This window comes from Mustelus asterias, chromosome 1, assembly GCF_964213995.1.
Source record: "Mustelus asterias chromosome 1, sMusAst1.hap1.1, whole genome shotgun sequence".
Classification (NCBI taxonomy): domain Eukaryota; kingdom Metazoa; phylum Chordata; class Chondrichthyes; order Carcharhiniformes; family Triakidae; genus Mustelus; species Mustelus asterias.
Window position 1 is genome coordinate 169,120,269 of NC_135801.1, and position 140,561 is coordinate 169,260,829.

At 45.1% G+C, this 140,561-nt stretch overlaps 2 protein-coding genes across 5 annotated transcripts; one reads left to right on the top strand and one right to left on the bottom strand.

Annotated features, from left to right (window-relative positions):
- Positions 1 to 19,284: 19,284 nt before the first annotated feature.
- On the bottom strand, positions 19,285 to 74,939 carry LOC144500091 (uncharacterized). Of its 4 annotated transcripts, XM_078222870.1 has the most exons (3): positions 22,507 to 22,593; positions 21,894 to 22,014; positions 19,285 to 20,758 (listed from the first exon to the last, which is right to left on the bottom strand). In XM_078222870.1, the coding sequence occupies exon 3, from the start codon at positions 20,746 to 20,748 to the stop codon at positions 19,627 to 19,629; it is 1,122 nt and encodes a 373-aa protein (XP_078078996.1). In that variant the 5' UTR covers positions 20,749 to 20,758; positions 21,894 to 22,014; positions 22,507 to 22,593; the 3' UTR covers positions 19,285 to 19,626. The 4 variants fall into 4 exon arrangements, with proteins under 4 accessions (XP_078078996.1, XP_078079009.1, XP_078079016.1 ...); XM_078222883.1 differs by lacking the exons at positions 21,894 to 22,014; positions 22,507 to 22,593 and adding an exon at positions 74,907 to 74,939 and having other exon boundaries at positions 19,291 to 20,758; XM_078222890.1 differs by lacking the exon at positions 21,894 to 22,014 and having other exon boundaries at positions 19,291 to 20,758; positions 22,507 to 22,579.
- Positions 56,735 to 72,166, top strand: atp5fa1 (ATP synthase F1 subunit alpha). The gene is made up of 12 exons (XM_078222858.1): positions 56,735 to 56,946; positions 59,529 to 59,607; positions 60,347 to 60,516; positions 61,345 to 61,518; positions 61,948 to 62,114; positions 62,652 to 62,800; positions 63,041 to 63,192; positions 64,084 to 64,308; positions 64,755 to 64,862; positions 65,461 to 65,605; positions 67,091 to 67,241; positions 71,939 to 72,166. The coding sequence occupies exons 1-12, from the start codon at positions 56,887 to 56,889 to the stop codon at positions 72,018 to 72,020; spliced, it is 1,662 nt and encodes a 553-aa protein (XP_078078984.1). The 5' UTR covers positions 56,735 to 56,886; the 3' UTR covers positions 72,021 to 72,166.
- Positions 74,940 to 140,561: the final 65,622 nt, after the last annotated feature.

The window sequence follows — 140,561 nt, forward strand, 5'->3', positions numbered from 1 at the left end:
CAAATGGTTAGCAAAATAAATGGGATTTGCTATTTATTCGTCCATGAGGTGTGGATGTTGCTGGCCAGTCCAGCATTTATTGCCCATCCCTAATTGCCCTTGAGAAGGTGATGACGTGCTGCCTTCTTGAACCACTGAGGTCCGTGTTGTAGTTATATCCACAGTGCTGTTGGGGAGGGAGTTCCAGGAATTTGACCCAGTGACAGTGAAGGAATGGTGATATATTCCCAAGTCAGGATAACGTGTGACTTGGAGGGGAAGATGCAGGCGGCGGTGTTCCAAAGCATCTGCTGAACTTGTCCTTCTATGTGGTAGAGGTCGCAAGTTTGGAATGTACTGTCGAAGAAGCCTTGGTGAGTTTCTGCGGTGCACTGCTGCCACTGTGCGTCGGTGGTGGAGAGAGTGAATGTTGATAGTGGTGGCTGAATGCCAGTCAAGTGGACTGCTTTGTCCCTGGTGGTGTCAAGCTTCTTGACTGTTATTGGAGCTGCACCTCATTCAAGCAAAAGGAGAGTATTCAATCACACTGCTAACTTGTGCCTTGTAGATGGAGGCTTTGAGGAGTTAGGACGTGAGTTCCTCTCCACAAAAGTCCGAGCTTCTGAGCTGCTCTCAGAGCCACAGTATTTATATGGCTAGTCCAGTTCAGTCTCTAGTCAATGGTAACCCCCAGGAAGTTGAAAGCAGGGGATTCAGCAATGGAAATGCCATTGAATGTCAAGGGGTGATGGTTAGATTCTCTCTTGCTGGAGATGGTCATTGCCTGGCACTTGTGTGGTACAACATTACTTGCCACTTGTCAGCCCAAACCTGAATATTGTCCAGGTCTTGCAACAGTTGGACATGGACTGATCTCATCCTTTATTAACAGCACTACTTCACCTTTTCCTTTTTGCCTATCCTTCCTAAATGTTGAATACCCTTGAATATTCAGTTCCTAACCCTGGTTACCCGACAGTCACATCTCCGTAATGACAATTATATCATACCCATTTACTTCTGTTTGTGCCACCAACTTATCTTCCCCGTTGTGAATGCTGCATGCATTCAGATAGAATGCCTTTAACTTTGCCTTATTAATATGTTTGACCCTATTTGATGCTTTTTTAACATTCATTCATGGGATGTGGATATCATTGGCTATGCCAGTATATATTGCCCATCTCTATTTGCCCTTGAGAAGGTGGCAGTGAGCTGCCTTCTTGAATTTCTGCAGTCCCTGTGTGGTAGGCATACCCACAGTGCCGTTAGAGAGGGAATTCAAGGAGTTTGACACAGCAACAGTGAAGGAACAGTGTTATAGTTCCAAATCAGGATGGTGTGTGGCTTGGAGGGGAACTTGCAGGTGTTGATGTTCCTATGCATCTTTATAGGTGACAGAGGTTATGGGTTTCGAAGGTGCTGTTGAAAGGGCCCTTGGTGAGTTGCTGCGGTGCATGTTGTAGATGGTACACATTGCTGCCATTCTGCACCAGTGGTGAAGGGTGTTACAACTGTTACCCACGTGACGTTCCTAAATTTGTTACTCTCTGTCCCTGCAATGGGATCCATCTAGGCACAAGCCCAGTTTGTTAAATACCAGATGGGATATCCCCAAATTGTTATACCCCTGGGTGAGGAGGGATGGACTGGCTCCCTTTTCTTTATTGAGCCCGCTAGGTTGGTCACAAGAAGATTATTTCAAAAAGGATCCCTTTTGTTGCAGATACTTATTCCCAGTCCCAATGTATTTATATTTTAAAAGGAGCCAATATAACCAGGCTTTCTTGAGTTAATGAAAGACTGAGTTTATTAGCTTCGAAATGCGAAGAAAATAATAAAATACATTCACACAAATTTGAAATGAGAATTGAGTCTGAAAATAAGTTTTAAAAATATATATACAAATCAATCTTTGACTTAGCCTATGAGATGTAGATGGTGAAACGTTGTGGTCAATTGAGATTCGTGATTCCGGTCATGCTAACTTCAACAGTTGAGTAGTTGGTTTTGAGATTCAATGGTCCTGCAATTTAACCTGCGTCCTTTTCAGCAGTGGCTTTGCTGACTTGGCTTGCTTCAGCAATCAGAGAGAGAGTGAGACTTGCATATTTACTTGCCAGAGCACAAGGGGGGACTCTGCTGTCTTTCTGTTTCTGTGTCACATTGACACATCGGCACTAGTCCACACTGGTCAGGTTTTGCAACAGGCTTTAATCCCAATCTCTTGTATATTCCTGGAAAGCAAAAATCCACAAACCAGCCTGGAACATAAATTATGCGATATAATTCCTGCTGAGAGGATAATCACCTTCCATTATCTCCACAGGAGATGACAGTACATGTTTGTATCACACCTGAGACAGGGTGTGACATTCCACTGTCTTTCTCAGTACTGTCCACAGCAATTCCGACAGTGACTAAATTTATATTCTCAGAATTTACAGCTTCAGCGAGCTTTTATTTGTCGGTCCATTTTTAAAAACACGTGTCTTATTTGTAAGTTCAATACGCCTGTACGTAATTCGGGTTTTTTTCCCCATCCTTATGACTAGGGAGTGAACTTTTTTTCCACTGCCTTCCAATTTTCCTTATTACTTTTCTTCCCAGCATTACCAGCTTTGCTTCTTTCCTATCTGAATTCCCTATCAGATTCCTATCCCATCGCCAAGCTAGTTTAAACCCTCCCCAAGGGCACTAACAAATCTCAGCAAGGATATTGGTCTGGGTCTGCTAAGGTGTACTCCATCCTTCTTGTACAGCTTGCACCTGCCTTAAAACTGGTCTCAATGCCTCAGAGGTCTAAAGCGCTCCATCCTGCACCATCTCTCCAGCCATGCATTCATTTGCTCTATCCTCCTAATTTTGTTCTCCCTAGCATATGGGACTGGGGGAAACCCTGAGATTATTGCCTTTGAAGTTTTGCTTTTAATTCTCTTTCCTAAAATGTGCTTTCAGGATTTCATCCCTCGTTCTAACTATGTCATTGGTCCCAAAGTGGACCACGACCTCTGGCTGTTCACCCTCCCTCATATGAATGTCCTGCAGCTGTTCAGTGACACCCTTGACTCTGGCAGCAGGGAGGCAACAGACCACACTGAAGTCCTGACTATGGTTTCAGACAGGTCTGTCTATTCTCCTAACTATTGCCCTTCCAACCTTCTTCCTCCCCTCTTGTGAAACTGAGCTACCAATGGAGAACTTGGCTCTTGCTGTACTCTCTGAGGAACCATTGCTCTCACCAGTATCCAAAATGGAAAACCAGTTAGTGAGCTAAATGGACTCAGGGGATTCTGCACTGGCTGCCTGGTCTTGCTAGATTCTTACAGTCACCTCTTTGCCTGCACTTTCTTAAGCTGTGGTATGACCACCTCCCTAAGTGTTCTATCCTTATAGTTTTCAGCCTCGCGACTCTAGCCATAGCTCAAGTTCTGAAACCCGGATCTCCAGTTTCTGCAGCTGGTGACGCTTCCTATACATGTGGTTGCCTAAGCCAGCGTTCACAATTTCCCACATGCCACAGGATGCACATTCCATGTGGTTGAGTCTTCCTGACTTTACAGGCTATTTATTAAAATGTCTGGAATTTAAAGTCTAACAATGACCATTAAACCATTGTCGATTGTTGTGAAAGCCCAAATGGTTCACTAATGCCCTTTAGGGAAGGAAAACTGCCTTACCTGGTCTGGCCTACATGTGACTCCAGACCTACCGGCATGGTAGCACAGTGGTTAGCACTGCTGCTTCACAGCTCCAGGGTCCCGGGTTCGATTCCCGGCTCGGGTCACTGTCTGTGTGGAGCTTGCACATTCTCCTTGTGTCTGCGTGGGTTTACTCCGGGTGCTCCGGTTTCCTCCCACAGTCCAAAGATGTGCGGGTTAGGTTGATTGGCCAGGTTAAAAATTGCCCCTTAGAGTCCTGGGATGCGTGGATTAGCGGGTAAATATGTGGGGGTAGGGCCTGGGTGGGATTGTGGTCAGTGCAGACTCGATGGGCCGAATGGCCTCCTTCTGCACTGTAGGGTTTCTATGATTCTATGATTCTATACAATGTCGTTGACTCTTAAATGCCTTCTGTAATGGCCTAGCAAGCCACTCGGTTGTATTCAACTGCAACAAATGAAACATTGACCTAGGCACTGGAAACATAGCAAATAGAAGCAGGAATATGCCATTCGGCCCTTTGAGCCTACTCCGCCATTCATCTTGATCATGGCTGATCTTCATATTCAATATTCTGATCCCCTCTTCTCCCCCATAAACCTTCATCCCATCAGCACCAAGAGCTATATCTAATTTCTTCTTGAAATCACACAACGTTTTGGCCTCAACTACATGGTAGTGAATTCCATACATTCACCTCCCTCTGGGTGAAGAAATTTCTCCTCACCTCAGTTCTAAAAGGTTTACCCCTTATCCTCAAACTATGACCCCTGAATTTCTCCTATTTAACCCTGTTAGAATTTTATAAGTTTCTATGAGATCCCCTCTCACTCTTCTAAACTCCAGAGAATATAATCCTAACCGACTTAGTCTTTCCTCATATGACAGACCTACCATCCCAGGAATCAGCCTGGTAAACCTTCGCTGTACTCCCTCTATAGCAAGGACATCCTTCCTCAGAGGAGGACACCAAAACTGCACACAATACTCCAGGTGTGGCCTCCTCAATGCCCTATACAATTGCAACATAACATCCCTATCTCTATACTCAAATCTTCTCGCTATGAAGGCCAACATACCTTTTGCCTTCTTTACTGCCTGCTGTCCCTGCATGCTCACTTTCAGTGATTGATGCATGAGGACTCCAAGGTTGAGTATCCGCCTCTCTCAATTTACACCCATTCAAGTAATAATCTGGCTTCCTATTATTGCCATCAAAGTGGACAACCTCACATTTAGCCACATTATACTGTATCTGCCATGCATATGCCCACACACTCAGCCTGTCCAAATCACGCTGAAGCATCTCTGCATCCTCCTCACAGCTCACCCTCCCACCCAACTTTGTATCATCTGCAAATTTGGAGATAATACATTCAGTTCCCTCTTCCAAATCATTAATATAAAATGTGAACAGTTGGGGTCCTAGCACAGATCTCTGCAGAACCACACTAGTCACTGACTGCCAATCAGAAAAAGACCCAATAATGCCAACTCTTTGCTTCCTAACTGCTAACCAGCTTTCTATCGATCTCAAGACATTACCTGTAGTCCCATATGCTTTAACTTTACACAGTAGTCTGTTATGTGAGACCTTAGCGAAAGCCTTCTGAAAGTCTAAATAAACCACTGGTTCTCCTTGGTCAACTCTGCTAGTTACATCCTCAAAAAATTCCAATAGATTCATCAAGCATGATTTCCCTTTGGTAAATCTATGCTAACTTTGTCTGATTATACCACTGCCTTCCAAATGCCAAGCTATGAAATCCTTGATAATAGACTCTAGCAACTTCCCCAGTACCGACGTTAGGCTCATTGGTCTATAGTTCCCTGTTTTCTCTCTACCTCCCTTTTTCGAATAGCGAGCTTATATTAGCTACCCTCCAATCTGTCGGAACTATTCCAGAGTCCAAAGAATTTTGGAAAATAACCATCAAGGGATCTACTATTTCCAGGGCCACTTCCTTCAGTACTCTGGGATGAAGGTTATCAGGACCTGGGGATTTATCCACCTTCAATCCCATCAATTTTCCCAAAACCATTTCCCTACAAATGCTGATTTCCTTCAGCTCCTCACTAAAACATGCTTCTCTCAGCACTTATGGCATATTATTCATGTCTTCCTTTGTGAAGACTGAAGCAAAGTACAAATTTAATTCCTCAGCCATTTCTTTATTCTTCGTTATGAATTCTCCCATTTCTGACTGTAAGAGGCCTACATTAATTTTTGTCAATCTTTTTCTCTTTACATATCTATTGAAAGTTTTACAGTCAGTTTTTAAGTTCCCTGCTAGCTTACTTTCATACTCTATTTTTCCCTTCTTAATCAATCCCCTGGTCTTCCTCTGCTGAATTTTAAACTGCTCCCAATCCTCAGGCCTATTGCTTTTTCTTGCCAATTTGTATGCTTCTTCCTTGGATCTGATACTATCTCTAATTTCTCTTGTAAGCCATGGTTTGGCCACAATTCCCTTACCACTCTTGCGCCAAACAGGAATAAACAACTTCTGGAGTTCACCTATTCATTCTTTAAATGCCTGCCATTGCCTATCCACTGTCTTTCCTTTCAGGAATGTTTCCTAGTCCATCATGGCCAATTCATGCCTCATACCATCATAGTTACTTTTATTGAGATTCAGGACCCTGGTCTCAGAATCAACTACGTCACTATCCACCTTGATAAAGATTTCATCTCATCTCCAAGGGTTCTCTCACAACTAATCCTTTCTCATTGCACAACACCCAGTCCAATATGGTCTGCTCCCTTGTTGGTTCCTCAACGTTTTGCTCCAGAAAACCATCCCGTATGCATTCCAGAAATTCCTCCTCTATTGTACTGTGACTAATTTGACTCTCCCAGTCTATATGCAGATTAAAGTCGCCCATAATCACAGATGTTCCTTTTGACACATGCATCTCTGATTTTCTGTCTAATGCTTTTCCCAACATTACCACTACAGTTTGCTGGTCTGTATACCACCCCTGCAAATGATTTTTGCCCCTTGTTTCTTAACTCGACCCATACAGATTCTACGTCATCCATGCTAAAATCTTTCCTCAATATCGTATCATTATCATCTTTAATCAACAATGCAACTCCACCACCTTTTTATTTCTGTCTGTCCTTCCTAAACAGAATAGCCCTCGATATTTAGTTCCCATCCTTGCTCACCTTGAAGCCACATCTCCGTAATGCCAACTATATCATACTCCTTCACTTCTACCTGTGCAACGAATTCATCCATTTTGTTTCAAATGCTTTGACAATGGTAAACCTAGCCCTGTTGACCCTGCAAAGAACTCCTTACTAACATCTGGGGGTTTGTGCACAAATTGGGAGAGCTGCCTCACAGACTAGTCAAGCACCAGTCATGCTGACAGAATCACAAACAGATAATGTCTCAAGACACCACCATCACCATGCTTGGGTATGTTCTGTCCCACCAGCAGGACAGACACAGCAGAAGTGACACAGCACAGTGGTATACAGTTGGGAGGGGTTTGCCCTGGCAGTTCTCAACATTGACTCTGGACCACATGAAGTTGCAAAGCACCAGATCAAATATGGGCAAAGAAATTCCTACTGATTACCACATACCACCCCTCACCTGATGAATTAATACTCCTCCATGTTGAACGCCACTTGGAGGAATAACTGAGGGTGGCAAGGGGGCAGAGTGTACTTGGTAGTACTACCACAGACAGAGCTGGCCGGGACCTAATGGACATAGCCGCTAGACCAGGACTGCAGCAGGTGCTGAGGGAATCAACAAGAGGGAAAAAACATACTTGACCTTTTGATTTGATTTATTGTCACATATATTAGTGAAAAGTATACAGTGAAAAGTATTGTTTCTTGCACGCTATACAAAGCATACCGTACATAGGGAAGGAAAGGAGAGAGTGCAGAATGTAGTGTTACATGTAGTCATAGCTAGGATGTAGAGAAACAGCAACTTAGTGTGAGATAGGCCCATTCAGAAGTCTGATGGCAGCAGGGAAGAAGCTGTTTTAGTACGTGATCTCAGATTTTTGTATCTTTTTCCAGACGGAAGAAGATGGAAGAGAATATGTCTGGGGTGCATGGGGTCCTTGATTATGCTGGATGCTTTTCCGCGGCAGTGGAAAGTGTAGATAGTGTCAATGGATGGGAGGCTGGATTGAGTGATGGATTGGGCTTCATTCACAATCCTTTGTAGTTTCTTGCGGTCTTCGACAGCAGGAGCCGTACCAAGCTGTGATACAACCAGAAAAAATGCTTTCTATGATGCATCTGTGGAAGTTGGTGAGAATTGGAAAGAAGATGGTGACCTTATCCTCACCAAACTGCCTGACGCAGATGCATCTGTCCATGACAATATCAGTAGGAGTGACTACCGCACAGTCCTTGTGGAGACGATATCCCGACATCACATTGAGGATACCCTCCATTATATTGTGTGACACTACCTGATGCGCGTTATCAAACACGAGGCTAGATGCTCGGGAAATAAAGGCTTTTATTTACTGTAATGAAGCAGCCAATAATTATATACACGATCCCAGACTAAGGGGTCCCAGCCAGAGCAGGGACTTTTATACCTCTCCCAGGAGGCGGAGCCCGACTGGGATGTACCACAACACTACAATACAAAGGTGTAACAACCCCACCCTAACCCCAACAGCAACAAGTAGCACAACGCAAAAGTAACATATGTACATCCTTGTAGTACTGGCCAGACCCTGGCTCAGTACTATCCAGTGGGAACCAACGATGGTTCACCACACTACCACTGTGCTAAATGGGATAGACTTCGAACAGATCTAGCAGCTCAAGACTGGGCAACCATATGCGATTGACTCCCTGATTGAACTGCCCAAGTATGACCTTGTACACAGAAAGCAGGACAAATCCCACCTGGCCAATTAGTGCCCCATCAGTTCACTCTCAATCGTCTTGTGTGGCACGTTAGCACAGTGGTTAGCACTGCTACCTCACAGCAGCATTAACCAGCGTTCAATTCCCAAATTGGGTCACTGTCTATGTGGAGTCTGCACGTTCTCCCAGTGTCTGCATGGGTTTCTTCCGGGTGCTCTGGTTTCCTCCCAAAGTCTGAAAGCTCCCAAAGCTGATTAGGTGCATCAGCTATGCTAAATTCTCCTTCAGCGTACCTGAACAGGCACTGGAGTGTGGCGGCTAGGGGATTTTCACAGTAACTTAATTGCAGTGTTAATGTAAGCCTACTTGTGACATTAATAAATAAACTTTAAGGTGATGGAAAGTGTCGTTGATAGTGCTATCAAGTGGCACTTCAGCAAACATCTGCACATTGACACTCAGTTTGGGTTCTGCCAGGGCCATTCAGTTCCTGACCTCATTATAGCCTGCATCCAAACCTGGACAAAAGAGCTGACAAATACAACTGGATGGGTTAAAATGGGTTTTCAAAGCAAAATACTGTAAATAGTAGAAACAGAGTTGCGTCTTACAGTGCATAAAAGGCCCTTCAGCCCATCGAGTTAAGACCATGACGTAGGAGCAGAATTAGGCCACTCGGCCCATCAAGTCTGCTCCACCACTCAATCATGGCTGAGATTTTTCTCATCCCCATTCTTCTGCCTTTTCCCCATAACCCCCTATCCCCTTTGTTAATCCAGAACCTATCTATCTCTGTTTAAAGACACTCAATGACCTGGCCTCTACATAGATACATAGAACATAGAACAGTACAGCCCGACAGGCCCTTTGGCCCACGATGTTGTGCCGAGCTTTATCTGAAACCAAGATCAAGCTATCCCACTCCCTATCATCCTGGTGAGCTCCATGTGCCTATCCAATAACCGCTTAAATGTTCCTAAAGTGTCTGACTCCACTATCACTGCAGGCAGTCCATTCCACACCCCAACCACTCTCTGAGTAAAGAACCTACCTCAGTCATCCTTCCTATATCTCCCACCATGAACCCTATAGTTATGCCCCCTTGTAATAGCTCCATCCACCCGAGGAAATAGTCTTTGAACGTTCACTCTATCTATCCCCTTCATCATTTTATAAACCTCTATTAAGTCTCCCCTCAACCTCCTCTGCTCCAGAGAGAACAGCCCTAGCTCCAAGAACAAAGAACAAAGAACAGTACAGCACAGGAAACAGGCCCTTCGGCCCTCCAAGCCTGTGCCGCTCCTTGGTCCAACTAGACCAATCGTTTGTATCCCTCCATTCCCAGGCTGCTCATGTGACTATCCAGGTAAGTCTTAAACAATGTCAGCGTGCCTGCCTCCACCACCCTACTTGGCAGCGCATTCCAGGCCCCCACCACCCTCTGTGTAAAAAAACATCCCTCTAATATCTGAGTTATACTTCGCCCCTCTCACCTTGAGCCCGAGACCCCTCGCGATCGTCACCACCGACCTGGGAAAAAGCTTTCCACCGTTCACCCTATCTATACCCTTCATAATCTTGTACACCTCTATTAGATCTCCCCTCATTCTCCGTCTTTCCAGGGAGAACAACCCCAGTTTACCCAATCTCTCCTCATAGCTAAGACCCTCCATACCAGGCAACATCCTGGTAAACCTTCTCTGCACTCTCTCTAACGCCTCCATGTCCTTCTGGTAGTGCGGCGACCAGAACTGGACTCAGTACTCCAAATGTGGCCTAACCAGTGTTCTATACAGCTGCATCATCAGACTCCAGCTTTTATACTCTATACCCCGTCCTATAAAGGCAAGCATACCATATGCCGCCTTCACCACCTTCTCCACCTGTGTTGCCACCTTCAAGGATTTGTGGACTTGCACACCTAGGTCCCTCTGTGTTTCTATACTCCTGATGACTCTGCCATTTATTGTATAACTCCTCCCTACATTGTTTCTTCCAAAATGCATCACTTCGCATTTATCCGGATTAAACTCCATCTGCCACCTCTCCACCCAATTTTCCAGCCTATCTATATCCTGCTGTATTGCCCGACAATGCTCTTCGCTATCCGCAAGTCCAGCCATCTTTGTGTCATCCACAAACTTGCTGATTTCACCAGTTACACCTTCTTCCAAATCATTTATATATATCACAAATAGCAGAGGTCCCAGTACAGAGCCCTGCGGAACACCACTGGTCACAGACCTCCAGCCGGAAAAAGACCCTTCGACCACTACCCTCTGTCTCCTATGGCCAAGCCAGTTCTCCACCCATCTAGCCACTTCTCCTTGTATCCCATGAGCCTTAACCTTCTTAACCAACCTGCCATGTGGGACTTTGTCAAATGCCTTACTGAAATCCATATAGACGACATCCACGGCCCTTCCTTCATCAACCGTTTTTGTCAATTCCTCAAAAAACTCCACCAAATTTGTAAGGCACGACCTCCCTCTTACAAAACCATGCTGTCTGTCACTAATGAGATTGTTCCGTTCTAAATGCACATACATCCTGATTCTTAGAATCCTCTCCAACAACTTCCCTACCACGGACGTCAAGCTCACCGGCCCATAATTTCCTGGGTTATCCCTGCTACCCTTCTTAAACAACGGGACCACATTTGCTATCCTCCAATACTCAGGGACCTCACCCGTGTCCAAAGAAGCGACAAGGATTTCCGTCAGAGGCCCAGCAATTTCATCTCTCGTCTCCCTGAGCAGTCGAGGATAGATGCCATCAGGCCCTGGGGCTTTGTTAGTTTTAATGTTCCCTAAAAAACCTAACACTTCCTCTCTTGTAATGGAGTTTTTCTATGTTTCTATGTTTCTAACGGGTCAACACCTCCCTCCGAGACACTCCCGGTTAACACTCCCCTCTCCTTCGTGAATACCGATGCAAAGTATTCATTTAGGATCTCCCCTATTCCCTTGAGTTCTAAACATAATTCCCCTCCTTTGTCCCTGAGAGGTCCGATTTTCTCCCTGACAACTCTTTTGTCCCTAACGTATGAATAGAATGCCTTCGGATTCTCCTTAATCCTGCCTCAACCTTTCCTCATGAGACCTACCCTCCAAACCAGGCAGCATCCTGGTAAATCTCCTTTGCACTCTTTCCAGCGCTTCCACATCCTTCTTATAGTGAGGTGACCAGAACTGCACACAATATTCCAAATGTGGTCTCACCAAGGTCCTGTACAGTTGCAGCATAACCCCACAGCTCTTAAACTCCAACCCCCTGTTAATAAAAGCTAACACACGATAGGCCCTCTTCACAGCTCTATCCACTTGAGTGGTAACCTTCAGAGATCTGTGGATATGGACCCCAAGATCTCTCTGTTCCTCCACAGTCTTCAGAACCCTACCTTTGACCCTGTAATCCACATTTAAATTAGTCCTACCAAAATGAATCACGTCACATTTATCAGGGTTAAACTCCATCTGCCATTTTTCAGCCCAGCTTTGCATCCTATCTATGTCTCTTTGCAGTCTACAACAGCCCTCCACCTCATCCACTACTCCACCAATCTTGGTGTCATCAGCAAATTTACTGATCCACCCTTCAGCCCCCTCCTCTAAGTCATTTATAAAAATCACAAATAGCAGAGGACCAAGCACTGATCCCTGTGGCACTCCGCTAGCAACCTGCCTCCAGTCCGAAAATTTTTCATCCACCACCACCCTCTGTCTTCGATCAGATAGCCAGTTACCTATCCAATCGGCCAACTTTCCCTCTATCCCATACCTCCTTACTTTCATTATAAGCCGACCATGGGGGACCTTATCAAACGCCTTACTAAAATCCATGTATATGACATCAACTGCCCTACCTTCATCAACACACTTAGTTACCTCCTCAAAAAATTCTATCAAATTTGAGAGGCACGACTTGCCCTTCACGAATCAGTGCTGACTATCCCGGATTAATCCGCATCTTTCTAAATGGTCGTAAATCCCATCCCTAAGGACCTTTTCCATCAACTTACCAACCACCGGAGTAAGACTAACCGGCCTATAATTACCAGGGTCATTTCTATTCCCTTTCTTAAACAGAGGAAGAACATTCACCACTCTCCAATCCTCTGGCACCATCCCCGTGGACAGTGAGGACCCAAAGATCAAAGCCAAAGGCTCTGCAATCTCATCCCTTGCCTCCCAAAGAATCCTAGGATATATTTCATCAGGCCCAGGGGACTTATCGACCTTCAGTTTATTCAAAACTGCCAGTACATCCTCCCTCCGAACATCTACTTCCTCCAGCCTATTAGCCTGTAACACCTTCTCTTCCTCAAAAACATGGCCCCTTTCCTTGGTGAACACTGAAGAAAAGTATTCATTCATCACCTTTCCTATCTCTACTGACTCTATACACAAGTTCCCACTACTGTCCCTGACCGGCCCTAACCTCACCCTGGTCATTCTTTTATTCCTCACATAAGAGTAAAAAGCCTTGGGGTTTTCCTTGATCCGACCCGCCAAGGACTTCTCATGCCCCCTCTTAGCTCTCCTAAGTCCCTTTTTCAGCTCATTCCTTGCTAACTTGTAACCCTCAACCGAGCCATCTGAACCTTGTTTCCTCATCCCTACATAAGCTTCCCTCTTCCTTTTCACAAGACATTCCACCTCTTTCGTGAACCATGGTTCCCTCACTCGGCCATTTCCTCCCTGCCTGACAGGGACATACCTATCAAGGACACACAATATTTGTTCCTTGAAAAAGTTCCACTTTTCATTAGTGTCTTTCCCTGACAGTTTCTGTTCCCATCTGATGCTCCCTAATTCTTGCCTAATCGCATCATAATTACCTCTCCGCCAATTATAAACCTTGCCCTGCCGTACGGCCCTATCCCTCTCCATTGCAATAACAAAAGACACCGAATTGTGGTAACTATCTCCAAAGTGCTCTCCCACAACCAAATCTAACACTTGGCCCGGTTCATTTCCCAGTACCAAATCCAATGTGGCCCCACCTCTTGTCGGCCTATCCACATATTGTGTCAGGAAACCCTCCTGCACACACTGCACAAAAACTGCCCCATCCGAACTATTCGACCTACAAAGGTTCCAATCAATATTTGGAAAGTTAAAGTCCCCCATGACAACTACCCTGTGACCCCCACACCTATCCATAATCTGCTTAGCAATTTCTTCCTCCACATCTCTATTACTATTTGGGGGCCTATAGTAAACTTCTAACAACGTGACCGCTCCTTTCCTATTTCTAACCTCAGCCCATATTACCTCAGTATGCAGATCCCCCTCAAAGTGCCTTTCTGCAGCCGTTAAACTATCCTTGATTAACAATGCTACTCCTCCACCTCTTTTACCAGCTTCCCTACACTTACTGAAACATCTATACCCCGGAACGTCCAACAACCATTCCATTGCTTGTTCTACCCATGTCTCCGTAACGGCTGCAACATCGTAGTCCCAAGTACCAATCCACGCCCCAAGTTCATCTACCTTGTTCCAGATGCTCCTTGCATTGAAGTAGACACACTTCAACCCACCTTCCTGTCTACTGATACCCACCCTTGACCTTGATACCTTCCCCAATACCTCACTACCCTCAACACTGACTTCCGGACTACAACTCCTTTTCCCACCCCCCTGACAAATTAGTTTAAACCCTCCTGAAGAGCCGTAGCAAATTTCCCTCCCAGGATATTGGTGCCCCTCTGGTTCAGGTGCACCCCGTCCTGTTTGTACAGGTCCCACCTTACCCAGAATGTGTTCCAATTATCCACGTAGCTGAAACCCTCCCTCCTACACCGTCCCTGCAACCACATGTTTAACTGCACTCTCTCCCTGTTCCTCAACTCGCTATCACGTGGCACCGGCAACGTACCAGAGATGACCACATGTTTTGTCTTGGTTCTAATCCCCGTCCCTTCTCTTACCTTCTGCAGCAGAGTTCCACAATTCACCACTCTCTGGCTGAAGAAATTCCTCCTCATCTCTGTTTTAAAGGATCGTCCCTTTAGCCTGAGGTTGTGCCCTCTGGTTCTAGTTTTTCCTACGAGTGGAAACATCCTCTCCACGTCCACTCTATCCAGGCTTTGCAGTATCCTGTAAGTTTCAATAAGATCCCCCCCCTCATCCTTCTAAACTCCAACGAGTACAGACCCAGAGTCCTCAACCATTCCTCATACGACAAGCTCTTCATTCCAGGGATCATTCTTGTGAACTTGGAAGTGCATGATAAAGTAGGGCTGAGTCACACAGCTTTGTCTCGGGGAGGTCATGTCTGACAAATCTGTTTAGAGTTCTTTGAGGAGGTAACAAGGAAGTTAGATAAAGGAGAACCAGTGGACGTAATTTATTTAGATTTCCAGAAGACCTTTGACAAGGTGCTGCATAGGAGACTGTTAAATAAGTGCCCATGGTGTTAAGGGGAAGATCCTAGCATGGATAGAGGATTGGCTGACTGGCAGAAGGCAGAGAATGAGGATAAAGGGGTCTTTTTCAGTTGGCAGCCGGTGACTAGTGATGTGCCTCAGGGGTCAGTGCTGGGACCACAACTTTTCACAATATGCATTAACGATTTGGAGGAAGGAACTGAAGGCACTGTTGCTAAGTTTGCAGATGATACAAAGATATGTAAAGGGACAAGTAGTATCGAGGAAGCAGGGGGGCTGCAGAGGGACTTGGACAGGTTAGGAGAGCGGGCAAAGAAGTGGCAGATGGAATACAATGTGGAAAAATGTGAGATTATGCACTTTGGAAGGAGGAATGGAGACATAGACTATTTTCTAAATGGGAAAATGCTTAGGAAATCAGAAAGAGACTTGGGGGTCATTGTTCAAGATTCTCTTAAGGTCATCAAAGAACAAAGAACAGTACAGCACAGGAAACAGGCCCTTCGGCCCTCCAAGGCTGTGCTGCTCATTGGTCCAACTGGACCATTTGTTTGTATCCCTCCATTCCCAGACTGCTCATGTGACTATCCAGGTAAGTCTTAATCAATGCCAGCGTGTCTGCTTCCACCACCCTACTTGGCAGCGCATTCCAGGCCCCCACCACTCTCTGTGTAAAAAACGTCCCTCTGATATCTGAGTTATACCTTGCCCCTCTCACCTTGAGCCCGTGACCCCTCGTGATCGTCACCACCGACCTGGGAAAAAGCTTCCCACTGTTCACCCTATCTATACCCTTCATAATTTTGTACACTTCTATTTAGGTCTCCCCTCATTCTCCGTCTTTCCAGGGAGAACAACCCCAGTTTACCCAATCTCTCCTCATAGCTAAGACCCTCCATACCGGGCAACATCCTGGTAAACCTTCTCTGCACTCTCTCTAAAGCCTCCACGTCTTCTGGTAGTGCGTCGACCAGAACTGGACGCAGTACTCCAAATGTGGCCTAATCAGCGTTCTATACAGCTGCAACATCAGACTCCAGCTTTTATACTCTATACCCCGTCCTATAAAGGCAAGCATACCATATGCCTTCTTCACCACCTTCTCCACCTGTGCTGCCACCTTCAAGGATTTGTGGACTTGCACACCTAGGTCCCACTGTGTTTCTATACTCTTGATGGCTCTGCCATTTATTGTATAACTCCCCCCTACATTAGTTCTTCCAAAATGCATCACTTCGCATTTATCTGGATTAAATTCCATCTGCCATTTCTCTGCCCAATTTTCCAGCCTATCTATATCCTGCTATATTGTCTGACAATATTCATTGCTATCCGCAAGTCCAGCCATCTTCGTGTCATCCGCAAACTTGCTGATTTCACCAGTTACACCTTCTTCCAAATCATTTATATATATCACAAATAGCAGCGGTCCTAGTACAGAGCCCTGCGGAACACCACTGGTCACAGATCTCCAGCCGGAAAAAGACCCTTCGACTGCTACCCTCTGTCTCCTGTGGCCAAGCCAGTTCTCTACCCATCTAGCCACCTCTCCTTGTATCACATGAGCCTTAACCTTCTTAACCAACCTGCCATGAGGGACTTTGTCAAATGCCTTACTGAAATCCATATAGACGACATCCACGGCCCTTCCTTCGTCAACCGTTTTTGTCACTTCCTCAAAAAACTCCACCAAATTTGTAAGGCACGACCTCCCTCTTACAAAACCATGCTGTCTGTCACTAATGAGATTGTTCCGTTCTAAATGCACATACATCCTGTCTCTTAGAATCCTCTCCAACAACTTCCCTACCACAGACGTCAAGCTCACCGGCCTATAATTTCCTGGGTTATCCCTGCTACCCTTCTTAAATAACGGTACCACATTCGCTATCCTCCAATCCTCAGGGACCTCACCTGTATCCAATGAAGAGACAAAGATTTCCGTCAGAGGCCCAGCAATTTCATCTCTCGTCTCCCTGAGCAGTCTAGGATAGATGCCATCAGGCCCTGGGGATCAGTTTTAATGTTACCTAAAAAACCTAACACTTCCTCCCTTGTAATGGAGATCCAGAACTGGCTTGCCCAAAGGAGGCAGAGAGTGGGTATAGATGTGTTTTTCTAAATGGAGGTCGGTCACCAGTGGTGTGCCCCAGGGATCTGTTCTGGGACCCTTGCTGTTTGTCATTTTCATAAATGACCTGGATGAGGAAGTGGAGGGATGGATTGCTAAGTTTGCCGACGACACGAAGGTTGGTGGGGTTGTGGATAGTCTGGAGGGATGTCAGAAGTTACAGAGGGGATAGGATGCAAGACTGGGCGGAGAAGTGGCAGATGGACTTCAACCCAGATAAATGCGTACTGGTCCATTTTTGCAGGTCAAATGGGATGAAGGAGTACAATATAAAGGGAAAGACTCTTAGTACGGTGGAGGATCAGAAGGACCTTGGGGTCCGGGTCCATAGGACTCTAAAATCGGCCCCGCAGGTGGAGGAGGTGGTTAAGAAGGCGTATGGTGTGCTGGCCTTTATCAATCGAGGGATTGAGTTTAGGAGTCCGGGGATAATGATGCAGCTATATAAGACCCTCGTCAGACCCCACTTGGAGTACTGTGCTCAATTCTGGTCGCCTCATTACAGGAAGGATGTGGAAAAGATTGAAAGGGTGCAGAGGAGATTTACAAGGATGTTGCCCGGATTGAGTGGCATGCCTTATGAGGATAGGCTGAGGGAGCTCAGTCTTTTCTCCTTGGAGAGACGTAGGATGAGAAGAGACCTAATAGAGGTATATAAGATGTTGAGAGGCATAGATCGGGTGGACTCTCAAAGGCTTTTTCCCAGGGTGGAAATGGCTGCTACGAGAGGACGCAGGTTTAAGGTGCTGGAGGGTAGGTACAGGGGAAATGTTAGGGGGAAGTTTTTCACACAGAGGGTGGTGGGCGAGTGGAATTGGCTGCCGTCAGTAGTGGTGGAGGCAAACTCAATAGGGTCTTTTAAGAGACTCCTGGATGAGTACATGGGACTTAATAGGATGGAGGGTTATAGGTAGGCCTAAAAGGTAGGAATATGTTCGGCACAACTTGTGGGACCGAAGGGCCTGTTTTGTGCTGTAGTTTTTCTATGTTTCTAATGGGTCAACACCTCCCTCTGAGACACTCCCAGTCAACAAGTCCCTCTCCTTTGTGAATAGCGATGCAAAGTATTCATTTTGGATCTCCCCTATTCCCTTTGGTTCTAAGCATAATTCCCCTCCTTTGTCCCGAAGAGGTCCGACTTTTTCCCTGACAACTCTTTTGTTCCTAACATACGAAAAAAATGCCTTAGGATTCTCCTGAATCCTATCTGCCAAGAACTTTTCGTGACCTCTTTTTTGCCCTTCTAACTCCCCGTTTGAGTTCTTTCCTACTCTCTCTGTATTCCTCCAGAGCTGCATCTGTTTTCAGTTGCCTGGACTTAACGTACGCCTCTATTTTCTTTTTGATCAGATCCTCAATTTCCCTGGTTATCCACGGCTCTCGAATCCTACCTTTCCTATCCTTCCTTTTTACAGGCACATGCCTATCCTGCAGCCTTATCAATAGTTCCTTAAAAGACTCCCACATGCCAGACGTGGACTACACTTATCGTGCAGGTTCAGTCGGCAGTTAGGAAAGCAATTGCAATGTTAGCATTCATGTTGAGGGGGCTAGAATACAAGTGCAGGGATGTACTTCTGAGGCTGTATAAGGCTGTGGTCAGACCCCATTTGGAGTTTGCACCACCAATATCTACCTCTAAAGGCACACTAATCCCATTTTCCTACATTTGACCCATATCTTTGAATATTGTGATATTTCAAGTGCTCATCCAAATATTTTTTAAAGGTTGTAAGGTTTCTGGCCTTGACTACCTTCCCAAGCAGTACGTTCCAGATTCCAAATCTGAAATAAAAAACAGAAACTGTTGCAAATACTCCACCTGTCAGACAATACCTGTGCAGACAGACACATTCACCAGGGTCATTCACCATGTCAATAAGCACAGCAAAATAATTTAATCCACTCCATGTTCTTTGCATTGTTCTTGTTTCATTCGCCTGACAAGGTGATTTGCTGGATCACAGGGAAAGGATAAGATTTCAGACCCTTGCCTAGTGACCAATCCCCAACAGGGGCCCTCACCCATCCACCAATCCCCATCAGGGCCCCTCGCCTAGTGACCAATCCCCATCAGGGCCCCTCACCCATCCACCAATCCCCATCAGGGCCCCTCACCAATTCACCAATCCCCATTAGGATCCCTTGCCTAATCACCAATCGCCATCAGGGTCCCTCACTAATCCAGCAAGGCCCATTCTGTCTATTGGATAAGTGAGATTCTACTGTGTGGAATATGCAAAGCACAAGAATCCATCAAAATATTTAAATGGAGAATTTAATAATTTACATTGTTCAGACACTGAATTAAGGATTTTACAAATATGAATTCAGGATTGATGTCAAACTTAATTATTGCAATTACAAAAGATGTTTCCCGTGTCCCTGATTAATAGAGAATGATCTATTCTTAAAAAGACACATCAACCCTGACATGTCATCACTTAGCTCTCAAGTTATCTTCGCAATTTCACAGGATCAACTGTAAGTGTTTAAAATGTTCTAAATCCTAAAATCTGGCCTATTTTTAAGAATCAAATCACATCAGCAGAAATAAATCCCAACAAGGAATCTCCTGGATGTAATTCACAGCAGAATCCATTCACTGCAGATGCACATGAACTCGCTGGTGTCTCAACAGGTTTGATGACCTATTGAATTCCTTCCCACATGTAGAGCAGGTGAACGGCCTCTCCCCAGTGTGTATGCGCTGGTGATTCAGCAGGGAGGATGAATGACTGAATCCTTTCCCACAGACTGAGCATGTGAAAGGCCTTTCCCCAGTGTGAACTCGATGGTGTCTCAGCAGGCTAGCTGACTCTACAAACCCTTTTCCACACACTGAGCAGATGAAGGGTGTGTCTCCTGAATGGATCCGCTTGTGTTTCAACAAGTTGCACGATTGTACAAAGCTCTTCCCACAGTGAGAGCAGCTGAACTGTCTCTGCCCTGAGTGAATCTGCTTATGGACCTTCACTTCATTGGAACTTTTGAAGTTCTTCCCACAGATAGAGCACTTGAAGGGCCTCTCCTCAGTGTGAACTCGCTGGTGTTCCAGTAGGATGGAGGAACGGGTAAATCCCTTCCCACACAGGGAGCAAGTGAATGGCCGCTCCCCAGTGTGAACACGCTGGTGTCTCAGCAGGTGGGCTGAACGAGTGAAACTCTTCCCACACACTGGGCAGATGAATGGCCGTTCCCCAGTGTGAACTCGCTGGTGCATCTGGAGGCTAAATGACTCGCTAAATCCTTTCCCACACGTGGAGCAGGTGAATGGCCTCTCCCTGGTATGAACTCGCTGGTGGGTTTGTAGCTTGGACAGATAACTGAATCCTTTTCCACAGACCCCACATTGATATAATGGCTCCCCAGCGTGGCTGCAGTTATGCCGTATGAGGCTCGCCGATTGTCTGAAGCCTCGACCACACACAGAACAGGTGTACAGTTTCTCCCCAATGTGAATGGTGCGATGTTTTCTCAGGTTGTGTAACTGGTTAAAGCTCTTCCCACAGTCAGTGCATTGGAACACTTTCACTTGAGTGTGTGTGTCTTGGTGCTTTTCCAGCCACACTGATGTTTGAAATCTTTTCCCGCAAACAGGACAGACAAACATTCCTCCTTCCATTGTTAAAGGTCGATGATGTTCAGGTGCTGATGAATTAAGTGACTCTGTTAAATCTTGGCACGATGTTTGTTCTGAGATTCCTGTCTGTAAATTCTCCATTTCTAGTACCCTGTGAAACCAAGTTTGCAGAAATCATTACTGTTAAGGACAGAGCAAAGATTTAACACTAGTTTTCCTTGAACATTAGTTCTCTTAAGATGTTGATTCCCAACTTAAACAATGTTTATTCATTGCACTACATTGATATCTAGATTGGCACACTAACTACTATCTCATCCTGCTCTCCTGAAGTTGGCTAAAGAGATTTTCACAGAAATGAATTTACATGAAGTAGATCACTCCTGTCCGATCATCATGCAAAAGCCAAGAGAGATTGTTAACAGGTTATTCCTCTGTGACAATGTTACATACTATCTCCTCTTCACTTGTCACTATACATCCACTGCTCCATCTGCCCTCCCTCAGCTGTTGAATCAATACTCCTTCATATTCAAAACTCTGGGTTTGAAACTTCAATGTCCATCATCAAAATCAACTCAGTAGCACCACTAATGAAAGAGCCTCCAGGAAGTCCTTAGGGAAACCCTACTTGACCTCATCCTCAGCAATCTAATTGTCACAGAGGCATTAGACAATGACAGGATTGATGGAAGTAACCACCACATAGTCCTTGTTGAGACCAAGTGGTGTCTTCAACTGAGGACACCCTTTGAGTTGTGTGGCATTACCACTGCTAAATGGGATAGTTTCAGGTCAGATCTGTCAGCTCAAAACTGGGTCTCCATGAGGTGCTGTGAGCCATCAGAAACAGAACATTATATCACAACAATCTGTAACCTCAAGGCCCAGCACATCCTTCACTCTGTCTTTAGCATCAAACCAGGAGATCACCCTGGTTCAATGAGAAATATAGAAGAGCACGTCAGGAGTAGCATCATGAGTACTTAAAAATGTCAACATGGTGAAGCTACTCACAGATCCACAAACATGCTAACCAGCAGATGCAGTAGACTAACATGGCTGAAAATGCTTTGGAAGAAGTTCAGAGAAGGTTTACTAGATTAATACTTGGAATGGGTACTTTGTCTTATGAGGAAAGGCTGGACAGTCTAGACTTGTATCCATTGGAGTTTAGAAGAGTAAAAGGTAACTTGATTTATTGAAAGATACAAGATCTTGGGGAGACTTGACAGGGTTATCCCTTTAGCAATAAATACCAACATTCTATTTGCCTTCTTTATTACCTGCTGTACCTGCAGACTAGTTTTCTTCAATTCATGCACGATGGCACCCAGATCCCTCTGCACCAAAGCACTCCAAAGTTTCCCTCTGTTCAAAAAGCAAAATACTGCAGATACTGCTAATCTGAAATAAAAACGAAAAGTGACGGGAAATAAAAGTTCAGCAGATCGAGCAGCGTGTGTGGAGAGTGAAACACAAGTAATATTTCATATCCGAATAACACTTCTACAGAGCTTCCGAAGAACCACACTGCTGCTACACCTGCTGAGATTTTTTTCTATTTCTCGTTAACTTAAATTTGCCCGACAATGAGGATTAAAAATTATGAACAAGGAGACACTGCACTGAGCGATAGCAGCTCCTTCTTTCTGATTATCATCGTCCTTCCGGCTCCAAACCGCCTGCTCGCTGCATTAGACTGAAATTCCAATGGCGGCCGCACAAACCCAGAATGCTTCGCAGCCCTGAAGTGGCTCTATCCAGTGCAGCGGCCTTCAGGGGGTAAATGGCCGGGACTGGATTCGGAACGAGAACACAGCGACTGATCAGTGGACGTGATTGCAAATGCTTTAAAAGCACAGAGTGCGGCCTCAGGACTCGAAAGTAGAGATGTACCTCACCCCTGGAGCGGTCTGGGCAGTTCACTGCTTTCCGCCATTTACTCCCGCACAAACCATAACCCAAAGTGTACTCGGCTACTGCGCATGCGCGCCCAGGAGGTACAGGCTGGATAGGGAGGAGTCTGTTGCGCGGGGCATCATGAGCATTATCACCACCATTGCCGCTGGTTTATACCCCAGCACAGAGGCTGCACATAGAGCTGAACTAATGGCAGTCAGCATGCAATAAGTAATACAGGGTGCCCGAGTGACAGTGTGAGGGAGCTTTAAAATTAACAGAGATGCTGTGAATTACAAGGAATTAATGGGAGAGTGAAGGAGAAAAAAAATGAAATGTTCACATTTATGTCGTACCTTTCACACCTCTTGGAGCCTCAAACCGTTTTGACGACACTTGAGGAGTGCTTTATTTGTTGTAATGTAACAGGGGCCAATCTTGTGCACAGTAAGATCCCACAAACAGCAAAGTGACAATGAGCAGATAATTTGCTTTTTATAACGTTGATCGAAGCATAAATATTGGATATAACTCTGCTGCTCTTCAAAACAGTGCCATGGATTACAAAGAACAAACTAAAATACAGCACAGGAACAGGCCCTTTGGCCCTACAGGCATGCGCTAATCATGATGGACTAACTAAAAAAAAACCTTCTGCCCTTACTCAGTCTGATTCCCTCTATTTCCTCCCTATTCATGTATCCATGCTGCAGAGGAACTTGGAGTGGGAGGGTAAAGATCCAGTTGTCGTGGTCCACATAGGTGCCAACGATATAGGAGGAACAGGAACTGAGGTTCTGTTAAGGGAATATGAAAAGCTAGGATCTAAATTGAAAAGCAGAACAAAAAAGGTAATAATCTCTGGATTACTACCTGAGCCACGGGCGAATTGGCACAGGGTTAAGAAGATTAAGGAAGTAAATGCGTGGTTCAAATATTGGTGTGGGAGGAAGGGGTTTGAATTCATGGGACATTGGCACCAGTATTGGGGGAGATGGGACCTGTACCGACGGGATGGTCTTCATCTGAATCGTGCTGGGACCAGAGTCCTGGTGAATCGTATAACCAGGGCTGTAGATAGGGTTTTAAACTAAATAGTGGGGGGGAGGGTTCAGTGGTATGGAGAATTAGAAAATCAAAGGTAAAGGAGAGGATAGGAGTGCAGGTTAATGATGAGGACTTTCAATTAGTTAAAGGAGACGAGAGCTCAGGAGAGGTTAGTAAAGTTTCCAGACCACGTAATAGAACAGGGAGTATAGAGGATGGCAGGAATCTAACCTCAGGCAGAGTAAAAAAGGTGACAAGTATGAGAAGGAAGGTGGTCAACACAGTGCAGGGAGTTGGTCTGGGGAAGAAAAACCAGTCTGTGATAGGAAGGGACAGAGCATTCAAACAAAGGAATGCACTAACAAATCGGGTCCAGGTAAGAAAGACTAACATAAAGACACTTTACCTGAATGCACGTAGCATTCGAAACAAAGTGAATGAGTTGACGGTACAAATTAGTACATATGGGTATGATCTAATGACCATTACAGAAACGTGGTTGCAGGGTGACCAGGACTGGGAACTAAATATTCACGGGTATCAGACAATGCGGAAGGATAGACAGGAAGGAAAAGGAGGTGGGGTAGCTCTGTTAATTAAAGATAACATCAGGGCGGTAGTGAGAGACGATATAGGCTCTAAGGAGCAAAATGTGGAATCAATGTGGGTGGAGGTAAGGAATAGTAAGGGGAAAAAGTCCTGGTGGGCATAGTCTATAGGCCCCCAAATAATAACTTTGAGGTGGGGTAGGCCATAAACAAACAAATAACAGATGCATGTAGAAATGGAACAGCAATCATCATGGGGGATTTTAACCTACACATTGATTGGTCAACTCAAGTCGGATGCGGTGCACTTGAGGAAGAGTTCTTAGAATGCTGTCACCATAGTTTCCTCAAACAGTATGTTACAGAACCTACGAGGGAGCAAGCTATCCTGGATCTGGTCCTGTGTAATGAGGCAGGTAAAATAAATGATCTCCTTGTGAAGAATCCTCTTGGAATGAGTGATCACAATATGGTTGAATTTCTAATACAGTTGGAGGGTGAGAAAGTAGGGTCCCAAACCAGTGTCCTCTGCTTGAACAAGGGGGATTACAATAGGATGAGGGCAGAGTTGGCTAATGTAGACTGGGAACACAGACTAATTGGTGGAACAGTGGAGGATTTTTAAGGAGATCTTTCTCAGTACTCAGGAAAAATATATTCCAATGAAAAAGAAGGGATGTAAGAAAAGGGATAACCAGCCATGGATAACTAAGGAGATAAAGGAGAGTATCAAATTAAAAACCAATGCATACAGAGTAGCCAAGATTAGTGGGGAATTAGAGGATTGGGAAGGCTTTAATAAGCAACAAAGAACTACTAAGAAAGCAATAAAGAGAGGAAAGATAGAGTTTGAAAGTAAACTAGCACAAAATATAAAAACTGATAGAGTTTTTACAAATATATAAAAAGGAAAAGATTGGCTAAAGTAAATGTTGGTCCCTTAGAAGATGAGAAGGGGGATTTAATAATAGGAAATGAGGAAATGGCTGAGGCCTTAAGCAAGTTTTTTGTGTCAGTCTTCACAGTGGAGGACACAAATAGCATACCAAAAATAGATGGTCATGGGACTGTAGGGGGTGAGGACCTTAAAACAATCACTATTACTAAAGAGGTAGTGCTGGGTAGGCTAATGGGACTAAAGGTAGACAAGTCCCCTGGTCCTGATGGAATGCATCCCAGGGTACTAAAAGAAACGGCAGAGCAATAGCAAATGCATTAGTTGTAATTTATCAAAATTCACTGGACTCTGGGGAGGTGCCAGCTGATTGGAAAACAGCTAATGTAACGCCACTGTTTAAAAAAGGAGGCAGACAAAAGGCAGGTAACTACAGGCCGGTTAGCTTAACATCCGTAGTTGGGAAAATGCTGGAATCTATCATTAAGGAAGAAATAGCAGGACACCTGGAAAAGAATGGTTCAATCAAGCAGACGCAACATGGATTCAGGGCCGGATGGGGTACTCCTGCTTCTATTTCTTATGTTCATCCAGATGCCTCTTAAATGTTGCTAATTTGTGTGCTTCCACCATCCTCTGACAGCGCGTTCTAGGCACCCACCACTCTCTGTGTGAAAAACTTCCCTCACACATCTCCCTTAAACTTCCCCCATCTCACCTTGAACCTGTGCCCCCTCGTAATTGACACTGTCACCTTAGAAAAAGCCTCTGACAATCCACCCTGTCTATGCCTCTCATAATTTTGTAGACCTCTATCAGGTCTCCCCCTCAGCCTCCATCTTTCCAGTGAAAACAATCTTAGTTTAATCAACCTCTTCTCATAGTCAACACTCTCGAGACCAGGCAACATCCTGGTGAACCTTCTTTGCACTCTCTCCAAAGCTTCCACATCCTTCTGATAATGTAGTGACCAGAATTGCACGCAATACCATGCAGCCTAACCAAGGTTTTGTATAGCTGCAACATGATTTCCCAACTCCTGTACTCAATGCCTCAGCTGATGAAAGCAAGCATGCCATATGCCTTCTTAATCACCTTGGCCACCTGTGTTGCCACTTTTAGGGAACTGTGGACCTGCATGCCCAGATCCTAAGGCTTCTGCCATTTACAGTACAATTCATACCTAAATTTGACCCTCCAATATGCATCACCTCACATTTAGAACATAGAACATAGAACATTACAGCGCAGAACAGGCCCTTCGGCCCACGATGTTGCACCGACCAGTTAAAAAAAAAAACTGTGACCCTCCAACCTAAACCAATTTCTTTTCGTCCATGAACCTATCTACGGATCTCTTAAACGCCCCCAAACTAGGCGCATTTACTACTGATGCTGGCAGGGCATTCCAATCCCTCACCACCCTCTGGGTAAAGAACCTACCCCTGACATCGGTTCTATAACTACCCCCCCTCAATTTAAAGCCATGCCCCCTCGTGCTGGATTTCTCCATCAGAGGAAAAAGGCTATCACTATCCACCCTATCTAAACCTCTAATCATCTTATATGTTTCAATAAGATCCCCTCTTAGCCGCCGCCTTTCCAGCGAAAACAATCCCAAATCCCTCAGCCTCTCCTCATAGGATCTCCCCTCCATACCAGGCAACATCCTGGTAAACCTCCTCTGCACCCTCTCCAAAGCCTCCACATCCTTCCTGTAATGTGGGGACCAGAACTGCACACAGTACTCCAAGTGCGGCCGCACCAGAGTTGTGTACAGTTGCAACATAACGCTACGACTCCTAAATTCAATCCCCCTACCAATAAACGCCAAGACACCATATGCCTTCTTAACAACCTTATCTACTTGATTCCCAACTTTCAGGGATCTATGCACACATACACCTAGATCCCTCTGCTCCTCCACACTATTCAAAGTCCTCCCGTTAGCCCTATACTCAACACATCTGTTATTCCTACCAAAGTGAATTACCTCACACTTCTCCGCATTAAACTCCATCCGCCACCTCTCGGCCCAACTTTGCAACCTGTCTAAGTCTTCCTGCAAACTACGACACCCTTCCTCACTGTCTACCACACCACCGACTTTGGTGTCATCAGCAAATTTGCTAATCCACCCAACTATACCCTCATCCAGATCATTAATAAATATTACAAACAGCAGTGGCCCCAAAACAGATCCCTGAGGTACACCACTTGTAACCGCACTCCATGATGAATATTTACTATCAACCACCACCCTCTGTTTCCTATCCGCTAGCCAATTCCTGATCCAATTTCCTAGATCACCCCCAATCCCATACATCTGCATTTTCTGCAGAAGCCTACCATGGTGAACCTTATCAAACGCCTTACTAAAATCCATATATACCACGTCCACTGCCTTGCCCCCATCCACCTCCTTGGTCACTTTCTCAAAAAACTCAATAAGGTTAGTAAGGCACGACCTACCTGCCACAAAACCATGCTGACTATCACCTATCAATTCATTACTCTCCAAATAACTATAAATCCTATCCCTTATAATTTTTTCCAACATCTTGCCGACAACAGAAGTGAGACTCACCGGTCTATAATTCCCGGGGAAGTCTCTGTTCCCCTTCTTAAACAATGGGACAACATTCGCTAACCTCCAATCTTCTGGTACTATACCAGAGGCCAACGACGACCTGAAGATCAGAGCCAGAGGCTCTGCAATCACTTCTCTTGCCTCCCAGAGAATCCTTGGATAAATCCCATCCGGACCAGGGGATTTATCTATTTTCAGACCCTCCAGAATATCCTGCACATCCTCCTTATCAACTGTAATACTGTCTATTCTACTCCCTTGCAACCCAGTGTCCTCCTCAGCTATATTCATGTCCCCTTGCGTGAACACCGAAGAGAAATATTGGTTCAATGCTTCACCAATCTCCTCCGGTTCCACACATAACTTCCCTCTGCCATCTATAACTGGCCCTAAACTTGCCCTAACCAACCTTCTGTTCTTGACATACCTATAGAACGCCTTAGGATTCTCTTTAACCCTATCCGCCAAAGTCTTCTCATGGCCCCTTTTAGCCCTTCTAAGCTCGCTCTTCAACTCCCTCTTAGCCAATCTAAAGCTTTCTAGTGCACTACCCGAGTGCTCACGTCTCATCCGAACATAAGCCTCCTTTTTCTTTTTAACCAACAAAGAAACTTTTTTGGTGCACCACGGTTCCCTAGCCCTACCAATTCCTCCTTGCCTGACAGGGACATACCTATCACAGACTCGCAGTAGCTGCTCCTTGAAAAAACTCCACATGTCGGACGTTCCCAGTCCCTGTAATCTCCTAGTCCAACCTATGTTTCCTAATTCTCTCCTAATAGCCTCATAATTACCCTTCCCCCAGCTAAAACCACTGGCCCGAGGTTCATGCCTATCCCTTTCCATCACTAAGGTGAACGTAACCGAATTGTGGTCACTATCACCAAAATGCACACCAACTTCCAAGTCTAGCACCTGGTCTGGCTCATTTCCCAGCACCAGATCCAATATAGCCTCACCTCTAGTTGGCCTGTCTACATACTGAGTCAAAAAACCTTCCTGCACGCTTTGAACAAAAACTGACCCCTCTAACGAGCTAGAGCTATAACAATTCCAGTCAATATTAGTCAAGTTAAAATCCCCCATAACAATTGCCCTATTACTTTCACTCCTAAGCAGGATTGACTCCGCAATCCTTTCCTCAACCTCTCTAGAACTTTTAGGAGGTCTATAAAAGACTCCCAACAGGGTGACCTCTCCTCTCCTATTTCTAATCTCCGCCCATACTACCTCAACAGATAAGTCCTCATCAAACCTCCTCTCTGACACTGTGATACAATCTCTGACCAATAATGCTACCCCTCCCCCCCTTCTACCTCCTTCCCTACTTCGACTAAAACATTTGAACCCTGGGACCTGCAGCATCCATTCCTGCCCCTGCTCTATCCATGTCTCTGAAATAGCCACAACATCGAAGTCCCAGGTACTGATCCACGCTGCAAGTTCACCCACTTTATTGCGAATACTCCTGGCATTGAAGTATACACATTTCAAACCCTGCTCCACCCCACCTCTGCAATGCCGTGCATTGCAGTCCCCATCCATGCATCCCTCACTTTCAGCCCCACTACTCAGGATCCCTCCCCCCCCCCGAATCAGTTTAAACCTCCCTGCATGGCCTTAGCAAATTTACCCCCCAGGATATTGGTCCCCTTCTGATTAAGGTGTAGACCATCCTTCTCATAGAGGTCACACCTTCCCCAGTACGAGCCCCAATTGCTTAAGTACCTGAACCCCTCCCTCCTGCACCATCCCCTCAGCCATGAATTCAAACCTTCCCTCTCCCTATTCCTCTCTAAACTATCCCGTGGTACAGGCAAGAGTCCAGAGATAACCACTCTGTCAGTCTTGGCCTTTAGTTTCCACCCCAACTCCATAAATCCCTGCCTAATATCCCCTTCCCCTATCCTCCCTATGTCGTGTGTCCCCACATGTCATTTGTCCGGATCAAGCTCCATCTGCCATTTCTGTGCCCAAGTCTCCAATCTATCTATATCCTGTTGTATCCTCTGACAATCCTTGGCACTATCAGCAACTCCGCCAATCTTCGTGTCATCCACAAACTTATTAATCAGACCACCCACATTTTCCTCCAGATCATTTATATAAACTACAAATAACAGAGGTCTCAGCATTGATCCCTGTGGCACACCACTCGCTACGATCTCCATTCTGAAAAACATCCTTCCACCGCTACTCTCTGTCTTCTATAACCAAGTAAGAAGTTTAACAACACCAGGTTAAAGTCCAACAGGTTTATTTGGTAGCAAAAGCCACACAAGCTTTCGGAGCTGCAAGCCCCTTCTTCAGGTGAGTGGGAATTCTGTTCACAAACAGAGCATATAAAGACACAAACTCAATTTACATGAATAATGGTTGGAATGCAAATACTTACAACTAATCAAGTCTTTAAGAAACAAAACAATGTGAGTGGAGAGAGCATCAAGACAGGCTAAAAAGATGTGTATTGTCTCCAGACAAGACAGCCAGTGAAACTCTGTGGGGGTTACAAATAGTGTGCCATGAACCCAATATCCCGGTTGAGGCCGTCCTCGTGTGTGCGGAACTTGGCTATCAGTTTCTGCTCAGCGACTCTGCGCCGTCGTGTGTCGCGAAGGCCGCCTTGGAGAACGCTTACCCGAATATCAGAGGCCGAATGCCCGTGACCGCTGAAGTGCTCCCCAACAGGAAGAGAACAGTCTTGCCTGGTGATTGTCGAGCGGTGTTCATTCATCCGTTGTCGCAGCGTCATGAATGAACACCGCTCGACAATCACCAGGCAAGACTGTTCTCTTCCTGTTGGGGAGCACTTCAGCGGTCACGGGCATTCGGCCTCTGATATTCGGGTAAGCGTTCTCCAAGGCGGCCTTCGCGACACACGACGGCGCAGAGTCGCTGAGCAGAAACTGATAGCCAAGTTCCGCACACACGAGGACGGCCTCAACCGGGATATTGGGTTCATGGCACACTATTTGTAACCCCCACAGAGTTTCACTGGCTGTCTTGTCTGGAGACAATACACATCTTTTTAGCCTGTCTTGATGCTCTCTCCACTCACATTGTTTTGTTTCTTAAAGACTTGATTAGTTGTAAGTATTCGCATTCCAACCATTATTCATGTAAATTGAGTTTGTGTCTTTATATGCTCTGTTTGTGAACAGAATTCCCACTCACCTGAAGAAGGGGCTTGCAGCTCCGAAAGCTTGTGTGGCTTTTGCTACCAAATAAACCTGTTGGACTTTAACCTGGTGTTGTTAAACTTCTTACTGTGTTTATCCCAGTCCAACGCCGGCATCTCCACATCATTCTATAACCAAGCCAGTTCTGTATCCATCTAGCCAGCCCATCCCGAATCCCATGTGATTTTAGTTTTTGTACCAGTCTGTCATGTACCAAAACTTTTACATCTTTTACATCCTACTCAGTGGCTATCCCTCAATTAGAGGAAGATGTCTACACAGGGTCACAAGTTTCTGCCACTGATCTTCATGTGAATGAACAGGCTAATTCTCAACCCTCAGATCTTTGGGTCCATGGGATATCCCATAAAGTAATGGGAGGTTGAATCTCTTGTGAAGAGGAAGAAGGAAACTTATGTTAAGATGAGACGTGAAGGCTCAGTTAGGGCGCTTGAGAGTTACAAGTTAGCCAGGAAGGACCTAAAGAAAGAGTTAAGAAGAGCCAGGAGGGGACATGAAAAGTCTTTGGCAGGTAGGATCAAGGAAAACCCTAAAGCTTTCTATAGGTATGTCAGGAGTAAAAGAATGACTAGGGTAAGATTAGGGCCAGTCAAGGACAGGAGTGAGAAGTTGTGCGTGGAGTCTGAAGAGATAGGAGAGGCACTAAATGAATATTTTTTGTCGGTATTCACACTGGAGAGGGACAGAGTTGTTGAGGGGAGTACTGAGATGCAGGCTGTTGGACTGGATGGGATTGATGTTCATAAGGAGGAGGTGTTAGCAATTCTGGAAAGGGTAAAAATAGATAAGTCCCCTGGGCCGGATGGGATTTATCCTAGGATTCTCTGGGAGGCGAGAGAGGAGATTGCAGAGCCTTTGGCTCTGATCTTTGGGTCGTCATTGTCTACAGGAACAGTGCCAGAAGACTGGAGGATAGCAAATGTTGTCCCCTTGTTCAAGAAGGGGAGTAGGGACAACCCTGGTAATTATAGACCGGTGAGCCTTACTTCTGTTGTGGGCAAAGTATTGGAAAGGATTATAAGAGATAGGATTTATAATCACCTGGAAAGGAATAATTTGATTAGGGATAGTCAGCACAGTTTGTGAAGGGTAGGTCGTGCCTCACAAACCTTATTGAGTTCTTTGAGAAGGTGACCAAAGAGGTGGATGAGGGTAAAGCGGTTGATGTGGTATATATGGATTTCAGCAAAGCGTTTGATAAAGTTCCCCATGGTAAGCTTTTGCAGAAAATACGGACACCTGGGATTGAGGGTGATTTAGTGGTTTGGATCAGGAATTGGCTAGCTGTAAGAAAACAAAGGGTGGTGGTTGATGGGAAATATTCATCCTGGAGTTCAGTTACTAGTGGTGTACCGCAAGGATCTGTTTTGGGGCCACTGCTGTTTGTCATTTTTATTAATGACTTGGATGAGGGCGTGGAAGGATGGATTAGTAAATTTGCGGATGACACTAAAGTCATTGGAGTTGTAGACAGTGCGGAGGGAAGTGGCAGGTTACAGAGGGACATAGATAAGCTGCAGAGCTGGGCTGAGAGGTGGCAAATGGAGTTTAATGCGGAAAAATGTGAGGTGATTCACTTTGGAAGGAGTAACGGGAATACAGAGTACTGGGCTAATGGTAAGATACTTGGTAGTGTGGATGAACAGAGGGATCTGGGTGTCCATGTGCATAGATCCCTGAAAGTTGGCATCCAGGTTGATAGGGTTGTTAAGAAGGCGTACGGTGTGTTAGCTTTTATTGGTAGAGGGATTGAGTTTCGGAGCCAGGAGCTCATGCTGCAACTGTACAAAACTCTGGTGCGGCCGCATTTGGAGTATTGCATACAGTTCTGGTCGCCGTATTATAGGAAAGATGTGGAAGTGTTGGAAAGGGTGCAGAGGAGATTTACCAGGATGTTGCCTGGTATGGTGGGAAAATCGTATGAGGAAAGGCTGAGGGGCTTGAGGTTGTTTTCGTTAGAGAGAAGAAGTTTAAGAGGTGACTTAATAAAGGCATACAAGATGATCAGAGGATTAGATAGGGTGGATAGTGAGAGCCTTTCTCCTCGGATGGTGTTGGCTAGCACGAGGGGACATAGCTTTAAATTGAGGGGTGAGAGATATAGGACAGATGTTAGAGGTAGGTTCTTTACTCAGAGAGTAGTAAGGGCGTGGAATGCCCTGCCTGCAGCAGTGGTGGACTCGTCAACGTTGAGAGCGTTCAAGTGGTTATTGGATAAACATATGGATGATATTGGAATAGTGTAGATTAGAGGGGCTTTAGATTGGTACCACTGGTCGGCGCAACATCGAGGGCCGAAGGGCCTGTACTGCGCTGTAATGTTCTATGTTCTATGTGTAGGATTTGTTTCCTTTTCTTTTCTTCTCTGTTGCTGCTCTGCCTCATCATTAAGATATTGGGACTCAAAATGTGACAAGTTGTCACCCCCATTCTCTGTGATTGGTAGTAGACTCCTCCCAGTCATGAAAGTCAATGCCACTGTACTTCGAGAAGAAATTCAGGGTTCTTTGAAGTGTTTTGTTGAACACTGGTCACTTGAAAGTAGAGAGAACATGACCGAGTGGGGAATCTTTTACATCTACTTAAAACAGAGCCAAGGCCTCAGTTTAAAGTCTCATCTAAAAGATAGCAACTCTTGACAGTGCAGGAAACACCAGCATTGATTTTTGCACATGAGTCCTGGAGGGGGATTTGATCTCATAAATGTCTGATTTAAGGGTGACAGTGCAACCAACTGAACTGTATTAGAACTTACTGAGTGACAGAAGTAGGTTAACTAGTGCTGTGGTGGATAGTTTAAACAAGTCGTGGTACACATTGGTACCAACGACATAGGTAAGAGAAGGGACGGGGATTTAAAACAGGAATTTCGGGAGCTCGGCTGGAAGCTGAGAGCAAAGACAAAACATGTGGTCATCTCTGGTACGCTACCGGTGCCACGTGATAGCGAGTTGAGGAACAGGGAGAGAGTGCACTTAAACATGTGGTTGCAGGGATGGTGCAGGAGGGAGGGTTTCAGATACGTGGATAATTGGAACACGTTCTGGGGAAGGTGGGACCTCTACAAACAGGACGGGGTGCACCTGAACCAGAGGGGCACCAATATCCTGGGAGGGAAATTTGCTACGGCTCTTCAGGGGGATTTAAACTAATTTGTCAGGGGAGTGGGAAAAGGAGCTGTAGTCCGGAAGTCAGTGTTGAGGGTGGTGAGGTATTGGGGAAGGTATCAAGGTCAAGGGTGGGTACCGGTAGACAGGAAGATGGGTTGAAGTGTGTCTACTTCAATGCAAGGAGCATCCGGAACAAGGTGGATGAACTTGGGGCGTGGATTGCTACTTGGGACTACGATGTTGTGGCCATTACGGAGACGTGGGTAGAACAAGGACAGGAATGGTTGTTGGACGTTCCGGGGTATAGATGTTTCAGTAAGTGTAGGGAAGCTGGTAAAAGAGGTGGAGGAGTAGCATTGTTAATCAAGGATAGTTTAACGGCTGCGGAAAAGCACTTTGAGGGGGATATGCACACTGAGGTAATATGGGCTGCAGTTAGAAACAGGAAAGGAGCGGTCACGTTGCTAGGAGTTTACTATAGGCCCCCAAATAGTAATAGAGATGTGGAGGAAGAAATTGCTAAGCAGATTATGGATACGTGTGGGGGTCACAGGGTAGTTGTCATGGGGGACTTTAATTTTCCAAATATTGATTGGAACCTTTGTAGGTCAAATAGTTTGGATGGGGCACTTTTTGTGCAGTGTGTGCAGGAGGGTTTCCTGACACAATATGTGGATAGGCCGACAAGGGGTGAGGCCACATTGGATTTGGTACTGGGAAATGAACCGGGCCAAGTGTTAGATTTGGTTGTGGGAGAGCACTTTGGAGATAGTGACCACAATTCGGTGTCTTTTGTTATTGCAATGGAGAGGGATAGGGCCGGACGGCAGGGCAAGGCTTACAATTGGGGGAGAGGTAATTATGATGCGATTAGGCAAGAATTAGGGGGCATAAGATGGGAACAGAAACTGTCAGGGAAAGGCACTGATGAAAAGTGGAACTTTTTCAAGGAACAAATACTGGGTGTCCTTGATAGGTATGTCCCTGTCAGGCAGGGAGGAAATGGCCGAGTGAGGGAACCGTGGTTCACAAAAGAGGTGGAATGTCTTGTGAAAAGGAAGAGGGAAGCTTATGTAGGGATGAGGAAACAAGGTTCAGATGGCTCGACTGAGGGTTACAAGTTAGCAAGGAACGAGCTGAAAAAGGGGCTGAGGAGAGCTAGGAGGGGACATGAGAAGTCCTTGGCGGGTCGGATCAAGGAAAACCCCAAGGCTTTTTACTCTTATGTGAGGAATAAAAGAATGACCAGGGTGAGGTTAGGGCCGGTCAAGGACAGTGGTGGGAACTTGTGTATGGAATCAGTAGAGATAGGCGAGGTGATGAATGAATACTTTTCTTCAGTGTTCACCAAGGAGAGGGGCCGTGTTTTTCAGGAAGAGAAGGTGTTACAGGCTAATAGGCTGGAGGAAATAGATGTTCGGAGGGAAGATGTACTGGCAGTTTTGAATAAACTGAAGGTCGATAAGTCCCCTGAGCCTGATGAAATGTATCCTAGGATTCTTTGGGAGGCGAGGGATGAGATTGCAGAGCCTTTGGCTTTGATCTTTGGGTCCTCGCTGTCCACGGGGATGGTGCCAGAGGACTGGAGAGTGGCAAATGTTCCTCTGTTTAAGAAAGGGAATAGAAATGACCCTGGTAATTATAGACCGGTTAGTCTGACTTCGGTGGTTGGTAAATTGATGGAAAAGGTCCTTAGGGATGGGATTTACGACCATTTAGAAAGATGCGGATTAATCCGGGATAGTCAGCACGGATTTGTGAAGGGCAAATCGTGCCTCACAAATTTGATAGAATTTTTTGAGGAGGTAACTAGGTGTGTTGATGAAGGTAGGGCGGTTGATGTCATATACATGGATTTTAGTAAGGCGTTTGATAAGGTCCCCCATGGTCGGCTTATGATGAAAGTAAGGAGGTGTGGGATAGAGGGAAAGTTGGCCGATTGGATAGGTAACTGGCTGTCTGATCGAAGACAGAGGGTGGTGGTGGATGGAAAATTTTCGGACTGGAGGCAGGTTGCTAGCGGAGTGCCGCAGGGATCGGTGCTTGGTCCTCTGCTCTTTGTGATTTTTATTAATGACTTAGAGGAGGGGGCTGAAGGGTGGATCAGTAAATTTGCTGATGACACCAAGATTGGTGGAGTAGTGAATGAGGTGGAGGGGTGTTGTAGGCTGCAAAGAGACATAGATAGGATGCAAAGCTGGGCTGAAAAATGGCAAATGGAGTTTAACCCTGATAAATGTGAGGTGATTCATTTTGGTAGGACTAATTTAAATGTGGATTACAGGGTCAAAGGTAGGGTTCTGAAGACTGCGGAGGAACAGAGAGATCTTGGGGTCCATATCCACAGATCTCTAAAGGTTGCCACTCAAGTGGATAGAGCTGTGAAGAAGGCATATAGTGTGTTAGCTTTTATTAACAGGGGGTTGGAGTTTAAGAGCCGTGGGGTTATGCTGCAACTGTACAGGACCTTGATGAGACCGCATTTGGAATATTGCGTGCAGTTCTGGTCACCTCACTATAAGAAGGAAGTGGAAGCGCTGGAAAGAGTGCAGAGGAGATTTACCAGGATGCTGCCTGGTTTGGAGTGTCGGTCTTATGAGGAAAGGTTGAGGGAGCTGGGGCTGTTCTCTCTGGAGCGGAGGAGATTGAGGGGAGACTTAATAGAGGTTTATAAAATGATGAAGGGGATAGATCGAGTGAACGTTCAAAGACTATTTCCTCGGGTGGATGGAGCTATTACGAGGGGGCATAACTATAGGGTTCATGGTGGGAGATATAAGAAGGATATCAGAGGTAGGTTCTTCACGCAGAGAGTGGTTGGGGTGTGGAATGGACTGCCTGCAGTGATAGTGGAGTCAGACACTTTAGGAACATTTAAGCGGTTATTGGATAGGCACATGGAGCACACCAGGATGGTAGGGAGTGGGATAGCTTGATATTGGTTTCAGATGAAGGTCGGCACAACATCGTGGGCCGAAGGGCCTGTTCTGTGCTGTACTGTTCTATGTTCTATGTTCTAATTAGCTAATGGATGTTCCATGACACTATTTGTTGGGCTGGATTTTGGCTAGCAGGACAGGTACCTTGATTGGATCCTCCTTGGTAATATAGTGCTCTGAACTCTTGCTTGGAGGAGGGGAGTGGGGAGGGCGGGGGGCGGATGCAGGATGAGGTCAGGCCCACTGATCTCAGAAGCAGATGCTAGGAAGACACGGGCAGCAGGTGAGTGCCAGGGTAGGCTAGTTGGAAGGCCTGATTTGCTTCTCTGGGTCTTGGTCCCAGTTGTTTTAGAAGATGTCCTGTCCTCCAGCCATCACCATTCACACCCCCTGAACCCCACACATCTCCTTGACCACCCAGTCTCCGTGCCATCTCTGAGTTGGCCCAGTATTGATCGTGGCCAGACCTCAGAAGCTGTGTGGAGATGAAAAATATAAACTTCTAAAAATCAAATACAGCTTTTACTCAACAGACTTGATAGTAACAAAAACACCTATTCATGAAAGCATCAATGCTTTTAAATCCCAAGCGGTTAGCCTATTATACAAACAGCCAAAATTATTTTCATGCCATCAATCTTTTAATAGCCTCTTTATGTGTTCAGGAGAATTTTCTAGATCACTATGATTATGGTCCAGTAAGGAAGGAGGCATTGCTCACTTTTGTTCTGGGGAATAAGGTGGGTCAAGTTGACCATGGGCAGGATTTTACAACCTCACTTGGACAAGATCGTAAAATCCCGCCCGAGGCCAATGGAGATTTCCGTTCTGCGAGCCTCGCCTGCCCTGATTCCTGGGCAGGTGAGGCGGTAAACTTCCAGCTCATATGTCAGTTAGAGATTTAGGTAATGGTGATCATAGTATCGGCACAGTGGCACAGTGGTTAGCACTGCTACCTCACAGCACCTGGGACCCGTGTTCAATTCCCAGCTTGGGTCACTGTGTGGAGTCTGCATGTTTTCCATGTGTCTGCGTGAGTTTTCTATTGGTACTCCAGTTTCATCCCACAGTCTAAAAGATGTGCTGGTTATGTGTTTTAGCCATGCCAAATTCTCCCTCAGTGAACCTGAACAGGCGCTGAAGTGTGGCGACTAGGGGATTTTCACAATAACTTCATTGCAGTGTTAATGTAAGCCTACTTGTGACAGTAATAAATAAACTAAAAAACTAAACTAATGGAAAAGAACAAGGAGCAATCCAGAATAAAAATAATTAGTTGGGGCAGGGCAGAATTGTAAAGTGATACATTTTGGGAGGAAGAATGTGAAGAGACAATATAAATAAAGGGTGCAATTATAAAAGTGGGTGCAGAAGCAGTGAGACCTGGGTGTGTGTAATGACTCAGGAAGGCTGACAGGAAAGGAACATAGTTTATTACAGAATGCAAAGTAAAACCACTACTGTGGTGTCCACGTATAAACACACACTCACACACACACTCAGAATCATCATTGTCCAGATGACTGGCTCTTGAATTTTTGATGGCGGAGTTTCCGTCCACAGACCAGCGTGAAGGATGCCGACAGTGGCACGTCCATAGTAAGAGTTGCCTCTGTGGAGGGTTCCCTCTGACAGAGGTGATCTACATGCTTCTTTAATGTCTTCTCCCTGGTTTTTACCTTATAAGTTACTGATCATGTTTCTCAAGAATAACTCCCGGAATCCACAGAGCGCTGTCAAAGTTTCTCTCACATGGAGCAAATCTCCCTGTTTGAAGTCTCCATCCAACCTCTGAACATCATGGTCCCTTTTCTGGGCTTCTTGTTTTAACTCAATGTTGCTGACCGAATTTGGAAACGTCAGGCTATGCCTAGTCTGAAGATGTTGGCCCATCAATAGCTCCACTGGGACTATTCTGGTCATCATATGCGGCATATCCGGGCTGATGCGAATCATCTTGTCCCCCTTGAAGAGGCCCAACAAATGTTTGTGATCAGTTACTATGGTGAAATGCCGACCGTAGACATACTGGTGGAACTTTTTCACCGCAAACACCATAGCCAAACCTTCTTTTTCGATCTGGGCATACTTCCTCTCTGCATCCACCAGGGTTCATGATGAATACGTGATTGGACGTTCCACCCTGTCATCCCAACAGAGCGATAATACCTACCAGTCTCATAGCGGGAGGTGTCGCAGGTTACAATGAGTGGTCTCAGGGGGTCATAACGGGCTAGTATACTTTTGACAGCATTGAACCATAGAAACTAGAAGCAGGAGTAGGCCCTTTGAGCCTGCTCTGCTATTCATTATGATCATGGCTGATCATCAAATTCAAAATTCAATAAGTTGGACACATAATTAAAAAACAAATCTTCTTCTTTCTGGACCATAGTTCTTACTTTAATTAATTTAAGCAGGCCCCACACTTCATGCCATAGACTAGCTCAAAGGGACTGAACCCTGATAATTCATTAGGTGCATCTGTGATGGAGAATAACAAAAATGAAACTCCTTTTCCCAATCTTCAGGATACTCCTAGTGTTAGGTCCTAACCAGGGTTTTGAGGGTTTGATGCAATCTCTCTGAAGCCAGATGAAATCAGAGGCGATAGCTAACCTGCTTCACTCCCAGGCTATGCTTTGCCTTCGTGAACATTCATGACATATGGCTGAATTTTAAGCCCATGGTTACCCATCAGTGTAAACGGCGACGCGGATCAAAAACCTTGTGAGAGTCGGGAAATTAAATTCTCGCGACAAAATCTCGTTTCCCAATTTTCCACATGGCTTACCTGTGATGTTTCCCGCCCAGGAAGGTCGAGAACCTCATTTAAATATATTAGCATCTAATTTGTGAGCCGTCCTGCCGGGACTTTCACACTCTCTGAATATTCATTCCACACCAGTGTGACTACAACAGCTCTATAAAAATACCTGAGTTGGGAGGGGCAGGGATGGTGCCTATGACCAGGATTACACTGGCATGACTGCGTCGGTCCAGTGGAGGGTGGGAGGGAGCAAACATTGAGCTTCCATCCTCTCAGAGGAGATAGAGGATGGACTGACATTGCGCTTCCACCTAAACATTGGGGTTAGTTGTACATGCTTCAATGAAATGAGAGAGGGAGGCACTTTTATGGGTGCATAGCATGACTTTTAATACACTCAATGGTGCTAACATTGGTGATTAATCTCTACTCTTGCTTAAACTCACCTATGGCCATGCTGTAACTATAATCTCTTAACCTTCCTCAACCTACCACTATGTCTAGGGATCTCCCCAGGATCCACAGTTGAGGATGAGGTGGCCTACTGACTGCCATGCCCTGTTGGCCGTGATGACCTTGGCAGGTGTCCTGTGTGGGGCCGGGAATTTGAGGGTCCGGGCCTGCTTTCGGGCATCTAGGGGGGTTACAGTGCCGCCCTTCTCAGTGTGCGGGGTTGGAGGTGTGTCGGTCGCAGGAAGGGGGAAGTCACATGGGCTGGATATCTCCAAAATCTCCTGGTGGAAGACCCGGGCTGTGCACCAGATGATCCCTTTTGCTATGGGTGCCTGGGGACCCCTGAGCTCCTCCATGGGATAGGGGGGCAGCTGGAGTGAGATCCAGAAGCCTCACCATCCTCTGGCACTGACACTCGTGGATGCCCACAAGTGCCTGCACCACACAGTTGAAGCTCTGCACCATGCAGCTCATGCCCTCCAGCATGGAGGTCATGACCTGAGCCATAGAGTGGACATCCCCACCATGGAGTACACATGCTGCGAACCTTTGCAGCATTGACCTGGTTGTCTCGGAGTGCCGGCACCATCTCCTCAGGCAGAAGGCAATGGGACTCCTCCAGTCAGCTTTTCAGTCCAAGAAGGGATGCTGACATGGGACAACTAAGCCCAGGGACATATAATCTGACTGGGGCTTAACAGAGTCCTGAGGATCCAACATCCCTCCAAGTGCCAGATCTCTGGGATATCCCTGTTCCCACTTGCTGTGGATCATCATTTATGAGATGCTCATTAGTGAGAGTCCCAGAAACCTGCCCACTACTTATTCCCACCAAGGTGTGAGTATCTGTGCTGGTGGAGGGTATGGGTGACAATTCTGACACCTCTTTAATGCTTGTCTCTGAGATGTTTCCCTGAGAGCTGCTCGGATCAGTGGTTTCCAGAGGGAAAGATGATGATCAGGGCTGGTCAACTGATTGACCTGCAAAGGGAGCAGATGGTCTTAGTGCAGGGCAGAAGCATAGGGATAGAAGAAACTGACCTGACATGAGGATGGTGCCATGGCTGGATGTGTTGAGGGTTCTCACTTTTGTCTCTTGCCCCACCTCGCCCTCAGCACAGATGCGGTCCTACTCCTCCCCGGCCAACTCAAGTGCTCTCTCCTCAAAAGGGGTGAGGGTCTTCATCTCAGGTGTTACTCCAGCCAGCTGTGTCCTTTCACAGCGATTGTGCTCGAGCTAGTCCTACAATGAAACAGGTGGGGAGAATGTAGGCAGGACTCGTGCCAGGTCAGTTGGTAATGATGTACTGCATGCGTGGTAGGTGAGTGGGAGCGAGGATGTGAGGAGGAGAAGAGCTATTGGAGTGGATGATGAGGGGGTAAGGAAACCATGGGGGTAGGGCCCCTGTGAGGTGGCTGGGAGTGAGATCACAGTGGAAATATGACTGGTGTGTTAAGGGTGCAGCTGGATACATGAGGAGGCAGACTTACCCTGGATGCACAAAGAAGGTCATTTATCTTCTTCCTGGACTGGATCCCCATCCTCTTGTGCAGAGAGCTGGCACCCACTAGTGCTGCCACCACCTCCCATACAGAGCTGATGACCTTGCTGGCAAGCCATCTGCCCATGCGAGGGTACAAGATGGCATCATGGCTAGCACTCCTGCTTCACAGCACCAGGGACCTGGATTTGATTCCAACCTTGGGTGACTGTGTGGAGTTTGCATGTTCTTCCCATGTCTGCATGGGTTTTGTCTGGGTGCTCCAGTTTCCTCCCACAGTACAAAGATGTGCAGGTTATGTAGATTGGCCAGGCCAAATTGCTCCTTAGTGTCCAAAGATGTGTAGGTTAGGTGGATTAGCCACGGTAAATGTGCAGGGTTATGGGGGGGAATAGGGCAGGGGTTGGGCCTGGGTAAGATGCTCTTTCAGAGAGTTGGTGCAGACTCAATGGTCCAAATAACCTCCTTCTGCACTGTGGGCATTCTATGGTTCTATGTCACGCCTCTGCTCCATCCAGCATCTTAATAAAGCTCCCTCTGAGAAACATGGTGCTGTCTTTCTGGCTGCCATTCTCCCGATTTGGCTTGTAACAAGTGCTGGTGAGGCATTTAAAAGAAGCACCCTCCACAATTGCTGAAGTAATTCTGGGCGAGTGAATCAGAGGCAGGCTGCCACGAGCGCACGTGAAACTCGTGAAAAGATGTTTCTTTTTCAAAGTGGCTGAAGATTCAGCTATTTTTGTCACTGATGAAGTCGGTGAGATTTTCCTCAGTTTTCCTGCTGAAAACAACACTTTGAAAAATATTGGAAAATTCCACCCATCCCTGGTTAGACTAAATCTCTCTGGAAACCCCAGATCTGGTTAAAAAAAAAGTCAGCTCATCAATTATCACTTCTACATTGATTTTCCTTTACAGGATTGCCCTAGGAATCAGATGGATAAATCCATCATCGTTAAAAGATATTCAGGCCCTCTTTTAGTCTTGTGTAAGGGTTTCACACAATCCACTAGAATCCTACGACATGGTTCATCGAAAATGGGTATTGGAATCAATGGCGCTGGTCCAATCGACGGTTGGGACTTCCCAACTAACTGACAGGTTTGAGATGTCCAACCATAACTCCATGCAGTGCTGGCCAATAAAAGTGGCTCATTATTTTAGCTGAATTTTATTTATTCCAAGATGACACGTCACAGGTGGAGAAGGTGGTGAAGAAGGCATATGGCATGCTTGCCTTTATAGGACGGGGCATAGAGTATAAGAGTTGGGGTCTGATGTTGCAGTTGTATAGAACGTTGGTTTGGCTGCATTTGGAATACTGCGCCCAGTTCTGGTCGCCACACTACCAGAAGGACGTGGAGGCTTTAGAGAGAGTGCAGAGGAGGTTTACTAGGATGTTGCCTGGTATGGAAGGGCTTAGTTATGAGGAGAGATTGGGTAAACTGGGGTTGTTCTCACTGGAAAGACGGAGGATGAGGGGTGACCTAATAGAGGTGTATAAAATTATGAAAGGCATAGATAGGGTGAACGGTGGGAAGCTTTTTCCCAGGTCGGTGGTGACGTTCACGAGGGGTCATAGGTTCAAGGTGAGGGGGGGAGGTTTAACACGGATATCAGAAGGACGTATTTTACACAGAGGGTGGTGGGGGCCTGGAATGCGCTGCCGGGCAAGGTGGTGGAGGCAGACACACTGGGAACGTTTAAGACTTATCTAGATAGCCACATGAACAGAGTGGGAATGGAGGGATACAAAAGAATGGTCTAGTTGGGACCAGGAAGCGGCGTGGGCTTGGAGGGCCGAAGGGCCTGTTCCTGTGCTGTATTGTTCTTTGTTCTATGACCTGCCATTGGAATCTCATGGGCAATTGATAAAGGTTCCCTGCAATATCCAGGAGGGATAACAACTTAGAAGAGTCATAGAATCCCTATATTACAAAAGGAGGCTATTCGGCCCATCAAGTCTGTACCAACCACACTTCCACCCAAGCCCTATTCCCGTAACCCCACACATTTACCCTGCTAATCCCCCTAGCACTAGGGTCAATTTTAGCATGACCAATCCACCTAACCTGCACATCTTTGGGGATGTGTAGGTTAGGTGGACTTGATGGACAGCTGTCCACCTCATCCGCTGGTTTCTGAGGATGCCTCCACTTCCTCATCACAAGGCCATCTTTTAGGTAGTAACATTGAGGGACCATATTGGATTCTTCCTCAGAATGTGCTCACTGTGACACAGCCCCAACAAACCAAGGTCTTGCCAATGAATTTCGGCTAAATAATTTTGCTCCGATATGGTCCGGGTTTTTACTCTCCTTCTCATTCCCGGAAAAGGTTCCATCCAGTTGAACACATAGATTATCTTTCATCTCAACTAATTCACCATCCATCTAACCTTGTGTGTTTGGGCCTTAATTACCACGGAAGCAGGGAACTTTCCAGAATGTTCCTCCTGTAAAATATCTATTTCTCACACTTCAACCAGCTCTCTGAAACTCTCGGAAATGTTAAGAATTTCAAACCTGCCAAATCCCCACCTGGTATAAAATCAATTGTTTCTATAGACCAACTTGGAACAATTCCCACTGTAACAATTCTGCTTACGAAGTTACTTCGTAAATTGACTTTATTCAAGGGAGTAGATTTAGAAATCTCATTAATATCACCTCAAAATACTTTTTCCTTCATTAAACCAGCTGGAAACAAATCATATCATCAGCCACCATCAATGACTGAACTGTCCCAGTGTCCCCAAGATGTGAATCTGTTTACTCAGAGTAAGGGAACACCTTTCCCCGAAAGACAAAACCTCTATATCCTTCATCAATCTGCCTCACATTAGCAGTATTTAAGGAAACAAATCACCATAACTACCCTTTGTCATATCCCTCTTTTTATCAGGACAATCTCTGCAGGAGTCCCTCAGGGTGGTATCCTAGACCCACCATCTTCAGCTGCTTCATCAATGACCTTCCTTGCATCATTAGTTCAGAAGTGGGGATGTTCACAGAAGACTGCACAACATTCAGCACCATTCACAACTCCTCAGATACTGAAGCGGTCCATATCCAAATGCAGCAAGACTTGGATAATATCCAGGCTTGGGCTGACAATTGGCAAGTAACATTCATGGTGCATAAGTCCCAGACAATGGCCATCTCCAACAAGAGAGAATCTAACCATTGCCCTTTAACATTCAATAACATTACCACTGCAGAATCCCCCTTTATCAACATCCTGGGGCTTACCATTGACCAGAAACTGAACTGGACGAGCCATTTAAATACTATGGCTACAAAAGCAGGTCAGGGGGTAGGAATCCTGTGGCCAGTAACTCACCTCTAGCCTGTCCACCATCTACACGGCACAGATCAGGAATATGATAAATATTTTCCACTTGCCTGGATGAGTGCAGCTCCAACAACATTCAAGAAGCTCGACATCATCCAGGACAAAGCAGCCCACTTTATTGGCACCCCATCCACAAACATTCATTCCTTCCACCACCAGCACACAGTGAATATACTATCTATATGCATTCAAGGAACTCATCAAGGTTCTTCAGACAGTACCTTCCAAACCCACAACCGCTACCATCTAGAAGAACAAAGGCAGTAAATACATGGGAATGCACCACTTGGAAGTTCCCCTCCAAGCCCCACATCATCCTGACTTGGAAATATATCACCATTCCTTCAACATCGTTGGGTCAAATCCTGGATCTCCCTAACAGCAATGTGGGTGCACCTACACCACCTGGACAGCAGCAGCTCAAGAAGGCAGCTCACCACCACCTTTTCAAGGGCAATTAGCAATGGATAATAAATGGATAATAAATGCTGGCCTAGCCAGTGATGCCACATCCCATGAATGAATTTTCAAAAACATCCAAAAGGAATACTTTCCAATTATAACCACAGCTACAGTTTTTCCACCTATTCACTTTACTGGTAAAGTATTTTTTGAAGATTCCTTAAATGTTCCGATTACTACCACTGGTTTATTAGTCAACTTCCAACACAGGGCGCTGATATGCCCTGTCTTATAGCAATAAAAGCATACCATTTTTTTGCATTCCTTTATTCTCTATACCATTATTTCTATTGACTGGAACAGCTTCTGACTTCTCTCTAAAGTTGACTCTTTTCTACTCCTCCATCTTCACTGTGGGTTTACAAATGGTGATTTACTGCCCCCAGCTGTCTATATGGTATATTGTGCCTATCTGGTAAAACTGCTGCTTCCCTTATATTGGAAACTTTATGATCTTCTAGGTGTAACCTAATGGATATTACGATGCTATTTCAAAATTGTTCCAGTATCATTAGCTCCTTCACATTCTCAAAATTTTGTTCTAGCTTTAGGAATAGAAATCATCAGTCCCTGGGAACACTACCACCTGGAGGTTCCCCTCCAAGTCATTCACCATCCTGACTTGGAAATATATCACTGTTCCTTTACTGTCACTGAGTCAAAATCAAAGAACAAAGAACAATACAGCACAGGAACAGGCCCTTCGACCCTCCAAGCCCGCGCCGCTCCCTGGTCCAAACTAGACCATTCTTTTGTATCCCTCCATTCCCACTCCGTTCATATGGCTGTCTAGATAAGTCTTAAACGTTCCCAGTGTGTCCGCCTCCACCACCTTGCCTGGCAGCGCATTCCAGGCCCCCACCACCCTCTGTGTAAAATATGTCCTTCTGATATCTGTGTTAAACCTCCCCCCCTTCACCTTGAACCTATGACCCCTCGTGAACGTCACCACCGACCTGGGGAAAAGTTTCCCACCGTTCACCCTATCTATGCCTTTCATAATTTTATACACCTCTATTAAGTCTCCCCTCATCCTCCGTCTTTCCAGGGAGAACAACCCCAGTTTACCCAATCTCTCCTCATAACTAAGCCCCTCCATACCAGGTAACATCCTGGTAAACCTCCTCTGTACTGTCTCCAAAGCCTCCACGTCCTTCTGGTAGTGTGGCGACCAGAACTGGACGCAGTATTCCAGATGCGGCCGAACCAACGTTCTATACATCTGCAACATCAGACCCCAACTTTTATACTCTATGCCCCGTCCTATAAAGGCAAGCATGCCATATGCCTTCTTCACCACCTTCTCCACCTGTGACGTCACTTTCAAGGATCTGTGGACTTGCACACCCAGGTCCCTCTGCGTATCTACACCCTTTATGGTTCTGCCATTTATCGTATAGCTCCTCCCTACATTATTTCTACCAAAATGCATCACTTCGCATTTATCAGGATTGAACTCCATCTGCCATTTCTTTGCCCAAATTCCCAGCCTATCTATATCCTTCTGTAGCTTCTGACAATGCTCCTCACTATCTGCAAGTCCTGCCAATTTTGTGTCGTCCGCAAACTTACTGATCACCCCAGTTACACCTTCTTCCAGATCATTTATATAAATCACAAACAGCAGAGGTCCCAATACAGAGCCCTGCGGAACACCACTAGTCACAGGCCTCCAGCCGGAAAACTACCACCCTCTGTCTTCTGTGACCAAGCCAGTTCTCCACCCATCTAGCCACCTCCCCCTTTATCCCATGAGATCCAACCTTTTTCACCAGCCTACCATGAGGGACTTTGTCAAACGCTTTACTAAAGTCCATATAGACGACATCCACGGCCCTTCCCTCATCAACCATTTTGGTCACTTCTTCAAAAAACTCCACCAGGTTAGTGAGGCATGACCTCCCTCTCACAAAACCATGCTGACTATCGTTAATGAGTTTATTCCTTTCTAAATGCGCATACATCCTATCTCTAAATCCTGGAATTCCTTCCTTAACAGCGCGGTTGATGTACCTACCCAGGGACTGCAGTGGTTCAGTAAGGCAGCTCATCACCACTTTCTCATGGGCAACTAGGAATGGGCAATAAACGCTGGCCTAGCCAGTGACGCCCACATCCGGTCAATTCATTAAAAAAATTATTTCTCCCTAGCAAATTCTACAAACGTTCCATTTGGTCTTTTCTTTAAAGTTTGAAATTTAAACTGATATGCTTCAGGGAAAAGTTCATAGTATTAAATAGCAAAGTTTTAACTTACTCATAATCTGATTATTTTTCTTCTGCAAGGCTAGAATATATATCCATAGCCTTCTAGGCCAAAACATTTGCAAAATGAGTGTCTTTGTGTCCTTTGATCACTTCAGGTTTGTAGCCATCTTTTCAAATTAGATAAAATATCTATTATAAAATACCCTATTATAGAAAGGATATCATTAAACTAGAAAGAGTGCAGAGGAGATTTACTAGGATGCTACTGGGACTTGATGGTTGGAGTTACAAGGAGAGGCTGGATAGACTGGGACTTTTTTCTCTGGAGCGTAGGTGGTTTAGGGGTGATCTTATAGAAGTCTATAAAATAATGAGGGGCATAGATCAGCGAGATAGTCAATATCTTTTCCAAAAGGTAGGGGGGTCTAAAACTAGAGGGCATAGATTTAAGGTGAGAGGGGAGAGAGGGGCAATTTTTTCACACAGAGGGTGGTAAGTGTCTGGAACAAGCTGCCAGAGGTAGTAGTAGAGATGAGTACAATTTTGTCTTTTAAAAAGCGTTTAGACAGTTACATGGGTAAGATGGATATAGAGGGATATGGGCCAAATGCAGGCAATTGGGACTAGCTTAGGGCTAAACAAAATGGGTGGCATGGACAAATTGGGCCGAAGGGCCTGTTTCCATGCTGTAAATCTCTATGACTCTATCTCTCAACTCAGTCTTTAGTGAATTTAGGCAATAGATGAAGACTCTTTGTTATATAAAAGCTTGGAATGAGACTTGATTTTTCATTCGAACTACTCGACTCTCTTTCATCCCGTAACCTAAGCTTTTCCCTAGTCAGGTCATGCTGTGTGATTCCTTTCTCTCTTTGAAATTCTATTTCTCTTTCCTCATCTCTTTCCTGCCTTATTCACCTCTGAAGGAGGGTAATATAAAACTTAGTATAAAAGCCCCTCATTTTAAATTTACTATAATAAGTAGACTAAGTTAAGGTAAAGAATGACAAGGTGCCTTATATATAGAATAAGGATTCCCTATGTGCCTAATACTATATTATTTGTACAGTCACAATTTAACCAAGTATTATGAAAGTAAACCGTATTCTTCTCTCCTTGTAAACCTTGGCCAACAGGTGATCTAACTGCTCAGCATGAAGGGAAATAGTAATAGACAGATCAAAAAAATCTTTTGAGACAAAGGAATATAGAGTGAGCAGTTGTCCTTATCAGCTTGAGTCAGGCAGCTGCAAGTTAATCAGGGCTTTGGAATGTATGGGTGCGCATTAGCTCTCTCTTTTTATTACAAAACAATTACAAAAATATAAATGCAAAAATACCATTTCAATTACAAATTATGAAGATAACACTTAATAATTAACATGTTATTTAATATTTAACTACAATGGTACTAACAACGAAGCACCATAACAGACAGCTGGTATGCATTGCAAGTTGTCCACAACCCATTCCTTCAAAGCTGCAAACAACCTGCAACACCAATAAACCAGCAAGTGGGAGTGCATTAGCTCATGGTTAATGAAGTTGGTACAGTTTCTCATGCTGATAATGGTACTGGACATAGGCAAGAGAATCGACTCCCCTTACCAATTAAAATTTGCAGGTGATAGCAATATCTTTGAATCTACCAGATTTACGTAGTTAGGTTTCCAAGTAACGAGGGAAGAACTTTCAGGTGCCATGGACTAATGAGCTCTTAATCCTGCTGACAGGTAGAGCATTATTGGCGAAGGTAATAATGTGTAATATTGTAATTGGACCCTCCTGTTTGCATGACAAACTGGGCAGGGAATCAAAGTGTTCAGAGGAGAAATCAGTCTCACACTTTTATTTTTACGTCAGAAAGGGTAGCTGGTGCTAGCTGACTATCTTTTTTCCTGATGCATGCATTAGCAATACTTCTTTTTGCTTTTTAAATACATGTTGTCTTTCATGGTCTCTGTATTGGTTGAGTTCAACTGAGTACAAGACCCCCCCCCCCCCCCCCCCAAGAGACACTCCGGAAAATTCCTCTTACGACCTCTCTGTCTCTGGAGTTTATATTCAAACTTTCTCATTTCTTTTTCTTTTTCCAAGTTCAAGTTTTTGTTTTCCTCTATCTCTTCCTAGCTCAAGCTGTTTCATAAGAACATAAGAATAAGAACATAAGAACGAGGAGCAGGAGTAGGCCCTCTGGCCCCTCGAGCCTGCAATGCCCCCTTGAGCATTCAATAAGATCATGGCTGATCTTTTCGTGGACTCAGCTCCACTTAGCTGCCCACTCACCATAACCCTTAATTCCTTTACTATTCAAAAATCTATCTATCCTTGTCTTAAAAACATTCAATGAGGGAGCCTCAACTGCTTCAGTGAGCAGGGAATTCCACAGATTCACAACCCTTTGGGTGAAGGAGTTCCTCAACTCAGTCCTAAATCTGCTCCCCCTTATTTTGAAGCCATGCCCCCGAGTTCTAGTTTCACCTGACAATGGAAACAAGCTTCCCTGCTTCTCTTATCTATTCCCTTCATAATTTTATATTTTTCTGTAAGATCCCCCCTCATTCTGCTAAATTCCAATGAATATAGTCCCAGTCTACTTTGTCTTTCCTCATACGCTAACCATCTCAACTTCGGAATCAACCTCGTGAATCTCCTCTGCGCCCCCTCCAGTGCTAGTATATCCTTTCTAAAGTAAGGAGACTAAAACTGTACACAGTATTCCAGGTGTGGCCTCACCAGCATTTATACAGCTGCAACATAGGGTCATAGAGGTTTAAAACATGGAAACAAGCCCTTCGGCCCAACTTGTCCATGCGCCCTTTTTTTAATTACTAAGTTGGTCCCAATTGCCAGGGTTTGGCCCATATCCCTCTACATCCATCTTACCCATGTAACTGTCTAAATGCTTTTTAAAAGACAAAATTGTACCCGCCTCTACTACTACCTCTGCCAGCTAGTTCCAGACACTCATCACCCTCTGTGTGAAAAAATTACCCTTCTGGACCCTTTTGTATCGCTCCCCTCTCACCTTAAACTTATGCCTTCTAGTTTTACACTCCCCTACCTTTGGGAAAAGATGTTGACTAACTGATCTATGTCCCTCATTATTTTATAGATCTCTGTAAGATCACCCCAAAGTCTCCTACGCTCCAGGGAAAAAAAGTCCCAGTCTATCCAGCCTCTCCTTATAATTCAAATCGTCAAGTCCTGGTAGCATCCTAGTAAATCTTTTCTGCACTCTTTCTAGTTTAATAATATCCTTTCTATAATAGGGTGACAGAACTGTACACAGAATTCCAAGTGTGGCCTTACTAATGTCTTGCACAACTTCAACAAGACGTCCCAAATCCTGTATTCAATGTTCTGACCAATGACACCAAACATGCCGAATGTCTTTTTCACCACTCTGTCCACCTGTGATTCCACTTTCAAGGATCTGTGAACCTGCACCCCTTGATCTCTTCGTTCTATAACTCTCCCCAACACCCTACCATTGACTAAGTCCTGCACTGGTTCGATCTACTAAAATGCATCACCTTGCATTTATCTAAATTAAACTCCATCTGCCATTCATCAGCCCACTGGCCCAAATGATCAAGAACCCATTGCAATCCTAGATAACCTTCTTCACTGTCCACCATGCCACCAATCTTGGTGTTATCTGCAACTTACTAATCATGCCTCCTAAATTCTCATCGAAATCATTAATATAAATGACAAATAGCAGTGGACCCAGCACCAATCCCTGAGGCACACCGCCAGTCACAGGCCTCCAGTTTGAAAAATAACCCTGTGTCTTCTGTCATCAAGCCAATTTTGGATCCATTTGGCTAGCTCACCCAGGATCCTGTGCGATTTAACCTTATGCAACAATCTACCATGCGGTACCTTGTCAAAGGCCTTGCTAAAGTCCATGTTGACAACATCAACTGCACAGCCCTCATCTACCTTCTTGGTAGATGAGGCAGTGCATAACCTGCCCGTTTTTAAACTCCATCCCTCTAGCAATGAAGGATAAAATTCCATTTGCCTTCTTAATTACCTGCTGCACCTGCAAACCAATTTTGTGATTCATGCACAAGGATACCCAGGTCCCTCTGCACAGCAGCATGCTGCAATTTTTTACCATTTAAATAGTTGTCCATTTTGCTGTTATTCCTCCAAAATGGATGACCTCCCATTGTACTCCATCTGCCAGACCCTTGCCCACTCACTTAAACTTTTTATATCCCTCTGCAGACTTTTAGTGTCCTCTGCACACTTTGTTTTACCACTCATCTTAGTGTCATCTTTGACACACTACACTTGATTTAATCTGGAACTGAATTCTAGCTAACTCAACTGAATTACTATCTTTGCATTAGTCATTCATGGGACATGGGCATTGCTGGCTGGCCAGCATTTGTTGCCCTTAAGAAGGTGCTGGTGAGCTGCCTTCTTGAATTGCTGCAGTCCACGTGCTGTGGGTTGACACACAATGCTGTTAGGAAGGGAATTCCAGGATTTTGACCCAGTGACTGTGAAGGAACGGCGATATATTTCCAAGTCAGGATGATGAGTGGCTTGGAGGGGATCTTGCAAATGGTGGTGTTCCCTTGTATCTGCTGCCCTTGTCCTTCTAGGTGTTAGTGATCGTCTGTTTGGAAGGTGCTGTCTCAGGATCTTTGGTGAATTGCTGCAGTGCATCTTGTAGATAGTACACACTATTGCCACTGAGGGAATGGATATTTGTGGATGTGGTGCCAATAAAGTGGGCTGTTTTGTCCTGGATGGTGTCAAGCTTCTTGAGTGTTGTTGGAGCTGCATCCATCCAGGCAAGTGGGGAGTATTCCATCACACTCCTGACTTGTGCCTTTTAGATGGTGGATAGGCTCTGGGGAGTCTGGAGGTGAGTTACTCGCCGCAGTAGTCCTAGCCTCTGACCTGCTCTTGTAGCCACTGTGTTTATGTGGTGAGCCCAGTTGAGTTTCTGGTCAATTGTAACCCCAAGGGTGTTGGCAGTGGGAATTCAATGATGGTAACACCATTGGATGTCATGGGGCGGTGGTTAGAGCATCTCTTGTTGGTGATAATCATTGCCTGACATTTGCGTGGCGCGAATGTTACTTGCCACTTGTCAGCCCAAGCCTGGACATTGTCCAGATCTTGTTGCGTTTGCACATGGACTGCTTCAGTATCTGAGGAGTCGCAAATGGTGCTGAACATTGTGCAATCATTGGCGAACATCCCCACTTCTGACCTTATGATGAATTATCTGGATTACCTTTTCCTTCTTCTAATCCTGGATGTTGTGCTATTACCTCAATTATGTCCTGCTTTTAACTCTAACTCTTCTGCAGATGCAATTAGCCTAGCCTTGGTTAATTGTCGCCAATCACTCAGGGATAAATATTCCTTCTCCAGAAAAGTCCTAGTAATTGACAAAACCATTTTGCTTTCCAATACAAATCACTGTGGAAATCGTATCAACCTTAACTTCAAGAAGTAACAGCATTCATATTTCTCTATGGATTTGAAATCCTTCAAGAGCCCCTAATTTATGTTATGATCCTTGGCCAGACTCCCAAGTGTTTGGTTTAAAGTAGACAATGGATGAGACTCAAGACACTTACTCAGGGAAGAAAGCCACAAGACTGCACAGGTTTTGAACAAACAAATAAAATGTTATTATATAAGGTAAGAAAGATAAAGCAATTTATAACATTTGTCTTATACTCTACAACATTCAGGATATGAATGAGGTACATGTGAATTCACAAATCAACTGTGGTCAAACACTCCACACTGCACAATAAATGGCAGACGCAACCAAATGAGAGTCCACAGATTTCTCAACAACTCACCCATACGTCAGTAACAGTGAGTCAACCAATCTCACTGAAACTCTGTCTCTCTCACAAGGAATTCCATTCTACACCTTCAAAGATCTTGACCAGAATTTTACTTCCCCGCCCATCACGGGAATCAGAGCGGGCGAGAGGCAGACAATGGAAAGGTCCATGGACCTCGGGCAGGATTTTATGGTTTCGGGACAAGCGAGGCTATAAAATCCCACCCCTGGTCTTGGAATTCTCTCCAAAGTTCAATCCAATTTGGACGGCATCAACACTGGCTCACTTCACAGGGTTTCAATCTCATCTCCCAAGATTCTGTTCCCCTGGATTCCCAAGCATACACTCAAGTACCAACTCACAGGTACAATTCCATATTTCCGGCTGTGCCGAACAGAATATCATAGATCCAAAGGGATACCATTGCCCCAGTGACCTGCAGCACAGAGTCATCGACCTGCCACTGCCTTCTTTGATCTTCAGGGCTTTTCCTAAGCTCTCTTCAATTGTCAGGGCTTCCCTTGCATCAAGTCTTCGACTTGTAGTCCTTTCCCTGTTTAGAGGCTTTTTTCTCTGCTCCCCTTTTTTAACCCTGAACTCTGATGTCTTCCGGTCCCCTCCCTGTGATCAGCTTGAATTGCTTTGATTGTCTATTTGGCAAGTTGTGATCTGTAATCCTGAACACAGCACATAGTCTCTTGTACAATTGGGACGTTTTGCTGCCGCTGTATTGTTCTGTTTAGTTCAGTAAGAAGTCTCACAACACTAGGTTAAAGTCCAACAGGTTTATTTGGTAATACAAGTTTTTGGAGTGTCGCTCCTTCTTCAGGTGAGTCACTCACTTCGGGAGCAACACTTTGAAAGCTTGTGCTACCAAATAAACCTGTTGGTCTTTAACCTGGTGTTGTGAGACTTCTTACTGTGCTTACCCCAGTCCAATGCCGGCATCCCCACATCATGACTGTTTAGTTCACACTGTGGGTGGTTAGCTGGGCAGATTGCTAGAGCGTTCTCAGCTCAGTCACACCGATGTAAAGACCCTCATTCTGCCAATAGTCACTTAATTGACAACTTTAAAATTTGTATCCTTTAAACAAGTGCCAGTGCTTTTGACTGGCTGTAATTTGGTCACTTTTGGTATGGTTTCCCTCATCCTTTCCACATCCACTCTATCAAGGCCCCTCATCTTTCACTCGTCACCTCATACTTTTCTAAACACCAGCAGATAAAATCTAGCCTATCAACCATTCCTACCCTGAATTTTTAAGTGTCCTGTTATAACATATTTAATAATAGCTTCTAGCATTTCCTTATGACAGATGTTTAGCTAAAAGACAGTTTCTGTGTACCTTCCATTAATTATTTTCCAATGTAATGAACCCTTCCCTGAATCTAGTGAATTTTGGAAAATTAAAATCAAAACATCAACTATCTCATTAGCCTCTTCCTTTCCTCTTTTATAGCAAACAAATAAACCAACTCAAATTAACTCAGGGACAAAGTAAAAGCTCCCCAAAAGGAGGGGGAACAGCCCGAACAAAACCAAAGTACAAAGGAAACTTAAAACATTAATCATAATGTGGTTATCAGGGTTTATAATGCACCCCAGCCCTTGCGGTGCCCAACGGGCGCAGAAGGCATCAACTGCGCCTGTGGACACCGCATGCTCCCTCTCTAGGGACACGTGGCCACGAATGTAGCCGTGGTAGAGGGGCAGACAGTCAGGATGGACAACCCCATTGATCGCCCGCTGCCTGGACCTGTTAATGGTGCGTCTCGCCAGGTCCAGGTTCACAAGGAGGTCGCCATCCCGACCTGCCCCTCTCCGCACCAGGTGTCCGTAGATCAGGAGCATGGGACTGAAGTGCAAACAAAACATCAATAAGAGATTCTTCAGGAAAAAGGGGAATGCAACCTAAGACACGAACCATAGACATGGTCCATGAACTCCACAAGGCCACAGAAGGGGCAAGCTCGGGAGCCTGTGAGCCTATAGAACCTACGGTTGTACGGAACTGCTGCATGCAACACCATCCACCCCAGGTCCTCAAGATAATTGGGGGAGATCCCTCCGTAGAAGCCTCTTCCTTTAAGACCCGAGGATGAAATCCATCAGGACCCAGAAACTTGTCAACCTGCATTTCCAACAATATGCTTAGCACCATTTCCCTGCCGATTGTAATTTCCTTGTTCCTCCCTTCCTTCCAATTTGAGATTTATAGCTATTTCTCAGATGTTACTTGTATTCTCTGTAGTGAAGACCAATGCAAAATACCTATTCATCTGCCATTTCCTTAATTTTCATCCTTAACTTCCAAACTCACTTGGGACCAATGCTGACTTTGTTACCTTATTTCCTTTAAAATATATAAACTCATTATCTGTCTTTATATTTCTAGCCATCTTTCTCTCATGCTCTAATATTCCCCTCCTTATAATCCTGTAGTTTTTCTTTAATGTTTTTATACCCTGTCCAAACTTCTGACGAGCCATCCATTTTTGCACAATTATATGCTTTAAAGTTTGATACTGTCTTTAACTTTTTTAGTTAACCGTGGATGGTGGAATTTTTCTTTCCCATTGGCATGTATCTGTTCTGTGTATTCTGAAATAGCCCATTAAATGACAACTGCTGCATCTCGGTGGCACAGTGGTTAGCACCGCTGCCTCACATTGCCTCGGTTCCTGTCTTGGGTCACTGTCTGTGCACATTCTCGCCATGTCTGTGTGGGTTTCCTCCAGGTTCCTCCCCCAGTCCAAGTGACATGTTGATTAGGTGCACTGGCTATGCTAAATTCACCCTCAGTGTACCTGAACAGGCACTGGACTGTGGTGACCAGGGGAGTTTCACAGTAACTTCATTGCAGTATTAATGCAAGCCTACTTACTTGTGACACTAATAACCTTTTAAACTCTATTGACCTATCCCTGAACGTCAATTGCTAGTTCACTTTCACTAGCTCTGCTTTCATGCCCTCAGAATAACTCTTATTTAATTGTGAATACTAATTTCCTCCTGCTCTCACAGCAGCAAGCAGCCCCACCCTACACCAGAGTTGTCCCTTCATCTTCTCCGCTAGGGTTGGGTCACCCTGACAAGAAGTGCAAGTCGGCAGTGATTTTTTTAAAAATCAACAGCTTCTTCCTAAATGTGAGTGGTCAATCTAGCGGCTCGCTGAAAGGAGACTGGAAGGAGATGAAGTTCTCGGTTAACCAGGATTGAGCCAATGGTCTGAGAAACCCGCTTTAAAATGGACGCCAACAGATTTTGGAACCTGACCCCGTTTGAATTGTGCGCTGTTTGCCTTCCGGGTCAGGTGGGGGCGGGGCCTCACTCTACTGCCGCTGACCTCTCTCTCTTCAGGAGCTGAGCCGCCGCCATTTGCAGAGCCGCTCGGTGGAGGCAGCAGCAGCGTATCCCCGAGCAGGAACCGCAGAGGACACACACAAATCAACCCACCCTTCACCATGCTGTCTGTTCGCCTAGTAACTGCCGTCGCCCGCTCTCTTCCCAGGCAGCGAGCTCATGTAAGCAAATCCGAAAACCCAATCTCACCTTGGAAGGTTCTCGGAACCCCGCGAGTCAAATAATCCGGAGCTGCCGCCGGCTCCTCCGCCATTTTGGGACATCAGTTTGGTGGGGCCCGGAGAGTGACTTTGAGCAGAAACTGGATCAGATTATTTGGGGGGGGGGAAATCATTTCATGATTGTTTTAACACGTTTTCGTACTTATTGTCAGAGGGACTGGTTATTGTGTTTGTCATAGGTGGAGATTTCTAGCAGCCCCATATGTGTCTGTAAGAGAGGTGCACTGACAACGTCCTACTGAAGGTCAGGCCCTTTAATGTTTCTAACGACCACGTCTTCGGTTGAATTTGCAATATCATTTATCGATACAGATTTTATACGTTTTCATAGCGAGTTTTTTTGCATTCACAAATTACATTTTTCTAGTTGGTTAAAATTCGTGCAGAGCATCGGAAAGGTTTCTCTTTTGCAGCTGAGCCAAATTTTGACAATTGGTTTAGTAGTTTGTTTTAGCTTAATTCCTTGGTTGTTATTGCATCTGGTTTTTATATTGAGTGACATTGTATTAAACCAGTGACAGTTAAACAGAAATATTCAGACTATATATAGCCTGTGCAAATGCTACTTGGCTACAATAATGTTGAGATTTTGTGGCCTTGCATTAAATTAAGTGATATTTGGTTAGTCATTAACCGTTTTTAAAATCTAGCATCTTAGATCTTGTCAAGCAGTGGGTTACCTCAATGTTTAATTGGACAATTGCCCCTGTTAAACCTGGAATTGAGTGTTAAGAAATGTCTATTTAATCTTATCTCATTTTGTAGTGTCAGCTATGGCCTAGTTGGTGTTAATAATCAAGACTGGGTTTCATCCCAATGCAAGACATGAACACAAAGACTGACAGTACTGTGCATTACTTGGGAGGTGCCATCTTTTGAATGGGATGTCAAACCAAAGTTGTTTTGGTGGACTCGTACCCATTTAGTGGCTGAGGCACTGGATTCAAGTTCCAATCTCCACCGGAGGCATGTGTTGGAATTCCCCACTGCCAAATTTTCTGTCAGTTCACTTTACAGACTCTTCAGTTCCTCTGCTTAATCCAGTGACAGCTCAAATTAAGGGAAAATTATGGTGTTATGATAACATCGCTAGTAGTTTAGAGGGCCAGCTTAATGCTGTGGTGGGGGGGGGCGGCAAGGGTTCAAATCCCACAGGACAATAGTGCAATTTACCTTCAGTTGGTAAAATATGGAATTAAAGAAAAGCTAAGCTAGCCCCAGTAATCGTGACCATGAAACTAACATAGATTTTTTTTTTTACAAAAATCAATCTGGTTCGCTAATGTCTCTTTAGGGAAGAAAATCTGTAATTTTTACGTGGTCTGGCCTTTGTATGACTCCAGACTCTCAGCAATGTGAGCTTTGAAGTTGAGTCATAAGGACTCAAAGCATTAACTTTGTTCCACACTCCACAGATGCTGTCAGACCTGCGGAGTCTTTTCTGTTTTTATCCCACGGTCATTTGGTTGACTTACTGCTGCCCTCCAATGTTTGCCAGCAAGACATTCAAGGACAGTGGGGATGGGCAACAAATGCTGGCTTTGCCTGCAGTGCCCACATCCTATGAAAAATTGCACTGCTCTGAAGAGGGGATCACCTAGAAACCTATAAAATTCCAGCAGGACTAGATAGAGTAGATGCAAGAAGGACGTTCCCGATGGTGGGGGTGTCCAGAATGAGGTGTCATTGTCTAAAGATAGAGTATACCTGTTAGGACTGAGGAGAAATTTCTTCACCCAGAGTGATAAGCAGTTGAGGCCAAAACATTGTATGTTTTTAAAAAGTTAGATATGGTACTTGGGGCAAAAGGGATCAAAGGATATGATGGTGGGGTCAGGCAATTGAGTTGGATGATAATGAATTGCAGAACAGGCTTGGCGAATTGCCTGCTATTTTCTGTTATCCCAATTGTCCTGACTGATATTCAGCATCACAAAAGTATATTATCTGGTCATTATTGCATTGCTGTTTGTGGGGAAATTGGCTGCTGCATTTCCTATATTACAACAGTGACTACAAGAGGTGTGTCATTAATTGGCTGTAGAGTGTTATGACCATCCCATGATCATGAAAGGTGCTATATAAATACCAATCGCCTTTTTTTTTCAGCCAATGATTAAACCCAAGCGTTTGGCTGAGCTGGCTAAATATTTTCATTTTGTTTTACGGATTATTCAAAGAGAAACATCAACACTGCTTTCACAGATAGCTAGTCCACCTTACTGCCTTGCACTTGCAGAAAACAGATATTCTAAATTCTTAAATTGACTTGCATGGTGACCTTTGTTTTTGGACCAGATCATCCATCGTAAAACTTGTCTACTCGCCCTGGTGAAAAACCAAAGCTGAATGTCTCTTAAGTTTACCCAAGGTAATTCAGCAGAGAGGTGGTCTGCATATTGAATAAGAAAACCAGAGAATATTTGTAATTAATCCTGTACTCTGTAGAATGCTACTAAACGTTTTAATGTACCGGGTTTATTTTGTGAAAAATGTATTCATTTCAGTTTTATTCTTTGTAGGTGGCAAGACATGCCCTTCCAGCAGTCTTTGTAAGCACCAAAAATCTTCACACTTCAAGGACATGGCTTCAAAAAACAGGTCAGCCTATAGCAAAAGACTTTGACCAATATTTGAAGATATTCACTATATCAGGGAAGATGAAACAAATCAATCATAGCGTGAACAATGAACCTTTGACTTTTGTTTTTGTATTTATAAATCAAATGCTTTTGATTTAATGTGTTCTTTTGGTTGCAGTGGATAATGGTTTGTCCAGACAATTTTGATTAAGCTGGCTAATGACAGGAAATCTTGGTTTAAGCTAGCCATGATTTAACTAGTCTGGACTTATTTTGCTCTGGTACATCAAACCATAAAAGTTTTCTGCATAGAAGCCCATTTGAGTAATTGACTGTCATCTTATAACTAGCGTAATCAACACTTAAACCATGGCCCTGCATTTTCCCAAAAATCTGATTTTGGACGCATTTAAAACATGTATCCATTTCTCTCTTAAAAGGTACAATGGTTTCTGCTGTGGCCATTTCCTCTGGCAAAGTTTATGATCTAGTAACCCACTGCATTTGAGAAGTTCCCCCTAAGATGTCTCAACCTGTGATTTTAAATTGATGACAGTCCCTCTTGCCCCTCCAGTGATGACCTGTCAGTCCCTTTCAGTGACTCCCTATTATCAGGCTTAACATTATCTCACTGTGAAGCCTTTTGCAGTTTTTAAAAACCTCGTCAAACTTCTCAGCCACCCTTGCTCAAGTGGAAATAGCTCCAGAATTGCCAACATATTACAACTGCAGTTACACAGCTTGGTGTTTTCCATTAGGTACGGCAGAGGTTTCCTCCATTTTGGAAGAACGTATCCTGGGAGCTGACACTTCTGCTGACCTGGAGGAGACTGGTCGTGTGCTATCAATCGGTGATGGTATCGCTCGTGTGTATGGGCTGAGGAATGTACAGGCTGAAGAAATGGTGGAATTCTCCTCTGGCCTGAAGGTAACTAAGCACTAAAGTGCTTTTGAATTAACGGAAAGCTGAACTAAAACTCTTAACTTGCATGTGTGCATGCAGAATCTTTATATGGTTAAATTCATACAGGTGCAGCCAAGCATCACCAATAACTGTTAGGGTTTCCTTTCAAAATAGTTAATGGGGTAGCTTTTTTATTGGGCCACTCTTAAAAACCGAGTTCAATGTAATTGAGAATATGAATTTGATTCTGCCCTCTGATTATAGTAATCTCTGTTCCCTTTTATAGAAACCATTTTGTTATAAGGTCCTGTGTTTGATTCCCAGAAGATGTTGGGTTTACTGGTCTCAATTAGGATTATGGTAGCAGCAGTAAAAATTGACTTGAGTGCTATGCTTAAATAATTCAACCAGTGTTTCTGTTCCTAGAGTTTATCCAATCGTTCCTCCTATCACGTGTACGTGTGTAGATGTTGGATGAGGACAAATTAGGTTCAAGTATGAGGCCCTTTTTGCTAAACTGTCTGCCAACACTTGCTCTCCTAGGTTAAAGAATGACCACTTGGGCTAGATAGTGGCGAATAGCTAGTAAGGAACAGTATCCTAAGTGAAGTCCATATTTTCAGAAGAGATGTTTTTTCCCCCCTGATCAAGCTGTGGTGGCATTATATGCAAAATACATAATCCTGTAAACAAAAGAAAAATCAAGCTACTCCCATGTTTATTCTGATTGGCTAGAAACTGTATTAAGACTTATGAACAAATCAGTAATTTCTGTCTGTACTCCAGCCTGCTCATTTTAGTCAGAAAGCACCAGGATTCTTATTGCTTTCTAACTTAGTTGGTGTCTTTCAGGGAATGTCTCTGAACTTGGAACCTGACAATGTTGGTGTTGTCGTATTTGGTAATGACAAGCTAATTAAGGAAGGAGACATTGTGAAGCGAACTGGTGCCATTGTGGATGTTCCCGTAGGAGAGGAGCTGCTTGGACGTGTTGTAGATGCTCTGGGTAATGCCATTGATGGAAAGGTAAGGAGCATTGAAAATTTGCCCTGGTTTGTAGTAACCAGAATTATTTCTGATTATCTTGTTAAAATATGTGCTTTAGCTCTTTTTTTGATGCTGTGGTCTGCATCTCATTTTAATTTTGGGTAAAAATACATTTTTGCTTAGAATTACATTGCATTTTTGTAGTACAGAATCAGGCCTTTTGCCCTTCTACTCTTAGCTGTGTAGTCTTCTGTTCCTTTCTTTCTCATGCTGATTCAGCTTCCCTTCGTATTCTGGGATTGTGATCTAAACTTCTAAAATTCTTGAATCTGGGTTGAAAACAAGTTCCAGCAGACAGTTGGTAAAACTTAACCTGGCCGTGGCAAATTGCCTTTTTTCTTTTTTGGTTCCTTTTGCTTGTGATTTTGAATCCTTCATAAAGCTCAGCGTTTTGCCTTTCTCTAATAGGGTCCACTTGGAGCCAAGGGCCGTAGACGTGTGGGGCTAAAAGCCCCTGGTATTATTCCCAGAATCTCAGTGCGGGAGCCCATGCAGACTGGTATTAAAGCTGTAGATAGTCTAGTACCCATTGGCCGTGGACAGCGAGAGCTTATCATTGGTGACAGACAAACTGGGTAAGAGCCTTGTATTAAAACCGTTTTAGTAAAGCCAGCTTCTGTGATGTGAATATATATACAAATATAGTGAGATTACTGGTTTGATTAGCTGTCTTATTTCCTTAATGCTTCTTTGAAATATGCATTTTTTCAATAATGTCTTGGAAAATGCTGAATAAGCATTCAGACCATATTCCTCCTTGAAATACATTTAATGGATATAGAGTGGAGCCAGCAAGTGATAGCATTGGATAATGAGTTGATGGTTCATTCCAATGTACTCTTCCAGCCTGCTTTGCTTGACATTGTTGCGTATCAAACTTGAAAAATCCTCCACAGGTTGTTCCCTCTCCATCCCATTATTTTCCTTTTCCCTTCTAATCTAGAGACACATGGAAATCACTTTGCTACTATCCTATCTGAAGTTAGTTCACCTATTGTGGCGCAGTTAATGGACTTGAGATATTTTAGATCTGTATGGCTTAGGCATCCCAATAAACCTGTTCTGACTCTGATCTGTGTTTTAATGTATGTTATACCTTTTGTCTGTTTCAGCAAAACTGGTATAGCCATTGATACCATCATCAATCAAAAACGATTCAATGACAGCACTGATGAGAAGAAAAAGCTGTACTGTATCTACGTTGCCATTGGTCAGAAGAGGTCCACTGTGGCTCAGCTAGTTAAGAGACTGACAGACGCAGGTGAGAGTTCATGTTGAGCAGTTAAATTTTGAAAGTGGCATGAGTTCTACACTTTGCACTGGCTCTTCTTGGTTGGGGTAAGAAAATCATCCAGGATCCTGTAGAAAATGGGGGTAAAAAATTGGGTGTCATTGATCACTAATTGAATTATAAATATTGTAAGTAATAGTTTCTATGCCATTGTAAATCATTATTGTGAGTTGTCGTGCATCTAATTTTACTTGTGTTTTTGACTTCTAGATGCCATGAAATACACCATTGTGGTCTCTGCTACAGCCTCTGATGCTGCCCCACTGCAGTACCTGGCCCCATATTCTGGCTGCTCTATGGGAGAGTATTTCAGAGACAATGGCAAACATGCACTAATCATCTACGATGACTTGTCTAAGCAGGTCAGTCTCTCATGTCCTCTATTGGCTTTGCTTTAGGTTCCTTGTTGTCTTTAACCTGAGATTTTTGGTCAGACGTTTTGTTGTGTCTTCCAAAAGGTAATTCTCTGGTCTTGACAGAACAGATTGCTTGCCATTAATTTTCTACCCGAACTGACTTTTATCATGCTACCCTTGTGGCAAGGATCCACAAGTCTGGACAAAAATGCAAGTGTTGAAACTCTTCCACATCCTGGGAATTGAGTCAGATCTTTGTATGAATAGGCTGGGTTTAAAATCCTTGTTTCAGTTGGAAATCTCTGATTTTTACCTATCTGCAAGTTCTGCTAGTTATTTGCTTGCTGAAACTTGGAACTGTTAAGACTGTATTTCCATCATTTGCAAAAGGTTTTTAATTTTGTTGGATTATGAAATTACAGTTCATGTCAAGAATCCCAGCTGACAACAACCCTGGCTGATCCCCCACCTAACCACCATTTGCAATGCCAGTACTACATTTTGACTAAACATATGAAATAGCAGGAGTAGGCCATGCTGCCCCTCAAGTACGTACTTCAGCTCTGACCAAAAACCAAATTTCAGATCTCCAGTGGAAACCATTTTCTTGAGATTCAGCTATTGGTCTTTCATTTGGTTCTGATCTCATCGGTTCTGCTTTGAATTTTTTTTTAAAAAACTACTAGATTTTGAACAAGATCTTAAATGCTCACTTTTTAGGGGAGCTTATTTTTGAAAAGGATATTTGAGACCCGACTTATCCTTGCCTCTGTTCATGGGTAATTATTTTGTGAAGTAGTTGCATATACATAATACTATCAACTTCTAAATCCTGCTCCTTTACTACAGAGTAATGAGACTTGTAATAACCATTGTCTTGCTTAAATCTCTTTTCAGGCTGTTGCCTACCGCCAGATGTCCCTGCTGCTGCGTCGTCCCCCAGGTCGAGAGGCCTATCCTGGTGATGTGTTCTACCTGCACTCCCGTCTGCTGGAGAGAGCAGCCAAAATGAATGATAACTTTGGTGGTGGCTCCCTTACTGCTCTTCCTGTTATTGAGACCCAGGCTGGTGATGTGTCTGCTTACATTCCAACCAATGTCATCTCCATCACTGATGGTCAAGTAAGTTGTAAAAGCACAAATTATTCTGTGCTGCTTTTGCAGATAGTTTAAGAAGTTAGTCTTTGAATCACTTGGAGAAAGAGGAATATGGCTACAATAAGAACACTAATTGATCACTTTTAGCAATATTTTATCTGTTTACAATTTAAGACTGGTCAGTTACAGTAAGCTGCACAGGGTTTACACTTGACTTTGAGAGCCCGTGGATTGTTGGGAGGCATAAATCAAATGGAAATGCATCAAAACCATAATGGTATAAAGGACCTGATTTGAGCTTCATTGGAAAATAAAGCAATGCCTGCAGGATTTTATTGCATATTCATACTGCAAAACTAATGTTGATGTAGCATTAGATCTGATGTGTAGTTTTGTAAGCAGTGCTGTCTTGTGTTGAATTTCTTGTTCTGATACCGCATTTGCTTTCATTTAACTCCTTTATTTCCTAGATCTTCTTGGAAACTGAATTATTCTACAAGGGTATCCGCCCAGCTATCAATGTAGGTTTGTCTGTGTCACGTGTAGGATCTGCTGCCCAGACCAAAGCCATGAAACAGGTATTCAATGCAAAGCTTAATCTGTTTTTTATTTCTGCATGACAACTATTTCAACACTGCTACTAGGATTTTAATAACTTGTATCCCAGTCTGCTTTAGTAAACTGACTTGTCAATTTTGCAAACTCTGAAGTAGGCACAGTGGTTAGCACTACTGCATTATATCTAAATGTTAGGGAATCTAAGCCATTAATCCAACTGTTTTATTTGTTTAATGAATAGCCAGATGATAAAGACAGGGAAGGTCCCAGGTTGCAGCACCAAATCTACTTAGTCAGCACACAGCAATTGATATGTTTAATTAGTTTAAAAATAAGCTGAGGTTCTGATAACTGTCCACTGAACCTGCTGGAAGTGTGCATAGCTGGACAGTTGGCAAGCATAGATCTGCCCCTACTTAAAATCCTGCTTTTCTTTTACCCCACCCATCAGACTTGCTAGCCAGTCAACTAATACGGTCACTAACCTCACCCAATGTAACTATAAGAGTGCACATCAGTATGCTTGGATTCATTATATTCGTTACTCTTTAGCGTTTTAGGGAAATGTTGAGTAAGAGGCACCTCTAATTATTGATTCTTGGTTTTTACTGCTTACAGGTGGCTGGTACCATGAAGCTGGAGTTGGCCCAGTTCCGTGAGGTGGCAGCTTTTGCCCAGTTTGGCTCTGACTTGGATGCTGCCACACAACAATTGTTGAATCGTGGTGTTCGTTTGACCGAGCTGCTCAAGCAAGGACAATATGGTGAGTGTATCCCCATATTGTAAAAACACATGCATTTATTTAGAGCCATGACCTCAGCATCCCAAGTGCTTTTGAAGAGTATGCTGTCTATTATAATGCAAGGAGATGGCTGGATTTCTCTAATTTGACTACTTGTTCTACCATTAATAGCATAAGTAGGTGCACCATAAATAGACCTGCAAATGCAGTAAACAAATCATTATCTGTTAATCCTAAACATGTTTGCACATTAAAATCAAATCAGCTAAGGGGGTAGTTAAAAGATTGTGGACAAAATCTTATGCAGGCAGAAGCATGACTGAGGTACTGACTCAGTACTGTGCATCTGCTTTCACAAGTATGACTTTACTGTTGTGGAAAGGAGGTGCTAGATGTATCGTTAAGGTGGCAAATGGGAGGCGGATCATCTAGAACAATGAAACCTGCTTGGAGTATTGGAGTTGCACTTCACCAGCCAGGTGAAAAGTATGACTTGTGCCTTTATGGTGGTCGGGCGTTGAGGCGCTTGCTGCACAATATCCAACCTCCGGTGTCTTGTAGCCATAGTATTTGCAGATGGTCCAGTTAAGTTCCTGGTCAGTGAGGGGGATTCAACAACGACATTAATGCCTTTGGTTTGACTTTTGTTGGAGATAGTTATTGCCTGGCACTGTGTGGCACAAATGTTTGCTACTCATCAGCCCAAGCTTGAATGTTTAGGTCTTGCTGCATACAGGCATAGACTGCTTTACTATCTGAATAGCAAATAGTATTGGACATTGTGCGATCATCCCCACTTCTGATCTGATGAAGGGAAGGTTGCTAATAAAGCAGCTGAAGATGGTTGGGTCTGGGACATTACCCTGAGAACTTCTGCAGTGATATCCTGGGATTGAGATGATTGACTACTGCAATTTGTTCTGGGTATGATTCCAGCCTGTGGAGAATTTCCCCATGATTTCCATTGACCTCTTCGGTTTTATTTGGGCTTCTTAATATCGCAATTGATCACTTGCTGCCTTGATGTCAAGGGCAGTCACTCGTGCTGTAGGAATTTGATTGTTCTATCCATGTTTGGGCCAAGGCCCAAAGTCTGGAGCCAGGTGTTTGTTGCAGAGCCCAAAATAAGCACAATTGAGCAGGTTGTTCCTGTGTGAGTACCTCTTGATGGTACTTTCATTGACACTTTTCACCACTGCTGCTGATTAAGTCAATAATTGTACAAATTGGATTCGTCCTGCTTTTTGTGGACAGGAATACCTGGACATTTTTCCATGTTGTCAGATGCCAGTGTTCTAGATGTACATGAGCAGTGTGGCTAATTCTGGAGCCCAAATCTTCAGTGCTACAGAAGAGTTTTTGGAACCCGTAGCCCAGCATCTGTGATGGTGGAGACCTCGTGGCCAGGATGGATCACCTACCTGGCATTTCTGGCTGAAGATAGTTGGATATACTTCAGCCTTGTTTGCATATGCCTGTTATGAAGTAACTTGTGTTGCCTTCCAGTTCCCATGGCTATTGAGGAGCAAGTGGCAGTTATCTACGCTGGTGTCCGAGGTCACTTAGATAAAATGGAGCCTAGCAAGATCACAAAGTTCGAACCTGCTTTCCTGGCCCACGTGAAGAGTCAGCACCAGGATGTCTTGGAAACAATTAGGTAAGGAGCTCAATCTGTACATTTATCTCATCACTCAGAAAATTTCAATTTGTTAAAGTTTTTTCTGTCATTTTGGAACATAACTGAAAATTACTTTAAAGCCAAAAATTATCGTAGGGCCTTCGAGACAACTTTTAAAGATCTGATAATTTCAGTTCGTTGTACATTGACCTGTTTAGAACCTGCACCTCCTTGTATCTTGTATAGTCTACTATGTTATCCTTAGCCAATAAGCTAAATGGCTGTCTTGTTCCCAGTTGGTCTTCATTGCTGTTCTGAAACTGGTCAATAAAATGTACAATAATCTGATACTGCTTTGCTCTCAGAAGTTTACAGAACAGAAGTTGTCTGTTCAGCCCACTTGTCTGTGATAGAAGGGGAAAATGTTCAATAGCTCAGACAGCACCTGGAGAGAGAAATAGTTAGCATTTCTGGTTGATGACAGTAGTATAATCGGACAAGGTCAGCACGGATTGACAAAAGGAGAATCATGCTTGACAAATCCATTGGAATTTTTTGAGGATTAACTAGTAGATCGACTGAGGAGAACTAGTGGGTGTGGTTTATTTAGACTTTCAAAAGGCTTTCAACGAGGTCTCTCATAAGACTATGTAAAGTTAAAGCACATGGGACAGCAGGTAATGTCTTGAGATGGATAGAATGCTGGTTAGCAGTTAGGAAGCAGAGTTGGCATAAAGGAGTCTTTTTCTGATTGACACTCAGTGACTAGTGGGGTTTCGCAGGCATCTGTGCTAGGACCCCAACTTGTATATATCCAAATTTGCAGGTGGTACAAAGTTGGGTGGGAGGGTGAGCTGTGAGATTTGGACAGCTGAGGTTATCCACTTTAGCAGCAATAATAGGAAGACAAATTATTACTTGAATGGGTGTAAATTGAGGGAGGCGGATACTCAGTGAGACCTTGGTGTCCTCGTGCATCAATTGCTGAAAGCAAGCATGCAGGTACAGCAGGCAGTAAAGAAGGCAAATGGTACGTTGGCCTTCATAGCGAGAGGATTTGAGTATAGAGATGTTTTACTGTGTAGGTGAGGCCACACCTGGAGTACCATGTGCAGTTTTGGTGTCCATGCTATAGAGGGATTCCTGGGGTGGCAGGTCTGTCATATGAGGAGAAACCAAGTTGGTTAGAATTATATTCACTGGAGTTTAGAAGAGTGAGAGGGATCTCATAAAAGTTTATCAAATCTTAACAGGGTGGATTCAGAAAGAATGTTCCCAATGATGGGGGAGTCCAGAACTAGGGGTCATGGTTGAGGATAAGGATAAACCTTTTAGAACTGTGGTGAGAAGAAATTTTTCTAAGCTGCTGTTGGAAAATGGGAGAAGTGGTTATGATCTAAGTTTTCAAGGGTATTTGACATTTTGGAAGGACAGCAAGAAAGGAAAAGGTGTGGTAGCTCTTAAATGATGCAATTAGTGCAGAAGCAAGACATGATCTTGGTTCAGAAGATCAGTTTGGGGTGGGGCTAAGACACGGCAAAGGAAGGAAGTCACTGGGGGAATAGGTCATGAGCCCCTCCAACAGCTACATTGTGTAGCTTGATATAAAAGAAACAATGGAAGCTTGTAAGTAAGGTACTGCAATAATCATGGAAGATTATAATCATCTTGTAGATTGGACAAATCAAACTGGTCTGGAGCGTGAGTTCATCCAGTATTCGGGACAGTTTTTCAGAACAATAGGTCCAAAGTAAAGAATCCTCTCTGAGTGGTCATAAACTAGAATTTCGCTCAATTTGTACGAGAGAAATTTGGATCTGAAGCTAATCTCTGATCTTGTATTGCCTTTATCTAACTTTATGAAGACACGAGTTGGCTAGAATAAAATAGGAAAAATGGGTTGAAAAGTAAGTTGGCAGAAAAGCAGTGGAAGATATTTCATAACTCAACAAAGATTGATTTAATCGAGAGACTGGGAATGACATACCATCTGTGGCTAAGGAAGTTGAGGATGCTGTCAAAGACTCAAGCCAGAGGATTGGGAAAGAGTTTTCTCTCGTACTAAAACTTATCAGAAATATACAAACAGACACCAAAGGCTTCTTGTGCTAAAAAGGGCACCCATCCCTTAGTGATACTGGGGAATTAAATGGGAAAACAAGGAAATGGCAGAAACTTTGAACAAGTAGTTTTTAAAATCTGGCCTTCACAGAAGACAAAAACATCTTCAGGGTGAGGGGGACTTTTAATGATCACTAAAGTAAAAATGTGAGGAAAGCTAATGGACCAGGTGGCCTGCATCTTAAGGTCTTAAAAGTGGCTGCAGAGATAGTGGATGGATCAGATGTAATGTTCCAGAATTCCCTAGATTTTGGAACGGTCCTGTAGAAAACGGTAAGAGCAACACCATTGTTTGTGAGGTTGCAGGGAATGTAGGCCCATTAGTCTAACATCTATCTTTGGGGAAAATGTTAGAATCCATTATTAAGGGAAAGTACCAAGATGTTTTGAAAATCATGACGCATTGAGGCAGAGTGAACATGGTTATGTGAAAAGAAAATCACGTTTGACAAATGTATTGATTCATTATGGGTTCACCAAGCAGAATGGATAAAAGGGAACCAAAGGACATTCGATAAGGTGACACTTTAAAAGGTAACTGCACCAGAGTCCCTAACTTCCTACATAACTAAAATCCTTCATCCCTCTATCAGTCTGAAAAATCTGTTCTGCACCTCTGTGCTTAGTGTGATGATGTGGAGATGCCGGCGTTGGACTGGGGTAAGCACAGTAAGAAGTCTCACAACACCAGGTTAAAGTCCAACAGGTTTATTTGGTAGCAAATACCATAAGCTTTCGGAGCTTGCTGCTCCTTCGTCAGATGGAGTGGTCTCTGTCAGAGACCACTCCATCTGACGAAGGAGCAGCAAGCTCCGAAAGCTTAGTGTGATGCCCAGAATGGTAGTTGGTACTCCAGCTGAGTTCTAACCAGTGACTTGAAGGTCAAGTATAACTTCCTTGTTTTTGGAATCCCAAGTCTCTTTATAAAGCAAAGGATTCTGTATGCCTATTTAACAGCATGTCTTGCCACCTCAAGTCTTAAGTACATATGTAGGTTTATTTGTTCAAGAATTTGCTTCAAAGAATTCAGTCATTAAATCTGCTGACTTTTGATTTTAAGCCCAAACTTTTCCAAGTGCTAATTGTATCATTGTCAAATTTACCCAACCAATGTCAGGCTGATTGGGCTGTATTTGGCAGGTTTATCCCCTTTTCACTGTACCATTTGTAGCCCTTCATTCCTCTGACACCAACCCCATACCTAAGGCATGTTGGAAAGTTGTGGCCAGAACCTCCAGAAATTACACCCTTGTTTTCCTCTGTAACCTTGGATCCGTTCCTTGTGGATGTGATGACTTGAGATTGGTGGTCCTCAAAAGTAAGGTACCTCTTCGTCTGTTTTTATTCCACCCAATATTGCTACCTGTCTCTTTTTTTTATTGCCACGTATGCAGCATCCTCTTCTCCCATGAAGATGGGTGAAAGAAGTCCTCATTTAGTACCTCGGTCATGTCCACTGCTGCCTGAAGAAAATATACTTTCTATACGAAACAATCTTATTTTTGAGTTCCCAATCAGCCTCTTGCTTTGACTACTTTAATACTTGCATATTTATAGATCGTATTTAGGCTTCCTTAATGTTGACATCAGATCCATATTCCTACTACTTTGTCCCTGAGATCTCCTTAATCCATCCTGTTTTCAGCTTGGGTTTTCTCCTGAGAATCTTGTGAACAAGGAGTATGCCCTTCAGCTCAAATCCTGCTCTGCCATTTAGATTGTGGCTGATATGATAGTAACCTCAAAAGTGCATCCAGCATGTCCCCCGATTATCACCCCCTTGCTTACCAAGAATCTATCCATCTCTGCATTAAAAATATTCAAAGACTCTACTTCCACCAACTTTTCAGGAAGACTACCAAAGACTTACATTAGCCTTGCATTTGCAGTTTTTTGTTTTTCAATTTAATCTTTAGTTAACCAGCAGAATACCTTCCCTTTGTGGGATGGGCGTATTTTGTACCTTAATCATGTCAAACCAGCCAACCAATTATTGATTCCAATTCACCTGGACAAGAAACATTTTCAACTCTTGAAATGAGTTCTCCTTCAGTTGAATACCTTTGTTCCTTGTCATTTTCCGTACCTATTTTAAACCTTAAACTTGCCAAATGCTCACCAGCTGGAATATGTTCCATTTGGCTCACATCATTTCCCAGATCCAACACCGCTCCCTTCCTTGTTGGAATGGAAACATCCTGAAAGCCACATTGCTTCTTTCCTGTTATGACCTGAATATAGTTGATTATTTCTGGAAATTTGCTCTTAACATCTTTCCAGTTTTATGACTCTTTGGTTCTAAGCAAATAGATTTTCCTGACTTTGGCCCCTCCATTACATCACATGGTTTAAGTGCTATAATTTAATTAATACTTCCACTTTTTTGTCCTTCTTTCTGGAATACTTTGTAACCATAAATTTTCCAATCATCCATTTTTAAGATGAGTCTGTTATTGTCGCCATATCATCACGTGACGACCTGTGCCTCCAGCTCAGCCACCGTTTTTACAATCCTAAAAGTATTTATGCACAGTTTAAGCTCATCTTGGACTGTCTCCATTTATTTGAACCTTTCTATTTCTGAACTTCTAAAAACAAATGATTCTCTGTTACAGGGCTGAGGGACAAATAAATACTGAGATGGAAGCCAAGCTGAAGAAGATTGTAGTGGATTTCTTATCCACCTTTGAGGCGTAAGCTCACTCGTGTCTACCAACCTGTCTTGTGAATGTTTGGCTGAGTGCTCTGATTCCTCATCACGTGAACTGTTGGAAAGCAGTTTATGCTATTGTTTAAAATGTACAGAAGGGTTTTTGCTTCAAAGAATAAAATGTTCCACTCGATGTCTTGAGTTTGGCTTTTTCTCCATGTTAATTTTCAGTGAAGAAAGTTAGTGCTGATGAAGACAATAGTGGCAGGACCAATAGTAGTTCATTCTTTCACTTAATCATTTTTCTTTCCTATTTGAATTTATTGGAGCTGATGTTGCCATCATGAACAGTAACCTTTTAATGTTAATCCTCACTTGAATACAGCTGTTTAATGCCCATGCATTTCACACTTGGCAAATTCAAACCCTGTCCTATATACAAAACAGAAGAAAAATAAGTGACTTTCCTTTATGATGTATTCTGAAATGCATTTTATAGAGTGCTAAGAACATAGAGTTGGGGCTCAGTTGGCTGGACAGCTGGTTTGTGATGCAGAGTAATGCCAACAGTGTGGATTCAATTCCTGTGCTGGCTGTGATTACTCATGAAGGCCCTGCCTTCTCAACCTTGCCCCTTGTCTATGTGGTGACCCTCGGGTTAAATCACTACCAGTCAGCTCTCCCCCTCAAAGGGGGAGCCTATAGTTATATGGGACTATGGTGACTTTATCTTTACCTATAACAAATAAATATCCCAGGATATTTTTCAAAACTTGACAAAAGATGCTGAGCTGAACGAGGATGTATTGAGGTTGATTTGTAATTGTGATCACCAAGCAGCAGTAAATGGGCTGCCTGAGGATAAACTGACCAGGGAGTAAAATGATGGTTGACTTACTATAGGTGGTTGTGGAGCAAAACTAAATGTTGAACTCCAGATTGAGCTTGAGGAGAGGCGGATGAGATTGGAGAACTTGAGGGAATTGGCATAGCCTCAAGTATGGCTGGTGTAGGATGAATATCGGATGCTTTTGAGGGCAATACTAATTCTGATCTTGATATGAACACTAGATACTTGAAAAAGTATTCTGGTCTGTGACACTACACTCACCTTATGAGTTCAGTCTTTAAAATAGCACAAATAAGGACTTTAGCGGGACAATTGAGTGCCTGGTATGATTCAGTACCAAACTTTCCTATGTAATATGGTACATTTTGAAAAGTGACAACTTTTGAGGAATTAACTCATTTACTGTTCAACATTTAGATGTTCAATATTCAAACAATGTATGTATACAACAGAAAGCTTGCTTATTTGGGGAAACAGTGATTCTTTAAATGTTCCTAGGCCCAGAAACCTCTGGTTAGATGTGCATAAAGCTCCCTCAATTACTACAAAACACTGGTATCTTGTGGTTTGATGGATCTCCCTTCACCCAATGCCTTCGACAATCCAATGTTGGGTATAGCTTGGGCTGGACAGGGAGTAAGCCTTCAATCTTGAGTTATCACTACAAAATGAAATCTTTATTCTCCTGAATAAACATTTCAGTTGAATGCCAGCTAGTGTGTGATTGCAAGCTCTTTTTGCATTCATTTTTCACTAAACAATTTAGGGGCAACAGTGACTATAGACCTCTCTACTTCTGAATGCCTGCAGAATTGATGAGAAAGTCAAGATTCTTTGCTACAGCACTGCTGAAAATGTGCTTGAACTTGTAGCATAGTTGCAACGTGGAAAGTAAGCAGTGCTGTTTCTTAGAATTTAGATCAGTTGAGAATGGAAAGTTGTGTTATTGTGACATAATGAGGATAAATCGGATGGAAATAAAATTTGTAATAGGCAACTGTTTACATATAGGTCTTCCTCTAAACCTGTAACAAAAGGAAAATGCTGGATGCTAGCAATCTAAACCAAAATTCAGAAATGCTGGAAATACACAGGCCCAGCAGCATCTATAGAGAGTTGATGGCAAAAGAAGCAACGGTGACATGAAACCAGTTCTTGTGGTCTCACCAACACTACATCAGGAGTGCTGTGTACAGCATTGGCTTCTCTAAGGAAGGATGTAAATATGCTGGAAGCAGTCCAGAGAAGGTTTAGTAGCCTAATACCTGGAATGGGCAGGTTGTCTTCTGAGGAAAGGTTGTGTCCACTGGAGTTTAGAAGAGTACAGGGTGACTTGATTGAAACATGGAAGATCCTGTAGTAGCCTGTGACTTTAAAAGAGATCATTAAAAAGGAACCAATTACAAACAACTATGAAGCCAGAAATACAAGCACAGCAGCTGAAATAAAAATGGGCACAGAAATTGGCCAAAACAAAAGGTATGCTGGGAATATCTTAGTCCGAACACACAGCCTATTCTACCTGAAGACAGGTTTTTGCAAGATTCAAGCTCAGACAATTGAAAACCAGCGATGCACCAGAACAGAGTAGCAAGTGGAAAAATGGAATCGGACATTGCCTGGCAAACAAATCACCATTAGATACGTGAGGCATATGTGCCTCACTAAAATCAAGGACAAGGTGCATATTCTGGGTCCAAAACCAAACAGCCAGGACCAAAGCAGGCACATACAAAAGGGTTCACCATTAGGAAACCATCAAAAACCATTAGTGACGTTTCGAGATGATAAAACCAACAAACTCAATATCCCTGATTAGTCAAGTCTTGGAAAATTCCAGAAAGATACAAGAATCTGGCGCTGGCAGGGTTTGACCTGATCCCCCACACTTCATCTTATCTCTGGACATGGCAAAGACCAGAGCAGTTTACTCTCCAACCATAGAGGGAGAGAAAGGAACGAACCAAAGAATTTGACAAACAGGCAAAAGTTACGAGTATCCGGGAAGCATTTAAGTTTCTAAAAGAATTGGGTCATTAGAAGTAGAATTATTAAAGTTAAAATTGTGAAGTTTAATTCTTACCTTTGTTGTCTTCAAATAAAATTACGATTGTTTCATTGACTGCTGGCTTGTGTGTGTAGTCCTTTTGCCTGATGCTCAAAGAAGTACCTGCGTAAAATAATTTCACGAGTATGTCACGAGTCCACAAGGTCATAGAGATACCCTGAACTGACAACAATCCTGATGCGTCAAGACAGGATAGATGTGAAGAGGAGAATCTGTTTAAAATGAGTGGCCCATTTGAGAGATGAGAATTTTTTCTCTGAGTTGAGAGTCTGTGGAACTCCATTCCTAAAGAAGATGAGCAAACAAACTAGGATTTTATGATAATCTGATTACTCATTGATTACTGGATTATTAGTCCAATTCAATTCACTCCACGTAATTTCAGGAAATGGCTGAAGGCACTGGATACTGCAAAGGTTATGGGTCCTGACAATATTCCGGCAATAGCACTAAAGACTTGTGCTCCAGAACTTAGCCAAACTGACCCAATACAACCACAACAGACACCCCATCCACCAACTTCAATAGCCATCCCCTCCACCACTGACACAGTGACAGCAGTGTGGACCATCTACAAGTTGCATTGCAGCAAAACCTCGAGGCTCCTTTGACAGCACCTTCCAAACCCATGACCTCTACCACCTAGATGGACAAAGGCAGCAGATACTTGGGAACACCAGCATCTCCAAGCCACACACATCACTGTCACTGAGACTAGAAGGTGGATTTCCGGGAGACACCTTCCTTCTTTGGGTGAAGGCATATGTCCAGGTGAGGGCAGCAGAGCAGTGAAGGTGATTGGCGGTTGCAGGTAAGATTTGCATAGGTGTAGTCACTGCGACCAGAAGGTGGTTTGTGGAGGAGCTGTCCCTAAACCCCAAATACTACTTCAGTGTTTCCCTCCCTACCTCCTCCTCTAACCAAAAAAAAAGTCGTCAGGAGGACCACAAGCAAGGGAGAGGTGAGTTGAGATTCTTTTATCATTTTACCTGTATAAGGGCAGTATGGCAGTTAGGACAGTGGTATGCCCCTCCTGCCAGATGTGGGAAATTAGGGAGCAATCTAGTCTCACTGACAACTTTGTCCGCAGGAAGTGTGTCCAGTTGCAGCTCCTCACAGACCACATTGTTCGGTTGGAGCAGTAGCTGGATGCACTGCGGAACATACAGGAGACAGAGAGTGTGATAGACACTAGTTACAGGGGGGTTGTCACATCACAGGTTCAGACAGGTAGATGGGTGACCGCCAGGAGAGGCAGGCAGGTAGTGCAGGAGTCTCCTGTGGCTATTCCCCTTTCAAAAAGGTATACCGTTTTGGATAGTGTTGAGGGGGATAACCTGTCAAGGGGAAATACCAGCAGCAGCCAGGCCTGTGATCTTCAGGTGGTTCTGCTGTAGAGCAGGGTCAGGCAAAGAACAAGCGAGCTGTAGTAATAGGGGACTCACTAGTTAGAGGCACTGACAGGTGTTTCTGTGGCTGCAATCGAGACTCCTGGATGGTGTGTTGCCTCCCTGGTGCCAGGGTCAAGGACGTCTCTGAGCGGTTGCAGGATATTCTTAAGTGGGAGGGGGAGCAGCCAGAGGTCGTTGTACATATTGGTACCAACGACATAGGTAGGAAAAGGGATGCGGTCCTGAAGTGTGAATATAGAGAGTTAGGCAGAAGGCTAAAGTGCAAGACCTTGAAGGTAGTAATTTTTGGACTACTGCCGGTGTCATGTGCTAGTGAGAGGAGGAATAGGAAGGTTAGGCAGACGAATGCGTGGCTTGACAGCTGGTGCAGGGGGCAGGGATTTAGATTTTTGGGTCATTGGGATCTTTTCCGGGGAAGGAGTGACCTGTTCAAGAGGGAACTGGAGGGGGACTAGTATCCTGGCAGGGAGATTTGCTAGTTTGGCAGGGGGGTGGGATCCAAAGCCGTAGGGAGACAGAAGAGAAAGTTGAGGACAGCACAGAAGTTAAAGAGAGCACATTAAGTAGTAAAGGCAGTAATCCTACAACAGTGGAACCCCAATTTAACGCGCCCCGATTTAGCGCAAATTTGGATATAACGCGATGAATTATTGGACCCTTTTTTTTCTGCAAAAAGTTGGCAAATTTAGCGCGACCCCGCTTTTTTCGCGATAATATTTTATGGACCCCAACCATCGCGTTATAACGGGGCCGCACTGTACCAGACAGATCAGGCAAAAGCAAGACAGAGAGCAAGGGAAGTCCAGATTAAACTGCATTTATTTCAATGCAAGAGGCCTGACGGGCAAGGCAGATGAACTCAGGGCATGGATGGGTAGTGGGACTGGGATATTATAGCAATTACTGAAACATGGCTAAGGGAGAGACAGGACTGGCAGCTCAATGTTCCAGGGTACAGATGCTATAGGAAAGATGGTTCAGGAGGTAAGAGTGGTGGGGGAGTTGCACTTTTGATTAGGGAAAACATCACGGCCGTACTGAGAGAGGATATATCCAAGGATTCGGCCACTGAGTCTATATGGATAGAACTGAGAAATAAGAAGGGGGAAATCACTTTGATAGGGTTGTACTATAGGCCACCAAATAGTCGGCAGGAAATTGAGGAGCAAATATGTAAGGAGATTACAGATAGCTCCAAGAAAAATAGGGTGGTAATAGTAGGGGATTTTAACTTTCCCAACATTGACTGGGACAGCCATAGTATTAGAGGGTTGGATGGAGAGAAATTTGTTGAGTGTATTCAGGAGGAATTTCTCATTCGGTATGTGATGGCCCGACAAGAGAGGGGGCAAAACTTGACCTCCTCTTGGGAAATAAGGAAAGGCAAGTGACAGAAGTGTTAGTGAGGGATCATTTTGGGACCAGTGACATAATTCTATTAGTTTTAAGATAGCTATGGAGAATGATAGGTCTGGTCTAAAAGTTAAAATTCTAAATTGGGGCAAGGCCAATTTTGATGGTATCAGGCAGGAACTTTCAACAGTTAATTGAGGGAGTCTGTGGAAAGGCAAAGGTTAGTGGGAGGCTTTCAAAAGTGTCTTAACCAGGATTCAGGGTAAGCACACTCCTCTTAGAGTGAAGGGCAAGGCTGGCAGAAGGAGGGAACACTGGATGACTCGGGATATTGAGGCCCTGCTCAAGAAGAAGAAGGAGGCACATGACATGCATAGGCAGCTGGGATCAAGTGAATCCCTTGAAGAGTATAGGGGATGTAGGAGTAGAGTTAAGAGAGAAATCAGGAGGGCAAAAAGGGGACCCGAGATTGTTTTGGCAGATAAGGCAAAGGAGAATCCAAAGAGCTTCGACAAATACATAAAGGGCAAAAGAGTAACAAGGGAGAAAGTAGGGCCTCTTAAGGATCAATAAGGTCATCTATGAGCGGATCCACAAGAGATGGGTGAGATCCTAAATGAATATTTCTCATCAGTATTTACTGTTGAGAAAAGCATGGATGTTAGGGAACTTGGGGAAATAAATAGTGATGTCTTGAGGAGTGTACATATTACAGAGAAGGAGATTCTGGAAGTCTAAAAGTGCATCAAGGTAGATAAATCCCCGGGACCTGACGAAATGTATCCCAGGACATTGTGGGAAGCTAGGGAGGAAATTGCAGGTCCCCGAGCAGAGATATTTGACTCACTGATAGTCACAGGTGAGATGCCTGAAGATTGGAGGGTGGCATATGTTGTGCCTTTGTTTAAAAAGGACTGCAGCGAAAAGCCTGGGAACTACAGGCCGGTGAGCCTCACATCTGTGGTGGGTAAGTTGGTGGAAGGTATTTTGAGAGACAGGATCTACAGGCATTTAGAGACGCAAGGACTGATTAGGGACAATCAGCATGGCTTTGTGAATGGAAAATCATGTCTCATAAATTTGATTGAGTTTTTTGAAGGGGTAATCAAGAAGGTAGATGAGGGCATTGCAGTTGATGTCATCTACATGGTCATTAGCAAGGCCTTTGACAAGGTACCGCATGGTAGGTTGTTGCATAAGGTTAAATCTCACAGGATCCAGGATGAGGTAGCTAAATGGATACAAAATTGGCTTGATGACAGAATGTGGAGATAGAACATAGAACATAGAACAGTACAGCACAGAACAGGCCCTTCGGCCCACGATGTTGTGCCGAGCTTTAACTGAAACCAAGATCAAGCTATCCCACTCCCTATCATCCTGGTGTGCTCCATGTGCCTATCCAATAACCGCTTAAATGTTCCTAAAGTGTCTGACTCCACTATCACTGCAGGCAGTCCATTCCACACCCCAACCACTCTCAGCGTAAAGAACCTACCTCTGATATCCTTCCTGTATCTCCCACCACGAACCCTATAGTTATGCCCCCTTGTAATAGCTCCATCCACCCGAGGAAATAGTCTTTGAACGTTCACTCTATCTATCCCCTTCATCATTTTATAAACCTCTATTAAGTCTCCCCTCAGCCTCCTCCGCTCCAGAGAGAACAGCCCCAGTTCCCTCAACCTTTCCTCATAAGACCTACCCTCCAAACCAGGCAGCATCCTGGTAAATCTCCTCTGCACTCTTTCCAGCGCTTCCACATCCTTCTTATAGTGAGGTGACCAGAACTGCACACGATATTCCAAATGTGGTCTCACCAAGGTCCTGTACAGTTGCAGCATAACCCCACGGCTCTTAAACTCCAACCCCCTGTTAATAAAAGCTAACACACTATAGGCCTTCTTCACAGCTCTATCCACTTGACTGGCAACCTTTAGAGATCTGTGGATATGGAGCCCAAGATCTCTCTGTTCCTCCACAGTCTTCAGAACCCTACCTTTGACCCTGTAATCCACATTTAAATTAGTCCTACCAAAATGAATCACCTCACATTTATCAGGGTTAAACTCCATTTGCCATTTTTCAGCCCAGCTTTGCATCCGATCTATGTCTCTTTGCAGCCTACAACAGCCCTCCACCTCATCCACTACTCCACCAATCTTGGTGTCATCAGCAAATTTACTGATCCACCCTTCAGCCCCCTCCTCTAAGTCATTTATAAAAATCACAAAGAGCAGAGGACCAAGCACTGATCCCTGCGGCACTCCGCTAGCAACCTGCCTCCAATCCAAAAATTTTCCATCGACCACCACCCTCTGTCTTCGATCAGACAGCCAGTTACCTATCCAATCGGCCAACTTTCCCTCTATCCCACACCTCCTCACTTTCATCATAAGCCGACCATGGGGGACCTTATCAAACGCCTTACTAAAATCCACGTATATGACATCAACTGCCCTACCTTCATCAACACACTTAGTTACCTCCTCAAAAAATTCTATCAAATTTGTGAGGCACGACTTGCCCTTCACGAATCCGTGCTGACTATCCCGGATTAATCCGCATCTTTCTAAATGGTCGTAAATCCCATCTCTAAGGACCTTTTCCATCAATTTACCAACCACCGAAGTAAGACTAACCGGTCTATAATTACCAGGGTCATTTCTATTCCCTTTCTTAAACAGAGGAGCAACATTCGCCATTCTCCAGTCTTCTGGCACCATCCCCGTGGACAGCGAGGACCCAAAGATCAAAGCCAAAGGCTCTGCAATCTCATCCCTTGCCTCCCAAAGAATCCTAGGATACATTTCATCAGGCCCAGGGGACTTATCGACCTTCAGTTTATTCAAAACTGCCAGTACATCCTCCCTCCGAACATCTATTTCCTCCAGCCTATTAGCCTGTAACACCTTCTCTTTCTCAAAAACATGGCCCCTCTCCTTGGTGAACACTGAAGAAAAGTATTCATTCATCACACTTCCTATCTCTACTGACTCCATACACAAGTTCCCACTACTGTCCTTGACCAGCCCTAACCTCACCCTGGTCATTCTTTTATTCCTCACATAAGAGTAAAAAGCCTTGGGGTTTTCCTTGATCTGACCCGCCAAGGACTTCTCATGACCCCTCCTAGCTCTCCTAAGCCCCTTTTTCAGCTCATTCCTTGCTAACTTGTAACCCTCAATCGAGCCATCTGAACCTTGTTTCCTCATCCCTACATAAGCTTCCCTCTTCCTTTTCACAAGACATTCCACCTCTTTTGTGAACCATGGTTCCCTCACTCGGCCATTTCCTCCCTGCCTGACAGGGACATACCTATCAAGGACATCCAGTATTTGTTCCTTGAAAAAGTTCCACTTTTCATTAGTTCCTTTCCCTGACATTTCTGTTCCCAACTTATGCCCCCTAATTCTTGCCTAATCGCATCATAATTACCTCTCCCCCAATTGTAAACCTTGCCCTGCCGTCCGGCCCTATCCCTCTCCATTGCAATAACAAAAGACACCGAATTGTGGTCACTATCTCCAAAGTGCTCTCCCACAACCAAATCTAACACTTGGCCCAGTTCATTTCCCAGTACCAAATCCAATGTGGCCTCACCTCTTGTCGGCCTATCCACATATTGTGTCAGGAAACCCTCCTGCACACACTGCACAAAAACTGCCCCATCCGAACTATTTGACCTACAAAGGTTCCAATCAATATTTGGAAGTTTAAAGTCCCCCATGACAACTACCCTGTGACCGCCACACATATCCATAATCTGCTTAGCAATTTCTTCCTCCACATCTCTATTACTATTTGGGGGCCTATAGTAAACTCCTAACAACGTGACCGCTCCTTTCCTATTTCTAACCTCAGCCCATATTACCTCAGTGTGCAGATCCCCCTCGAAGTGCTTTTCCGCAGCCGTTAAACTATCCTTGATTAACAATGCCACTCCTCCACCTCTTTTACCAGCTTCCCTACACTTAGTGAAACATCTATACCCCGGAACGTCCAACAACCATTCCTGTCCTTGTTCTACCCACGTCTCCGTAATGGCCACAACATCGTAGTCCCAAGTACCAATCCACGCCCCAAGTTCATCTACCTTGTTCCGGATGCTTCTTGCATTGAAGTAGACACACTTCAACCCACCTTCCTGTCTACCGGTACCCACCCTTGACCCTGATACCTTCCCCAATACCTCACCACCCTCACTGACTTCTGGACTACAGCTCCTTTTCCCACTCCCCTGACAAATTAGTTTAAACCCCCCTGAAGAGCCGTAACAAATTTCCCTCCTAGGATATTGGTGCCCCTCTGGTTCAGGTGCACCCCGTCCTGTTTGTACAGGTCCCACCTTCCCCAGAATGTGTTCCAATTATCCACGTATCTGAAACCCTCCCTCCTACACCATCCCTGCAACCACATGTTTAACTGCACTCTCTCCCTGTTCCTCAACTCGCTATCACGTGGCACCGGCAACGTACCAGAGATGACCACATGTTTTGTCTTGGCTCTCAGCTTCCAGCCCAGCTCCAGAAATTCCTGCTTTAAATCCCCGCCCCTTCTCTTACCTATGTCATTGGTACCAATGTGTACCACGACTTGTGACTGTTTCCCCTCCCCCTTCAGAATCCGGAAAACACGGCCTGAGACGTCACGGACCTTGGCATCCGGTAGGCAACATACCATCCGTGAGTCTCTTTTGCTGCCACAGAACCTCCTATCTATCCCTCTAACTAACGAGTCCCCAATAACTATTGCCCTCCCGCTCTGCCCCTTACCCTCCCGAGCCACAGAGACGGACACAGATGCCGGCGTTGGACTGGGGTGAACACAGTAAGAAGTCTCACAACACCAGGTTAAAGTCCAACAGGTTTATTTGGTAGCAAATACCATAAGCTTTCGGAGCGCTGCTCCTTCATCAGATGGAGTGGAAATGTGCTCTGAAACAGTGCACAGAGACACAAAATCAAGTTACAGAATGCTGATTAGAATGCGAATCCCTACAGCCAGCCAGGTCTTAAAGGTACAGACAATGTGGGTGGAGGGAGCATTAAACACAGGTTAAAGAGATGTGTATTGTCTCCAGACAGAACAGCTAGTGAGATTCTGCAAGTCCAGGAGGCAAGCTGTGGGGGTTACTGATAATGTGACATAAATCCAACATCCCGATTTAGGCCGGCCTCATGTGTGCGGAACTTGGCTATCAGTTTCTGCTCAGCGACTCTGCGCTATCGTGTGTCGTGAAGGCCGCCTTGGAGAACGCTTACCTGAAGATCCAAGGCTGAATGCCCGTGACTGCTGAAGTGCTCCCCCACAGGAGGAGTTTTCGTTAGAGAGAAGAAGGTTAAGAGGTGACTTAATAGAGGCATACAAGATGATCAGAGGATTAGATAGGGTGGATAGTGAGAGCCTTTTTCCTCGGATGGTGTTGGCTAGCACGAGGGGACATAGCTTTAAATTGAGGGGTGAGAGATATAGGACAGATGTTAGAGGTGGGTTCTTTACTCAGAGAGTAGTAAGGGCGTGGAATGCCCTGCCTGCAGCAGTGGTGGACTCGTCAACGTTGAGAGCGTTCAAGTGGTTATTGGATAAACATATGGATGATATTGGAATAGTATAGACTAGACGGGCTTTAGATTGGTACCACTGGTCGGCGCAACATCGAGGGCCGAAGGGCCTTACTGCGCTGTAATGTTCTACGTTCTATGTTCTAACAGTCTTGCCTGGTGATTATTGAGCAGTGTTCATTCATCCGTTGTCATAGCGTCTGCATGGTTTCCCCAATGTACCATGCCTCGGGACATCCCGAGGCATGCTACATTGGGGAAACCATGCAGACGCTATGACAACGGATGAATGAACACCGCTCGACAATCACCAGGCAAGACTGTTCTCTTCCTGTGGGGGAGCACTTCAGCAGTCACGGGCATTCAGCCTCTGATCTTCAGGTAAGCGTTCTCCAAGGCGGCCTTCACGACACACAACAGCGCAGAGTCACTGAGCAGAAACTGATAGCCAAGTTCCGCACACATGAGGACGGCCTAAACCGGGATGTTGGATTTATGTCACATTATCAGTAACCCCCACAGCTTTCCTCCTGGATTTGCAAAATCTCACTAGCTGTTCTGTCTGGAGACAATACACATCTCTTTAACCTGTGTTTAATGCTCCCTCCACCCACATTGTCTGTACCTTTAAGACCTGGCTGGTTGTAGGGATTCGCATTCTAATCAGTATTCTGTAACTTGATTTTGTGTCTCTGTGCACTGTTTGAGAGCACATTTCCACTCCATCTGATGAAGGAGCAGCGCTCCGAAAGCTTATGGTATTTGCTACCAAATAAACCTGTTGGACTTTAACCTGTTGATGACAGAAGCCAGAGGGTGGTTGCAGAGGATGGTTTTTCAAACTGGAGGCCTGTGACCAGCAGTGTGCCTCAGGATTGGTGCTGCGTCCACTGTTATTTGTCATTTATATTCATGATTTGGATGAGAATATGGGAGGCATGGTTGGTAGGTTTGCAGATGACACCAAGATTAGTGGCATGGTGGATAGTGAAGAAAGTTATCTCGGTTTGCAACGGGATCTTGATCAATTGGGCCAGTGGGCTGATGAATGGCAGATGGAGTTTAATTTAGATAAATGCGAGGTGATGCATTTTGGTAGATTGAACCAGGGCAGGACTTACTCAGTTAATGGGAGAGTTACAGAACAAAGAGATCTAGGGGTACATGTTCATAGCTCCTTGAGAGTGGAGTCACAGGTGGACAGAGTGGTGAAGAAGGCATTCGGCATGCTTGGTTTCATTGGACAGAACATTGAATACAGGAGTTTGGACATCTTGTTGAAGTTGTACAAGACATTGGTAAGGCCACACTTGGAATACTGTGTACAGTTCTGGTCACCCTATTATAGAAAGAATATTATTAAACTAGAAAGAGTGCAGAAAAGATTTACTAGGATGCTACCGGTACTTGATGGTTTGAGTTATAAGGAGAGGCTGGATAGACAAAGATTTTTTTTCTCTGGAGTGTAGAAGGCTGAGGGGTGATCTTATAGAGGTCTATAAAATAATGAGGGGCATAGATCAGCTAGATAGTCAATATCTTTTCCCAAAGATAGGGGAGTCTAAAACTAGAGGGCATAGGTTTAAGGTGAGGGGAGAGATACAAAATTGTCCAGAGGGGCAGTTTTTTCACACAGAGGGTGGTGAGTGTCTGGAATAAGCTGCCAGAGGTAGTAGTAGAGGCGGGTACAATTTTGACTTTTAAAAAGCATTTAGAAGACAGTTACATGGGTAAGATGGGTTATAGAGGGATATGGGCCAAATGCGGGCAATTGGGACTAGCCTCGGGTTTCAAAACAAAAGGGCGGCATGGACAAGTTGGCCCGAAGGGCCTGTTTCCATGCTGTAAACCTCTCTGACTCTATGATACACTTCTGACATGGAACTATATCGCTGTTCCTTCACTGTTGCTGGATCAAATGCCCGAAACTCCCTCCCTAACAGCACCATGGGTGTACTTACATCACAAGGACTGCAGATAAGGTTGTTAAGAAGGCATATGGTGTCTTGGCGTTTATTGGTAGGGGGATTGAATTTAGGAGTCGTAGCGTTATGTTGCAACTGTACACAACTCTGGTGCGGCCGCACTTGGAGTACTGTGTGCAGTTCTGGTCCCCACATTACAGGAAGGATGTGGAGGCTTTGGAGAGGGTGCAGAGGAGGTTTACCAGGATGTTGCCTGGTATGGAGGGGAGATCCTATGAGGAGAGGCTGAGGGATTTGGGATTGTTTTCGCTGGAAAGGCGGCGGCTAAGAGGGGATCTTATTGAAACATATAAGATGATTAGAGGTTTAGATAGGGTGGATAGTGATAGCCTTTTTCCTCTGATGGAGAAATCCAGCACGAGGGGGCATGGCTTTAAATTGAGGGGGGGTAGTTATAGAACCGATGTCAGGGGTAGGTTCTTTACCCAGAGGGTGGTGAGGGATTGGAATGCCCTGCCAGCATCAGTAGTAAATGCGCCTAGTTTGGGGGCGTTTAAGAGATCCGTAGATAGGTTCATGGACGAAAAGAAATTGGTTTAGGTTGGAGGGTCACAGTTTTTTTTTAACTGGTCGGTGCAACATCGTGGGCCGAAGGGCCTGTTCTGCGCTGTAATGTTCTATGTTCTATGTTCTATGCAGAGGTTCAAGAAAGTGACTCAACACCACCTTCGCAAGGACAACTAGGGATGGGCAATAAATGCTGTATTGGTGTAGCAGGTGACACCCATGTCCCTGTGAAAGAATAAAATAAACATATCTGTTACACCTCCATACATCAAAAGGAACATTCATATATTCTAAGAGCAAAAACTGTTTCTGCAGTTCAGATTGTCCACCAGCAGATGGCGATCTTCCACTACCTTTAATGTCTCTCCAGCACCCCCACCTCCCATTCCCCCTCCTGCCTCCCCCCAGCCTCCATCCTGACTGGAAATAATTCTGTGAGCGACAAATAGGTTTCAAACTGTGTGAAACTTTAACTTGTTTACTCACTTGCAGCTTCCACAGGAGCTCACTGAGCTGGCCTTTCTCTGGGAAATGATTAGCTGCTCCTTCCTGTGTTTTATAAAAAATGCTGTTCGACCCCAGTACTCGAATTCAGTGTTAATTCAGAATCGTACATTCCACTGGTGTTACCAAAAAGCTAAACACATTATTTTTTTCCAAAAAATGTTCACAAAATATCTAAAAAATTCCAAACCATCTCAAAATGGTCATTCTGGAAAACGCAATAATATTCAACTTTTCGTCAGAGGGCATGTTGCATTCTGAGGGGCCTCAGTACAATACAGGTGATATAAGCTGATGATGATGATGGTTGTCCTTCACGTTTGAAGAAGATGATGGATGTGCAGACTCATTAACGATGAACATGGAGGTGGTCCTGTGGTCTGGAAGCACAGAGTCAGAAAGAGTTGGGGCATTGGAACTCATTTGTTGTAACGTGGACAGATGCTGCTTTATGCTGTTGTTCATGGGCAGCAATAAGACATTGACGTCAAACCTACTCATGTGGATTCTTCCAGATCATTGAGCACGATGCATCACCGCTTTAGATTTCCCTTAAACATGTCTTTGTAGCTCTTGCGTGGCCGACCCTGGTTTCTGTAACCAGACACTCGCTCTCTATACAGCTGTCTCGAAATGCGATGGTCCTCCTTTCTAATTATATGCCCTATCCTGTACAGTTGGGCTCTCAGGGGCACTGTCTGTCCTGGCTTGGTCTAAGATTTTGAGGATGGTGATTCAGCCTTGCTAGCGGGTGCTGACATTGGAGTGAAGAGGATGTATGTGAAATTGTTCAAACTGCCTTATGCGTTTGCGATATAAAGTCCAGGACACGCAGCTATAGAGAAGTAATGACAAGAACATTGTACACTTTGATCTTCATGGACAGTCAAATGTTGTGGTGGTTTACTACCCTGGCCTAAAGCCTTCTGAGCACCTGGCTTGCCTTGCTGATCCTAACTGATACTATCAAGCAAATCATCATTGAAGATAATTGGAGGTTTTTGAGTCTTTCAACGTTCTTCAGCTTTATATCTTTGATGGAGATGTCCGGTTGAACAATCTTGGAATTTGACAAGGGCTAGTATAGAACTTAAGTCTTTCCAAGGCTGATGGTCAATCCAAACAGCTTTGAAGCCTCTGGAAATTTGTCAAGCATGATCTGCAAATCTCTTGTCTTTGTGGGCCATTAAGGCACAATCATTGATGAAGAGAATTCACTGGATGAGTTCCTCAGAGGTTCGGTTTTTGCACTGAGACATCGTAGGTCAAAGAGTGAGCCATCAGGACAATATGAGAGATACACTTCCTCTTCGAGATCCTTGAGAGTCGGCTAAGGACACGGGTAAAGAATAAGTTAAAGAGAACTGGGGCTAGAATGCAGTCCTGCTTCACTCCATTTGAAATGATGATTTGCTATTTAAAATAACATGGCCAATCATTCCAATCTGGAATAGCTGCGTGATCTCAGTCTCGAGGACTCCCCTGTTGACTGAGTCATAGGCCTTTGGGAGGTCAATGAAAATGAAGGTCGCCCGTAGTGACACTTGGGGTGGGATTTTACGGCCTCGATCGTTCAGAAACGTAAAATCCCATCCGAGGTCAACACACCTTCCCATTGTCCGTCCCTCAGCCGCTCCGAGTCCCGTGGCGGGCGGGATGGTAAAACTCTGGCCATAGTGTTTGAATAATGAGGGCCTAAGCACAGATTGATGCAGTCACACACAAAGGTGGCCATCAGGATAAGGGTGACCTGGGCGGGACTTTCCGCTATCCTGAGCTTTGTGCGTGGTGAATTTGCAGACATGATCCAACTTTGCCTCCAGTTAAAGCAGTAGATGGCTCAGGTGAACACTGTGGCACAGGATCAAGGTGTGGGCTATAGATGCACCGTGTACAGCGATGCTGAGAGCACCTCACGCTGCATGGTCAGATTCTTCCCCGCAATGGAGAGGGAGCGTGGCATTCACATGCCCAGTTTCTGTCTCACCTTGACAATACGCTCCTCCCAGCCTCTTTGGACCATATCTCCAGCACCTTCATGTAGTCTAGTCTGATGGTGAAGTAGACAAAGGATCGGTTGACCCAGTTGCGAAGAACATGGCCTCACTCTTGCTGCAATTTACCTTGACTCCTGAGGGCAGTTCAGAGTGGTCACAGATGTTCATCACTCAGCACGCAGACAGTGGATTCGAGCAGAAGAAGCCCGAATCCTTCCTCATGGACTAAAGGTTGAATGCAGCACACAGACAGGACAGAGGAGAGACGGCGGCCCTGAAAGCTTTCTGATTCCCACCCATTGAAATTGTGCTACTAATGGTTGTGTAAAGCAGTTGAATCCAATTGCGCACTTCCTCCCCAAACCCCATTTTGGTGAGCACATCCATCATGTCGGTGTGAAAGGCCTTCTCCTAGTTCAGATTGGGTCCACACCCAATCCTTCGCATAGAACCATAGAATCCTTACAGTGTGGAAAGAGGCCATTCAGCCCATCAAGCTCCCCACCCCCTCCACCGCCGCCCTATCCTTGTAACCCTGCACATTTACCATAGCTAATCCCCTTAACCTACACATCTTGGGACACTAAGGGGCAATTTAGCATGACCAAACTGGAGCACCCAGAGGAAACCCACATGGACACAGAGGACAATGTGCAAACTCCCCACAGACAGTCACCCAAGGCCAGAATTGAACCTGGGTCCCTGACACTGTGAGGCAGCAGTGCTAAACACTGTGCCACCGTGCTGCCCCTAGCTAACCATATCCAGAGTTCTTCCTGCAGTCTGGTTGGGGTGGATCACTGACTACAAAGGAGACTTAATCTGATTGGCAATGACCTTAGACAGAATTTTATTGTCCATATTCAGCAGTGAAAATGGCCACCGATGTCTTATTTCCTCCCTTTCCCCATTCTGCATGAAAATTATCCACATCAGTTTCTCTAATATTTCTCTAAATAATATTACATGTTTATAAATGCTAAAAATTAAAATGATCCTATAGTCCAGTACAGTTACAACACTGACATCTACCTGACGATATGGAAAATTGTCCAGGTATGTCCTGTACACAAAAAGCAGGACAAATCCAACCCGGCCAATTACTGCCCAATCCGTCTACTCTCGATCATCAGTAAAGTGATGGAAGGGGTCATCAACAGTGCTATCAAGCAGCACCTGCTCAGCAATAACCTGCTCAGTGACGCCCAGCTCCTGATCCCATTACAGCCTTGGTTCCAATATGGACGAAAGAGCTGAATTCCAGAGGTGAGGTGAGAGTGACAGCCCTTGACATCAAGGCTGCATTCGACCAAGTGTGACATCAAGGAGCCCTAGCGAAACTGGAATCAATGGGTATCAGAGGGCAAATTCTCCGCTGGTTGGAGTCATACCTGATACACAGGAAGATGGATGTGTTTATGGAATGTCAGTCATCTCAGCTCCAGGACATCTCTGCAGGAGTCCCTCAGGGTAGTGTCCTAAGTTCAACCTTCTTCATTCTGTCTTCTTTCATTGACATTCAATGGTGTAACCATCACCGATTCCCCTACTGTCAACATCCTTGGGGTTACCATTGTCCAGCAACTCAACTGGACTCACCACATAAACACAATGGCCACAAGAGCAGGTCAGAGGCTAGGAATACTGCGGCGAGTAACTCACCTCCTGACTCCCCAAAGCCTGTCCAACATCTACTAGGCACAAGTCAGGAATGTGATGGAATATTCCCCACTTGCCTGGATGGGTGCAGCTCCAACAACACTCAAAAAGCTTGACACCATCAGGGATAAAGCAGTCCACTTGATTGGCACCGGATCTACAAACATCTACTCCCTCCATCATCAATGCTCAGTAGCAACAGTGTACTATCTACAAGATGCACTGGAGCAATTCACCAATGATCCTTAGGCTGCACCTTCCAAACACACAACCACTTCCATCGAGAAGGAAGGGAAGCTGATAAATGGGAATACCACCACCTACAAGTTCCCCTCCAAGGCATTCACTGTCCTGACTTGGAAATATATCGCCGTTCCTTCACAGTCGCTGGGTCAAAATCCTGGAATTCCCTACCTAATGGCATTGTGGGTCAACCCACAGCATGTGGACTGCAGCGATTCAGAAAGGCAGCTCATCACCACCTTCTAAAGGGCAACTTATTGGAAGGTGTGATAAGGGATAGGATCTACAAATATTTGGATAGACAGGGACTTATTAGGGAGAGTCAACATGGCTTTGTGCGTGGTAGGTCATGTTTGACCAATCTATTAGAGTTTTTCGAGGAGGTTACCAGGAAAGTGGATGAAGGGAAGGCGGTGGATGTTGTCTACCTGGATTTCAGCAAGGCCTTTGACAAGGTCCCTCATGGGAGGTTAGTTAGGAAGGTTCAGTCGCTAGGTATACATGGGGAGGTAGTAAATTGGATAAGACACTGGCTCAATGGAAGAAGCCAGAGAGTGGTTGTGGAGGATTGCTTCTCTGAGTGGAGGCCTGTGACTAGTGGTGTGCCGCAGGGATCGGTGTTGGGTCCATTGTTGTTTGTCATCTATATCAATGATCTGGATGATAATGTGGTAAATTGGATCAGCAAGTTTGCTGATGATACAAAGATTGGAGGTGTAGTGGACAGTGAGGAAGGTTTTCAAAGCTTGCAGAGGGATTTGGACCAACTAGAAAAATGGGCTAAAAAATGGCAAATGGAATTTAACGCAGACAAGTGTGAGATATTGCACTTTGGAAGGACAAACCAAAGAAGAACGTACAGGGTAAATGGTAGGACTCTGAAGAGTGCAGTTGAACAGAGGGATCTGGGAATACAGGTACAGAATTCCCTAAAAGTGACGTCACAGGTGGATAGGGTCATAAAGAGTGCCTTTGGTACATTGGCCTTTATAAATCGGAGTATCGAGTATAAAAGTTGGAGTGTTATGGTAAGGTTATATAAGGCATTGGTGAGGCCGAATTTGGAGTATTGTGTACAGTTTTGGTCACCTAGTTACAGGAAGGATGTAAATAAGATTGAAAGAGTGCAGAGAAGGTTCACAAGGATGTTGCCGGGACTTGAGAAGCTGAGTTACAGAGAGAGATTGAATAGGTTGGGACTTTATTCCCTGGAGCGTAGAAGATTGAGGGGAGATTTGATCGAGGTGTATAAGATTTTGATGGGTATAGATAGAGTGAATGCAAGCAGGCTTTTTCCGCTGAGGCTAGGGGAGAAAAAAACCAGAGGGCATGGGTTAAGGGTGAAAGGAGAAAAGTTTAAAGGGAATATTAGGGGGGGCTTCTTCACGCAGAGAGTGGTGGGAGTGTGGAATGAGCTGCCGGATAAAGTGGTAAATGCGGGGTCACTTTTAACATTTAAGAAAAACTTGGACGGGTTCATGGATGAGAGGGGTGTGGAGGGATATGGTCCAAGTGCAGGTCAGTGGGACTAGGCATAAAATGGTTCGGCACAGACAAGAAGGGCCAAAAGGCCTGTTTCTGAGCTGTAATTTTCTATGGTTCTATGGTTCTAACTAGGGATGGGCAATAAATGCTGGCCAGCCAGTGGCGTCCATGTCCCAGGAATAAATTTTTAAAAACTGAGTTGAAACTGAGTGCTTAAATAAATTTGACTACTCCAGTTAATCAACTTTGAATCAAGAGTAATAAACTGTTCATTGTTAACAAAACACAACCTGTCATTTGAAAATCTGTGCTATCTGATACTAGTGAGCTTACGTTTCTTATTTGATCCAATGTTGTAATTTCTATTAGTTTAGCAACAACTGAAGTAAGACTAATTCAGGAACTAATGAAAAGTGGAATTTTTTCAAGGAACAAATACTGGATGTCCTTGATAGGTATGTTCCTGTCAGGCAGGGAGGAAATGGCCGAGTGAGGGAACCATGGTTCACAAAAGAGGTGGAATGTCTTGTGAAAAGGAAGAGGGAAGCTTATGTAGGGATGAGGAAACAAGGTTCAGATGGCTCGATTGAGGGTTACAAGTTAGCAAGGAATGAGCTGAAAAAGGGGCTTAGGAGAGCTAGGAGGGGACATGAGAAGTCCTTGGCGGGTCGGATCAAGGAAAACCCCAAGGCTTTTTACTCTTATGTGAGGAATAAAAGAATGACCAGGGTGAGGTTAGGGCCGGTCAAGGACAGTAGTGGGAACTTGTGTATGGAGTCAGTAGAGATAGGCGAGGTGATGAATGAATACTTTTCTTCAGTGTTCACCAAGGAGAGGGGCCATGTTTTTGAGGAAGAGAAGGTGTTACAGGCTAATAGGCTGGAGGAAATAGATGTTCGGAGGGAGGATGTCTTGGCAGTTTTGAATAAACTGAAGGTCGATAAGTCCCCTGGGCCTGATGAAATGTATCCTAGGATTCTTTGGGAGGCAAGGGATGAGATTGCAGAGCCTTTGGCGTTGATCTTTGGGTCCTCGCTGTCCACGGGGATGGTGCCAGAGGACTGGAGAATGGCGAATGTTGTTCCTCTGTTTAAGAAAGGGAATAGAAATGACCCTGGTAATTATAGACCGGTTAGTCTTACTTCGGTGGTTGGTAAATTGATGGAAAAGGTCCTTAGGGATGGGATTTACGACCATTTAGAAAGATGCGGATTAATCCGAGATAGTCAGCACGGATTCGTGAAGGGCAAGTCGTGCCTCACAAATTTGATAGAATTTTTTGAGGAGGTAACTAAGTGTGTTGATGAAGGTAGGGCAGTTGATGTCATATACATGGATTTTAGTAAGGCGTTTGATAAGGTCCCCCATGGTCGGCTTATGATGAAAGTGAGGAGGTGTGGGATAGAGGGAAAGTTGGCCGATTGGATAGGCAACTGGCTGTCTGACCGAAGACAGAGGGTGGTGGTCGATGGAAAATTTTCGGATTGGAGGCAGGTTGCTAGCGGTGTGCCGCAGGGATCAGTGCTTGGTCCTCTGCTCTTTGTGATTTTTATTAATGACTTAGAGGAGGGGGCTGAAGGGTGGATCAGTAAATTTGCTGATGACACCAAGATTGGTGGAGTAGTGGATGTGGTGGAGGGCTGTTGTAGGCTGCAAAGAGACATAGATAGGATGCAAAGCTGGGCTGAAAAATGGCAAATGGAGTTTAACCCTGATAAATGTGAGGTGATTCATTTTGGTAGGACTAATTTAAATGTGGATTACAGGGTCAAAGGTAGGGTTCTGAAGACTGTGGAGGAACAGAGAGATCTTGGGGTCCATATCCACAGATCTCTAAAGGTTGCCACTCAAGTGGATAGAGCTGTGAAGAAGGCCTGTAGTGTGTTAGCTTTTATTAACAGGGGGTTGGAGTTTAAGAGCCGTGGGGTTATGCTGCAACTGTACAGGACCTTGGTGAGACCACATTTGGAATATTGTGTGCAGTTCTGGTCACCTCACTATAGGAAGGATGTGGAAGCGCTGGAAGGAGTGCAGAGGAGATTTACCAGGATGCTGCCTGGTTTGGAGGGTAGGTCATATGAGGAAAGGTTGAGGGAGCTAGGGCTATTCTCTCTGGAGCGGAGGAGGCTGAGGGGAGACTTAATAGAGGTGTATAAAATGATGAAGGGGATAGATAGAGTGAACGTTCAAAGACTATTTCCTCGGGTGGATGGAGCTATTACAAGGGGGCATAACTATAGGGTTCGTGGTGGGAGATACAGGACGGATATCAGAGGTAGGTTCTTTACGCAGAGAGTGGTTGGGGTGTGGAATGGACTGCCTGCAGTGATAGTGGAGTCAGACACTTTAGAAACATTTAAGCGGTTATTGGACAGGCACATGGAGCACACCAGGATGATAGGGAGTGGGATAGCTTGATCTTGGTTTCAGATAAAGCTCGGCACAACATCGTGGGCCGAAGGGCCTGTTCTGTGCTGTACTGTTCTATGTTCTATGTTCTAATTGATCTATGATATCCTAGCTTATTTCTACTCCCTTGTTGAAAAGGTGAGCGACATTTATCACCTTCTGGGGTGGCACGGTAGCACAGTGGTTAGCACTGCTGCTTCACAGCTCCAGGGACCTGGGTTTGATTCCTGGCTTGGGTCACTGTCTGTGTGGAGATTGCACATTCTCCTCGTGTCTGCGTGGGTTTCCTCCGGGTGCTCCGGTTTCCTCCTACAGTCCAAAGATGTGCGGGTTAGGTTGATTGGCCATGCTAAAAATTGCCCCTTAGTGTCCTGAGATGTGTAGGTTAGCGGGTGGATATGGGGGTAGGGCCTGGGTGGGATTGTGGTCGGTGCAGACTCGATGGGCCAAATGGTCTCTTTCTGCACTGTAGGGTTTCTATGATTTTCCAGTTCTTTGGCAGTTTATCGTTCCACAGGTATAAATAGAATTATAGTCCGTGCCTCTGCTATTTCTACCCAAGCATTCGTCAAGATTGTTTGATGTTATTATTCTGATTAGCTTCCTCAGTACATTTGGGATTGCAAAGCTTCAAACGAATCTCAGTCAAGTTAATTTGGATAATGCAGCACAGAAGGAGTGCATTCAGCCCATTGAGTCTCTGCTTGTTCTTTTTGTTGTATGTCGGTTGTCGACTGGTTAAGGCACAGTTGCGGAGCCATAGATATGTCCAAACAATAACTGTTTATTGTATGAACATAACAATTTACAGATACAAAAGTAAAGTCAACACAGTCCCAGATGACCATTGGCTGCTCTTCCCCTTTGAAGGGGAGAGCTGACTGGTGGTGATTCAACCGTAGGATCACCACAACTCAAGTGAGGGGCAAGGTTGAGAAGGTGGGGCCTTCACAAGTAACCTCAGCCTGTACAGGAATTGAACCTATGCTGTTGGTATCATTCTGCATCACTAACTAGCCATCCAACCAACTGAGCTGACCAACTCTCCAAGGGTTTAGCTGATACCATGGGAGATACTCAGTCTAAGCCACCAGCTTTCTCCTTTGGAATCCTAGTCATGTGACTCTCTCTTACATCACCACATGAGTTTCTCCAGTCCCGCACTTTAACCCTTTCAGCCCTGAACGCCCTAAATACTCCAGGTTTTGAACAGCAATTCAGTTAGTCTCACCCTCTCCACTCTTCCCCCAGATCCCTGCAACTCTTTCACCTCCAGGTGTTTATCAATTCCCTTTTGAAAGCTATGATTGAATCTATGTCCACCGCCCCAGTGGGCAGTGCATTCCAAATTCTAACCGTTTGTTTCATGTTACCTCTGGCTCTTTTGCCAAAAGTTATAAATTGGTGTCCTTTGTTTATTGGCCCAGCTGCCATTACAAACAATTCTCTTTATTAACCACCTGAATTCTCACAATTTTAAGAACCTCTATCAGATCTCCTTTCTGCCTTTTCTGCTCCAAGCCCTGGCTTCTGCAGTAATATCTAGTTACAGTTTGATGGGAAGCAGCAGGCTAATGGCAGGGTATGAGGCACGCGCAGCTGTTTCCTTTGTATCCAATACCAGACTGACATCAGTTAACATGTTCTTTAAATGCTTACTCTGATGGTGGAGGTACCATTTATAGAGTGGTTTTATCATGCTTCCCAGCATCATTTGAATTTGGAACAAAAAAAGAAAGGAAGAATGCAGCAGCAGAAAATATCTGAATGAATAGGTGGGTTACTGAAAATAGGTAAACTTACTGTTGTTGGTAAGTAGGAGCCAACAGCTGGCCAAAAATAACTTGACAGATTGTCCAGTCAGTGGGATGAGGAACAGAAGGGCCAAGTCATTGGTCAGATGTAAGGACCTAGATTTGACTTGAGATGGCAGAGCGTTAGAAGTCACCAAAGAGAACACTGTATTATGAATGGTAAAGTCAATAAATTAAATCGTGTGTCCCACTTCTTGACCCTCTGTTCCTGAGTCATATTGAAAGCTAAACAAAGGGTTGTGAATGCAGCCCAGTCCGTCATGCAAACCAGCCTCCCATCCATTGACTCCGTCTACACTTTCCACTACCTCAGAAAAGCAGCCAGCATAATCAAGAACCCCATGCACCCCGGACATACTATAAGACCATAAGACCCTAAGACATAGGAGCAGAATTAGGCCACTCAGCCCATCGAGCCTGCTCTGCCATTCGATCATGGCTGATATTTTTCTCCTGCCTTTTCCCCATAACCCCTGACCCCTTTATTAACCAAGAACCTATCTATCTCTGTCTTAAAGACACTCAATGACCTGGCCTCCACAGCCTTCTGCGGCAAAGAGTTCCACAGATTCCACTCTCTGGCTGAAGAAATTTCCCCTCTTCTCTGTTTTAAAGGATCATCCCTTTAGCCTCAGTTTGTGCCCTCTGGTTCTAGTTTTTCCTGCTAGTGGAAGCATCCTCTCCACACCCACTCTATCCAGGCCTTGCAGTATCCTGTAAGTTTCAATAAGATTCCCCCTCATCCTTCTAAACTCCAACGAGTACAGACCCAGAGTCCTCAACCGTTCCTCATACGACAAGCTCTTCATTCCAGGGATCACTCTTGTGAACTTCCTCTGGACCCTTTCCAAGGCCAGCACATCCTTCCTTAGATATGGGGCCCAAAACTGCTCACAATACTCCAAATGGGGTCTGACCAGAGCCTTATACAGCCTCAGAAGTACATCCCTGTTCTTGTATTCTAGCCCTCTCGACATGAATTCTAACATTGCATTTGCCTTCCTAACTGCTGACTGAACCTGCACCTTAAGAGAATCTTAAGAGAATCTTAAACAATGACTCCAAGTCCCTTTGTGTTTCTGATTTTCTAAGCATTTTCCCATTTAGAAAATAGTCTATGCCTCCATTCCTCCTTCCAAAGTGCATAACCTCACACTTTTCCACATTGTATTCCATCTGACACTTCTTTGCCCACTCTCCTAACCTGTCCAAGTCCTTCTGCAGCCCCCCTGCTTCCTCAATACTACCTGTCCCTCTACATATCTTTGTATCATCTGCAAACTTAGCAACAGTGCCTTCAGTTCCTTCCTCCAAATGGTTAATGTATATTGTGAAAAGTTGTGGTCCCAGCACTGACCCCTGAGGCACACCACTAGACCCCTTTATCCCCACTGTCTGCCTTCTGCCAGTCAGCCAATCCCCTATCCATCCCAGGATCTTACCCTCAACACCATGGGCACTTAACTTATTTAACAGTCTCCAATGTGGCACCTTGTCAAAGGCCTTCTGGAAATCTAAATAAATCATGACCACTGGTTCTCCTTTATCTAACTTCCTTGTTACCTCCTCCAAGAACTCTAACAGATTTGTTGGACATGAGCTCCCCTTGACAAAGCCGTGCTGACTCAGTCCTACTTTATCATGCACTTCCAAGTATTCTGCAATCTCATCTTTAATAATAGGCTCTGAAATCTTGCCAATGACCGAAGTCAGGCTAACTGGTCAATAATTTCCCATCTGCTGCCTCCCTCGCTTCTTAAACAGCGGTGTTAAATTAGCTGCTTTTCAGTCCTCTGGTACCTTCCCTGCCTCCAGTGATTCCTGAAAGATCACCACCAATGCCTCCACTATTTCCTCAGTTATCTCTTTTAGAATGCTGGGGTGTAGTCCATCCGGTCCAGGTGATTTATCCACCTTCAGATCTTTCAGTTTCCACAGAACCTTCTCCTTAGTGATGGCCACTACACTCACTTGTGCCCCCTGACTCTCCTGGAGCTCTGGCATCCCACTGGTGTCTTCCACTGTGAAGACTGACATAAAGTAACTATTCAGTTCCTCTGCCATTGCTTTGTTTCCTATTATTACTTCTCCAGCCTCATTTTCCAGTGGTCCAATGGCTATTTTTGCCTCTCTCTTACCTTTTATATATTGAAAAAAACTCTGCCTATCTTCTTTTATATTACTAGCTCGCTTACACTCATATTTCATCTTTTCCACCCCCTTATTGCTTTTTTAGTTGTCCTCTGCTCGCTTTTAAAGGCTTCCCAATTCTCTGGCTTCCCACTAATCCTCGCCACTTTGTATTCTTTTTATTTTGCTTTTATGCTGTCCTTGACTTCCCTCGTCAGCCATGGTTGCCTCGTCCTCCCCTTAGCGTGTTTCCTCCTCGGGATGAATTTCTGTTGTGCTTCCCAAATAACTCTCAAACTCCTGCCATTGCTGTTCCACTGTCTTCCCTGCTAGGCTCCCTTTCCAATCAACTCTAGCCAGCTCCCCACCTCATGTCTTTGTAGTTCCCTTTATTTAATTGTAATACCGTTACATCTGATTCCAGCTTCTCCCCCTCAAACTGCAGGGTAAATTCTATCATTGTGGTCACTGCTCCCTAAGGGTTCCTTCACCTTAAGTTCCCTAATCAAGTCTGCCTCATTACACATCACCAAATCCAGAATTGCCTATTCCCTAGTAGGCCCTGTCACAAGCTGCTCCAATAAACCATCTCTTAAACATTCCACAAATTCCTTTTCTTGGGATCTACTACCTACCTGATTTTCCCAGTCCACCTGCATATTGAAGTCCCCCATGATTATTGTAATATTGCCTTTTCTATCTCCTGATTTATTTTCTGCCCCACATCCTGACGACTGCGAGGGGGTCTGTTCATAACTCCCTTCAGGGTCTTTTTACTTTTGTGATTCCTCAACTCTACCCACAGAGATTCTATGCCTTCTGATTCTATATCACTTCTTGCTATCGATTTAACTTCATTCCTTTACAACAATGCAACCCCTTTGCCCATCTTCCTGTCCTTCCAATAGCAGAAACTGATAGCCAAGTTCCGCACACACGAGGACGGCCTCAACCGGGATATTGGGTTCATGTCACACTATTTGCAACTCCCACAGTTGCGTGGACCTGCAGAGTTTCACTGGCTGTCTTGTCTGGAGACAATACACATCTTTTTAGCCTGTCTTGATGCTCTCTCCACTCACATTGTTTCGTTTCTTAAAGACTTGATTAGTTGTAAGTATTCGCATTCCAACCATTATTCATGTAAATTGAGTCTGTGTCTTTATAAGCTCTGTTTGTGAACAGAATTCCCACTCACCTGAAGAAGGGGCTTAGAGCTCCGAAAGCTTGTGTGGCTTTTGCTACCAAATAAACCTGTTGGACTTTAACCTGGTGTTGTTAAACTTCTTACTTCCGATAGGACACACATCCTTGCATATTTAGATCCAAGCACTGATCCCCTTGCAGCCACGTCTCTGTAATGCCCACAACATTGTACCGGCCAATTTCAATGTGCGCAACAAGTTCATTTACCTTGTTCCGTATACTGCGCGCATTTAGGTACAACACCCTCCGTCCTGCACCTCCCTTCTCATACTTGTCACCTTTTTTGCTCTGCCTGAGGTTAGATTCTTGCCACCTTCTATACTCTCTGTTCTATTATGTGGTCTGGAAACTTTACTAACCTCTCCTGTGCTCTCAGCTCCCTCAACCTGCACTTCTACCCTCTCCTTGAACTTTGATTTTCTAATTCTCCATACAACTGAACCCTCCCCCCCACTATTCAGTTTAAAACCCTATCTACAGCCCTGGTTATACGATTCGCCAGGACTCTGGTCCCAGCACGATTCAGATGAAGACCGTCCCATCTGAACAGGTCCCCTCTTCCCCAATACTGGTGCCAATGTCCCATGAATTCAAACCCATTCCTCCCACACCACTCTTTGAACCACGCATTTACCTCCTTAATCTTATTGACTCTGTGCCAATTCGCTCGTGGCTCAGGTAGTAATCCAGAGATTATTACCTTTTTGGTTCTGCTTTTTAATTTCGCTCCAGCTGTTCATATTCCCTTAGCAGAACCTTTGTTCCTGTTCTACCTATGTCATTGATACCTACATGGACCATGACAAATGGGTCTTTACCCTCCCACTCCAAGTTCCTCTGCAGCCCAGATGAGAAATCTCGAACCCGAGCACCAGGCAGGCAACACAACCTTCAGGATTCTCGATCCTGGTCATAGAGAACAGTGTCAATGCCCCTAACTATACTATCCCCAATTACCACTACAGTTCTTTTTTCTCTCCCACTTGAACGGCTTCCTGTACCACGATGCCGTGGTCAGTTTGCTCATCCTCCCTGCAGTACCTGTTCCAGTCCACACAGGGAGCAAGAATCTTGAAGCTGTTGGACAAGTTCAGGGACTGAGGCTCCTGCAACCCTACCTCCTGGATCCCTCTACCTGCCTCACTCGCAGCCACACCCTCCTGTCCCTATCCACTGGCCGAATTCAAGGTATTTAATCTAAGAGGTGTGACTGCCTCCAGGAACACAGTGTCCAGGTATATGTCCCCCTCCCTGATGAGTCGCAGCGTCCAAAGCTCAGAATCCAGCTCATCCACTCTGAGTCGGAGTTCCTCAAGCAGCCAACATTTACTAAAGACGTGCTCACTGGGAACCACAATGGGGTCCACCAGCTCCCACATCAAGCATGAACAACACATCACCTGACCCTCCATCTCTATTTTATTTAATGAGTTTTTAATTTGGGTTTTAATTTTTAAAAAATTATATATCTCCTTATAACCTCAGGCTCAATGCGTTGTCTAACCAGTAATTACAATGGGCTTTCAAATTTAGTACAGCTCCCTGTTAGTCAATCAAATACAGTAAGAAGTCTCACAACACCAGGTTAAAGTCCAACAGGTTTATTTGGTAGCAAATACCGTCAATCAAATCACAGCCCTCCTGGGATGTCACTTTTAAGTTTTTTTAGTCTGAAGTCGCTGTCAGTTTCAGAGAATCAAGAGTAACACTGACTGACTAATCAGCACTCTCCCTTGTAACCTCTGCTGCCTGTTTCACCGAACTCCCTATTTTCACCAACTCCAAAAGCACTCCCCGTAGTCAGGCAGCACTCACCATGCAGTCAGAGCAGCACTCTGAGGCCTCTGTTTTTATAGGCACAACTTACAAAGCCCTGGAACCAGCCAAGTTCAGTTGAGAGCTGACTCAGCTGATTCCTGTTGCAAGAATGCACTAAAGTGCAGCTTTTAATTTCCCAAATAAGAACTAAATTAGCTCACCCCGAAAGCAAGTTTAATGACTACTTACCTCCTAATAACTTACCACTTGAACTCCCTGTTTTCACCCAACTCCAAAAGCACTCCTCACAGTCAGCCATGCAGTCATGGCGCGTCCACCTTCTTCCAACAGGAAAAAGATACAAAAGTCTGAGGTCACGTACCAACCCACTCCAGAACAGCTTCCTCCCTACTTTTGAATGGACCTATCTTATATTAAGTTGATCCTAGCATCTCTACACCCCAGCTATGACTGTAACACTACATTCTGCATTCTCTCCTTTCCTTCTCCCCTGTGTACTCTATGAACGGTATATTTTGTCTCTTCAGCACACAGCAAACAATACTTTTCACCGTATCCCAATACATTTGATAATAAGAAATCAAACAAATCAAACGCTGAGAGAGATGTGAATCCACAGTTTGCTAAACCATAAATATTGTAAGTCAAGATATGTTCCAATTAACTTGGACTGCACTGGACCAGCCACACAAATATTGTGGTTCAAAGAGGTATGTGGAGATGATTAAAGCTAAAGATATTAACCATATCTAATTAAATTCTTCCAGTGCAATGGGGAAAATCAAAGAGGAAGTTTAAACTCCAAAATATTGAAGTGGCTGTAAAAATGTAATAAAAAAGTTAATGACTAACATTCCTATTTATAGATTGTCGCACCGAAATGTGCTTCATACGAAGAATTAATTTGAAAGGCAATGACTGGTGAAAATGAATAAAACTTTTCCACAAGGTACTTAAGGTGTCAACTGTAAGCGGACACAAATTTCTGTGATTCCTCAGATAAATATTTCTCAGAATAAAATCAAATAAATGAAACAGGACAAAGCAGCACCCAGGCACAGACAAGCAGGTCTTTTAAAACGCAGAAACAAGGCTGACAAAAGGACTCAGGAACTCACATAAGCATTTAATTAAATTGGCTCCAAGGATATCAGGAAGCCTTTATCAAACACTTCAGAAGGTCTCTGAGACCTGGAAGACTTCCTGATATCCAATTAAACACCTATTGTATAAGAAACTCCGGAGATCTCAGACAATTATCACCTCCCTAGACTGGGCAATCACCAGACTTAACACATCAACTCCGCACCTAAAAACCCATTAAACAGGATGACCATATCAGGACACCATAAACAAACCATTTACACATCAACCACAGAATGTTCAGAGTCAAATACTGTGAACAAAACATTAACATTTGAATCATACAAAGTGTCAAAGTTCAAGTATAACTGTAGCCCATTGCGGCAGGTTTTCAGAGTGCTTTCGGGACAGTGCTGTTTGTATGTCCTGATTGCACCTCCGTCGATGTTAATAAAGCTGTACCGCTGTTGAACCTGACTCTGAGTCCGAAGTGGTCGTGTTCACCCACTCGCGCTAACACAACTATGACACAATGAAAGGTAAAACACTGTGGATGCTGGAGGTTTTAAATAAAAATGGACAAGGCTGGAAATACTCAGCAGTTCAGGTTGGATTGGGCCAGGAGTTTCCATCCACATTTTCGGCCAGTGGGAATGGGGACAGGGATGAAAAATCCAGCGGGAGCCTCAGGATGGCTTTCACACCGGCGGGATTTCCTTGCCGGATTGTCTCCCCCCCCCAATAATGTAACAGTGAGAACCCCATATTTTAATCACTGAACAGAATCTCTACAGTGCAGAAGGAGACCATTTGGCCCATCGCATCTGCATCAACTCTCCAAAAGAATATCTTACCCAGGCTCTCTGCCCTATCCCCATACCCCCTGCACATTTATCATGGCTGATCCCCCTAACCTATACATTTTGGGAGACTACGGGGCAATTTAGCATGGCCAATCCACCTAACCTGCACATCTTTGGAGTGTGGGAGGAAACCGGAGCACCTGGAAAAAACCCACGCAGACACGGGGAGAACATGAAAACTCTGCACAGGCAGTCACCCAAGGCCAGAATCGAAACCGGGTCCCTGGGTTGTGAGGCAATAGTGCTAACTACTGTGCATTGTGCTGCCTTGAGGAGAGTAGGAGGGCATGGCAGGAGCAACACCATAGATACCTAAAATAAAGGGGCCAACCTGGTGAAGCTACAAAATAGGACTGGATGCATTTTGAAAAGCAGAATGCAGTAGACAATCCCACAATCAACAGCTCAGATCAAAGCTCTGCAGTCGTGTCACATCCAGCCCTGAATTGTGGTGGATTGTGGTGGATTGTGTGTTAGCACTGCTGCCTCACAGCACCAGGGACCCGGGTTCAATTCCGGCCCCGGTTGACTGTGTGCAGTTTGCACGTTCTCCCCGTGTCTGCATGTGTTTCCTCCCACAGTCCAAAGATGTGCAGGTTAGATCGATTGGCCATGATAAATTGACCCTAGTGTCAGGCAGATTAACAGGGTAAATGTGTGGGCTTATGGGGATGGTGCCTGGGTGGGAGTGTTGTCAGTGCAGACTCGATGGGCCGAATGGCTTCCTTCTGCACTGTAGGGATTCTATGAACCAACCACAGGAGGGGATTCCACAAATACCCCCATCATCAAAAATCTGTACAAATGTTGAGGCTGAACATTGTATGTTTTAAAGAAGAAGTTAGATATATTTCTTAGGGTGAAAAGGATCAAAGGATATGGGGGGAAGGCAGGATCAGGTTATTGGATGATCAGCCAAGATCATAATGAATGGTGGAGCAGGCTCGAAGGGTCAAATGGCCTCCACCTGCTTCTATATTTCTACATTTCTAACAGGTTTGTAGTTCACTATTCTCTCTCTTCCTCCCTTTTAAATAATGGGGTTACATTTGCTACCTTCCAGTCTGCAGGAATCTTTCCCAAATTTATAGAATTGTTTTCAAGATAACCACCAGTCTACCCATTACCTCTCTAGCCTCCTTCAACCGTCTGGAATGACACTCATTTGGTCCAGAGGATTTATCAGCCTTCAATCTAGTTCGCTTTTTAAGTACTGCCACTTTGCTAATATCAATATCTTTTAGTTCCTCAGTTTCACAGGTTCCTTGGTTGTCGAATGTATCTCAGAAATTGTCTGTATCTTCTTCTGTGAAGACAGACCACAAAGGGTGGAATTTCCCCATCCCGCTCGCCACGGGAATCGTAGTGGGCGGGGCACAGACCAGGCAAAGGTTGAGCTTGGGCGGGATTTTCCAGACTTGGGGTGAGTGTGGCCGGAATATCCCGCCCAAAGTAACTGTTTAGTTCCTCTGCCATTTCCCTCTTCTCCACTACACATTCCCCTGTCCCCACATGTAATGGGTCCACATTTCTTCAATGCAATCTTTTCCTTTTCACATATCTCGTTAGTTTGCATTCATATTCTCCTTTCCCTTTCTGAATCAGTATCTTGGTCCTCCTTTGCTGGGTTCTAAACCTCTCTTCCTCTCTACCTCTCTCTATCCTTTAAAGCGTTTCTTAAAATCTATCTCTTGGTCGCCAATCCTGATATTTCCTGATGTGACCTGGCGTCAAATTTTATTTAATAACACTTCGATCATGCACCTTGGGATGTTTTGTAAATAAAGTTACATATCAGATGGAGAATCTAAGGTTTTACGGTGTGAGTGCTAGGATTAGCCACAACATAAGAGCTGAAATTCTCCTGCCTCGCACACCCCTCTACTGCTGCCAGCGAGTACGGAACATTTTGCGCTCAGCCAAATCTCCGTTCACTGCAGCGGGACTGGAGAATCCCAGCCACAGGCCAGGTCAGAGAATTCCAGCCAAAATGGCAAATTTGACATAAAAATTACCAACCCTAAAATAGTTGGTAACTTGAATTATTGCCAATGTTTATATTAAACAAGAGGAGCCTTGAGATGGTGAGAAATTGGAATGCAGCCAATAGGCATCTGTGCTTCGAGTTGATATCCTCGGTGACAAAATATTCTCTGAATGCAAAATCACTTCATAGAATCAATCATAGAATCATACAGCACAGAAGAGGCCCTTCGGCCCATCGAGTCTGCACCGACACATTAGGAACACCTGAACTCCCACCTAGTCCCATCTGCCAGGCCCATAGCCCTGAGCCCATACTTCAGATAAGTAAATAATTAAAAATGTAGTCCAGTATAAGACAATTAGTTGATACAAAGTCTTGAGGAAACCAATTTACTTTTGAAGGCTAGTCAATCATTTCAAAACACACAATTACACAGGTTAGAAAGAAATCTTATAGAGGGGAGTTTTCCTTTTGTTTCCGAAGTGTTGTCTGAGGCGGGAAAAGAGGGGGCTGTAGCCCATTGGCTGCGCTGCCGGCTGTTCCCGCCAAATTTATCACTGGGAAAGAATGCTTGTGGCGGGTCCCATGGCATCACGCTGCCAGCTCGCCCAGCCGGCAATGTCAGTCTTACAGAAATCAGGGAACCCTTTAATCTAACAGAATTTAAAGTAAAAACAAAGATCTCTCCCACGGACATGGAAACCCCCTCCCGCCACAGACACAGGGACACCCTACCCTCCCCATGGACTTCCCCAAAGGAACCCCTCCCCTCCCCGGCACTGCCCAGGCACTGCTCCCTTGGCACTGCCAAGGGACAGTGCAGGGAGAGTGCCATGGGGCAGTGCCTGGGCACTGCGAGAGTACTACCCGGGCATGTCCCTCTCCCCCTTTGTCCATGCCTTTTGTAAACCTCACCGAATGCCCCCTTCACCCACGGCAAAGGGTGCCAGAAAATCCCCCCTCCCCCATTGTCTTCATTAATTCTTAAACTGGGAAGATTATTAATAAACTAGACAATGATAGTCTGTGACAAGTGGTGTTCCTCAGGATCAGTGCTGGGATCTTTGCTGTTTGTAATATATATAAATGATTTGGAGGAAAATGTAACTGGTTTGATGAGTAAGTTTGCGGACTACACAAAGGTTGGTTGATTTGCGGATAGCAATGAGGACCATCAGAGGATACAGCAGGATATAGATCAGTTGGAGACTTGGGCGGAGAGATGGCAGATGGAGTTTAATCCTGACAAATGTGAGGTAATGCATTTTGGAAGGTCTAATATAGATAGGAAATATACAGTAAATGGCAGAACCCTTAAGACTATTGATAGGCAAAGGGATCTGGGTGTACAGGTACATAGGTCACTGAAAGTAGCAATGCAGGTGGAGAAGATAGTCAAGAAGGCATATGGCATGCTTGCCTTCATCGGCTGGGGCATTGAGTTTAAAAATTGGCAAGTCATGTTGACGCTTTATAGAGCCTTAGTTAGGCCGCACTTGGAATATAGTGTTCAATTCTGGTCGCCACACTACCAGAAGGATGTGGAGGCTTTGGAGAGGGTACAGAAAAGATTTACCAGGATGTTGCCTGGTATGGAGGGCATTAGCTATAGGAGAGGTTGGAGAAACTTGGTTCGTTCTCACTGGAGTGACGGAGGTTGAGGGGAGACCTGATAGAAATCTACAAGATTATGAGATTCATGGACAGAGTGGATAGTCAGAAGCTTTTTCCCAGGGTGGAAGAGTCAATTACTAGGGGGCACAGATTTAAAGGAGGTGTACGAGGCAGATTTTTTACACAGAGAGCAGCGGGTGCCTGGAACTCGTTGCTGGGGGAGGTAGTGGAAGCGGATACGGTAGTGACTTTTAAGGGGCGTCTTGACAAGTACATGAATCCGAAGGGAATAGAGGGATATGGTCCCCGGAAGGGTAGGGGGTTTTAGTTCAGTCGGGCAGCATGGTCGGTGCAGGCTTGGAGGGCCGAAGGGCCTGTTCCTGTGCAGTAATTTTCTTTGTTCTTTGTTCTTTGTTCACTATTGCAAAGACTTTCTTTAAAAATACGCAACATCAGCTGAGAAATCTTAGCCATTTTTGGAACAAAAGGAGACGAGTTCCCTTTGGAAAACTTTCCTTGGAAATACTTCAAAATTGAATGTCACCATCTTGGATTTGTGAATAAATATCTTTTTTATTGTTACTTTTTGTTTGATTATTTGACAAGGTTTGCTGATAAGGTGAATTCTAAAAATTTCATGTATTTAGATTGTATTATTGACAGGTTATGATTAGCTTTAGTTATCATTTATAACTTCATGTACCATGTAGGGCGGCATGATGGCACAGTGGTTAACACTGCTGCCTCGCAGCACCAGCGACCCGGGTTCAATTCCCGGCTTGGGTCACTGTCTGTGTGGAGTTTGCACATTCTCCTCGTGTCTGTGAGGGTTTACTCCGGGTGCTCCAGTTTCCTCCCACAGTCCAAAGATGTGCGGGTGAGGTGGATTGGCCAGGCTAAATTGCCCCTCAGTGTCAGGGGGATTAGAAGGGTAAATGTATGGGTCTGCGGGGATAGGGCCTGGGTGGGATTGTCAGTGCAGGCTCGATGGGCCAACTGGCCTCTTTCTACACAAGATTCAATGCTATTAACTTCAATAAGATATGTATATATATTGAAGCATATAGGACGTGTAGTCTAAAACATTTATTAACTCGAGAAACTTCTTAAAGATATTACTCTAGAATTTTAATAAGATTTCTAGGAGTTGATATTGGTCAGCTTTCAAAGAAGTTGGTCTACTAAGAAATGCCTCAATTAGGTCATTTCCTAAGATAATTTTGTGTGCGTTCAGATGCCTGGACTCGAAATGAGGACCCAGTCTAAGAGTATGTTCCTTTAATGCTTAGAAATTCACTTCTGGATGAGACTTTAAGCTTGCAATAAGTTGGAAGAAATTGGCTGACCTTGTCTGGGGGGCTTAATATAGTAGAAATATGAACAGTTTTAGCATGTTAAAGGCAGCACATAAATAGAAGTTGTTGTTTGAGGTTTTGCGTCACGAGTCATGTATATATCTGAGGTTAAGACATGAGGCAGAATTATAAACACGAGTAAAAGAATTGAGCTGCTTCAGTCAAATGGGAGGGAGGTTTGGCCATGTGCCACATTCTCATTTAAGAACTGTTTATTTAAAACTTTTTTCAAAGAAAAACAAATTGAAATCAGCCGTCCACGTCAGCAACCACACAGTGAAACACAAATCAAGACCAAAAACTCAAGAAAAGGGTTTCAATCATGAACACAATGGCTAGGATTTTACCAGCTCACCCTGCCCATGTGTAAGGGAGGGGACTGGGTGTGTAAGGGAGGGGACAGTGTGTGTAAGGGAGGTGACTGGGTGTGTAAGGGAGGTGACTGAGTGTGTAAGGGAGGGGACAGTGTGTGTAAGGGAGGGGACTGGGTGTGTAAGGGAGGGGACAGTGTGTGTAAGGGAGGTGACTGGGTGTGTAAGGGAGGTGACTGAGTGTGTAAGGGAGGGGACAGTGTGTGTAAGGGAGGGGACTGGGTGTGTAAGGGAGGGGACAGTGTGTGTAAGGGAGGGGACTGGGTGTGTAAGGGAGGGGACAGTGTGTGTAAGGGAGGTGACAGAGTGTGTAAGGGAGGTGACTGAGTGTGTAAGGGAGGTGACAGAGTGTGTAAGGGAGGTGACTGGGTGTGTAAGGGAGAGGACAGTGTGTGTAAGGGAGGGGACAGAGTGTGTAAGGGAGGGGACAGAGTGTGTAAGGGAGGGGACAGAGTGTGTAAGGGAGGGGACAGAGTGTGTAAGGGAGGGGACAGAGTGTGTAAGGGAGGGGACAGTGTGTGTAAGGGAGGTGACAGAGTGTGTAAGGGAGGTGACAGAGTGTGTAAGGGAGGTGACTGGGTGTGTAAGGGAGGTGACAGAGTGTGTAAGGGAGGTGACTGGGTGTGTAAGGGAGGTGACTGAGTGTGTAAGGGAGGTGACAGAGTGTGTAAGGGAGGTGACTGGGTGTGTAAGGGAGGTGACAGAGTGTGTAAGGGAGGTGACTGGGTGTGTAAGGGAGGTGACAGAGTGTGTAAGGGAGGTGACAGAGTGTGTAAGGGAGGTGACAGAGTGTGTAAGGGAGGTGACTGGGTGTGTAAGGGAGGTGACTGAGTGTGTAAGGGAGGTGACAGAGTGTGTAAGGGAGGTGACTGGGTGTGTAAGGGAGGTGACTGGGTGTGTAAGGGAGGTTACTGAGTGTGTAAGGGAGGTGACTGGGTGTGTAAGGGAGGGGACAGTGTGTGTAAGGGGGGTGACAGAGTGTGTAAGGGAGGTGACAGAGTGTGTAAGGGAGGTGACTGAGTGTGTAAGGGAGGTGACAGAGTGTGTAAGGGAGGTGACAGAGTGTGTAAGGGAGGTGACTGGGTGTGTAAGGGAGGTGACTGGGTGTGTAAGGGAGGTGACTGGGTGTGTAAGGGGGGTGACAGAGTGTGTAAGGGAGGTGACAGAGTTTGTAAGGGAGGTTACTGAGTGTGTAAATGAGGTGAATGGGTGTGTAAGGGAGGTGACTGGGTGTGTAAGGGAGGGGACTGGGTGTGTAAAGGAGGTCATGATGTGGAGATGCCGGCGTTGGACTGGGGTAAACTTAGTAAGAGTTTTAACAACACCAGGTTAAAGTCCAACAGGTTTATTTGGTAGCAAATACCATTAGCTTTCGGAGCGCTGCTCCTTCGTCAGATGGAGTGGAAATGTGCTCTCAAACAGGGCACAGAGACACAAAATCAAGTTGCAGAATACTGATTAGAATGCGAATCTCTACAACCAGCCAGGTCTTAAAGATACAGACAATGTGGGTGGAGGGAGCATTAAGCACAGGTTAAAGAGATGTGTATTGTCTCCAGACAGGACAGCCAGCAAGTCCAGGAGGCAAGCTGTGGGGGTTACTGATAGTGTGACATAAATCCAACATCCCGGTTTAGGCCGTCCTCCTGTGTGCGGAACCTGGCTATCAGTTTCTGCTCAGCGACTCTGCGCTGTCGTGTGTCGTGAAGGCCGCCTTGGAGAACACTTACCTGAAGATCAGAGGCTGAATGCCCGTGACTGCTGAAGTGCTCCCCCACAGGAAGAGAACAGTCTTGCCTGGTGATTGTCGAGCGGTGTTCATTCATCCGTTGTCGTAGCGTCTGCATGGTTTCCCCAATGTACCATGCCTCGGGACATCCTTTCCTGCAGCGTATCAGGTAGACAACGTTGGCCGAGTTGCAAGAGTATGTACCGTGTACCTGGTAGATGGTGTTCTCACGTGAGATAAGAACATAAGAACATAAGAAATAGGAGCAGGAGTAGGCCATCTAGCCCCTCGAGCCTGCCCCGCCATTCAATAAGATCATGGCTGATCTGACGTGGATCAGTACCACTTACCCGCCTGATCCCCATAACCCTTAATTCCCTTACCGATCAGGAATCCATCCATCCGCGCTTTAAACATATTCAGCGAGGTAGCCTCCACCACCTCAGTGGGCAGAGAATTCCAGAGATTCACCACTCTCTGGGAGAAGAAGTTCCTCCTCAACTCTGTCTTAAACCGACCCCCCTTTATTTTGAGGCTGTGTCCTCTAGTTTTAACTTCCTTACTAAGTGGAAAGAATCTCTCCGCCTCCACCCTATCCAGCCCCCGCATTATCTTATAAGTCTCCATAAGATCCCCCCTCATCCTTCTAAACTCCAACGAGTACAAACCCAATCTCCTCAGCCTCTCCTCATAATCCAAACCCCCCATCTCCGGTATCAACCTGGTGAACCTTCTCTGCACTCCCTCCAATGCCAATATATCCTTCCTCATATAAGGGGACCAATACTGCACACAGTATTCCAGCTGCGGCCTCACCAATGCCCTGTACAGGTGCATCAAGACATCCCTGCTTTTATATTCTATCCCCCTCGCAATATAGGCCAACATCCCTTCTTGATCACCTGTTGTACCTGCAGACTGGGCTTTTGCGTCTCATGCACAAGGACCCCCAGGTCCCTTTGCACGGTAGCATGTTTTAATTTGTTTCCATTGAGATAGTAATCCCATTTGTTATTATTTCCTCCAAAGTGTATAACCTCGCATTTCTCAACGTTATACTCCATTTGCCATATCCTCGCCCACTCACTCAGCCTGTCCAAATCTCTCTGCAGATCTTCTCCGTCCTCCACACGATTCACTTTTCCACTTATCTTTGTGTCGTCTGCAAACTTCGTTACCCTACACTCCGTCCCCTCCTCCAGATCATCTATATAAATGGTAAACAGTTGCGGCCCGAGTACCGATCCCTGCGGCACGCCACTAGTTACCTTCCTCCAACCGGAAAAACACCCATTTATTCCGACTCTTTGCTTCCTGTCGGATAGCCAGTCCCCAATCCACTTTAACACACTACCCCCAACTCCGTGTGCCCTAATCTTCTTCAGCAGCCTTTTATGGGGCACCTTATCAAACGCCTTTTGGAAATCCAAAAACACCGCATCCACCGGTTCTCCTCCATCAACCGCCCTAGTCACATCTTCATAAAAATCCAACATGTTCGTCAAGCACGACTTTCCCCTCATGAATCCATGCTGCGTCTGATTGATCGAACCATTTCTGTCCAGATGCCCTGCTATCTCCTCTTTAATAATAGATTCCAGCATTTTCCCTACTACAGACGTTAAGCTGACCGGCCTATAGTTACCCGCCTTTTGTCTCCTTCCTTTTTTAAACAGCGGCGTAACATTAGCCGTTTTCCAATCAACCGGCACTACCCCAGAAGGCAACGAGTTTTGATAAATAATCACTAACGCATCCACTATTACCTCTGACATTTCTTTCAATACCCTGGGATGCATTCCATCCGGACCCGGGGACTTGTCCACCTTCAGTCCCATTAGTCTACCCAGCACTGCCTCTCTGGTAACATTAATTGTATTAAGTATTTCTCCTGCTGCCAACCCTCTATCGTTAATATTTGGCATCCGTGTCGATGATCCGACATGTCTTGCAGAGGTTGCTGTGGCAGGGTTGTGTGGTGTCGTGGTCACTGTTCTCCTGAAGGCTGGATAGTTTGCTGCGGGGACAGAGTATGTAAGGGAGGTGATTGGGTGTGTAAGAGAGGGGACAGAGTGTGTAAGGAAAGTGACTATGTGTGTAAGTGAGGTGACTGGGTGTGTAAGGGAGAACAAAGAACAAAGAAAGTTACAGCACAGGAACAGGCCCTTCGGCCCTCCAAGCCTGCACTGACCATGCTGTCTGACTTAACTAAAACCCCCTACCTTTCCGGGGACCATATCCCTCTATTCCCATCCTATTCATGTACTTATCAAGACGCCCTTAAAAGTCACTACCGTATCCGCTTCCACTACCTCCCCTGGCAATGAGTTCCAGGCACCCGCTGCTCTCTGTGTAAAAAATCTGCCTCGTACATCTCCTTTAACCTTGCCCCTCGCACCTTAAACCTATGCCCCCTAGTAATTGACTCTTCCACCCTGGGAAAAAGCTTCTGACTATCCACTCTGTCCATGCCTCTCATAATCTTGTAGACTTCTATCAGGTCTCCCCTCAACCTCCGTTGTTCCAGTGAGAACAAACCAAGTTTCTCCAACCTCTCCTCATAGCTAATGCCCTCCATACCAGGCAACATCCTGGTAAATCTTTTCTGTACTCTCTCCAAAGCCTCCACATCCTTCTGGTAGTGTGGCGACCAGAATTGAACACTATATTCCAAGTGCGGCCTAACTAAGGTTCTATAAAGCTGCAACATGACTTGCCAATTTTTAAACTCAATGCCCCGGCTGATGAAGGCAAGCATGCTGTATGCCTTCTTGACTACCTTCTCCACCTGCATTGCCACTTTGAGTGACCTGCGTACCTGTACACCCAGATCCCTCTGCCTATCAATCGTCCTAAGGATTCTGCCATTTACTGTATATTTCCTATATATGGGAGATGACAGTGTGTGTAAGGGAGGTGACTGGGTGTGTAAGGGAGGTGAGTGGGTGTGTAAGGGAGGGGACAGTGTGTGTAAGGGAAGACATGTTGAGATAAAAAAGGAGGTATTGGAGATTTTGAAAAAGAAACAAAGAACAAAGAACAAAGAAAAATACTGCACAGGAACAGGCCCTTCGGCCCTCCAAACCTGCACCGACCATGCTGCCCGACTTAACTAAAACCCCCTACGCTTCCGGGGACCATATCCCTCTATTCCCATCTCATTCATGTACTTGTCAAGACGCCCCTTAAAAGTCACTACCGTATCCGCTTCCACTACCTCCCCTGGCAATGAGTTCCAGGCACCCACTACTGTCTGTGTACAAAATCTGCCTCGTACATCTCTTTTAAAACTTGCCACTCACACCCTAAATTTATGCCCCCTAGTAATTGACTCTTCCACCCTGGGAAAAAGCTTCTGACTATCCACTCTGTCCATGCCTCTCATTCAGGCACACATGTCCGCAGGGCCAAATAGGATCTACCCAAAATACTGAGAGAGGCGAGGGAAGAAATTGCTGAGGCCTTGGCCAAAATCTTTGCATCTTCTTTAGCCACAGGCAAGGTACCAGAGGATTGGAGAGTTGCTAACATTGTTCACCTGTTTAAGAAGGGCAGAAGAGACACTCCAGAAAATTACAGGCCTGTGAGCCTTATATCAGTGGTGGGGAAATTATTGGAGAAGATTCTTAGGGGCAGGATTTACTCACATCTGGAAGAGAATAGGCTTATTAGCGATAGGCAACATGGTTTTGTGAAGGTGAGGTCGTGTCTCACAAACTTGATTGAGTTCTTTGAGGAAGTGACAAGAAAGACTGACCAGGGCAGGGCAGTGGATGTTGTATACATGGACTTTAGTAAAACCTTCGATAAGGTTCCTCATGGCAGGCTGATACAGAAGCAGAAGTCACATGGGATCCAAGATGAGCTGATGAGCTGATACAAAACTGGCTTGGGCATAGAAAGCAGAGTTGCAGTGGAAAGGTACTTTTCTAATGGGAGGTTTGCGGCAAACATGGTCGGTGCAGGCTTGGAGGGCTGAAGGGCCTGTTCCTGTGCTTTAATTTTCTTTGTTCTTGTAAGGATCAGTGCTGGGGCCTCTGTTGTTTGTAATATATATAAATGATTTGGAGGAAAATGTAGGTGGTCTGATTAGTAAATTTGCAGATGATACAAAAATTGGGCAAGTAGCGAATAGTGAGGAGGATTGTCAGAGGATACAGCAGGATATAAATCGGCTGGAGACCTGGGCCGAAATATGACAGCTGGAATTTAACCCGGACAAATGTGAGGTGATGCAATTTGGAATATCTACTGCAGAAGGAAAGTATACAGTAAATGGTAGAGCCCTAAGAAATATTAGCATACAGAGGGATCTAGGTGTGCAGATCCACAGTTCCCTGAAAGTGGCAACTCAGGTGGACAAGGTGGTTAAGGAGGAGTATGGCATGCTGGCCTTCATTGGTCGGGGTGTTGAGTCTAGGAATTGGAAAGTCATGTTGCAGATGTATAAGTCTTTGGTTCGGCCGCATTCGGAGTATTGTGTACAATTCTGGTCGCCACACTACTGGGAGGATGCTGATGCATTGGAAAGGGTGCAGGAGAGACTTACCAGGATGTTGCCTGATTTGGAGGATATGGACAATGAAGAAAGGTTGAATAAACTTGGATTGTTTTCATTGGAGTGTCGGAGGATGAGGGGGGGACCTGATAGAGGTTTACAAGATTATGACAGGCTTAGAGTGGATAGTCAGAGTTTTTTTCTTGGGATCGAAGGGTCAATTATTCGGGGGTATAGGTTGAAAGTGAGAGGGGGAAAGTTTAAAAGAGATGTAAGGGGCAAGTCTTTCACACAGAGGGTGATGAGGGAACGCGCTGCCGGAGGTGGTGGTGGAAGCAGATTCTATAACAACGTTCAAGAGGCATCTGGTTAGATACATGAATAAGCAGGAAGTAGAGGTATATGGACCACATAGAGGCAATAAAATATTAGATTAGAGAGGCATCTATGTCAGCACAGACTTGCTGGGCCGGAAGGCCTGTTCCTGTGCTGTACTGATCTTTGTTCTTAATCCAGCGACAAAACTACTATGCCACTGCCTCCTCTATGTTTGTCATGTAACAGCCGCATGTGGGTGTTTACAGGGGAAACCCTTATACCTTGTCACCTGGTTGACATGTGGATGTAGAACACTCTCAATTATTCAAATGCAGCTTTCCTATTTTAACCCAGCTTCAATAAACTGTTGATAAACTGATTATATATCTGCCACAGGCACTTCGTCTAAACTTGCTTTTTCAATGGCACTGATACCCTCAACACTTCCTCTTTCCTCTTGCGCAAGCACTGTATCTCTACATTCAGTAAGAAGTCTCACAACACCAGGTTAAAGTCCAACAGGTTTATTTGGTAGCAAATACCATTAGCTTTCGGAGCGCTGCTCCTTCGTCAGGTGGAGTGGATATCTGCTCTCAAACAGTGCACAGACACCGAAATCAAGTTACAGTAACTTGATTTTGTGTCTATTTGCACTGTTTGAGAGCACATTTCCACTCCATCTGACGAAGGAGCAGCGCTCCGAAAGCTTATGGTATTTGCTACCAAATAAACCTGTTGGACTTTAACCTGGTGTTGTGAGACTTCTTACTGTGTTCACCCCAGTCCAACGCCGGCATCTCCACATCATCTCTACATTCATCCAGAGGGTGCCAGCCAGCCTGCCAGGAAGCTCAGTTACTGGGGTTGTGTCCAGGGGCAGCACCCGTTCTAATGTATTGCACTTGAATTACGCTTAAATAGTGCCCAGGAGGGGATTATTTGGACCCTTGAGCTGAGTTCAAATTGTTTTATACACCGCTGACACTTTCAACACACGCATCCATTCACACATGTTGGTTTCTGCACCCCGTTGGTGGTTTTCCTGCAAGTGTTCACATGACAAGTTCTGGCCAAGTTCATTCTTTCAGATCATGCAAGTATAAAAAGGAAATTTGCAGAACAATTGACCAGTTCGAGGAGACGCGGAACAAAACCAATCCACAGTGTGTTGGGAAATTCTGCATTAATTCTGTGACCTTAGCACGGAGGTTGATTGAACCCACTGAGTCCTTGAAAATCCACCACAAGCCCTCCAACCCCAGAATCAGGAGGATTTCCTCTTTCTGAATACGTTGATAATAATTTCTTCATTGTTTGTGATCTCTGCAAAAGTAAATACATTTCAGACTGAGATACAAGTGGTACATTTTTGAGCTGTGTGATGACATGTTTAGTCGTCTATCAATGTCCTTCTTTCAAAGTGCTCTGAAGCAACAATAAGAAAAGCAAATCCCTTCACATTTTGTTTCTGTTTGAAGATTGCCAGCCCCATTCTGGGTATACAATGCTGCATTCTGAGCCAGGCCAAACTCCATGGTGCAGCCACGGCTTTGTGGGTAGCATTCTCATCACTGAATTAAGGTTGTGAACTCAAGCCCCACTCCAGAAGCTTAATTCCGACTGTATAAGCTGGCATTTCAGTGTGGTCCTGAAAGAGTTTTGAAGTGTTGGAGGTGTTGTTAAACTGAAAATTTGTCTGAATATAAAAGATCCCATGTCAATATTTCAGAAAAGGGAATCCACATCAGTATATTCAAAGTGTAAAGTTGTTGGGTTTTATGAAAATGCTGACTGTGGTAGCATGGTCCCTTTAAGAAGTGATGCTTCATGGGCCACATTGACCACGTGACTGGGCCGGAACCAATGGAATGCGAGCGCGCAAACCTCGGCCAATCAGGAGCGAGGGCACGTGCCCCCAGGCCTGCAGGTCAGCAGTTGGGGAGTTGGTGGGAGCAGACCTGTGTTGTGTTGCAAACACTTTAGTTGTAAATAGTTTCTTATTGAATAAATCTTCTTGTTTTTTACCTGCCAATTTGTCGACTACTATTTCATGGCAAGGGGTACTCTTCTTGGAGCACAGACAGCAGGCGCTGCTGAGTCACCCAGCCTCATGTGATATATGACCACAGAGATCATAGATTCCCTACAGTGTAGAAGGAGGCCATTTGGCCTATTGAGTCTGCACCGACAATCCCACCCATGCCCTGTTCCCGTAACCCCACATATTTACCCTGCTAATCTCCTGACACCAGGGTCAATTTAGCACGGCCAATCAACCTAACCCACACATCTTTGGAGTGTGGGAGGAAACCGGGGCACCCGGAGGAAACCCACACAGACACAGGGAGAATGTGCAAACTCCACACAGACAGTGACCCAAGGCCGAAATTGAACCCGGGTCCCCGGCATTATGAGGCAGCAGTGCTAACCACTGTGCCACTGTGCCACCCCCACGGGCACCTTCCCAGTAATATCACGGTCAAACAGGTCTTTGTATTCCTGCATCTCTGGGAGTTGGTGCTGCAGAGTGTGTACATCCAGCCCAAGGTGGATTAGCCCCAGTGCAATGCTGTCCTGGAGACCTAACAGCAGTTTTGCATCTTGGTCGACTGCGTGGAATTGGAACTTGCCCCGTACGCAGTGCGGGGGGGTTATTCCTCCCGTGCTACCGACACATCACTCCCTGTGTACGGGTCATCACAATACACACATGAACACATAGGCTGGAATTTTCCCATCTCGCCTGCCATGGGAATCGTAGCAGGCGGGACAGGACCATGCAAAAGTCCGTTGACCTCAGGCGGGATTTTCCGGTCTTGGGGCGAGCGCGGCCAGAAAATCCCGCCCACAGTCCACACATTCTCCCCGTGTCTGTGTTCACTCTCCCCGTGTCTGCGTGGGTTTTCCTCCGGGTGCTCTGATTTCCTCCTACAGTCCAAAGATGTGCGGGTTAGGTTGATTGGCTGTGCTATATTAACCCTTAGCGTCAGGGGGATTAGCAAGGTAGATATGTGGGATTACGGGAATAGGGCCTGGGTGGGATTGTGGTCGGTGCAGACTCGATGGGCCGAATGGCCTCCTTCTGCACTGTAGGGATTCTATGAAAGGAATACATATTCTTTAACCAACATCACGAAAATAGATGGTATCACATTGCAGTTTGTAGGGGGTTTGCTTTTTGGAAATTGGCCGCTATGTTTCCAACACGACAACGGTGGTCACATTTTTAAAATGCTTTGTAGTCTCTGAAACACTTTTGGGAAACCTTGAAGCTAAGAAGTGCTATTTCCATGCTGCAGCTACCCACTTCCTCTCCTATTTCCAGCTCCTGTTGTGGTATCCCTCACCCACACCACACCACACTGCTTTGCCCGTCTGTTTTCCTGCATTGCCTTCCTCAGCCTCAGATCACAGCATCTTACTGAAAGGCTGCAGCCCGAATCGGGTCTACGGACATCACTGCAATGGCGGATTCCCATCCAGATCCAGGGCTGAGGTCTCTGCTTTTAAAATTAGCTTGTAGCCCCGCTTCTCCCGTTAGAACCAATTGCCTTGCAAAGGGGAGACGGAAATCCAAAGGACAACAATGTTCAGTTGTTTCAGAACTTTTGTTTGGACCAGGATAAACATAGTTGTGCAAGGCACTTCCAAAATATGTTCCTAAAATAGAAGCACTGCAGTATAACCTAGCAACTCAGGGGCAGCAGAACTTTGAACCCCTGACTTGCTAAAACAAAATTAATTGACCCGTATTCGATTCCAGCCTCGGATCTCTGACTGTACGGAGTCTTCACGTTCTCATTGTGTCTGCATGGGTTTTGTCCGGGTGCTCCAGTTTCCCCCCACAATCTGAAAGATGTGCTGGTTAGGTGGATTGGCCATGCTAAATTCCCCCTCAGTGTAACCCGAACGAGTGCCGGAGTGTGGCAACTAGGGGATTTTCACAGTAACTTCATTGCAGTGTTAATGTAAGCCTGCTTGTGACACTAATAAATAAAGTTAAAGCTTAAAACATTTTTCTTGAATAAGTTTGCGAAGAAAGACCATGTCAGAGATTGTTCTGGAAGGTCTAAAGCCACACTGTGTCTCTGGGAGGATTTCCTCCACCCCCAGGAAGTAGGCAATTCAGGAGAATGCATATCATGATTGTCCCCGCTATGGACAAGAGAGAGATAGTTTCCACAACATGACTTATCTCCCTCCTTAAAGATTGTTAAACTTGTGGTATTCCTGAAGTTGGGAGGGAACTTGGCGAGTTATTTTTGTTCCCAAATCCATAAGATGAGTGCACGGAGTCTTGATGTGAACAGAAGTGCGCCAACTTTGAAGTCCTGAGCTGGAATACCATTAGGCCACCGGCTTTGTTGTGGCTCAAGTAGCACCATGGCAACACTTAAATCAGACCCTCACGGTTATGCGGCAACGCTTGTGTTGCCATAGTTACAACCGAACATTCTGTATCAATCGAAGATTTCTTTAAAAGAGTGCCATCAGCAAAATGCCAAATGCCATTTCTCCAGTCTGTTTGCCAGACACACCCTTCAACTTGCAAATGAACTCATCCCCTTGTGTGCAAAATTTTACACGTGCAGCTGTTGCTGAACCAAGTTGCTGGAATATCCACCAGGCAATGGGAACTTGACTGTACAGCACCCAATGACTCCTCCTTCCCACCACCCCACTGCCCCGCTTACCCCGGCCTGGCCACATGCAGAGCTTTCCCTAGACATTCTATGTCCCAGCTAAACAGTTTTCTTCATAAGGCCGTTGTGTTTGCTTCTGGTGTTATCCTCTCGTTACATTGAACAGCACTTTAAGGTCAAATATAGCACAGAGTAGAGGCAAAGCATCTTGCCCTAGCATATACTTCACTCTCAATTTTAGAAAAGCATCAATTACTGCAGCCGTGTAAATATATCCACCCAGTAATCCTAACAGTCTGTCTGGGTAGGATTAATCGTTCAGTGTGATTCATAGCATCTGGGGACCGATGCCGAATGCTTGTTAAGTTCCTCTGCTGAAAGAGAATGTTTCTTTCGATACTTAAGGTGTCTGAAAGGGTGGAGTGGAACCAGACAGATCTAAAAAATGAGCTGCCAACCTGGTGAAGCTGCAACACAGAACCACCAACACGCTACGCAGCAGAGGCTGCATGCTGTAGACACAGCTAACTATCTGATAACCGAGGGATTAGATGAAAGCTCTGTTGCCCTGCCACATCCAGTCATGAAATTGGTGGTGGACAATTAAGCAGCAAGCAGGAGGAAGAGATTCCATGAACATCCCCTTCCACAATGATGGCGGAGCCCAGCACACGAGTTCAAATGACAAGGTTACAAAATATTAGCAGCCATTTTCAGCCAGCAGTGCTGAATGGACGATACACCTTAGCCAATTCCTGAGGTCTCCACCATCCCAGCAGCCAGTCTTTAACCAAATCAATCCTCAATGAACATTCCCACTTCTGATCTTATGCTGGAGGGAAGTTTAATGACTGAGCAACTGAAAATAATGGGACCCCGGACGCTACCCTGAGGAACTCTCGCAGTGATGTCCAGAACTGAGAAAATTGGCCTCCAATCACCACAACCATCTTCCTTTGTAGAGCAGTTCAGGTGCAATTGGGGATTGGATCACCTCATCCCATGAACAAAGGAGGTGAAGGTCATTGCTCTATTTCAAAGAAGCGCCCTGGTGTCCTGATTAATTCCTCAACCAACATCTGAAGGAGATACTCAAGAAATGAAAAGGTTATGGGCCCTGACAACTTACCATTTATACAACTGAACACTCGTGTTTTTACAACTGAAGAACTAACCCCTAGCTTTGCTGTTTTAATACCGCATCAATACTAATTGGAATATACCCGACAATGTGAAAAATTGTCCTATTTGTAAAAAACAGGACAAATCCAATCTGGATAATTAATTTTCAACAACTCTACTTTCAATCATCAGTAAAGCATTATTGCTAATGCTACCTAGCAGCACTTAACACAGAAATCAAAAACCTATTCACCAATGATCAGTTTAGGTTCTGTCAGAGTCACTCAGAGTCACCTAATGATAGAGTCATAAGAGGGAGGCGATGGCCTAATGGTGTTTTCACTAGACTATTAATTCAGAAACTCAGCTAATGTTCTGGGGACCCGGGTTTGAATCCCGCCACGGCAGATGGTGGAATTTGGTTTCAATAAAAAATATCTGGAATTAAGATTCTGCTGATGACCATGAAACCATTGTCGATTGTCGGAAAAACCCATCTGGTTCACTAATGTCCTTTAGGGAAGGAAATCTGCCGTCCTTACCCAGTCTGGCTTACATGTGCCTCCAGAGCCAGAGCAATGTGGTTGACTCTCAAGTGCCCTCTAACGGCAACTAGGGATGGGCAATAAATGCTGGCCAGCCAGTGACACCCCTGTCCCACGAATGAATTTTTAAAAAACTCGGCTCCTGATCCCATTACAGCCTTGGTTCATGGATAAAAGAGCTGAATGCCAGAAGTGAGGTGAGAGTGGCTGTCCTTGACATCAAGACCGAGGATGGCACCAAGGAGCCTAGCAAAACTGGAGTCAATTGGAATCGGGGGAAAGCCCCCACTCTGGTTGGAGCCATACCTGGCACAAAGAAAGATGGTTGTGGTGATTGGAGGTCCAGGCATCACTGCGGGAGTTCCTCAAGCTGGTGTCCAAGGTCCCACTATTTTCAATTGCTTCATCATTAAACTTCCCTCCATCATAAGATCAGAAGTGGGGATATTCATTCAGAATTGCTTACTTTCAGGCATAACTCCTCAGAGAATGAAGAGCCCACATGCAGAAAGATCTGGACAACGATCAGATTTGAACCACTTTCTAAGAAGAGTCATAGTGGCAAATAACATTTGTGCCACACAAGTGCCAGATATGACCATCTCCAACAAGAAGGAGTCTGGTCACCTCCCTTTAACATTCAATGAAATTGGCATTGTTGAACCACCCGCTATCAACATCCTGAATGTTGTCATTGACCAGAAACCTAACGGGACCAGCTATATAAATACTGTGGCAAAAGGAACAGGTCAGTGGCTGGAAATATGGTGGAATTCAGTCACCTCCTGACTTCTCAAAGTCTGTCCACAATCTACAAGGTTCGAGGTGATGAGTAAGTGGTCTAGAGGGGATCTGAGGAAAGGTTTTTTCACCCAAAGGGAGGTGGAAATATGGAACGCTCTGCCTGAGAGGGTGGTGGCGGGAGGTACTCTCACAACATTTAAGAAGCACCTGGATGAGTCGGCTATGGTCCAAGTGGTCATGTGGTCATGTCTCACAAATTTGATTGAGTTTTTTGAAAGGGTAACTAAGAAGGTAGATGAGGGCAGTGTAGTTGATGTTGTCTACATGGACTTTAGCAAGGCCTTTGACAAGATACCACATGGTAGGTTGTTGCATAAGATTATATCTCACGGGATCCAGGGTGAGGGATCTAAATGGATACAAAATTGGCTTGATGACAGAAACCAGAGGGTGGTTGTAGAAGTTGTTTTTCAAATTGGAGGCCTGTGACCAGTGGTGTGCCTCAGGGATCGGTGCTGGATCCACTATTATTTGTCATTTATATTAATGATTTGGATGAGAATATAGGAGGCATGATTAGTAAGTTTGTAAATGACACCAAGATTGGTGGCATAGTGGACAGTGAAGGAGTTATCTCGGATTGCAATGGGATCTTGATCAATTGGGCCAGTGGGCTGACGAATGGCAGATGGAGTTTCATTTCGATAAATGCGAGGTGATGCATTTTGATAGATTGAACCAGGGCAGGGCTTACTCAGTTAATGGTAGGGCATTGGGGAGAGTTACAGAACAAAGAGATCTAGGGGTACATGTTCATAGCTCCTTGAAAGTGAAGTCACAGGTGGACAGAGTGGTGAAGAAGGCATTCAGCATGTTTGGTTCCATTGGTCAGAACATTGAATACAGGAGTGGGACATCTTGTTGAAGTTGTACAAGACATTGGTAAGGTCACACTTGGAATACTGTGTACAGTTCTGGTCACCCTATTACAGAAAGGATATTATTAAACTAGAAAGAGTGCAGGAAAGATTTACTAGGATGCTACTGGGACTTGATGATTTGAGTTATAAGGAGAGGCTGGATAGACTGGGACTTTTTCCTCTGGAGCGTAGAAGGCTGAGGAATGATCTTACAGAGGTCTATAAAATAATGAGGGGCATAGATGAGCTAGATAGTCAATATCTTTTCCCAAAGGTCGGGGAGTCTAAAACTAGAGGGCATAGGTTTAAGGTGAGAGGGGAGAGATACAAAAGTGTCCAGAGGGGCAATTTTTTCACAGAGAGGGTGGTGAGTGTCTGGAACAAGCTGCCAGAGGTAGTCGTAGAGGCGGGTACAATTTTGTCCTTTAAAAAGTGTTTAGACAGTTACATGGGTAAGATGTGTATAGAGGGATATGGGCCAAATGTGGGCAATTGGGACTAGTTTAGTGGTTTAAAAAAAAAGGCGGCATGGACAAGTTGGGCCGAAGGGCCTGTTTCCATGCTGTAAACCTCTATGACTCTATAAGTGCTGGTAAATGGGATGAGTATAGATTGGTATTTGATGGTCAGCATAGTTGTAAGTTTTTCGGGCAACTCAGGCCTTTTTTTTATGAGCTGGGAAAAGGACTTGAACCCTAAAGAACTGTGAAAGTGGCCACACTTGACTGCAGGACTTGACCAAAAAAATGTCCCAGGGAGCCCAGCCAGCCTGTGTGTGTGTGTGTGAAGGGGCCCAGTCCAAAAATTGCAAGCAGCCAGAAACCAGACAGACTGCTGATTAGGTTATCAGCAGCACAAAAAGAACCTGACGACATCACCAGACTAGGCCGGCAGCAAGACAATGCACCTGGTCTGGACTCAATACAGGTGATAATGGCCTTGTCCCAGAGCGAGGAGAAGCCCATTTCCCTAATGGGAAAACAATTAAACGATCTCCGATGGAACAATACAGGACAGCAAGGGACCTATCACCTGGGATGGGACCATCTGGTCTCTATGGACTGTAAGATCGCAGCTGCAAATAACGAGCAAGCCTTTGTCTGTGGAAACTGCCGGTTGGAAGGGGGGCGGAGTTGGCTGGAAAAAGAATTCAAGTTTACAATATAAAAGGATGGCCAGGCTGGCCATGTTCTCTCTTTTCTCTTCGGACCAGCATGACAGCACTCTCCACTCGGTCGCCTCCAGTACGCAGCCTGAAGCCCACTGAGCAATTTAAACTAGGATTGTGAGTATCCCCTGGTAATTCGTGAAGTTCCCGAGATCATCATAGTGGATGAGGCTTTGGGGAAAGTGGGGGGGGCTTTTGCATGCACCTTTCATAGTTTAAGACGTGGTAAACTTGTATAAAGTAAGAAAATTCCGTGGTGTCCGTTTTAGTATTCCTTCCATAGCTTATAGTCTTATAGAGCATAAGGCATTGTGTGTTGTTTTCCTGGTATTTGGTGACCTTTGACCTTGATGTTTTAATAAATATATATATATATATATATCTTTGACTTCCGTTGGAGTCCGTTTTGATCTTTTCAATTTCTCACCAATGATCTCTGACTAAGTCACAATATAAATATTCCTTACCATAATTCCGGAGTCTAGAACTGAGGGTACCCTGGGCGCTTCGAAACCGCCCACTCAGGAAAGGCTGCCAGGTAGTGGATAGGCAGCAGTTTCCTTTTCTCTCTCTTGGGAGCGCTACTCTAGTGAAGTAGACGCAAGGTGGCCATTGTTCCATCGGCAAGAGAGAGAATCACTCGGGCATTGGGGGGGTTTGGGTGACGGAGAACCAAACCTAAAATAAGCCCAGTGGAGTTAAAAAGAGGGATCCCGCTACATAGTGGTGGCCGAAGGGCCTGTCTCTGTGCTGTATGATTCCATGACTCTAAGTCAGGAGTGTGATGGAATATTCTCCACTTACCTGGATGAGTGCAACTTCAACAACCCCAAAGAAGCTCGACACCATCCAGGACAGAGCAGCCAACTTGATTGGCACCCCATCCGTCACCTTCAACATTCACACTCTCCACCACCACCAGCAAATTGAAGGATCCTGACCAAGGTGTTGTCTACGGCTGTCATGAGTGTTGCCTCAACTGACATTGGGTGGGATCCAGGTTTCCTTATGATTTGTGCACTTGTTGTTACTTTTTAACAAATAGCCATTGTTCCCAAATAGGTGGCAGGCTCTGCTTTAATTCCAAATACAAAGCCAACTTTATTTCCATTAATGGGCGGGAAGGAAAGGGGGGTTGAATACACACTCCAGAAAAGGTGCAAAAAAGGAGACGGAAAAAGAAAATATTTGGTCAAAGATAAACAAAGAAACAAAGGCAGAAACTGAGATACACAAAAAAAGAAATGTGCAAGAATACAGGAAGAGTGAAAAAGAGAGATACACATGCAGAGACACAGATAGGTCTGTTCATACCTGCAGACGGAAAGAGTTGAACAGTCTTACATCATTATGTTCTTATTTAAGCCAGGCGCAATGTTAAAAATATCCCTCTATGTTCATAAATTCTCCCATTTTGTTTGATCGCTTGACTGTGATTTATTTTAGTGTGATCACGTTGGGTACAGTTAAGCTCCCAGCTAGATAGTTCAGGATTAGCTGGAGAGTGATATAACACAGAGATTGCATACCAACCAGAATTCTGCGGTGTCCCAGGGCCTTTCACAGCAGAACGATGCTTCTCACAGCTGCCTTCTGAATCAGTAACCTCTGGTCACCTAATCAATCCAATCAACCTAGAATAAAGACATCACGTAGGGTAGTCTGAGTCTTTGTATTTTTTTAAAAACTGTTCCGAAGACAAGGCAAAAAGGTACTGCAAGTGTTGACTCGCTAATAGATTAAATTATTTCAGAACATAAACTGTTTGCATTTAGGCAGCACCTTTATGTATTAAAACATTCCAAGGTGCTTCACATGGCTGTTGTCAGATACCTTTTGGCAGAGTCACGGTGTGAGAAATTAGGAGGCAGCCAAAAGCTTGTCTGGTCAAAGAGAAATAAAGAAACAAAGGCAGAAACTGAGATCCACACAAAAAGAAATGTGCAATAATACAGGAGGAGTGAAAGAGAGAGATATGCATGAAGAGACACAGATAGGCCTGTTCATACCTGCAGAGTTGAACAGTCTTATATCAATATGTTCCATGGAGAGTGTAGGAGGGCATGCCAGGAGCAGCACCAGGCAAACCTAAAAATGAGGTGTCAACTTGGTGAAGCTACCAAACAGGGTTACTTGCATGCCAAATGGCAAAAACAGCAAGTGATAGACAGAGCTAAGTGATTCCACAACCAAAGGATCAGATCTAAGCTCTGCAGTCCTTCCACATCCAATCGTGAATGGTGGTGGACAGTTAAACAACTCACTGGAGGAGGAGGCTCCACAAATATCCCCATCCTCAATGATAGAGGAGCCCAGCACATCAGTGCAAAAGATAAGGCTGAAGTATTCGCAACAATCCTCAGCCAGAAGTGCCAAGTAGATGATCCATCTCGGCCTCCTTCAATGGTCCCCAGCATCTCAGATGCCAGTCTCCAACCAATTTGATTCACTCCACGTGATATTAAGAAACAGTTGGAGGTACTGGATGCTGCAAAGGCAATGGGCCCTGATATCATTCTGGCAATAGTACTGAAGACTTGTGCTCCACAACTTGCCGATCCCCTGGCCAAGCTCTTGCAGTACAGTTACAACACTGACATCTACCCAACAATGTGGAAAGTTGCCCAGGTATGTCCTGTACACAAAAAGCAGGACAAACCCAACCTGGCCAATTACTGCCCAATCAGTCTACTCTCGATCATCAGTAAAGTGATGGAAGGGGTCATCAACCATGTTATCAAGCAGCACCTGCTCAGCAATAACCTGCTCAATGACGCCCAGTTTGGGTTTCGCCAGGGTCACTTGGCCCCTGAACTCACTACAGCCTTGGTTCAAACATGGACGAAAGAGCTGAATTCCAGAGGTGAGGTGAGAGTGACAGCCCTTGATATCAGGGTCGCATTCGACCGAGTGCGGCATCAAGGAGCCCTAGTGAAACTGGAATCAATGGGTATCAGGGGCAAACACTCCACTGGTTGGAGTCATACCTGGTACATAGGAAGATGGTTGTGGTTGTGGAGGGTCAGTCATCTCAGCTCCAGGACATCTCTGCAGGAGTCCCTCAGGGTAGTGTCCTAGGCCCAACAATCTTCAGCTGCTTCATCAATGATCTTCCCTTCATCATAAGGTCAGAAGTGGGGATGTTCGCCGATGATTGCACAATGTTCAGTACCATTCGCGACTCCTCAGATACTGAAGCAGTTCATGTTCAAATGCAACAAGATCTGGACAATATCCAGGCTTGGGCTGACAAGTGGCAAGTAACATTCGCGCCACACAAATACCAGGCTATGACCATCTCCAATAAGAGACACTCTAACCACCATCCGTTGACATTCAATGGTGTAACCATCACTGAATCCCCCACTGTCAACATCCTTGGGGTTACCATTGACCAGAAACTCAACTGGACTCACCACATAAACACAGTGGCTACAAGAGCAGGTCAGAGGCTAGGAATACTGCAGCGAGTAACTCACCTCCTGTCTCCCCAGAGCCTATCCACCATCTACAAGGCACAAGTCAGGAGTGTGATGGAATACTCCCACTTGCTTGGATGGGTGCAGCTTCAACAACACTCAAGAAGCTTAACACCATCCAGGACAAAGCAGCCCCGCTTGATTGGCACCACATCTACAAACATTCAATCCCTCCATCACCAATGCTCAGTAACAGCAGTGTGTACTATCTACAAGATGCACTGCAGCAATTCACCAAAGATCCTGAGACAGCACCTTCCAAACACACAACCACTTCTATCTAAGGGCAGCAGATAAATGGGAACATCACCACCTGCAAGTTCCCCTCCAAGCCACTCACCGTCCTGACTTGGAAATATATCGCTGTTCCTTCACAGTTGCTGGGTCAAAATCCTGGAATTCCCTCCCTAACGGCATTGTGGGTCAACCCACAGCATATGGACTGCAGCGATTCAAGAAGGCAGCTCATCACCACCTTCTCAAGGGCAACTAGGGCTGGGCAATAAATGCTGGCCAGCCAGCGACGCCCATGTCCCACGAATGAATTTAAAAAAGAGCACCTGAAAGAGTTGTGAGAGCTCATAGAACCCCTACGGTGCGGAGGAGGCCATTCGGCCCATTGAGTCTGCATCAACTCTCTGACAGAGTATCTTACCCAGGCCCTCTCCCCACCCTGTCTCTGTAACCCCACACATTTATCATGGTTAATCCATCTAATCTACACATCGTTGGACGCTAAGGGACAATTTAGCATGGCCAATCCACCTAACCTGCACATCCTTGGACTGTGGGAGGAAACCGGAGCACCCGGAGGAAACACACGCAGACACAGGGAAAATGTGCAAACCCCACACAGACAGTCACCCGAGGCTGGAATTGAACCCGGGTCCCTGGTGCTGTGAGTTAAAGAGGCAGCAAGATTTAGGGAGGAAATTCCAGAGCTTAGGGCCTATGTGGCTGAAAGCATGACACAGTACAGGATGATGGAAATTGGGGTGGACAAGAGACCTGAATTGGATGAATACAGAGATCTGGGAGTACTTTAGACCCTGGATTGGGTGGGGATGGAGGTGAGGAGGGGGGAGGGGGGTATAGGGGTGGGTGGGTGGTGGGGGTGGGGGAGGGAGGCCTTGGAGGAAGAATTTGCTCCTCTTACTCCGTAATTCTGTGATTGTTTATCCTAGTTATGTTGTCACATGGTAATGGAGAATCCCCCCATAAATGCAGAGAGTAATACTGAAGCATATGCAGCATGGTACCAACTCTTCAAACTGTAGGTGTTCCACTTCAGTCTGTAAATGAGTGAAGTCCTACTCTTAAAAGGACAGTCATATTTCATTGATAATTATGGTATCATACATCTCACAAAGAAATGGAGACCCATCATTCATCCCAAACCCCGCTCTTTCCCCCCTAGCCCTGCCAACCTTTCCTGTTTAGTTAAATGTTCAATTCCCTTTTGAAAGTTATGATTAAATCTGCTTCCAGTAGAGGGATTTGTCGGTCCTTGTGCATAAATCACAAAAACACTAGTATGCAAGTTCAGCGGGTAATAGGGATGACAAATGGAATGTTACATAGAAACGTAGAAACTAGAAGCAGAAGTAGGCCATTTGGCCCTTTGAGCCTGCTCCACCATTCATCTTGAACATGGCTGATCATCGAATTCAACATGCTGATCCCCCCCTTCCCCCCACATCCCTTGATCCCTTTAGCCCCAAGAGCTATACCTAATTTCTTCCTGAAGTCAGACAATGTTTTGGCCTCATCTACATCCTGTGGTAGTGAATTCCACACATTCACCACTCTCTGGGTGGAGAAATTTCTCCTCACCTCAGTTCACCTCAGCTATGGCACCTAGTTCTGGACTCCCCAGCAGGGATGCCACTGCCTGTTACCAAGGGAACTCATATTCAACGAACCCCACAGCGAGATCAATCGGTGATTTCCCATGGACCTCGTGGGGGTTGTCACAAGAACAATCCCAACTCCTCTGGTCTCTCCACATCACCAAATTTCCTCATCCCTGGTTGTCGGCACCATTCCATCTACAATGGGCAGGCAGCAAGAGGCGGACTTGCAATGAAACACACTATGCCAAGACTTAGAACTCTGACCAATGGGGGGGGCCTGTGCTGGCTGGTGTCTGTGGGGGCACCAATCAGAGCCTGAGAAATACAAATGAGCCCATATCAGCACGCAATGCAGAGCAACATCGGGCTCTGATTGGTCAAGCCTGCTTAGAGCGGGAAAGCGCTAATCCGAAGTTACTAAGGTGACTTTGTTTGGGATAAGACTTTGTCCATGGAGATTTTAAATAGCAGTTGTATTATTTATGTTGAAATCTAAAGCAAACATTTAGACTGGGCTTTGGGCTAAAAAATACAAAGTTATGAAGTTCTGCTGAGTAAATACTCAGGGTGGAGAAGTCGCAGTGGGAGAGTGAGTGCAACATGTCCCACACGGCCCCCTGGAGGCTCTCAGCATCCCCCAGGTAAAGAGCCTGCCACATGGGCAACATGGGCAACATGAGCTCACTGGCAAATGAGGAGACCGTTCTCCAGGTGGCATGTAAGTAAAAGCGCTGCTAGGTCTTACCCCATCCACCCACCCGGGTCTCTGCTCTCAAACTGCACCCAATACCAAAATCCACTTCCAAATCCCCCAAGGCATTGGAGCCAGAGCATCCGAGCACTCCCTGGGAAAGGGCTGCTCCCCAGAAGCCTGGGCCTCATGGGGCAGCTTGGTGACACAGTGGCTAGCACTGCTGCCTCACAGCACCATGGACGCAGGTTCGATTCCCAGCCTGGATCACTGTCTGTGTGGGGTTTGCACATTCTCCCCCTGTCTGCGTGGGTTTCCTCTGGGTGCTCTGGTTTCCTCCCACAGTCCAAAGACGTGCTGGCTCGGTGAATTGGCCATGATAACTTCTCCCTCAGTGTACCCGAACAGGCGTTGAAGTGTGGTGACTAGGATATTTTCACAGTAGCTTCACTGCAGTGTTAATGTAAGCCTACTTGTGACTAATAGATGAACTTTACATTATGACAATCTAGGACAGTGGTTTTCAACCGGTGAGAGAACCTTGCAAATGTGTCGGGTGGGGGGGGGGGGGAGGGGAGGGTGGTTGCTAGGTTTGGAAGTGTTTTTCATTTAAGTAGCTTGTTCCAGGAGAATGTGTCAGTATTTACACATCGTTCAAAGAAAATTGTGTCAGTATTTGGAAATTATCCCCAGATAATGTATCAGTGCGTAGAAGAGATTGTCCCGAGATAATTACTATTTAGAGCTTTTTTCCCCCAAGAGAATATGTCAATATTTAAAGATTCTTTCCAGAAGAATGGTTAGTATTTTGAGAATGCTGCCTGGAATATTTAACACTATATAAAGGACTTTGCCAGGGGAATTCTCAAGAACATTGAGCTTTTTACCAAGAGAATGCGCCAATGCTCAGATTGTTGCCCAGAGATGTGTTAGTCTTAAGAGATTTTTTTGCCCAGAGAATATGTCAGTGTTCAACCCTTTTGTTTTTATTCATTCGCGGGACTTGGGCATCGCTGGCTGGCCAGCATTTATTGCCCATCCCTAGCTGCCCTTGTTCAGAGGGCAGTTGAGAGTCAACCACATTGCTATGGCTCTGGAGTCACATGTAGGCCAGACCAGGTAAGGACGGCAGATTTCCTTCCTTAAAGGACATTAGTGAACCAGATGGGATTTTTCCACAATCAACAATGGTTTCATAGTCCTCGGTAGATTCTTAATTCCAGATATTTTTATGGAATTCGATTTCAACATCTGCCGTGGTGGGATTCGAACCCAGGTCCCCAGATTATTAACTGAGTTTCTGGATTAATAACCTAGCAATAATACCACTAGGCCATTGCCTCCCCGGGAACCTTGTTCCCTGGAATATTTTTCATTATTTAGCAATTGCTCCCCAAAAGAATGTATCAGAGCTTCAAAATTGTCCAGAGATAATGTGTGATTTTGAGCTTGTTACCAGAGAACGTATCATTAAGTTTGATTCCAATATTCAGTATTTCCAGATTGCTGCCTGGAGGCATCTCGTTTGGTCTCACACAACAGCAGAGATTTGTTCTGTTGTGGGAAAAATCCACTAGTAGTCAGACTTCGAGATTCAGAAAATACGATTTATTAAACGGAGCTCCGTGGAGAAAAGCGCTATGTTCATAGAACACTTTTTCTCAATTGTATACCGGGAGCGGTTCAATTTTATACCCTTTACACAATGGGTTAGACCGGTGATTCGAAGATTATCACATTTACAAGTATTTAACATTTCATGAATGGGTACATTTCCCCATATTTACAAGAATACAAACAGGTATAGACATTTAGCATTTTATGAATGGGTCTATCAATGGCTAGTTTCGTCTTGTGCGGGTGCTAATCGGTTCCCTCGCATTCATATTTCCCGCCTTCCTCTAGCATTAATCTAAGCTCTTTGTTTTAGGGGTTTCCTTATCTTAAAGATGTTTCGACCCTTGGCTTTGGCTTCCTGAGGTGTTTGTTTGCTATGAGTCACTGTCTGTACTTTGTAAGTGGTTTGTCTGTCAGGATTCTGGCTTGACGTTATTTCTGAAAAGCGGGAGCCTGTGGCTGTTTTTCTGGCTTCTTTCCCAGTTAACCCTGTGTGTGCCAGGCAGCCATTTCAGAGTGTGCTTTCTTGTGCTGCCATTTTAAAATGTGCCCCCCTTGTATTTTCCCCTTACAGTTCTAAACTTGGTCATTTCAATGTGTAACAGGAGGCTTTGACCTCACTTGATCAGAAGTAATGGAGCAAAGTTTGTAATAGATAAATCGTGCCATTTGAAAGTCGTACTCTTTTCTTACTGCAAGTATTTACTGAATTGCCCATGACGTTAAATGAGATTTTCATATTCGCTTCTTATTAATGCTCCTCTGATTGAAATAAAAGCCTGTGAGGAGGAAAAAGGTGGGTGAACTTGTTTTGCAAAAGAAAACCTATTTATTCGCAATTTGGGAGCTCCACATCAATGCAAGAAACTACAAAGGATCGTGAATGTAGCTCAATCCATCACACAAACCAGCCTCCCATCCACTGACTCTGTCTACACTTCCCGCTGCCTCGGCAAAGCGACAACATAATCAAGGACCCCACGCACCCCGGACATTCTCTCTTCCATCTTCTTTCATCAGGAAAAAGATACAAAAGTCTGAGGTCACACACCAACTGACTCAAGAACAGCTTCTTCCCTGCTGCCGTCAGACTTTTGAATGGACCAATCTCGCATTAAGTTGATCCTTCCCTACACCCCAGCTATGACTGTAACACTACATTCTGCAATCTCCACTTTCCTTCTCTATGAACGGTATGCTTTGTCTGTATAGGCGCCAGAAACAATACTTTTCACTGTATACTAATACATGTGACAATAATAAATCAAATCAAATCAAATGTACCCATGACATTTCTACCAAGAATGTAACAATTATTGTGTAGCGTTCCCAGTTCTGTCTTTCATGACTGTCCTCGATGACTGTATGACTCTATGGGCCTGATTTTACCAAAACTTCGCGCCTGATCGCGGTAGTCGGGCGTCGGGCCTATACCGCGATCTGCACCCGATTCCGAGCAGATCGCGGCTTTACCGACACCCGATTCGGGCACGGGTCCGGCCCACGCCCGAATCGGGCGGCCTGACGATTTAAATGCATTTGCATACATTTAAATCGACTTAATGAACCGCGCGCCCAACTCTACCACCAAATCCCACTTTACCGTCTTCTGGTCCGATCCGCGTCCGCGCTGTTACCGACCTGCAAAATAAAAGTCTGAAGTCGCCGCTGCAGCCTCCGAAGAGCAGGGTCAGAGACTGCAACGGCTCTCTGACCCAGGTCATCCTCTGGTCGGGGCGGGAGGAGGGTGGGAGGAGGAGAGGGGGTGTGACGTCTCATCCCCTGGGGTTGGGGGGGGGTGTTGGAGGGGAGGGGGTGTGACGTCTCATCCCCGCGGGGGGCGGGGGGGGGAGGGGGGTGGGAGGGGAGAGGGTGTGACGTCTCATCCTCTGGGGGAGGGGGGGTGGAAGGGGAGAGGGTGTGACGTCTCATCCCGGGGGGGGGGGGGGGGTGTGTGACGTCTCATCCTCTGGGGGCGGGGGGGGGGGGGGGGGGGGGCTGGGGGGGGAGGGGGTGTGACCGATCATCCCCTTTGTGGGGGGGGAGAGGGAGTGTGACATCTCATCCCCTGGCCCGGGGGGGGGGGGGGGGGGGGGGGGGGGGGTGGAGCGAGAGTGTGATGTCTCATCCCCTGGGGGGGAGGGGGGGGCGGGGGTGGGTGGAGAGGGGGTGTGACCAATCATTCCCGGGGGGGGGGGGACGGGGACGGGTGTGACGTCTCATCCTCTGGTCGTGGGGGGTTCCGCTGCCTGTCTGCGGCCGATCCCTCCTGGCACCATCACTGGGACACTACCAGCCACAGATTACTCTTCCCTGCAGGTGTGAGAGAGCGGGAGAGATGGCTGTGGCTGGTAGTGTACCAGTGATGGTGCCAGGAGGGATCGGCCGCAGACAGGCAGCGGAACCCCCCTGACTAGAGGATGAGACGTCAAACCCTCTCTCCACCCGCCCCCAGGGGATGACACATCACACCCCCTCTCCACAGCCCCCCAGGGAATGATACGTCACACCCCCTCCCCTTCCACACCCCCCCCCCCCCCCCCCCCCGCCCCCGACCAGAGGATGAACGCCAGAGAGCCGCTCTCTCCGCTCTCTCTGCTTTTGTTTTCGCGCCCGGGCGCGCTGTCAGATTTTTTACGAACTGCGCATGCGCAGTTCAGAGCTCCGATCGGTCCGCCAGCGCTAAGCCCCGGCCACAGCACGGATCGGGCCGGAGCCGGCAAAACGCGTATGGGCGCGCTGGAAAGAGGATTCCAGGCGCGGATCTATTTGACGCCCAGATCCGGCACTTAGACTCAAAATGGTAAAATTTCCCCCCAATGTGTTTCTGTTTTGCAGTTTATTAAGTGTGGTGCTGGGTGTATCCAGTCTGGTGCTCAGCCGCCTGTATCATTCCTCTTCAGAAACCCGTGTGAAAACTGACGACCAGGGGTTTACACTTCACATCAAGGATAATTGCCTTGTTGGAGTGTTTTAAACAGTTTAAATAATGTCCAAGAGACTTTGCAATAAAAGCAATGTGCATGAGTTATTGATAGAGATTGAGAGGAGTGTGTGAGTGACTGACTGAGTGTGTGTGTGTGTGTGTGTGTGTGAGGGACAGAGATTGAGAGGAGTGTGTGAGTGACACTGACTGAGTGTGTGTGTGTGTGTGTTTGTGTGAGAGAGAGGGACAGAGATTGAGAGGAGTGTGTGCACAAGGGAAATGGAGCGAATAAGTGTGTAAATGTGTGTGACTATGAAAGTGGTTGAGGAGTCTGTTTGAGTGCGACAGGGTGTGTATGTGAGTGAGGGAGCGAATTTGAGAGGATTGTGTTTGTGTGTGTGGGAGAGTTTGAGCGTGTGTGAGTGAGAGATAGCAGAGTGTGTGAGTGACTGAGAGTGCGCACAAACGCTCAGTTGATTGTGTCTAAAGTGCGCACAAACACTATATCAAGTTTTGGATTAAAATTTTTTTTTAAACACAGGGCCAAACTCTGAGCTGACAGAGCTTGCTCAGGTAGCAATGTGATTACACAATGGGGGGCAATATAAGATTCGTGGCTTGACAGCAAAATGGTCTGGTTTGAAATCTTCCAGGAGGTCGTCCTGGCTTTCAATTTCATTTGCAAGCGATCAAAGATTATTTTAAGTTTACATTGACTTGTAATGCTGAAGTGCACCTTAGTACAAGGGTGGATAGAAACCGAGCAGCATTTTGTTATTCCTCATCTCTCTGTATTGTATTTCTTGGGGATTAGTGTTTGCGTCACAGAGGAAAGAACCAGCTAATTATATATAATCATGAGAGGGCTCTTTGTGCCAATCTCATTACTTCCAGGGCAAACTGTGTGGCTACCTGTGGTTTTGGTGTTCTCTGGTGATATATCAGACCGACTCCCGTAATATTATCACTGTTGATGATGTAACTACGCTGAAAGATCAGGAAATACTGGGTTAGCAAAGAAATACTGACGGGATGAGTTTAAAACCGCCTGCAGGCTGCACTCTGTGTGGGATCACAGTATCACTTTGAACTAGCATTTACTGTCTAATGAAAATAAATGTCTTCAACCATAGAAGCATAGGAACAAAGAAGATAGGAGCAGGAGGAGGCCATTTGGCCCTTCAAGCCTGCAACGCCATTCATCATGATCAAGGCTGATCAATGTTGTTTCTTATTTAGAAACTTTTAAAAAATGTTCAGTGAGGGCATGTGCTGAATTCTCCTTAAATATTCTGACATAATTTCTTCATGATGTGGAGATGCCGACGTTGGACTAAATAAACCTGTTGGACTTTAACCTGGTGTTGTCAAACTTCTTACTGTAATTTCTTCACACCAGGGGTGAACATTGGTAAAGTAAGGCCAGTAACTAGTTTGCATTTGAAATGCAACATCATTGCAGGGAGGAGCATAATGTCATTGGGGGGGCGGGGCGGGGGGAGGGGGGGGGTGTGCCCAGAACTGAGGGTGAGTGCGGGGCCCCACAACGTGACAGTCCACCACTTCCGGCTGCAAACAAATCCATTTCGGATGGCACACCTTTTCTAATGGCTGAGGAGGTCAATCCGTGAGAGAGAGGGTTCTGTCACAAGTGCCACACATGAAGCCACCGAGTGTCATTGTGGGTTGTCATTTTTGGCATTGGTATCAGTTGCCAAGCTACTGTAGCCCCTGGTCATTGCGGTTGTGCAAACCAGCCCACATGAGGTCTTATCATTTTGTAATGTTGTCAGCTAGTAACTCCCAGATGTAAGAATCGATGTCTAGAGCTTTCACATCACACTTGCAAGCATCGTTGGAACATTTAAGCAGATGGAGTGAGATCAAGCTTAACCCACAGGACCAAGTTTCTTGTTTCTAAGGTCTGTGCCCTTGCTCTAAAGCTATGAAACTGGATGTCTTATGGCCATCAAGAACAACAATTTTCATCTCCAACTGCAGCAATGCATTAAGGGTACATTGGGACAGGATAAATTCATGAATGTGGCAGTCCTCTCAAAGACAGAGCTACCAAAGTGTGTTCGCATTCATCAAACGGAGGCGGCTTTTGTGGATCAGGCATGCCTGCAGGCTGGAAGATGGTCACACACCCAAGAATTTTCCTTATGGGGAAGTAGCTGAAGCCAGGTGACCAGCAGAATCCCTGGTACCATTGTGGTAAATATCCCCTGTACTCTCTAAAAGCCCTTGGCAACCTCCTAAAGTGTAGTTCTAGCATTTGGACATAATACTCGAGTTGAGGCCTATAAAGGTTTAGCTATATTGCTTACTATTGTACAAAATGCTTTTATTTATAAAGCCAAGGATCGCACATCATATTATAATGACTTGAGCATTTTATCCTGTGTTGCGAAGTTGAGTAGAGTAATTGTAGATTAATATTTGTAAAATTGTAAAATGCTAGGGAACCGCCAGGAAGCATTGCATGGTCCTGTTGAAAAGGTGGTGCTTTTTCTGTGCTTAGAAAGTTTTAAAAAATGCAAGTACATAGAGAGTGCCCAAAATGAAACATCCAAAATGAAGCATTTGTATCGAAAGGCCAAGCGGCAATGTTACCAAGGCAACAGGCTTCCAGGCTTTTTGAATTCAGTCAATCAATTTGAACTCGGCACTTAGATACCAAGAACCTATTAAATTTAAATCTGATGGTTTTGGCAACCTAGGACCAATCCTAGGGGACATTGACATGTCATCACAGGTATAAAAAGAAGAGGGCTGTGGGATTGCCAGAGTAACAGCTCTTAGTTCAGCTCTTAGCTTCATTTATGTCATAAGAGAAAGCACCATCTTATTTATTTATAAAAAGTTTATTTACTTATTAGTCACGAGTAAGGCTTACATTAACACTGCAATGAAGTTACTGTGCAATTCCCCGAGTCACCACAGACCAGCACCTGTTCAGGTCAATGCACCTAACCAGCACATCTTTCAGAATGTGGGAGGAAACCGGAGCACCCAGGGGAAACCCACGCAGACACATGCAAACTCCACACAGACAGTGACCCAAGCTGGGAATCGAACCCTGGGTCTCTGGCGTTGTGAAGCAGCAATGCTAACCACTGTGCTACCAATGCCGCCAGCGAAGGTACCATAGAAGAAAGAAGAATCAACAGAGAAGGCCCAGAATATTCTGGAAGACACAAAACCTGGTTGTAATTTAGAGAGTAACTAAAATTCTATTTTTTGTTAATGAGTGGGAATTGTAATAATCTGAACAGTATTCCTTTAGAATCATGTTTTACTCGGTTTGTTAATAGTTTAGTTCACCTGTTCACTGTTAGTTGGATAAATAAATTGTTACTTGTTGATTTTTGAGAGAGAATGTCAGGGAGCTATTTTGATGTAACCACTCGAAGTTGCTGAAGAGCAGATCTTCACACACTTTTACAGATTATAGAGTGAGGTACTCCTCTTTGGGTGGTTAGGTGTCAGTTCTCGGAGGGGGGAATCCACCTCCACTTTATAACATCCTGCCACTGTTAAATGTTTCTTTACATGAACTCCACTGTCTCTCTGTTCGCCCACCCACATTAAAATTATCCTATTCTGCCTCCTCAATATTTTTGTCAGGCTCCAATCCAAGTATATCATACTCGAAAGAATTCTGTTGCCTTGTGTCACGCAGGCTATTGATAAAAGTTCTTGTTGCCCATGTGGCTAGAAAAGGGACAGAAAGCAGAGCGTCTCAGTGAATGGTAGGCAAGTGAGCAGTGCTGTCCTCCCAGGGGCCAATGACTGTTGCTCTTTCCGGTATATATTAACAACCTGGACTTGGGTACATGAGGTATAATTTCAAAGTTCACAACTGACGTTAAAATTGGAAAAGTAAACAGTGAACAGGATAGTAACAAGAGACACAGACAGACTGGTGAAACGAGCAGCCACACGTCAGATGAAATTTAATGCAGAGAAGTGCAAAGTGATACATTAGGGAAAATCAGTAAAGGTAAATGTTAAATGGGGTGCAAGAACATGGAGACCTAGAGGGTGTATGTAGACAGATCTTTGGTAGTGATAGTTGAGAAGGCTGTTAAAAATAGAGGACACTTGGTTTTGTAAACTGAGACACTGAAGCAGGAAATGTTTAGAAATCACTGGTTGTGCACCAGCTGGAATATTGGGCAAGATTTAGCGGCCTGTTAGCCGTGGGCACAGATCCTGTTTTGGCTGCAAAACCTCACGAGAGGGCCAATAACATGATTTGTGTGGCGAGATCTTAGTTTCAGATTCCACCCCTCCCCCCCACTGTCCCCCACCAAGCCAGTGATGTAGTGAGGTTCACGCCCAGAAAGGTCAGTTAATTTAAATGTGCAGGTTAGGTTGATTGGCCATGGTAAATTGACCCTTAGTGTCCGGGGACTAGCAGGTTAAATATGTGGGGCTATGGGAATAGGGCCTGGGTGGTTGGTGCAGACTTGATGGGCCGAATGACCTCCTTCTGCACTGTAGGGATTCTATGGATTATATGGAAAGTCACCATTAGCTGACAATGCAGCAGACATGGGGAAGCTATAGACAAATAAGGAGGCTTACCATCATGGACACAGCTTGCCTGCCCAACTCCATTGGATTAACGTAAGACACACCAACAACACAAAGTTATCATTCAAATTAAATTTTACTTGTAAATATTTCACTTTACATTGGTTACATTTTTTCCTTGTCTGCATCATTGTTCTTTGTTGAGATTAGTTTAGGTAGAGAACACAATGTACTTGTGCACCTCAGGATTGACACATATTGATGGTTACAGGGAAGTTAGGGATCCCTCTGTAATGTGGAAGAAACAATGTGGTGTTTTGTGCTCACTCTTTATTGAATGTTTATGTTAGTGTCCAATGTTGTACTTGCCACATGGCTGAAACTCAAGACTCAGATGGCCCTGCCTTCTACACTCTGAAGCACATTGTTTGAGATCACTCCCAGTGGGGATAACTGAAATGTTGTAGGTGAACTCAAAGCCCTGTAAGGACTCTGCCAGCACACACCCCGAGATGGACCTACATGTGAACAGTACCGACACTGCCCTTTGAGTCCCTCATTTTCTTACCTTGACTGACTGTTCCCACCAGGCCCCAACCCGCAAACCACATCTAGACGCCAAGCCTTTCCCTCTTCCACTCCTCCATTCCTCCAATCCCATCTATCCTCCCTTGGATCCCAATTCCATTCCTTTATGCCCCCGAACCCACTTCAGAATGCCACCCCACACCCACTATCTCACCTTTGGTGGAACAGCGGTTAGAGGCAGCACGGCGGCACGATGGTTAGCACTGCTGCCTCACAGCGCCGGGAACCTGGGTTCAATTTCGGCCTCGGGCCACTGTCTGTGTGGAGTTTGCACATTCTCCCCATATCTGCGTGGGTTTCCTCTGGGTGCACCGGTTTCCTCCCACAGTCCAAAGATGTGCGGGTTAGGTTGACTGACCACGGTAAATTGCCCCTTAGTTTGCGGATTATCAGGGTAAATATGTGGGGTTACGGGGATAGGGCCTGGGTGGCATTGTTGTTGGTGTGGGCTCGATGTGCTGAATGGCCTTTTCTGTACGGTTAGGATTCTAAGATTCTATGATCCTGAGCATTCCCCTGCACCCCTCTCCCTTGTGCCGCAGAGCTCAGGAAAGAAACCTGCTGACCTTGGATACAAATGCACAAAGCCGACTGTTACACCCCACCTTTAAACAAACAGGCACTTTGTGTCACCAGATTCCCGTGTGCTGCTAACTTTATCTTGATGGTGGGTCACAATTAATAAAAGATTTACACTCATAAGTATTCATGGATTGTGAATGTATTACAAGTGGGAAGGTGTTTCAGTGCAGTGTGAGGGTTGCTGAACCAACCCTCTGTATCTCGACCCACCATCAGAAAACTGCAATCTCAGCTCCCTCTTAATTCAGCCACTGGGATGTCACATTGCCTGCTCTTGTGGGCTCCATAAACCCCTCCTCCCGCTAGATTTTTAATTGTATATTTATTTATTTTAATGAATTTAAATCCCCCCCAAGATGAGCTTTTTAATTGTAAATGTATTCAC

Coding starts and splice junctions, on each gene's coding strand:
- LOC144500091 (XM_078222870.1), bottom strand. CDS start 20,748: ATGGAGAATTTACAGACAGGAATCTCAGAACAAACATCGTGCCAAGAT.
- atp5fa1 (XM_078222858.1), top strand. CDS start 56,887: ATGCTGTCTGTTCGCCTAGTAACTGCCGTCGCCCGCTCTCTTCCCAGG. Junction 59,608..60,346: donor GACATGGCTTCAAAAAACAG/GTCAGCCTATAG, acceptor GTTTTCCATTAG/GTACGGCAGAGGTTTCCTCC. Junction 63,193..64,083: donor ACGATGACTTGTCTAAGCAG/GTCAGTCTCTCA, acceptor ATCTCTTTTCAG/GCTGTTGCCTACCGCCAGAT.